Source organism: Vicugna pacos, chromosome 8 (assembly GCF_048564905.1).
Source record: "Vicugna pacos chromosome 8, VicPac4, whole genome shotgun sequence".
Classification (NCBI taxonomy): Eukaryota; Metazoa; Chordata; class Mammalia; order Artiodactyla; family Camelidae; genus Vicugna; species Vicugna pacos.
The window spans coordinates 71,793,798-71,911,425 of record NC_132994.1 but is presented as its reverse complement, the minus strand read 5'-3'; the positions used below and the strand labels follow the sequence as shown (position 1 = coordinate 71,911,425).

The 117,628-nt window shown below is 41.5% G+C and overlaps 2 protein-coding genes, 2 long non-coding RNA genes and 1 other non-coding gene across 7 annotated transcripts; 3 read left to right on the top strand and 2 right to left on the bottom strand.

Annotated features, from left to right (window-relative positions):
* Positions 1-5,608: 5,608 nt before the first annotated feature.
* WTAP (WT1 associated protein) lies at positions 5,609-29,372 on the bottom strand. 3 transcript variants are annotated; one of them, XM_031679910.2, is made up of 8 exons: positions 29,172-29,372; positions 22,282-22,319; positions 19,916-19,971; positions 17,196-17,254; positions 16,033-16,160; positions 13,105-13,283; positions 8,111-8,265; positions 5,609-6,872 (listed from the first exon to the last, which is right to left on the bottom strand). In XM_031679910.2, the coding sequence occupies exons 2-8, from the start codon at positions 22,309-22,311 to the stop codon at positions 6,289-6,291; spliced, it is 1,191 nt and encodes a 396-aa protein (XP_031535770.1). In that variant the 5' UTR covers positions 22,312-22,319; positions 29,172-29,372; the 3' UTR covers positions 5,609-6,288. The 3 variants fall into 3 exon arrangements, with proteins under 3 accessions (XP_031535770.1, XP_006197751.1, XP_015102051.1); XM_006197689.4 differs by lacking the exon at positions 29,172-29,372 and adding an exon at positions 28,842-29,042; XM_015246565.3 differs by lacking the exons at positions 5,609-6,872; positions 8,111-8,265; positions 29,172-29,372 and adding exons at positions 12,073-12,885; positions 28,842-29,042.
* TRNAS-GGA (transfer RNA serine (anticodon GGA)) lies at positions 23,535-23,606 on the bottom strand. The gene has a single exon. It is a non-coding gene; the product is annotated as a tRNA-Ser (tRNA).
* A 198-nt stretch (positions 29,373-29,570) lies between the features above and the next one.
* LOC140697784 (uncharacterized) lies at positions 29,571-33,966 on the top strand. The gene is made up of 2 exons (XR_012075112.1): positions 29,571-30,044; positions 33,399-33,966. It is a non-coding gene; the product is annotated as an uncharacterized lncRNA (long non-coding RNA).
* Positions 33,967-50,468: 16,502 nt separating this feature from the next.
* Positions 50,469-58,524, top strand: SOD2 (superoxide dismutase 2). The gene is made up of 5 exons (XM_072966124.1): positions 50,469-50,626; positions 51,010-51,212; positions 54,480-54,596; positions 56,338-56,517; positions 58,360-58,524. The coding sequence occupies exons 1-5, from the start codon at positions 50,604-50,606 to the stop codon at positions 58,503-58,505; spliced, it is 669 nt and encodes a 222-aa protein (XP_072822225.1). The 5' UTR covers positions 50,469-50,603; the 3' UTR covers positions 58,506-58,524.
* A 3,931-nt stretch (positions 58,525-62,455) lies between these two features.
* On the top strand, positions 62,456-64,355 carry LOC140697920 (uncharacterized). Its single transcript, XR_012075298.1, has 2 exons — positions 62,456-62,675; positions 63,983-64,355. It is a non-coding gene; the product is annotated as an uncharacterized lncRNA (long non-coding RNA).
* The last annotated feature ends 53,273 nt before the right edge of the window (positions 64,356-117,628 follow it).

Here is a 117,628-nt window from a genome sequence, read left to right as displayed (position 1 = left end):
TCCAAATCTTTCAGAGCTCTCTAGAAACCTCAATACCTGGCTCCCACTTAGCCAGCCTCAGCTCTGGCTGTTTTCCCCTGGACACAGCGCACAATCTAGTCTAGTCTCCCAGAGAGGACTTACTTTGTCTTTTTCTCTCTAGCACTTAGAGCAGTGTTGGTCGCACACTAGGGATTTACTTAATGCTTACCAAATAGATGTTAATGCATTTTCATGATATTATCTAAAAGCTTTAACTGTCCCCAAGAACTGCATGAAGCTCCATATAGAATGGTTAGTCTGCTACAGATTTAAAAGTATTTGAGGGGGGGTAGAGGGTGGGAAGGGATAGACCGGGATTTCAAAATTGTAGAATAGATAAACAAGATTACACTGTATAGCACAGGGAAATATACACAAAATGTTATGATAAATCACAGAGAAAAAAATGTGACAATGAGTGTGTATATGTCCATGAATGACTGAAAAATTGTGCTGAACACTGGAATTTGACACAACATTGTAAAATGATTATAAATCAATAAAAAATGTTTAAAAAAAGTATTTGAGTAATAATTAACATCGGACAATCATCCGTTGTTAATATTGGCAAGGGTGTTTGAGTAAAGGGTAAGTACTTGGTGGGGCAGTCAGTGATGGCTGGAATGTTAAAGCTATTTAGAATAGACTTGAAAAGAATAAAATAATGCCATTTACAGCAACATGGATGGACCTGGAGATTGTCATTCTAAGCAAAGTGAGCAATAAAGAGAAAGAAAAAGTACCATATGAAGTCACTTATATGTGGAATCTAAAGAAAAAACCCACACACAAAGGAACTTATTTACAAAACAGAAACAGATATAGAAAACAAACTATGGTTACCAGGTGGAATGGGGATGAGATGGGATAAAATGGGAATTCGAGATTTGCAGATACTACTATATATAAAATGGAAAAACAACAATTTTCTACTGTATAGCACAGGGAACTATATTCAATATCTTAGTAACCTATAATGAAGAACAACATGAAAAGGAATGTTTGTATGTATATGTATGGCTGAAACATTATGCTGTACACCAGAAATTGATGCAACATTGTAAACTGTATTTCAATAAATAAATAGAATAGACTTGGTGTTTTTCACCTCTTTCCATGAATCCAGTTATAGCGACTGATTCTCAACATCCATTTTACTCCAAACAATTGGTCTTAGTCCTGGCCAGTTGTTTCAGAACGGACATGCCACCCAGTCTTGTCCGCAAAGTGTGAAGGGAAGCTTGCTGGGTGGCTCTGGGAAAGTTGTTCTCACTTCTGACAGATACAAAGATGAATCCTTCTTCTCTTTGGACATTGTAGTGTCTGGGTGTGATACCTGGAGCTGTGCACCCACTGTTTGAGCATGAGGGGACCCAGCATGACTTCAGGCCAACACACTGAGGACAGCAGAGCAGAGACAGAAAGAACTACCAGACTCTTCAGTACATCTGTGAGACGAACTCTAGAATCCACTCAGTCTCTGAAGTTGCAACTGTGTGAGACAGACTTTCCCGGTTTTAGCCAGCCTGGGTTAGGTAAACTGTAAACTGTTCTGGTACATGTGGTTGAAATCATCCTGATTCATCTAGGCTGACTTCCTAGTAGGAAGTTAAGATTTTTAGATGTTCAGTAAATTAAAGAAGAATAGCCTAATGTGCTAAGAAGGGGTTTCTAGGCAGGCCGTGCAGCTTGTTGAGAACACTGGAGCAAGAGTACTTTGTTACAAAGTTGTGGAGGGAAAACTGTTGGCAAGACTGGGGAATTCTCCTGAAGAGCTTTCAAGCAGATTGAAAAGACATTAGGTCCTGAGAACCTACGTCGAGACTTTGGAGAAGTCTGTGGCTGGGCCGGATAAACCAGTGAAGATAACCGGAGCAGAGGCCGCACAGGCGGGGCTGAAGGAAATGCTTGGATAACAGCGTTCAGGAGAAATCCTGAGGGTCTGGGATAGTGATGGAACCACCAAGCCTCCCTAAGAAATCAGCGACGTGCTCTAAGCTTCTGTCTGGAGTGTGTTCCCTAACATGAGTCTCCAAGGAATTTAAGGAACCTGTCCCTCGACTTCATGCTCTTTTCTACCCCAGTGTCCCCTTACGTCTCTGGCCACACTCCAGTCTCCTTTGTGGGCCTACTTTACCTCCTAATATATTCCCCATGGTTCTTGCTTTGCACGGGCACCCTGAGTAGAACCAGCCACTCCACGGCTTCAGTTACCACCTCTGTGCTGACAGCTCGGAAGCCTCTCCCTAAGCTAGATGTCTCCTGAGCAGAAAGAGCCTCTCTATTAAAATTTCCCATCAGTACATCAAATTTAACACATCTAAACCAAACTCACTGTTATCTACCTCTTCCAGCCTTTATTGTTTCTCTTCTGTTCAAATGCCAGGAAGCGTCTTCTGTTAACCAACCTACTGTGCAGCACCAGGAAGCCTCCCTATCTCCTGCATTTGGTGCCTCTTAGCATCTTCTACCTCGCTTTATACTTCCCACGTTAAAACTCCTAGTTTCACCTGTCTCCTCTACTAGACTATACACTTTGATCTTGTTTTACTGCCTTACGCACAGCTCCCAGCACATTATAGGCATTAAATATGAATGAATACCAATATGTTCTTTATGCCCAGTGCCTTACACATCTAATGAATATATTCTTTTGGATGCAAGGGATATATTCACTTGTTTCCTACCTGGAGGCTCTATCTAGAACCAATGGAAGAACAAACACTGAGAAGACGCTTGCTTTTGTTGAGTGGCCTCTCAGCCTGTGTCCTCAGGGGAGTCCTTGCTAGAGTTGCTCATCAGCATCTGCTATCAAAGGCACAGATGGGCCAGACAGGGACTAAGAATACTGAGTAGGTGAAAGAGGAATTCATTTTAAAAATCACGTCTCCCTCATGATGTATTCCAAAGATAATGAAATGACATTATCTGGGGTTGCAGGAAGTGTTCACAATAGTCATGGAATAAGTGAACTTCCAAGGAAGTGTCATTAGAGAAGAGCAGTAGGCTCTTGGGTACAGGGGACAGACTGCTAAGAATGAGAATGAACATCTGAGAGAAAATTGTCAGAAGGAATGGCTGTGCATTATGTTTGCAGAAGTGTCACAGAAACTGGAGTGGTCATTTGCATTGAGTACAGCTGACGGGCCAAGAGAACTAGGGACCAGTGAGCCCTGTATAACAGGCACTTTTACAGTTTGTCTCATTAGACCTTCCCAGCTGTCGTATCCACTAAATCTCATGTGAAGAGATGGCAGCTGGTACATCCTCCAATGCCAGACACTGTGGAAGTCTCAATCCTCTTGTCCACAAACTGGTATCACTTCCTTCAGTGGCTAAATTAACCAGTTCTAAGAGACAATTCTTAACTAAACTCTCTTACCTTAGCCAGCGTCTTGAATATACTTAGAATCTTTATAACTTGCATTTTTTCCGTCACTGCATTGCCATTTCTGGTGATTGTTTCCAACTGTTTAATTCAGCACAGCAACCCTTTGGATGGCTTGTAAGATGTCATCCTTAGCAGCTCAGGTGCATTTCTACCTCCGTCTCGAGGATGAATGGCACAGCGTCCAGCATCAGCTCTTGGCCTCAGCCCTGGTTCAGCTGCCAGCTTTGAGGCGGGTACTGCCCAGGAAGCTTTAATGACAGCACCCTGGAGGGCAGCTTAAACGTTTACCAACTCTGCTTTTTACTTCAGCGTTTTGAGCACATTTCTTATCCTGTATATGGGGATGTGGCAAAAATGATAATGCATAGAAAATGTAAGTACTCAACAGGTGTCAAAAAATGTTAAGGCATTTTTTACTACCTTCACAGTACGACTCTCTGAAATAATGCTGAAGTAGATATTGAAACTCATAATCTTGGACTTTATCCAAGTTGATTGCCCTTAAAATTACTTCTTTGGCAGTACTCAGCAAGCTTTTTGCCAAATGCAGGGTGTCTCCATTTCCAGGAGTCATCGAAGGAATAAAGCACTCGCACATGTCCGGCTTAAAAAGTTAACACGCTTGTAACAGAGGAGGGAAGTAAACAGGCAGCTTTTCACTTCTCCATCGAAGATTCAAAACCCATTCAATGAAAGCTCTTTTCTCTTGCTGTGAAAACTACCCAAACAATAAAATTTGTATTTGTAGTGTGATCAAGGGAGATGGGCCATTAATAGGACTGGAACTTTAAGATAACCGTAATGGCAAACATTTACTGAGCAGTCACTACGTGCTTGGCACTGTTCATGTATTAACTCATTTGATGCTCTTTATGGGGAAAAAATTGAGCCACAGAGAGAGAAAGTAGTTTGCCCAAGCCATGAAGTAGGACAATGGTAAAGCCAGCATTCAGACTCATTCAAGTCCAGAATTTTCTCAGCCTAGATTATGATTTACCATTTTATCCTAGTAATGCCAGCAAATAAAGCATCCAATTCCAGAAATGAAGAATACTTACTCTGCACAATCTTAAGTTCTCCCTGCCCAAGTCATTTATCCACCAATACAGATTCAACAGAAATGTGAAAACTGGTAAAATGACACATAATAGGTCTATTAAATTTAGTCACAAAATTTTATCACCAGTTGAAAAATTAATTTCTTCTTGCACACCAGTGACTATGTTAACACCAAAAGGAAGAGAAATTCCGTTTCTGTTTAAATTGAGCAAAAGGATGTACAAAACAAAAATTAAAGCCAAAGCCCACAGTATGTAATAATCCAAGGGAATACGTAGTATTTTAGTACACACCAAAATGTTTATAAACAAATTTATTTAAAATTGTGGACTTTTTATTTACTTGAAGACTGCACAAAAGGTTAATCAAAAGATAGGAAGTGCAGTATTTTAAATACACCACAAAGATTTGTACGCCAGCTAAACAAGCAAAAACATAGTTGTTTTCAAATAAGTTGTACCTCAGTTTCAAATGTCATTAACTCCACTTCTGAGGTTCCCTGACTATATTACAAGTAATACCTAAAACAAGAAAATAATTTGCTTTCAGTAAAAATCGTATTTTATCTCAACCAAGTCTGAAAAGCTACAGTCTAAAGGATTCAATTCCACAGACTTCAATACTTAACGTTTAAAATACGACAGGAAACAAAAGCAAACTTTGTCTTACTTAAAAATATTTCACCGTCACGCGAACACCCCACGCCCTTCCTGTGTAGATTAGCAGGTGTTAATAGTGCAAGTCAGCAGCAGTCGCCAATATTTTCAAACATCACTGACCACACAGATACCTAATTACCTGAAACCATTTCACAAAAACGAAGTCTACTCTTCAATTAAAACCTAACACTTAGGTGACTATTTTCTTCTTTATACTTTTCTATATTTTCAATTATTTTAAAACAATTATTTTTACAAGTCAGGAGAAAACATTAAAGTGTAGTCCTAAACGGCAAGTTCACTTTCCAAAACAAGGCATACATTGTTTAAAAATTACTCTCACAATTAAATTTACGCATGGACTTAAAGCTTCACTTTTGTAGTACGTTGAAGAATAACGAGTAGACATTCGGCAATTCAATGAAAAGAAATGACAAATGCTCAACACGCATACAGAAACAAACAAAAACAACTAATGTAAGGAGTTACAATAAAAATCTTTATTTAGGTTTGGTCAGTACAGGTAAGATATACTGGAGTCACAGAGCAATATGCATTAACAGGATACAATAGTTCATAAAAACTGAGTAACTATGCACACAAATTTCTTAAACATTCAGTCATCTAAAGAGAAAATGCACAGATGTATGGTGGAAAAAACTGTATCTAACACTGAAACTACTATAGGACTCCATCAAAAGTCCAACTTTTAGTGATAAAACTACTGTACTGGGCAAACTTGGCAGTCATAAACCCACATCTACTCTAACAAGTCTGAATGGTGCGTAAGTATAGTAACAGCAGGAGTAAGAATGCCCTCACACAGCACAGGATCTAGGGCAGACAGTTATACAGACATCATTGTGTTATACTTCAAGGAAAGATTTCCATTTACAACTTCACATTAACTCATATAAAAATAACTTGACCCTACACAAAATGTCCTTTTAGCAACATTCAAAGTAATTAACTGTTACAATTTCCAGAGTGGCAGAGATATTGAAGCAAAGGAAAAAAAAAAAGAAAAAAGAAAAAAGGAAAGGAAAAAAACACACCCCCACAAAAAAGGCAAATTGTGACGAAAGTAAGCATTAATTTTCTGGACAGTATCCTCTCCCAAATTAAATGACACTGTATAAAAATTTGCTGGAAAAAATTTTACAAAATGGAACCCTGTACATTTACACTTGAGTCCAAGCCATTCTGAGCGTGGCGGGAACCCGCAGTTCGGTTACCTTTCCCACTCACTGTCTTGTCCTCTTGAGGGTCATGACTGGAGTCTGTGTCATTTGAGTGGTGTGTGAGAGAGTTTTCACTGCCCGTGGGAGAGTCTACACTTTCATACCCCGCACTGAGTTGGTTTACGTAACTACTACCTCCTCTGCCAGTTCTCTCCTCTGAGCCGCTGGAGGCCTTATTACCGTTCCCTGGAGAAGAAGGAAAGTCATCTTCGGTTGCGTCCCCCTCCCTGTGAAAGCCAGACCCAGACGTCCTCTGCCGGGAGGAACTGCCGTTGCTTGGTCCGTTGGCCAGACGACTGCAGTCTTTACCTGCGGCCTCCGCCTGTCCTACAGGCTCAGAAGACGCAGTCCTGCTGGTGCTCGGGCCTGGGGCTTGAGACTGCTGCTGTTGGTACTGAGCCAACTGCTGGCGCGTCTCCTTCAGTTGCTGCTGAAGAACTAGAATGGTACTCTGCATACCCTCTACTTCTTCGTCAAGTTGAATGATGAAGTCATTCAGTTCTGTGCAAAGGAGAGTCAAACCTACTTTAATATCTCTGTAACACTTAAAAATATTTCTTAGTGCCTGCACAAAACCAGGCAGGCAGTAAATGTTTAAGTAAACAAATACAATTCTAAAATCACAAAAGAGTATTTAAAAATTCTGCTTGGAATTTTAAAACAGCCATTCAACAGAGTTTGCTTTGGGGGGGAAGGCAAAAGTTTAAAATAAATATACTAAAGCAACCAAGTTTAAATTGATTCAAACCATCTCACCATATACAACTGGTTACAGCCCATAAAATCTGCTGCACACCTGTTTACCTGCGGGCCCACATGTCTGGCCCCTTACTCCTCACCCTCCTAGCCAGCATCTTCGCTCCATAGTAGCTTCGGCCCCTGGGCAAGTACGGGCCCTACTCTAATGCTCCAAAGAAGCCTATGCTGTAACCAAGGATCATTCCACATGGAAGAACAAAATTCAAAGACAGTAACTCTTGAAAACTGATAAAAATACATGTCTATTGAGTTCTACAAAGATTTTCGGGGAGGGGGTCCTTTACTACTATACAAAATCTCCTATTTATTGTTTTTACATATAGTAAGGGCTAAGAACTATTACTTTAAAAAAGCAATTTTAAAAATACTATTTGACTACTGACCTTCTTTGCAATTAACTGTCGGATACACAAATTCTCAGTTTAATCTTCAGAGGTGGGACATCTACCTCACTATTAATTTTCCTCACAAAGGAGAAACAGCATGGACACAGCCATACTTGCCCAACATTAAAGGGATGGCAGCTGACAAGTTCTGTTGTCTTAGCAAACAACCATCACATCTTATTCACTAAACAGGATCTTAAAAGGTACAACCAATTTTATCTATATTTAGATCACTGGAAATAGCCAAGTACTTCACTTACAGAAACTGGTTAAATGAAGATATATATTCTCCCCCTTTTAAGTACTAAATAAAAATTTTACAGTTACATAATGTAACAGGCTTTCTATCTTTTGCCAAATCCCACCCCCCTGAAAAAAACTTATGAAATTTGCATAATAAACAATTAGGAGTGGGGGGTGGTTACTAAAATGAAATGGCTTTGTTTTCCTGCCTCAACTGGAAACACTTCAGTTAAAATTTTATAGAACCACTGGCAGAGATTAGCATATACATACTCTACTCTGTAATATTCATGCCTGGCAGTACTTTAAAGCCAGTGCAAAGTTAACCAAACTTTTCAAAAAACCCCTTACCATCCTGACTGCTTTTAAGCTCCTCACTATATTTCTTCTGTAAAGCCAACTCTGCTTCAAGTTGTGCAATACGTCCCTGGGACAGCTGCCTTCCAAGTTCTTGATTCTCCTGGATAAGCATTCGACACTTCGCCATTAACTTTTTGCCTGTTTGGCTGCAAAGGAAAGAGCCATTCATCACAAAATGAAGACAAAACTCTCTACAACCTTCTTTGCTTGCAATTACTATAGCAACAGATATAACACGTACAGAACATAACTATGGCACAGCAGATGCCTCCCTATAATTACCATCTTCTTTTCCGGAGCATGTCCATCTTGTACACTTCAGTCTTTTGTCAATACAGCAGCAAAAGTAAGATCTAAAGAAGTACCTAAATGGGCACTGTTTGTTTCTATTATGTTATTAATTGATTCCCTATTTTTATCCCAAATTATAATTTGAAATAGAAACAGGCCAATTAATTAACACACATTTCAGATATACCAGTATTAATAAAACACTGAAGTACTTAGCTTTATGGAACAGAGAGGTTCTTGAAAAGGTAAATGCAACATCAATCACAAATGCACACTTCTTTAATACTTAAAATATGAAAAATCAGTACCTACAAATATATAAATGAATGAGAGTATATTCTTGCTAGATTAGCATTTATAAGATTGCCTCTTTTTTTTGAGGGGGGGATAGTTAGGTTTAATTTTTATTTACATTTAGAGGTACTGGGGTTGAACCCAGGACCTTGTGTATGCTTGCACTCTACCACTTGAGCTATATACCCTCTCCCCTTTATAAGGTTGCCTCTTAATAGGTAGTTCTCAAAGAATGTTTATTGCACTAAGAAAGGCCTGTTCAGTAGTTGTTTTTAGAAAACCTTAAGACTATTTCTATTCATCAATCCCTTATTAACTTCTTTATGTGATATGAATACTTTTGAGCTACCTTAAAACTGCTTTTGAAAATTTAATATTCATATGTTATTTTATCCATGTTGTAAAAGATTATCCTTGAGACACAAAAAGATCGGGGTTACTTATCATGAATAATGCAAACATCTAAATATCTGCCAAATTAGGAGTGCCATAGTTTCAACAAATTACTTACTAACTGCTAGTGCAATGTACTGTATGCATATACACAGCAACTGCAAAAATGCAATCCAGGTTCATCCTATATATTACTATCAAGGATGAGATGAAAAATAAAGAAAAAAAAAGGATGAGAGGCATTTTGAAGTAATGTATCAGGCAAATGAAAGCTCCATTAAGAGACTTAAAAAGAATAGAATATGTCAGCAGAATTTTTAATAAGGTCATTCTGAATTTTACTCCATCACAAGAATATCAAACTATCCCTATCCAAGTCTCAAAGATAGTATCACAATTTTATACTTAAATCAGAATCCTTTAAAAGTGACCATTTCTATTATTTTTGATGAGGCTAAAGAAAAGTAGTAGTTTTACTGAGACGCTGTTACTAGTGCTTTTGGTTGCATTTTTTGCAAATGCTGCGCACACACTTTTTAAATGTTTTAAAGTGGGGGCACTTTCTAAGTGATTCTCATTCTCTGGCTCAGTGTTGCCAGTTTCTTTTACCAAAAGCACATGTTGTAGTCTAATATGATTCAAGCAAATTTGTAATAGAAGTTTTCCTTACATAAATCCTGGGTTACTACTGCTCAAGGGAGACTCAGATGAAAACCACAAGTCAGCCATGATAACAGTTTTATTCTGTATATAGCAACTATATTAGCCTATATTCCTGTTCATGGCTATTATAGCTCCAGATAACCCCTAACTCCTATGAGCACCCTCAGACTTCAGATACTACTGAACAAGAGTTTAGAAATCAAATGAGGAATTAAGACACAGGCACCATTGTCAAAGACAGTGGTGTTCCTCCCACTTATGCTCCCACTTTTTTTTTTTCCCGAAGTGTATAGCATCACTGTTTACCAACTAACCTGAAAAACCTTTTATGTGAATTTAAAAAAGGAAACTAAAAAATCAGTAAACTAATTGTGACCTGATTTAAGCTCATATAAAATATCAAAAATTCTTTATTATTTTAATGGAGGTACAGGGGATTGAATCCAGGAACTTGTGCATGCTAAGCATGCACTCTACCACTGACTTGTATCCCACCCTGTAATCACAAATTCTAATGCCAAAAATATTTCATTTATATTTTTATAAATGCCCAGTCTAAAATAATCCTATCACTTCTAAAATTAGTAATTACTAAAACAAATCTTAACAAAACTGCTCTTTAAACATTCTGTAATTTTACATCATTTTACTAACTGTCATGTAAAATATGTTGTTTATCACACCACAAAAAATGGTAAGAATCCAATTACAATAACTTGTCTTTGGAATAATTTCTTTTAATTACAAAAAAAAAAATCCAACCCACTCCTCTAAATCAAATAACCCACAAAGAAAATGTAATAGGAAATAGTTTAAGAAAAGGATTTATAAAAGAGAATGGACACTGTACATTGCTTTGTTATCAAGGTGAAGGGAGGCAGGGTATTTGAAAGGTGTACACACCAGTACCTAAATGTTTAAATGCAAACTGAAAATTGTCAAAATATTGCAGTATATCCCTCTAAATGCTCTAAAATAGGTGCACTGTCACGTGTATGAAATATTTTAATTAAAGAGGACCACATAATTCAGGGCATCTTTCTCTCTCAAAATTAAAACAGAATAAAAAAGTGAAAAACAAAACAAAAAGCCCACAACCCATTCTATTTGAATTATACCAGAGTATTGACTGAGCATTATTTATTTCAAATTAATACTGGATTTATAGTACCTGAGAAACTCTGGCTTATAGCTTAGTTTTACAAAACAAAAATCCATTTATAGGTAATTAAAATAAATTATGATTCATTAATACAATGGAGTAACCCTCACTTTTCACCTCCACCTTTCTTCACACTGTTTCAATTTTATACGTGTTATCTTATTAATAAAAAATAATTTAATAGTAAGAAGGAAAAAAACCTACCTCAAAGTTACTGTTATTAAGTGGCAAAGAAAGACCCTGGCTAAATTTGAGTACATGTTAATAAATACATTTTATGAATTATTTCTTGACCTACTAAAAATACAAGGCCATTTCTACTGTGATCTTAAATGGCATAAAATATACACAAAAGCCTTAATTCGGGCACAATCAACTAATTTCAAACAGATTTGGTTACTTACCCTCCAACCCCCACAAATAGTGAGATTTTTAGAAGCGGATTTCTTGCTGTAAAGTCACACAAACCACTTCTTCATCCCACCCTCTGCCCCACAATCAGTTCCCTAAAGCACAGACATGTAAGATACTTACAATTGATTTGAATGATTAAGAGAACTTAAGTCACCCTTGTTAAAACTGTACTTAAACGTTGGGACAATCTGGAACATTTATCTTCCACTCATCTTAGACTCCATTATCACCAAGTGAAAATTCGAATTGGTGACTTAAAGAATGATCTGACGAAAAAAATTCACCTCCAGGATTGGATGGAAGCATGAAGAAAATAATGCCTCATTTATCTAAATGATCAAATGAATTTGCTAGAAATGATCACTATACCTTTTTTTTTCTTCCCCAATTCACAAAATGTCTCACTTAGGCCAGCCCACCGTTCCAATACATTCTGTCCCCAATCTTCTGGCAGGCACCCTGTGAAGCTGTCCCACATTACTTTCTACTGCAATATCCTGGGACAAGGTGTCAAAAAGTAACAAGTGTCAAGTCTCCTTGTCTTTTATGATACCAGCTGGAAAAAAGTAGGTCTTTAAAAAAAATGAGACACAGAGCCTTTTCCTTGACTTTGAAGAGCACAGCAACAATTTTTTCAAAATCAATCTGCTCTCCACAGCCCCCCCAAATCAAAACGTTAGAAGTACAACAAAATCATCATAGTAATCCTTGAACTTAAAAAAAAAAAAACCAACTATTTCAAGGCACATTTAATTTAATATCAAGAGTGCAATACAAAAGGCCCAAATACAATGAAGGAACACATTCCCCCATTAACACCAACGACAATGCTCTTTCAACATGTGCCTGTTGAATGGAATGGGGATTTAATAAATTTCACTACTGAAAAAAATTACGCAGTGAGTCTCATCACAGCCAATAACCTTATACAATCTAGTCGTGAAATGAGTGTTTATAATGCTTCAAACAGTTTAAATCTGAAGTTTGATACCACACCATGTTTGTACAGTCCTCAATAAGATTATCTACAGTATTAGCAACCATTCAAAGAACAAACCATTGAGTAAAACCACATTGATTTAAGGCTCAATCAAGTAATATAGAGCCCCAAACTAAATGGTTAAATATATGAACTACTTGTACTTATTTGATTCTCATGACTATTAAGTTGGTTCTTAGCAAATAAACCCTTTAAAGGCAAAATTCACCTTGAGTTTTGACCCAGAAGTTCAACAATAATCACGAAGTCCACAGTCTTATTGGCAAAACTGATATACAGTGTCTCTAAGTCACTATGCTCAAGGTTAAGAGCGATGCATATTCCATCTTTACATTTTACTGAAATTTTACATGTTCAATTCATGATTTTAAATCTCTAGGTTTTCATTCCTCCAAACTGTCTGAAGACACAGTGTGCCACAGACTTAAGACTTCTGTTTCTCCCTCTATTTTCTTCAAACAGAAACATTTCTCAAGTGTCTACATGTTCTAGAAGGGGAATTTTTCGTAGGTGGCCACTTCTTCGGAATAGTCCGACGCCATCAGGCCTCTGAAGCAAGGGGAGGGGGAAGAGAAAAAAGCTGAAACACAAGGTTCATCTGGTAAGTTTTACATTAACCATTTACAAGCTGGATAGTATAAGAATGTGGCTTTTTTGGCTCAAAAAGTCTGAGTCTTGGTGTGGAAACGAGTACTTGGCTGTCCCACCACAGCTTTCTCGTAGTGGGACTGTCAGGGAAGTCTTGACTGGGGAGTATGATTTGTTTACCTATCAGGCGTAAACTTCCAGGCACTCAGTTCATTTTGGGCTTGTTCCAGTTTGTCTTTAGTCTGTTCCAGTTCACCTTTCATTTTTAGGAAAAACAAGTTGATCGCTGGGTCCACCATTGTTGATCTCAGTTGGGCAACGCTAGGCTGCTGGACTTGCTTGAGGTACTGGATTTGAGTCTGTGCAAAGCAAAAAAACCAATTACTACCAAATCAAAGGAAACATACAAGATGGGATAAAATCTGTTTCATTCAAGTCCCTCCCACTTTGGTCTTAAAATCTTCTTAAAAACAACTATTTAAAGGCATCCATGTAGGAATGAATAAAGGCCATCTGATTGCATTCTGTATTGGGAAACTTTAAAGAGACACGTTTATGACCAAAATAGTACCCCCTTCATCAGTGTTCTATTTACTAAAAATGCTGATACCCACTGGAAAAAAAAGCCAAGTTTAAAATATTAATTATATAAGAGTACAGCAGTTTACTCATTCAAATCTGTGCTTATGGGAAATTACTCTTTACAAGACCCCTAAAAATGCACCAAATACAAGATTATAACTTCTAATATATTTGCATTTCTAAATTTCAAAATATATAGTACTTACCTATTTACATGAGTTGACATTACAGCTTTATAAATAGCACCTTAACCCAAAGTTAAGCGTATATTCATTTTTTCTCCCTTCTGAGTACATTTGAATCACACCTTTGTAAAGCTAGAAGGTGACTGACCTGGTCCAAACTGCTTATTTTTGAGAGATTAAATAAGCCAATTGTCCAAGGATACAGTCAGTTCAGTGCCAGTACTAGAACTAGAATTTTAATTCTCAAGCCTCCTGACTCCCAATCTAGGATTTTTTTCACCACACCAAATCCCTCTACTTACATATGAAACCTTCAACTTCAACTTCAATTGTACTATTTACTAGCACACTAAAAATACATTTCTAAAATATGAAATAGTTTATTAGCATTAAATGCATCACTTTCTTCACACCCAAAGTAGATAAGAGTTCAAGATCCTCCTCCACACTAAGCCTTGAATAGGATTAAAATGAACATTTCCTAGGCAGCTAATTCCTACCATAAATTTAGTAAAAGAGACAAATATACTAACCAGATTGGGAGTATATTTAATCACTATTTTTACTGAGCAAACAGAACTGATTTTTTTTTAGCTTAAGGAGATTTTTTAAAGTACCTCATTTTAAATAAAGAAGTACTAATTTTAATTCACCGTAAAGCCAATTTTTAAGGTAATTTAACAGCAATAAACATGTCACGTAGTATATATCATGCACTGCTATCACTAAAGAAACCACCACGTTAACACCAACACAGACATATTTAAGTTTACGAAGTGAACTACCCTCTCTGCTACCTATAATCTTGCCACTTCCTGTGGTTCTGTCCCTGCTGCCCTTCCTGCAAAATGTCACTCTGTGTTCTAACTGAAAGAACAGTGAGTTCTTCAGGTGAAGAGGAGAATTGTAAAAAATGTGGCTGGAAAAAGTTAGGTTGTAGTTGAAAACAACCTTAAAATCTAGGTTAAGGTGACAATAAGGGTGATGAGGCATCACCAAAGGTTTTGATCAGGCATAATATGGTCAAAACTGCCAGCGTACATGGGACAGCTAAAGAATCACTGAGGTGAGTCAACAGCACATTCTGTCTATGCAAGTGTTAAGCAGTACCTGGACTAGGATGTCAAGAGTAGGACTCAAGAGAGAAAGAACTCAAGACACACTGGTGCTTTGAGACATCATCAGCACCATCCATTCACACTCTACCTACCAGGTGCCAGCCCTTTGAATAAATGGTAAAATTTAGAATCCTAAATATCACAAGAATTAAACAGTTTTTTGAGACCGGGCACCTGAGAGGTAGTACTCACACCATTAGATGTGAAAATGCTCAGAGAAAAAAAATTGTGGGGGGTGGGGAGGGAAGTGAGATAGACGTTACAGGAAAAAAAAAACAAAACCCTTAAAAGATAAAATGTTGGTGAGACCTCTTAGAACCAAGAATCAAGGTTTTAAAAAAAAGCCAAAGGTAGAAACGTGGGAATGGTCAACAGTTGAAATAGGGAAAATGAAAGCATACGAGGGGAGGCTACTCGTCAGCAAAGTAACAGGTAAAGAAGTCATTTTGAAAAAGTGAATGAAGAGAGACTAAAGACTTATGCAAACGTGGACAATCTCTGCACAAAAAGTGTAAGGGCTGTGAGTGAGCCCTAAAGATCATTTTACTGGTGAGAGAAGAAACAGAACTAGAACGCGCCCCATATTAGCCTCCAAAAACAAGAATATTGCCTTAATGCTTTACATTTTAATAAAGTTATCAAATGGAGAGTACACACAAAAATTCAAGAAAATTTTAGCTTTTAAGATTAAAAACAACAGGGATAGAGCTACCTCTATTTTACGTACTCAACATAAAAGAAAGGGCTAAGACTGTCAAAGACAGTGTAAAACTGAATCTAAATTCAACCAGAGCTAAATGATCAAATGTGTCACTAGATTTCTACACAGACATGGCAAATAGTATAAATGAAAGATGTCACAATTAAAAAGACATGGTAGAAACTGCTGATACTAAGAAAAATTGTTTTATGCAAAGAGTAAAGATAGCAAAGGAGAAACTAATTGAACAGCGTGCTTAGAGTAAATGCTCCTTATACTCTCAGATATCAGATTACTTAAAGGTATCAGAACCAATACACTAATTCTTATAAATCATGGAAATTTCAAAGAATAACTTAAAACTTTTGACTTCTTGGCCACAAGAAAATTATCTAAAATCTAATTATGAGAGGTTGTCTATCTAGTATTAAGTATATAAAATTAGCTTAATACTAGTTAATACATGTAATAATGTGAACCCAAACTCATTCCTCAGAAGACTTAAAACATTTGCAACACTTACAGTACACTCTTGCATCTCCTGCTCCTTGGTTGCTAGGCGCATTACAAGGATGTTTTCCCTGCGTGCAGATTCTTGCTGTTGCTGCTTTAGCTTTTCTTCAGACTCCCTTAAGCCAGTTACATCATTGGCTGATGATTAAAAAAAGAGAAAAAAAAAATCCCAAAACACTATGAAATAGTACTTCAAGATCAAACTGAACTAATCAGAAGTAAATTCTGATTGCCGTTGTCAAGGACAATAAAAACCACTAACTACTTTTATTAACAAGGGAATTTGTTTCTGATCCTGAGTACTCTTTTGGGGAGGGAGTGGTGTTACAGTGGTTCACAACCACCTATTGCTAGACAGAATCATGTCGTTATAATCTGATTTGTTCCCAACAGAACACAGGAAACTTAACTATTTGCATTTGTTTATACTATACAGTACTCACAAAGTCCTGATTAATATTGTTTTTAACCTATTCAAAATAAAAATGCCCATAACTGCATGGGTAATTATTACTTTAAGCTTCCATAATGTTAACTTCTATGGATTATAACAATGTCATATAATAATTGAAATTTTAGGATATTAAGCTTTCTGAACTTGGAAAACTACTGGTTTTTATACTTACAAATAGTACATTACTCTAACTCAGTGAAAAGTGACAGACTAGAATGGTTTGAAATTATATACTTTATTGAATTATTTTCAGCAGATTTTGAAGAATCCACAAATACACTGCTATGTCCTACTATTAAAATTTAAGCTATCATAAATTTATCACTGGTTGCTTCTACATTCCTCCCTTCCAGACTAATAATTCATGCTTCACTTCAAACTTCTCTATGGAAGGGACAGATCAAGAGAAGTTTCAAGCAGTTGTCAGTTTCCCTGTCTATGCTCTCTCAGAACCTTGTACATAATTCAGTTTAAAGTCATGCCATTACAGGACGACTGCATGTCGATCTTCTCCAATGACTGGGAACTCCTCACTCAGAAGAGAGATCATGTCTCATTCACCTTTCTATTGCTTACCAGCCAACGCAGCACCTGGACATGATTCTTTAACAAAATGCTTGAATAAAAATTACTTAGTAAAATCAATTATCCTGTGTTTACAACAACTATCTAAAAGAAAATATTCATATAGTCTTTAGGAAGCTAAAACTCAAACTTACAGTTAAGATCTGTGTATTTGCCCTCCAAAGCTTGCACGTATGCTTCATACTGCTTCCACCTAGAACAGAAATAAATCCATTAGTTCTTACGTTGAAATTGCTTTTATTACATACAAGAAAATCACTTTAATACTGAGAATTCCACTGCATGAATTTTAAGGCCTCTTCCATTTTGAGATTATAAATCTAGTTTAACTTATAATAAATTAGTCACTTCAAAATTATTCCTTCTCAACTTATAGGAATTAGCTAAGAGGAAATAGAGAAAAGTGTTCTCTGCTGAGAATATACTGTCGCTCCCGTGGGTCAGATCACACACTACATAGGACTTTGTATCACTGGCGGTCAGCACAATGCATGGATTACAGAAGATGACTGAAAAACTTACTACTACCTTCAGATATGCTGGCCACCTCAAACAAAAGGCATTTCAAAAACATACCTAATTATAAGGGACTGAAGGTTTTCTCGGCTCTTCTGTGAAAATACTCTGTGACTCTCTCCAAGTAAAAAAAGGGGAGAGAATATACTATTTTTTAAACCATACCTAACTGGCAGAAACAACTTGCATAAATGCCATATGCTATTAGAGTATGAGGGGACCTTTCTTCCGTTATATTCCTCTACCCTCAAAATATAGGCCGTGTTAGCTACTCCTGGCAATTACTGCAGTTAACAAACTTTTCCCAGTCTTATGCTCCTGGAGAGTAGCCTGTATGCTATCTTGCTTACTGAAGAGCCTTAATTTCAAGCTGCTCTTCAGTTAGAGCTAATCAAAATTTACTTGGATTTTAGAATATACTTTTGTAATCTTAAAACCTTAAAAACTTTGACAAGTTTGCCATGAGATTTATTAATATTACAATATACTGAACAAAAAAAATTCCATAATGTCGAGTTAATCCATTCTATATAAAGACTAGGCCAAGCGCATGCTTATTTTCGGCCTCTTACCACCTAGGACACAAACAGAAGTTCATTCAATGTTTGGGAATGAATAAAGGTGTTTTGTGGAGGCTATTTACTTATGTTAGAGGAACGGAGAAATATGAAAGTTTAACCAAAAACATCCTAACAAGAAGACAGGAAAAAAAAAAAAAAGACCAATTAAATAAGCAGCAGTTGAAAATCACCAGGAGAATTAATGAGGAAACAACTCACTTAAAAATCATAAATGAGAACTCCTTAAAGAAGTTAAACTGACCTCAAGAATATAAACTGCACCTGATTTTGAAAACTTAAAGGTAATTTAACATCAAAAACTGATTTTTAAATTAAGATTATAGTACTGATTCTGCCCCCCTGCAGTTAAATCAGGGGAAAAGACTTCCCATAATAACTGGAGGAATTATCTAAGAAAGGATAATAGGCAAGGAGTGTACCATATCAGAGGTACAGAGAACACAACATATCAGCGGTAGTATATCACAAGTGTTTACCTCTGCAGGAAAGGGCAAGACTATTTTAAAATACTAAGTATTTGGGGGAGGGTATAGCTCAAGTGGTAAAGCGCATGCTTATTAGCATGCAGGAGGTCCTGGGTTCATTCCCCAGTACCTGCTCCAACTGCAAATAAATAAACCTAATTACCTCTCCTTCATAAAAACAAAAACAAAAACAAAGCCAAAAGACAAACAAAAAAAAACTAAGTATTTAAATTTTATGTGCAGGAAAATAAGGGAATGCAACAGAAAAACTGTCCTATGCATGAGATTAGGGCAAGTATCAGAAAGCATGCCTGCAGCAGAGCAGGAAGCAGGAGGCTGGGAAACTACAGACCCGACAGAACAGTGGAGCATGTCTTCTGTGCTTCTCTGTCTTACAAACCACCTTTTCTCGCCCCCATTTCCAATCTGCTAAATTTACTCAGTTCTTGAAGTAAAAATTCCTTGAAATTTCTAGAGGAAAAAGTTCAGTGACCTTGGCAAAGGTATATAAAAAACATTCATTTTACTTTCATCTAAAAGTTATCTCATAAAAAACTTAACCATAGTGATAAAATGTAGAAATAAAATATTTAAATTGTAAAACACAAAACATGTGATCCCATCTTCTGATTTCTTATATTTAAAAAATGAATAATATAATGCTGTACTTAATCTGCTTTAGTAAGACATAACAGAAACTCAGAACTGGAAATAATCTTTTAAAATAATTTAATCCAATTCCTTTAACCTAAGAAAAGAAAATGAAGGATATAAAGTTAATGAGCTGACCAAGGTCCTAGTTATGAGAAAGACTAACTTTGCTTCATCAGTAAATAATGTATTTCTTCCAAGAGAAGTGTATCCTTAAGGACTGCAACTATTTCACATGTTAAACAGGAAAAAAAAAAGCCTACATCAAAACAAGTCTATTATTTGTTAAACTGAAAGCTGACAGTAAGGTCTTTCCCCATAGCAAGTTAAACACATGAAGTACAAATGCTTTTAAAGTTAAAGTTCTGAATATTTTTCCTCTACAAGAAAAAAATTCAGGTTACTTGTCAGTCTAGAAGTCACCCAAGCTAGTGCTTTTAGCTCTTTAATGTATCATGCTTTCCTCAAAGTTTATATGATGAAGAAACAGGCCATAGGAAAGAGGTTCAAAAAATACATTAAATGATTTGAGGCTGTATTAGCATTAAAAACAAACAATATCTGACAAAGATTAACAGTATAGAATCACAACATAATGTCCTATAGAAAGACCTTTGTATTTTTGTTAAAAGAACATTTTACCTTAAAATTAATTCATCTCGTGCCATAACTTTGAAGTCTGTTTCACTCAGCCGAACCTATAAAGAGAATTAGATACAAACTAAGTGCTCCTTCCAAAAATTTTAAATATTAAATACCACTGTCACCTACATTCTTATTTTTATGAAGATAGGATCGTAACTTTTAATCCCTCACCTGTTGGTTTCTGTTATTAGGAATTCCTTTATTACCGAAGACACACAAAGTCCCTCCTAAAAGGAACTCTGTACTGATATATGGAACACTTCCAGAGTCTGAAACTTAAATGGCTCACTCAGTACATATTATGATTAAAAAACTTACTTGTTTAAAAAAGATAGATTATTTGTTATCTTTAAAATGGGCATCATTATTAGGGAAATGCAAATTAGAACCCAGTGACTATATTACACCCCTACTAGAATGGCTAAATAAAAAATTGTGGTAACACCAAATATTGGATGAAGATGGAGAGAAACTGAGGATGCATACACTCCTGGTGAGAAAGTAAAACGGTACAGCTGCTCTGAAGAAGTTTGATGGTTCGTTTTTAAAATAAAAAAATGGATGTGTCATACAACCAGCTGTACTCTTAAGTACGTATTTCAAAGAAATGAAAATTTAATTTTCACACAGAAACTCGTACACAAATGTTCAAAGCAGCTATACTTGTACTAGCCAAAAATTGGAAACTACTGAAATGTCTTCAACAGGTCAAACTATGATACATCCATACCATGAAATACTATTCAGCTTTATTGCTGAAAAACTATTGATATATGCAACAACTTGGATAAAGCTCAAGGAAATTATGCTATGTGAAAAAAAAAATCTCAAGGGATACTTAACACGGCACAATTTCATGTATAAGACTTTTGTGAATTGGCCTAATTATAGAAACGAAGAAGTGATTAGTGGTTGCCAGGGGATAAGGACAGAGTGGGAGGGGATGGATGTGACTATAAAGGAGTGGCATAAGAGAGGCTTGCAATAATGGTTTAGGTAACTATTTTGGTTATAATGGTGTTTACATTAAGTTATAAATGATAAAACTGCACAGAGCTACATACATGCAGAATGCACGTATAACCGGCAAAGTCTGAGTAAGCTCACTAGATTGTACTAATGTCAAGTTCCTGGTTTGATACTGACGTTATGCAAGATGTCTCACAGTTATGCAAGATGTTAACATTCAAGGAGGCTGCGTGAAGAGTACACAGTCCTCATACGTTTCTTTGCAACTTTCTATGAATCAATAATTACTTCAAAATAAAAAGTTTTTAAAAATGGGCGTAATATTCTAGTGAGCTGAAATTGCTTTGTAAATTGAGAAATATTAAGTGTTTTTTCTATACCAAAAGATTGTAAAGCTGAAGGACCACTCCTACTTTAATACAAAATTAAAGATTAATTTCTCTTGTAAGATATTAAAACACTTTTTCTTTATAAAAATATTTCAAATTGCAGTATATACCAGTAACATGGTATTATCAGGAAATAGAAAAGGGAAAATCATTATACCAAAATATATTAAAAGGCTAACAAAGCACCCAAAAATTCTCAAATTAAATCAGTTTAACTCCTTATTTTCATGAATAACTGACTTCAAAACCTACTTATGACAAATTTCCACAACATTTATTATCTAACTATAGTGGAAGCTACATGTCATTATGCATCTGTAAAAACCCATAGAATATACAACATCAAGAGTGAACCCCAATGTAAACTATGGACTTCGGTTGATTAATAGTGTGCCCATGTTGGTTCACTGATTGTACCAAATATGCCACACTGATGAGGGATGTTGAGGGTAGGGGAGTATGTATGTGTACGTGGGGAAGGCTTATGTGCAAACTCTGTATTTTCTGCTCAATTCTGTTGTGAACCTGAAACTGCTCTAAAAGAATAAAGTCTACTTAAAATATATATATTAAAAAAAACCAAAAATAACTTCAGAGTAAAAGGTAGAATCTAAGAACCAATTAGCTGTAAACCTTTTTTGAAAAAATAAAATTGCTTTTGCTTCACAACCAAAGGGATTTAAATTAGGAAAAAAAAAAAGTTAACTTGTCATCTCCTGTTTTTGACACTATTTGTAGTTACATAGCTGGAAATATTCATATGAAAAGGCTACAAGATCATGTGGATATTATTGTAATGGAAGTTTTCTAAAAGCTGAAAATATTCTAATAATGTTACATATTAGTTACAATGTCTAACATTATATACTTACAATGCTATTACTGGTACAAAGCAAGGGAGTAAATAAGCAAATAATATGGATAGTCCTTTCAACTCTGTACTTCCAAAAAAAAAAAAAGTGCTTAAAAACTACTTAAAAACAGAACAAAACAAAAAAACCAAACCTTTTTGGGAAGAGGTTCCTCGTTGGTCATCTTGAATCCTAGAAAAAGGAATAGAAGAGATTCAGCTTATTTTCTTCCAGTTAAGGTAGGGAACAAAAAATACTGGCTTTTTCAAACCAATTTATTACTGAACTCAGTTACGACTGAATCATCAGGCTTTTTTTTTTTAATTAAAATACACCTTTTAGACTAGTTTTAGATTTACAGAAAGGTTGCAGAGATATTACAGGGTTCCCGTATACTCCATACCCAGTTTCTCCTTTGTCAACACCTTACGTTATGGTTGTTACTGGGTTTTTTAAAAAACATTCTTATAAAAAAGCTGATTATTATTTTTTAATATTACCATAAAAAATTGAGAGAGATATAATTTTTCAATGCATTCTTACAAGAGCCCTGTGAAAGACAAATCTTGCAGCAGAACTGATAGGTTTGTGCTTAAGTCAGATGCCGGCATCTTGCTGAAAGGATAATACCAGTTGCTACTAAGCCTCTCCTTTTATAGAATGATACTGTTACAAGGTTGAATCTATCATCATGATGAAAATTCACTATTATATAATGCATACATATATGTATAAAAAGAAATGTCATTTACACATTAATAAAAATATTCCTGCATTATTTAACTTCATGTTATGGAATAATCTGTAACTCAAAATTAGCCTCTTACAAATTTACATAATTTCACTTAGTCCTGTTGAAAACAACAGGTTGATGACAGAAATAGTCATTTACTTTATTATGCTTACTGAAAACACTTCTGTTACTTCCTAAATTCAAATTTAACAAAGAGACAAGCTAATTTCATTCCTAGGTATCATTTCTAATAGCATAGTCACCATTATTCCCTCATATCTTATTTTAGTTTATGTTACTTACCCATACTTATTACAAACTCCAAACTATTAAAAATTTAACCAAAGAGAAATAAGTAAGTCATGGATATGTAATGTACAGCCTGGTCACTATAGTTAATACTGTATTATATACATTTGAAAGCTGCCAAGAGTCAATCTTAAAAGTCTTCATCACAAGAGAAAAAAAACATTTTTTTAACTATGTATGGTGACGGATCGTAACTAGATTTATGTGGTGATTATCTCACAATGTATAAAAATACCAAATCATTATGTTGTATACCTGAAATTAATGTTATATGTCAGTTACACCTCAATAAAAAAGTAACTTGACCAAAGAATTTATAGCATAAAACTGAATTTTAAAAGCTACTTGATTTTATTTCCCCTTAACAGAGGCACTGGGGATTGAACCCAGGACCTCATGCACTCCAAGCACATGCTCTACCACTGAGCTATATTCCCCACCCCTCTATTTGACTTCTTACCAACTGAGATTCTTCACAAGATTATCTTCCAATACAATTTTTTATATTACATACAATTCCACCTCTGCAAGTCAAACATTCTAATCATACTGTCATTAAACCCCGATTTTCAGATTAGGTACACTGAGTTGAAGTAATCAGTACATATTAGGGGAAAAATTATATATTGATCATATCACAAATTACTGGCTTAATTCTTCCCTCTTTGGTAATCTTATCATTGGCTATAACAAACAAAAACTTGAGTATATATTATTTGTTTTTGAGCTGATGGAACTGATCAAGTTTCTCTAACCAGTCAACACCTATGAAGACATTATCCTATTTCTACAATTTAAAAATCTGTGTTTTATTTTCTTTAAACTGGTCCCTGCCTACTTGAAGCCCCTTATTACCCAGTTTATAATCTCTGTTGCAAGTTACAGATAGCTGCTTAGTGACCATCCTAACATGACAGTTGTGAATCCAATCATTTGAGAAACAAACCCTCACCATGTTTACCTCCACAGAATCCTGACTACTTCTCTGTTAGCATGGTTTTAATGTGCACCCACTCTACTAGACTGCAACCTCTTGGAATCCACAAATCAAGTTAACATGTTCTTAGGCCTTCCCATTTGTCCAGAGATGAACATAGTAGGTACACGTCAATGTATCTGATTAAAAAAAAAATTCTAGAAAAAAACTTGAACTTGTAGACATACTTAACTAGTATATAAATGTGTAACTATGTGTGTCACTATTCTGATTAAATTCTTCTAAAGGCTTCCCATCTCACTCAAAATTGTGCATGCCAATCCCTTGCTAACCCCTCATTTAGGCTTTTTCTTCTCAATTCTTATTACCACCTGACACTTTATACACTTACCTGCTTCTTCTAGTTAAAACATAAGCTCCACAAAAGAACTGTTTCATTCACTGCTGATGCCTCGGTAGGCATCCAAACATGATAAATGAAAGTATGAACAAGTGTATTTGCTTCAGTTACTGTAAAATTTTGAGAATAAATTCAATATAACATGTACTGTGTTAGAATTCTATGAATGACGGTTTGAAAACAGCTAAATTTACCACTCTGAATACGTAGTCCACCTGTTACCTGGTTCCTAGGCACCCTAGCTAAGAATTTTGGCCATAAAACTTAAATATCATGGATGATGTTCAATTTAAATTCCAGTTTTTTTAAACTAGTACATGCTTCTACAACCTAACACTTCCCCGGTTTATTTGTTCATGCTTTTCTTAATACATAGTTATTCAGATTCTTAACGGAACATTAAAATAAACTTAATTGCAAGCTTAATTAGTAACAGGCTAAACTGTTTTTAAAGGGCATTTAAAGGGCTGGGAAACACATGAAGGAAGTTCTAATAACTTGGGTTTTCCAGAAGAGGATGGCAAACTTTGAAAACAAAAAAAAGCAGCCTTTGAGCCTCAGTTTCCCCATCTCAAAAAGGATTACCACCACCAAGGCTCAAAATTACTGAGCTATTTTTGAAGATAAGCAGTATTTAGCATAGTGACTGACACAAGGTAAGCGTTTTTATTAGTTTCCTTCTTCTGGTGGGGGGGGAGGCGCCTCCCACCACAAAAAAAGACTTCAATCATTACTTCTCAAAGAATCTGAAGAGAGAATTCACAGGTTGAGGATAACGATCATAACATGTTCCTGTTTTTGTTTGTAAGACCTGCAGTAGAATTCTTGGTGACCTCCAATTTTTAGAATTATGAACAGCAAGTTATTCCCATTTCTAACACTGGCTTATGCTTTTTCCCTTTTAAAAAGTTTGATGATGGGTAGATTTTAATTACACATTGCTTAGAGGGTATCTGGATTTTCTTTATAAAATAAATGTCTAAATTTGTAATGAAAGTCAAGAATAAATACAAGCTTTGTATATATGTTCGCTTTTCACACGTTATGGAATGTGTGACTTGAAAATCAAAGCATAAGCACTTAGAAAGAAATCCTCCCTTATGAAAAATCAATCTTTGGTTGAGATAATGACTTAACAGTTAAATGGACACTGGCAAAAGGCAAATTAGAACAAGCTTAAAATTTGAAAAACATCAACAATTCAAATATATAATCAAAATAGAACCTGGTTCTCAATTCTGACTTTCACATTCTACATGTGCTATGAAATGTATTACTTCCCAAAGCACAACCGACAAGCACAATAACCATCTAAAATCAATTCTAAATTCATAAAGACAATGGAGATTTGAGGTTCTTATAACAATCTATTCTCATATCAGGAAAAAAGAATGAAATATCATTTGGAGTTGAACCTTGACTCTTAAAAGGAAAAAATGAATATATACCCAGTGCTATGAATCACTTATTCAATAACCACAACTTTTCAAAGTCAAAGTTAATCCCTATTTTCCAGATGATGAAAAGGGTTATGAGCCATTAGGTGATTAGCTCAGATTAAAACAACCATTAATTTAAAAATGGGAGTGTTAGGACCCCAAATTCAGTGCCTCTCAAAAGTTGGTAACCCATGAAGATGGATAATTCTCCCACTCCTGCATCCTCAATGATGATTAAGCTTAACTACCTAAGGTAGAGAACACAGAAAAGCAAAATAGAAAAAATTTAAATCAGCCAATTTGGCTACATTTTAGCAAGAAGATTGGTTAAAACACGATTTTGTGTTTCATGTAAAGATTCGTTATCCACATGGGTAATTCAGAGCTAATACACCTCTTAAGCTTAGAGTATCAGAACCACCATCTACTCTTGATGCCTTTACACTGAGAAACAGCTTTTGATGGAGAGTTCAGTTTTGATTGGCTAGGTGCCTAGCATCCCAGATCCTAGTACCTTCCGGCCTCTTAGTAGTATGATCTTAAGTCACACAACTCCAGGTCTCCTTTAACATATTGATCGCCACGTCAACCAAATCTGGGTGACAGTTGTGTTTCCTCACGGGCACCCCATCCAGAGTGGGAGATCAACATGTTAACAGAGAGGCAAGCAACAGCCAACACAATTTCGGTAAGAAAAACATGTACCTCCCTGAAGCTAATCATAATTAAACCCAAGAAACTAATAATCTGACATGGTACTACCCATGGCACTAGTAGAAAGCGTACTAGTTAGGAATTGGAAGATAAACTTTTCTTAATTTTGTTAACAACCATGGGATCTTGAGCAAGTCACTTTCTCTGGACTGTAGTCTCCAAACAGCAATGAGAGGATTCCAATTCTGCCTGCCTCACAAAGTGCTGCAAGTCTCGATGCTTTAAGTGCTATAAAAATGCTATACAAACAAAAGGTTATTTCAAGTAAAATACTAGCATTAACATAAAAAAGTTTTAGTGTGTATTTAGGAAAGATTAAAGTAAACTTCACCAACTACACCGTCCAGAGTTGAGAACGCTTGTTTATAGCACAGAGTTCTAGCCTGATGCTCCACCATTATATCCAACGGGATATTCTGTTAAGAGTATTGAAGTTTTCCTCTGATAAGCTTAGTAACAGAAAACACTTAGAGACAGAAAAGTGAGAGATAATGAAAAAGAAAAAAAAAGAAAAACAAGAATAAAGCCAAATACTAGCTAAATCTTGGTTGCTAAAGGATCTAACAGAAAACTTTTAAGAGCAAGAAAAACTTTTTTTTCAAGAGCAAGATAATGTACAATCACATGAAAATGATCAAGACTTCTAAAGAGTATATTCAAGGGTATTCTATACTACATACATACAAGACTATAAGAGACTCGGAAAGCTGTAGTGTACAGTGCAAATGTAATTATTACAACTCTCATCTTCATGCTATGAGACTACTACGGATTTTCTGTATCATATATATCAACTCATTTCTGACAAATACTCAGAATTCAATTAGAAAAGCTAAATATGATGAAGTTCTATAAATAAGCTAAGAAAAAATACCAGGGACACACTTTTATTATTAATGTTGCCCTTTGGGACTTGGAAATTTAGGTAGTTTGCCTAAGTTCCGCCACTGTGAAGTGAAAATACTGATCACTTAGCTATAGCTATCTACTTAAGATAATGTAACATCTGAACACAGCCACCCAAACCCTTAAAATCTAACCTCATCTTTATCACAAGCCGCAATGTCTTTCCCAATTTCTAATGTAATTTCTTTCCCTAACATTCCTAATCAGATGCTACTGAATGACATATAATTAAGTAAAATTTAAGCATCCTGGAAAGATTTTTGCAGTAATTTTTTACAGGGGTTTAAATGTCTACAGTATGTTTATCTGCCACAGAAACCTTAAAGGTCAAAATTTTAAAATAAAAAAACCCTGTAGATAATCACTTTGCCCTACACCTGAAGCTAACACAACATTTTAAACCCCCAATACTTCAAATAAAAAAAAAGTGGGCGGGAAAAAAACCCAGTAGAACTGTGGTGACAGACCTTTGGCTTCCACTTACCTTCCTCAGCAAAGAAATTATAAATAAATTCTGAGATGGAAAACTAGATGGACAACTCAGAACTATAATACGCTCATTGAAATACTTCTCTGTCTCGGGCAAAAAAAATCATTTCTTACTTTAAAAACATGGTTATTTAGGATTTTAACATAGTCCTTTGGAATCAAATATCCAACCTGACTTCATCAAAACAAGAACTTGGACTTTTCCACTATGTGCTCCATACTGACTCATGAAATATGGTTTAAAAAATTACTAAGTCTTACAGGGATCCAAGGTGAGATTTTAAAATTCCACGAGAATCTCGAGTTCAATAAATATACATACATATTTTGACCAATATGCATGCATTTAGAAATGGAAGTCTACAAGGGAACGCAGCTGCAGTAACAGCCTACTGCGCGATGAGAAATTTGGTCAAAGAACGTTGCTTCCCGTCCCTTGCTGAGCTAGTTGGTGCCGCCAGTCCTCGGGATCCGGCCAAGAGGGGTGGGAGCCGGGGACACCGAGGCGGGGACAGGACGCGCACCGAGGGGGCGGCATCCCGGTGTCGCCGGCCCTCGGGAGCGCCCACCTCGCTCCGGGGCCGCAGACACTGAGGTAAAATGGCCTCGGGGCGGCGGAAGTGTCCTCACAGGCGGGAAGGTGGCGCGGCTAACGGGAGACCGGCGGGTCCGGGGACCCCGACTCGTTCTCCGTGTCCTGTTCGCCCCTTCCCGGCCGGGCGGCCGCGCCTGAACCCTGGGGACCCCGAGGTCCTCGCCGCCGCTCTGGTCGGCGGCCCGCACCTACCTCTCCAGACGGAGGCCGCGCGGGCGCCGTCCAGTCACATAGGCCGACCCTGCACCGCCCGCTCGCTGCCCGGCCGCCCGACCGCGTTGCCGCCGGCCCCGGGCTCCTCCTCCCGCCGCAGCCCCGGCGCTCCCCTTTATTTGAGGGTCTCGCTGCCACAAAATGGCGCTGAGGGAGGAAGCGAGGCCCCGTCGCCCCACCCCCTCCCCGCTCCTCCCGCCGCCCCGCCCCGCCCCGCCTCGCCCCGCCCCTCGCCGCCCGGCCCGAACGCGCGGCCGCCAGCGCCCGCCCGCTTCTCCGCCCCGCCATGTTCGCGCCCGGCCCACTCACCGACGAGCCGCCTCCCGGACGCGGCTGCAGCCACCCGCCCGCCAGGCCCCGCCGCGGGAAGGAAAGGCGAACGGAGGGCGCCTGATGGAGGCCTCGAGGCGCCAAGGGAGGAGCTGCGCCTGGTGGCACTCCCTGCGGCCGCCGGAGAGCTGCAAGCTCGGCGGGGGCGGGGAGGGAAGCGGGCCGCAAGGAGGGGTGAGCCGCGAGGTCGCAGGTCAGCCGCGAGGCATCACGGGAGGGGCGGCGGGGGTCGCGATTGGCCGCGCTGGGCGAACGCGCTCGCCGGCCACCTGCGGCTGCGGCGCGGCCTCTGGCGGAGGGATCTGGGCGAAGGCGGCGCGTGATTGGCCGGCTGCGGTGGCGCGCTCATCTGTGATGCTTCCGCGCGCTGGTGGGCCAGGTGTGACCTCAGGAGCGGGGCCGTGGATCGGAGTCCAGTCAATTTAGGCTGTGAGCACCCTCACCGTTTTAAGTTTTGAGAGTTTAGAAACCGACGCTTTCTCTTTCCATCGGCAAGTGCGGCCTCCTGGACGCTTGGTTTGTCCCTGCCTTGACATCTCGAGGCGAAACCGGGGCGCTATTGTCTAGCAGATGGAGGTTGTGACTGTATGAGCAGCCCTAGGGGCACCTTGCTAACTCAGAAACGAGAGGAAGGCGAACCTAGTGCAGCTTTAATGAACCAGATAATACAAGTTTTTAAATTCGAATATACTCATTTACGCAAGACTGTGTGTGAGCAGGACTATTGCATAAGAACGATCGTGTTACCTGATAGACGTGAAACAGTCTCTTGCGCTTATTACGGGAGTCTCGTAATTCTTTTGGCCTTTATCCAGCTTTACCAAAACCCCAAAGAAGATGTCCTGGAATGAGGTGATTTATAAGGATAAGATTAAAGTATACTCAAGATGGTCAGGGACCAAAATGCAAAGAGAAAAATGGGCAAGGACATGAATAATGTCCTTACTTATAATGGAAATATACATTGAAATTACAAGGCTGTGGAGAAACAATGCTCAGATTTTCTGATGGGAATGAGAAAATTATTCAAGCCCTGTGGAGTACTAATATTTTATATTCACTTATCCTTATGCCTTGCAATTCCGCTTCTAACCCCTACCTTATTCTGCAGATACACTTTCACATATAGAAAAACATGTAGGCAAGGTTACTTGTAGTGTCATAACAAAAGTTTGGAAAAAGCCCGAATGTCCATTAACAGGAAGCTGATTGGACATGATATATCCACACAGTGGAATACAATGCAATCAGAAAAAAGAATGGGAATGATACTCATATGTTGCTTTGAAATGCATCCCAGGCTATATGGAAAACTGGAAGCATATCCTAGAAACAGGAAAACTGGTTACCTATAGAGAGTGGTGGGGAAGGGTGGAGGAGAAGAAATAGAAGCAAGACTTCTTTGACTTTGAACATTTGAAGTTTTATATAGCCAAAAAGTAAATTGAAAAGGAAACAAACCCCCAAATTGATAGCAAATTGAAATAAAGAACCAATAAGTCAAATTGGTAACATAACTGTATTGTTACACAGAGAAAATAATTATTTCCCCAGGGCTTCTGGAAATTGTACTCTAGTTAAATTATCTGTGATGGGGTATATTCTAAGGATGAGAACACACTGCAAAGGAATCTTCGGCTTCACTCAGAGTTTATAATTATTGGATCTATTGTTACTGTGGTCTTGAAACTATATCATAGGATAATACAAATGTTATAATGTACAAGACTTTCAGTGTAAGAGAAAATGAGATACAAATACAAGATCAAAGAACCTGTAATACCTTTAAATGGGATATATCAGTTTGGTCACATGATTTAAAAAATAAATTTACTCGTTCTATGCACCAAAAGAACCTAGAAGCACTAGGGTGATAACCAATTGTCACAGTTTTCTAGGGACTGAGAGGATTTCCCCTGGATGCTAGACTTCGTGTTAGTTAAAACTAAGTGTCTGAGGAAAACTAGGATGGGTGTTCATCTTACAGTTAGCAGTGAGCACACTTGCCATTCAGATCATGGTTTCTAAATTCCATTCCCACTAAATAGATCCAGAGCTCCTCAGAGAATTGGCTGATTCCAGTTCTAGGGCAGGGAAAGTACAAGATGAGTCAGACATTTGGTTGTGCCTGAATGAAAAGGAAATGCTTAGGATAATGAAAATGTGTCTATAGGACTGAGGAGAACAGGCAAAACTAACCTATAGGGATAGAAGTGAAATCTGTGCTTGGCTAGGAGTGTAAAAGGGCAGGAATCAACTGGAAAGGAACATGGGGGCACTTTTGGGGGTGATGAAAATATTCTACACCAGGATTAGAGTTGTGGTTACCCAGTATATACCTTTGTCAGTATTCATTAAGGTGTACCACTAAAATGAGTGTGCTTAATGTAGATTATACCCCATATATATTATACATTTATTATACCTTATCTGAATTTTACCCTCATTTATGTAAATTACACCTCAGTAAAGTGTGCAAATAAATGAAGACCGACCACATGAGAAAAGGAAGTCTGTTTTGTCAGAGCTTGCGTGCAAGAGAGTCCACCACCAACACCTGCATTTTGGCAGAGACTCAAAGGCAAGCTTCATAGTGGAAAAAAGAACAGCTTCAGGTGTGCGTGGTTGGAGGCTGTTGGCCCAGAGAAGCTGGAGGCAGCTAACTGGAAGCAGGCCTTCCTATGGGACTGGTTGGCGATGCATATTTGGCTTTCTCAGGGTGGTTCTAAATTGGAGATGGGGACAAAAATTAGAGAAGCTATCAGTTTTTAATCGAGTCCTGGCCATTTTGAGCCTATTGTTACAAATTATTGTTTATCTTCCTGGATTGTTACTTGTGGTAGCAACCTGACTTCCCCCAGGTCTGACCTACAGCAGGCTGGCTTCCGGGGCTGGAGGAGGCCATTGGTTTCCTGGGCAGGTTGTTGCAGGTTGTGGGTCAGGGTTCTTTTTCTACATGTGGTCTGGATGTGTATCTATATGTTTGTATATTCAGTCTTCAAAAGTAAATTTTAAAAGCCAGTTTGAAGGATCTCCCACAGACCGAATTTAGGGCAATTTTAGCATCAAAAAAAGAAAATGAGTACAGTTGATTGTAAATACTGAACAGATAAAAATCTATGACTCTACAGTTTGAGAGACAAAGGGGATAGGGGACTATTTTTCCATCATTGCAAATGACTACGAAACCAGCTTCTTTGAAAATCAGCTATTAAAAGGAAAAATAGTATTTGTCCTGCCTTTTTTAAAAAAGGAGAATTGTGGTTCACTCTGGGCGGATGAGGAAAAACTCTTCTTTACAATAGGGTGCTAGCACATAAATACAAACTAAATGCCGGAATTAGAAAAATATCCAAAGGGAAAAGGTGGGGGAGGGGTAAGTTAGGAGTTTGGAGTTTGCAGATACACACTACTATGTGTGAAATAAATTAAGAAGAGTCCTACTGTATAGCACAGGGAACTATATTCTGTATCTTGTAATGATCTACAATGAGAAAGAATATGAAAAAGAATACATATATAAATGTATAACTGAATCACTGTACACCAGAAACTAACATAGTGTTGTAAATCAACTATACTTAAATTAAAAGAAAAGAACTATTATGCAGAAATAATTTTATATTACAAATTAAATATTATAAAGAATTCATTGATTCAGCAAGGATTATAACGGACTTAAAAACCTTTAGATGAAGAATTCTGGGAAATGGGTTTTCATGTGGTTAGTTAGAGAATACACTTGTATAGTGGCGCCATCTAGTGGTCACCACAGGTTATTTATCTCCACAGGTTATTTAAAGAGAATACACTTGTGTAGTTGCGCCATCTAGTGGTCACCACCTGAACCAAACGGTCAAATTTAGAATCTGAGCTAGTGGGACAACCTCCACTTTACAGAAAGTACAGGAGAAAAGGTAGTGGTGCAAATCTAATAATACTCGCAAAATTAATTATTCTCTTCAAAACTTTGTGAAACTATGAACAATAAATATTGAGTTAGGCCTGCTAGTGCAGTCCTCAGTATCATCCACCCAGCTTCAAGCTACAGTTTCAAATCAGATAACCAAAGTATGAAAGTTACTTACAGATTACTGTTTAAATAGCACATACTGTTGAGTTAGGTTGATTTAAGTAAATCGACGATTTTTTTCCTGTCAGCCTGCTACTTAGCCTCTAACCTTTATTCCTACTGCTTTGCTTTAGGAACCACCTAATAAAATATTACAAGGGAGACCAGAGGAAGAAGGAAAAGGCATTGGCTGTAAGTCTGGCTTTTGTCATTGGCAGCGAAGAAGTCTCGGGAGCCTGGAGATGGGCAGAATTGGTGGTAGAGAAGCAGCAGTGATTCGTGGATGCTCTCCTGAGCCCAGAGCTGGTGTGACCGTGACCCTGAGCCCACCATGCTCTTCCATGAGTCAGTACCTTTGCTGTGGCCATTCTTCCTGCCTGCAGTGCTCTTTCCACTCTTCCTTACCAGGTTGTCTGCCATTCCTCATTAGCAGTTAGCTTTAGAGACATTATTTCTTTAGCTTATTTTGTGTCAAATACAGAGATTTGTGATTTTATAGATACAGGAGCTAAACCAAGCTTTGTAGACTAATTTTCTCTTTCTAAGCTAGTGGGTTCTACACTGACTTTCTTCCAACATTCTTCTGTGAGCAGCAGTGCAGTATGCCAACCCAGTGTATCTAATCTTTCAGATTTAGCTAATACTTAAATTGCGTAATGTGAACAAAAATACTGCAATGTGAATAAAAATACTGCAACCACATCAGTAAACAAAGAATGCTGAAACCGAGTCATCAGGGGCTGCCGCCACCCCCCAGCGAGGACAGGCCTGCAGCCCAGCCTCTGCAGCCAGTCACAAGAAAGGACAGGATACTGGCCCTAGATAGCCAGGTGCTTGTCAAAGGAATGAATTCAATGAGCCCAAATGTTTGCTTCCTCCCATACATAGAAAAGCGCTAAATTCTTTAACTTGAGATGCCTGATTTTCTTTAGATAACAAGTAATCTTTTATTGTTCCAACTACCTGGTCTTTGTTGTAAAGCTCCTATATATCCTAACTCCTCCCCTACCTCTTCGGAGCAGTGCCTCAGAGCGATCTGAGAGGCTGTCATCCCAGCTCAAGTCCTCCCACCAAATAAAACATAACTCTTAAGTTTTAGGCTGCGCATTTATTTCAGTCAACAGTAACTACCATTGAAGCTAATAACGCTTAGTCTTCATTTTGTTTGCGGACCACAAAGAACTCCACTGGTACTCTAAAAATTAAATATATATATATATATATATAAAATTAGATTTCTATCATAATTTTTACTAGTACTATTTTTTAAATGCTCTTTCATTATACCTATCTCCCTGAACATAACGCTGAATATTCTTCTAGGCTTTGTTTCCTTGTATTATTTTGAATCAACATATACCTAAGAAATATTTATTGGATAACCTGTGACATTGTACTAAGTACAGTCTTTAAAGGAAACTGTCTCCCAAATACTGGCTGTAGAGTTGGGTTTTAATCATTCTGAGACAGGAAGGGGGCAGGGCACAGCCATTCAAGGAATAACACAGCAAGTAACACCAGAGTGGCGAATAATTCAACCCCCTGTAGGCCTTGAGGCTCAAGATGGTGGGAGATTTGACTTCTAGTAGACCTTGAGCTTCATTATACACCCATTTTAATATATTAACATGGTGAATAACGTGCCCACAGGTGCCATGGCAGTCCCAAGGCTAGCCACAAAAGGTCAAAGACTGGGAAATGGCCAACTTCCTGGGAATCCCAGCCCCTTACCCAGGCTGGTTAGACTGGTCCTCCCACTTACTAGCATATGAAGCCACCGAGCCCATAAAAACTGGCAACATGGCGCCTATGGCCGCCCCCTCTGAGACGGCCTGCTCTCTGTCTATGGATTGTGTACCTACTTTTACTCTAATCTGAGCACCCAAACCCCATACCTCGTGGCCTTTCTCCTGCCTTTTGATGTATCTCTAAATAAATCTACCTTTACTCAACGGTGGCTCGCTCTTGAATTCTTTCCTGCGCGAAGCCAAGGACCTATGCTTGGCGGGGCACGTCCCAGGGGCTCAACTGAAGCCTGGGACACGACCCTTCTCACGCCCCGCATGCGTTTTTCCTGCATCAATTCTGAATCCTTGGTGGGTGCAGGGAGCAGAGATAATAGAGGTGTGGGAAACTTAGAGCCACTGGTTCTTGAAAATACACTTGTCCAGTTACTAGGAAATTCCTTCATTAGGAAACATAAAGGCACCCCTTGGAGATAATTTCCCTATCTTGATTTCTACGTATTTTTCCATGCCACCCATTCAGTGCAAATAACAGTGATTTCTTATTTATGGTTTGTTTATTATTTTTTTAAATAGAAATACTGGAGATAGAACCCAGGACCTCATGCATGCTAAGCATGCGCTCTACCACTTAGCTACACCCTCCCTGCAATTACAGTGCTTTCTGAAAAGGATTCAGTGTGGCAGCATGACTAAGCATCGCTGTCCTCCATCCGACAGGGTACCACAGTACCACTGCTGGGAGTCATGTTCCTCCTCTTGCTGCTGGTCCCGTGACTGTTTGAGTCATATTATCTTCAGCCCATGGGGTGAATTATGGCGGGTATGAGCCAATGTTTCTTAACAGAGGTGCTATTGGTATTCTGAGCAGGACAAGTCTTTGTGCGGGTGTGTAAGGGTTGTGCGTTTTAGGGCATGAGCACCCCTAGGCTACCTCACTAAACCCCAGCAGCACCTCTTGTGTGTGACAACAGAAAACGCCCCTTCTGTGTTTCCAGTCCCCCTGGATGGGCAGGATGCCCCTGATGAGAGCTGTGGTCAGTTGAGGGTATCATCATCTTCACCAAGTAGTGATGCCCAGTCTTCTTGCAGGCAGAGCTGGCTAGTTGACCGGTTCTGGCCAGGACCGGAGGACCTCTCCTGGGACTCGTAAGAACAGTTTTCCTCCACAAGAGAGCTGTGCATGAGGAGAAAGTGCTTTTTCTCCCTCCCTTCCTTGTCTCTCAACAGGCTGGGAGAGGCTGCGATGCTTACATCTGTTGTAACCATCTTATGACCATGAGACACCAAGTGGGAAAACAGAAGCCAGCCTGCTGAGAAATCAGAGCAGAGGGTGGAAAGTCCCTGGATCCTGAATGACATCGTTAAGCTTCCAAACTAACCCAGGGTCTGCCAGTTATTGGGATTTTTGTGAAGTAAAATAGAAATGTCCTTGTTGTTTTAAACCACTGTCCACCAGGATTCCTGTTACCTATTGTGAAACACATTCTGACTTACACAGTTAGAGAAAAGGGCTATTCACATGATACACAAGTTAAAGAAAATGGAAAAGTACCAACAAAGCTAACTTTTTCTCAGGACAAAAAAAAAAAAATAAACACACACACACACACACACACACATAATAAAGGAATTCACCTGCAGAGAGTTGAATGTTCAAAGTCTTAAGATACAAACTGTGTTTCCTTTACTGAATCCATGCATCAAAATAATTGTTCCTCCTGCAGCATTTTGCTTTATGGGGGCTGTTTTGACATTATGACTTCAGCCCTCATTTGTTTAGCGGTGTGATGAAGCAGACATTTAAATTCCATTATTGACTTCCAGAAAATCAAAACTTTATGAGACACTGACCTAGGGTAAATTAAAAATATAAGGGGCTTGGAGAACCTTATTTTCAGAATTTTTCAAAATACAGTTCTGTTTGCTCTAATGCTCTCGCTAACTGTGTTTAACCTGTGGAAGCAACAGGCAAACACTCAGTGAAACTTTTTCTAATATTTAAAACGGACAGCTCTTTATTTCCCATAAATTACAGACCCACTAGCTCAGGAGACAGTCCATTTGGAAACCGTGCGCCTGATTCCCCTGGACAAGTTGCAGATCTGCCAGAGAAGCGCGTTGGACTTTAGGCAGTTGTTCTGCTATTGACTGTGCTGGCCACCTGCTACAGATGTCTGTGAGGAACAATATCATATTTATTTGCATTGCTCCTTTCTGCCTTTATTAACTTCCTGTCTTCCTCTGTTCCACTCATCTGTGTCCGGTGCTGCCAGCCAAGTTCAGGCTTCATCTTTTCTCGTGAACGATCGCAACAGCCCCCACTTGGTTCCCTGCCGCCCATCAAAACCACCTGGCACTCAGCAAGCCAGCCCTTCCTAGAGTCACTGAGCGAGGGCTCGCATGGCCACCATGCAGAAAGCCAGGCTCTGACAGTGGGTGTGTGCTGCAAAGCAAGGGTTTATTTGCAGGGTATTAAGCAAGGAAGTGGGAGACTTGCCTCAGATCTACTCCATCTTGGTCTTTGAGTGAAGGGTGTTTTAAAGGGGAAGAACAAAGAAACTGGGGTTAACCATCGCTTTGTGGCATTTCTCGGTTGTGGTTTGAGAGTCAGGATGTCTCTGATTTATGATTCTCTGGCCAGGTGGTCCATGGCTCCAGGGCCTGTGAGCTCGTCTTGCCTGGAGAAACAACCAGAGTTTGTATATTAATGATGATATTTACAACAGCATCTTTAGCGCATTAACGTTATCAACAACAGCAGTCTCCATCATCCGACTCCAGTTAGCACAGGATTGAGATCAGGGTGGACAAGAAAGGGATTGAGGTCTGAGGAGACAAGCAAGAGAATGAAGTTTTGGATAGAGATTTATCATAAACTCAGCAGGGAAGCTCAGTTTTAGGAAGCCTCGGTTTCACTAATACAATTCTGGGAGATTTCCACCTCTGGGGAAACGAAGCAGACGTACTTTTCCACGTTCCTCTCGCAAAGCACAACTAAAACTCCCGGACATTGCATGCGATACAACCACAGCAAGGCACGTTGGCCGGGGACCTCAGGACTCTAGGCTCTCTTTTTGCTTCATAAACCCCAGAAACAGGCAGTCTGGCAATACCAACAGGTACAGACAACACATGCCCCCCAACAAAAGCCTGCTCCCTGTAACCAAAGAACCAGGAAGACAGAACACTTTTAGACCGCAACCACTCTCTACATCAACACCATCATTTCCTCCTGCACGGGCTTCTGATCAAAACCCCGGCAAGCCTGGATGTGGTTAATTGGAGAGACACTAGGGCAGGATTACCCCACAACCTGAGTACTGGAATCAGAGTCATTTGATACAATTTTTCAACAAATTGCAAAACAGGAAGTGCCTTATAGTATTCTGGGAAAGAGCATCACCTAGTGATGAACTGAAAGCAAAAGGTGTAAATACTGTGCTTCCACGCCCTAGGTCAAAGCCGAGTTCCTGTGGGCTCTTAGATCACTACACAGGCTCTGCCAGGGGAGGCAGGCAGGGGTGTGTGGTCAGAAGACACTGATGAAGCCCAAATGGAATGTGCTAGTATGTTCCAGTTCAAAGCTGGCTCACCCCGTCTAGGGAGGGAAAAGCCTGAATGAGGTGTGTCATTCGGGGAAATCCAAGGGGTTGCTGGGTTTCTGGAGAGGAAAAAGAATACGGGAAGAGGTGTAGACAGGAAGAGAGGTGGGACACAGTGGCTACCATTCTGCTGAATGTTTACATACATTCCTTCATAGTCCTCAGCATCAGGCCCCTGGGAAGTAGGGATGGTATTGGTCCTGTTGACAGGTGGGACAGCTGAGGCACAGAGATTAAATCACAGCACAGATAAGAAGGGGTGATCAACTTGGATGAAGTTAAGCCGATTTCAGAATCCACTCTTAAACACACTATAGGCTTCCTTGAGGGACGCATGCAAAAATAGAAACCTTGAGCAAGATAACAGTCCAGCTACTGCAGGGAATGTGACTGATACTGGGATAAAGTGTCCCCTGTTTGGAACATCCTTACTTTCTGCCTGGAGACCCTTGAACTGAACAACACATCTCCCTCTCAGCCGGAGAAACCTTAGACACAGAGGGAAGGGAATTTGCTTCTGTTCCCTAGGAAACAAATGCTTAATATAACCAAACAATCCGCTGAGTCTGAGCGGCGCTCATGCCCCAGATGGAGGCATAGCCAAATGCTCGTGCGTGCAGGCTGGGTAGGAGGCAAGCCAAGAGGGGCTGCAGTGGTCCCAGAGCCCTTTCTTGAAAAAGAAGACTGGGCTGTCCAAGGCCACGGCCAGAAGCATGGAAAACTTGGATGTGTTTAGGCAAACAAGTGTTTCCAGGGCTCAGCAGTGAGGGAGGCCGGAGGTGGAAGGGGATGTGGGTCTGAGCCGGGGGCCAAGTGGCGGCAGCTGCCGGTACTCTCCCAAGCAGGACCCCAGGCGGAAGCCCCGATGCAGAGGAGACCAAGCCGCTGGAAGAGGGGACGGGTGAGGGCCAGGAAGTGTGTGGGCCTCACACACTGAAAACAGGGAATAAGCAATAAATCCAGGATAAAGGCCAGCCAATACATGAGCTTGTTCTGTATAGAAATTTATTAGAAGGCATTAAGAAGAGGCAAATATTTAATAAGTTTTTAAAGGATAAACTATGGTATGGCTTTGCCCTAAGTATTTTTCTAAACTTTGCACTACGTCATACATGGCTTCAGCCTTGGCCTTTGGAAAATTAGAGTCAAGTGCTTTCTTGAGTGTCGTTTGGGCCGTCTCTGCCCTTGTGAGTGATTGTGTAACAGCTCAGGTCACTGCCATGTTCAGCTGGGCTAATAACCTAAGTGTAATAACATAGGTCACACAGTCAAGGCATATTGTTCAGATGAATTTCAATATCTAGTGTGGCGTAGGGTGAAAATCTTAGGGTCTGTGTTCACTGAAATTCTATCAGTTAATTGTATAAATGTATATTCATTATATGAGAACTTTAAAGGAGCTAAATACACCTCCCTTATTCTGTCTAATATCATTATTTAAATTCTTAGAAACATTTATGGACTCAAAAGAATAGACCTGTCTCATCTACCTAATATTTAATATTCTTATTAACTTTCAACCTGTCCTCAAATGTATTTAGCTCTTTTAAAGTTCTTAATAATTATCTTTGGTGGGGAGGGTATAGCTCAGTGGTGGAGTGCATGCCTAGCGTGCATGAGGTTCTGGGTTCAATCCCCAGTACTTCCATGAAAAATAAATAAATAAACCTAATTACTCCCCCCCCCCCGAAAAAAACCAAACAAAAATTATTTTTGTACTTAAAACCCATTATTAAAATTAACTTTTAAATATTCTGGGATTTAACCCTTGCAATAATAAGTACACAATTACACTTTGACAACAACACTTGCCATCAGGCATAGCCGTGACCTTAGCAGTAATCCAGCAGCTGATGTGCTGAAAAATTAGTATAATATCAATTATTTAAAATTAATTTAAATTTAAACTACTAAATGTTTTCTTAAGAGAATAATTTTACTCATTTTGAATGAAACTTCAGATTTATTCTTGAATTTCAAAGGTTCATTCTGTGATGGGGCTGTTTGTCTTTGACCAAACACTGATCATAACAACTGGCCACCAGCTGTTCAACCAGAGTGTGCATTTATTGCATTTCTAAATGTTTTAGAAAGTGACTGGTGGAATTAGCATCATATTTCTTGGTATCCTGTGAATAATTTACATCTTAACATATCTTACAATGACCAGTGGTGGAATCCTTAATGTATCTACTTTTGCATGTGATGGACACTGGTAACAACTCACCACGCCCACTCCTCTTCTTCCTGGTCACAGACGTGAGCTACATGGTCCTGCTTCTCTTACAGTCGGGTGTGGCCACGTGGCTGAGTTCCAGATAATGGTATGTGGGCAGAGGGGATGTATTTCCAGGCTGAGCCCATTACACCCTTCTCATCCTCTCTCCCATTCAGGCCGGGAACACGCACACTGCACTGTGTAATGTAAACATTTTCTGTTTATCTGTCGGAGGAGGTGGTGCCACACTTACTAACACTCTTGTAAAAGAACTTCAAGAAACATTTAAAACCAAGCCAGGAGGCCATAAAATGCCTAGAAGAATCTAAGTTGTATCTTTACACACAACTTTATAAATTTAAAGGTCACATTTGGGCTGACTGGGCACGGGTGCTCTAAGGCAAGCTGGTGGCATGAGCAAATGTTCTCTAAAATCCTCACCGAAATGACTCATGGGATAGACTTGTGGGGAAAAAAAATCCACATTATTGCTGAAAATCTGGAGGTCACTCAAAGACCAGAAATACGGGAGGATTTCTGGTGGCTCTAGCGATGGTAATTACATTGCGCAACAGTGACTCACAGTGTGCGGTCATAAAGTGGCTTCCTTTCTGTCCTCGAGTGTGTCATTACACTGGCCTTGTGGGCTTGTTTTTTTCTTTGCCCCTGGACCAAAATGCTGGCCCTGTGACCTTTAAAAAAAAAACATTCTTAGGTAATAGAAAGTCATATAACCCCTTTAAGTCGGAACACAGACATGATCTTAAATGTCCAGTCCCACGCCATGAAACTGACTTAAAGTTGGGACATCCCCTCCTGCAGCACGAGCCTGTAGGAAGTTAGCAGCCCGCCGAGGGAGAAGGAGGTGGGAAGCTGGCTGACGTGCAGTTCCCCACCTTTCCCTTCCGCTAGCTAACTGCTAACCGTGGTTCCGGGCTTCTCCAGGGATGGAGCTGCGGGAATGTGGAGGTTCTGGTACTGTGCTGGGGTGGGGTTGGGAGACGCGCGGGGACCTGACTTGACTACCACTGTCTTGCTTGGCAGTTGTTTAAAGCTGACTCTTCCTCTCTTGGATTTGGAGACCACCCGTCACTGAGGATGTCTCACCTGAAGTTCAGTCTAAAAACTGAGGGACTGTATCCTGTTCCAGGAAAACTTAAGAAAAGAAACCCAGATTTCTGCCTTGGACTTGAAAAGTTAAAGCTGAACCTAAAAGAAAACCAGGCCAAAGGAAAGCCAGATCTTACAAAAATGGACATGATGTCCCAAAGACCAGGCATTTCAACACAACTTCCAAAGCATGCTCAAAGAGATACTTGTTCTTTATTTAGCACTAAGAGACGGAAGTCTTCTGTGTGATCAAAGCAGCTGGAGTCAGAATAAAACATCACACACTTTTAAAAATGCATTTCAAATTAAAGCATGCAAATGCATATTCATTCAATACTTTTCATTAGGCAGAACTAATGATGCATGGCCTATGATTTCCATTCTCAGTTCTCTAAAGTGGGAACTTAGACGTTTAAACAGCAATCAGATCCTTCAACCGTTTAATGGTTTTCCCATTGCTGTATGTTTGTTTTGCCCACATCTAATTGAACAGTGATGATTTTTAGTGGCTCACCTTTATTGAGTCTTCACAAAGCATTCAATTTAGTTTTCATTAAAATAACTTCCTTTTCACACTCATATTTTATCACTTTACTTAGTACTTAATTAATTTACATAATTTCAATAACTGGTAAATAAGTAAAACGAGGCATGAACCTGTTTTGGGAGCAAATACACCTGCCTCTTGGCAAGCATCCAACTCAGCTGTTGGGGACAATGGTGAGTGATCGGGCCCTGATCACTCGTGGGCTCTCTGGGCATCTGTCACAATGCTCTACAGAGGGAGGGGAAAACGTGTTAATCTGGAAAGTTGTTGAAGTGGGTTGTGTATTAAAAATCTTCTACTGTATTTATTCTGCCTGAAACAGCCTGGTGTAGTGGAAAAATCATGGACCTTGGGGTCAAACAGACCTAGGTTTAAAATTTTGTATTGTTTGTTTACAGTTCAGTGACTTTGGGAAAATTACTTAATCTTTCTGAATCTCAGTTTCTTTATTTTAAAAGTTGATAAACTATTCATGAGAGTTAAGCAAAACCAGTTAGTAAAGATCCTGGTACAAAGGTGCTCAGTAAACAATAGTTGTTACTATTACTCTTCTGTGTGGTGGCTTCCCTGTTGCTCTCCTGCTCATTGAACATCTGGTTCACTGCCCTGTTTCCCCACGTTGCCCAATGTCCCAATGTGTTGCTCGCAGCTGCTCAAGTAATGCCTCCCAGAGGGCACTAGTAATTGCTCACTACTGTGTTTACCCCTATCAACTCACACTTGTGGGCAGTGATGTAAGGATCTTTTTCCTTTTGCAGGTTCACGAGTTCTTTCCCAGATTGTTGTCATCGTTCGGCCTAAGTTTGCTCCAATTTATTGATTTTCTCCCATTTTAGTTTTTCTTTAAAAAATTTTTATATATTTATTTTTCTTCACGTAAGTTGATTTACAAGGTTGTGTTCGTTTCAGTTGTATAGCAAAGTGAATAACTGAATATATATATATATATATATATATATATATATATATATATATTCTTTTCCAACTATTTTTTCTTACAACAGTTAAGAACTTCTCTAATCTCCCTGAGAGGTAATCTGTCTTGCTAATAATCGTAAGCTCATCTGAGCAAGCTTCGGTGCAGGACTGTATGGAGGCTGGGAAGACTTGAACACAGAAGAGCTGGGGTGCCATCACACACAGTGAGCAAACTGTGCCTAATGCATCAGCAGCCTGGCGCCTGGACATCTCTGATCTTCTTTTGAGCCCCTCTTGGACCCTCATTCTCCTCCTAAACTTTGCCTCCTGACTCACTCACTTGGTTTGATGTTTTGTAATAGTTTTACCTTTGGGACAGTGGTTCTCAGCTGGGGGTGATATGGCACCCAGGAAACATTTGGGACATTTTTGGTTGACACAACTGGAGGTGGGTGAGTGCTGCTGGCATCTGGTAGGTAGTGGCCGGGGAGGCAGATAAATACCCTACAATACAGGACAGCCCCACAACGGACAGTTGTCTGGTCCAAAATGTCAACAGTGCCAAGGCTGAGGTTGAACCCCCTGCTGTCTGGGTTCTGGGCTTTGACCCCAGACTCCAGCCTTTGGGTAGCCTCAGGCCTTCCCATCAGCACCCCCAGACACCAGTACCCTTCCTGGGGGACAGGCTCTGCGGGACTATCACAAAACTCCTGAGGGTGGGGATGATGGCTGGTTCTACATCCAGCTCACAACAGGCTTAGCACCCAGAGGACAGTCAATGCAGGGTTGTTTAGTAAGAATAGAACATGAAAGTTAAAGCACCGATTGAAGTCCTTTCTCATCCGCCCTCCAACTCCAACTAAGAGTCAGTTGCTACTGAAAGCAAGATTATGAATTTCCCAAAGCCTGGACCAAAGGTGGAGAGGCCTATGTTCTGGGCAGGCCGTGCAGGTTTGGCAGCTTTTCCCATCAGGAAATATAGAAGTGGTGGGGGGAGGATATAGCATGCATGAAGTCCTGGGTTCAATCCCTGGCACCTCCATTAAAAATAAATGTATAAATATATTACCTCCCCCCAAACAAACAAACAAAATTTTAAAAAGGAAATACAGAGTGGGGGTTGGAGCAAAATTAGAGCTGTCTCAGGCTGTAACAGTGTTGGGCTCCATCTTTCCCCACTTTGCTCCGCCCTCATGCCCTTGGAGGAAGGCGGTGTGGAAGACACGCACCCTGTGCACTAAGGGTGAACTTGGACACCAGAGCCCACTTTTCATCAGGACATTCGGAAGGTGGGAGTACCAGCTGGTCTCAAAGGGACCATGGCAAGGAAGCATGGACCAGGCTACGCCGGAGGCTGCATGGCCGATCAAAGGAACATTCATCCCGAAAAGGGGAAGTGGGGCCAAACAGCAGCATGAGCATGCCTGGGCACATGCCGGGGAAATGTGACAGAAAGCCACTCGGGGTGGAGCCGAACCAGATGTGTCTCCTTTACCAAAACTCCAACATGTAGGGGGGCCATTAAAATGAAGTTGAGCCAGACCAAGAGGGAACACACGTCTTCCCTGTCAGCCCCTGACTGTGGGTGGAGCTGGCATCACTAGTACCTGGGGCCAGATGACACCAAAGTGGGAGCCAGCTGAGAAGAGCCGTCCCTCCTGAACACAGACACCCCCTCCCCTTTCTGCGATGGGAGCTGGCAAGGCTCTGAAGGAGCAGCGCAGGGAGGAGAGGGGAGTGCTGTGGGGGAAGTCTCTGGGGGGGAGGCGGGGAAGGAGACCCTGTGATTCCGATGATGAACTCCACAGTGGCTGACAGTTTGATACCAGATAGGATTACAGAAATCACTGAACCGCTGAATTACTTTGCTTGGGTTGCGGTAACAAAATACCACAGACTGGGTGGTTTAAACAACAGAAAGTTATTTCCTGACAGTTCTGGAGGCTGGGAGTCTGCCACCAAGGTGTTGGCAGGACAGGTTTCTCCTTAGGTCTCTCTGCCTGGCTTGCAGATGGTCACCTGCCTGCTGTGTCCTCCCATGGCCACCCCTTGGCCTGTGCGTCTATGTCCTCAACCCCTTTCTTATAAGGACCCCAGTCCCACTAGTTTAGCACCCACCCTAATGCTCTCCTTTTTAAAGGCTCTATCTCCAAATACAGTCACATTGTGAGATACTGGAGGTTAGGACTTCAACATATGAATTTGGAGGGACACAATACAGCCCATGACAACTGAATTAAGTTCTAAGCTGGTCTGGGACAAAACTAAGATGTCTGATCAAGGGGAACTGGAATGTTCAGGGCCAAGGCTGGGGTTAAGAGAGCCTCCAGATAATATGTCACTGAGAAGAAACTCTTCAAATTCAATGCAGGAGTAATCCATCAACCTTCTCATAATTAACCAGAGCATCTCGTACCAATATAGCTGACTATTTCCTTAAATTAATATTCTTAGGGTAACACTATTGGTTTATTTTACATGATTTTATTTAATTTCCTACCAAAGGGCCAGTGCAGATGTAAGCCAGCACCAGAGTAGGGCGATGCTGGCCAGGATGGCTAGAGTTCTGGGACACGCCTGAGATGGGACCCAGTGTCTGTACTGTTGTCAGTGGACCAAGTTCTAGCGTGAACCTCCCTGGTATATGAGGCCACGCCTCCTGCATACCGACTGTGGTCCCTCAGAGTGGACCTCATGGTGGGGGTGCAGTCCCTGCCATTTGCTGGCCAGGAGATGTAGTTGGCCTGATCTCCTATGCTCGGTCATTGCCCTCAGTGGTCAAGGTCAATTCATCATGGGTAGCTCTTGAGAGTTATTCTTAGAACTGAATTCCATCTCGCTCCATGATAAATCCTGGGCTTTTAACTGGAATTCAGCGGTGTAATGACTAACAAATCTCCCAGCCCTTACATGGAATGCATTGCCCATGTTGTTTTTTACCTGGCATGATGGTTAGTTTTAGGTGTTAACTTGGAGGGTATTTTGGATGAGATTAACATTTAAATCGGTGAATTTCTTGGTAAAGCAGGCTGTCCTCCATACTGTGGGTGGGCCTCATCCAATCAGCTGAAGGCCTAAAGAGAATAAAAACTGACCTCCCTCCAGCAAGACAGCGTTCTCCAGCAGATGCCTTCACACGGAACTGCACCGTTGGCTCTCCTGGGTCTCTGGCCTGCCGGTTCACACTACAGATTTTGGACTTGCCAGCCTCCAAAATCGCATGAGCCAGTTCCCTACAATATGTCTCTTTCTCTCTATGCACACATCTTACTGGTTCTGTTGCTCTGGAGAACCTGGACTAATTGACCTGATGGAATGATGATGGAAATTCATCCCCCTGAAGGGGCAGACGTGGCAGAGTTTTCATGGAGGGATCTTATGGAGGCACCTCCCGGACTCTAAATATGGGAAAACCTTTCTCTTCACTCTTCCTCCATTCTGTTCTGTTTTCCCAGGTTCACAGCCAGCCAGTCTGATTCTCTCCATAGACAAGGATGGGAAGAGTCAGTCAGGTGGGCTGGTGCCAAGGGGTGCACCAGGGAGCTGGGTCTTCACTGCAGCTAAGAAGCAAATATGATTGAAGGGGCAAATGACCCAAGGGACCAGAGGACCAGTTCAAACTTCAGGTCCAAGAGCTATGACCTAAGTTATGTAAGAGGTGACGCCACAGTTCAATCGGGAGTTGAGGAGACGGGAGTAAGTTGGGAAAAGGCACAGAAGGGGGAGTTTCAAACATTGGGCTGCAAACAAGAAAAGAGCTGGGCTCAATTTTATTGGGTGCAAGGAATGCAGCAGAGGGCGTGGTGGCTGCTTAAAGGCACAGGCACGCCAGTGCTGAGAGCAGAGAGAATATTCAAAGCCCAGCTCTGCTAGCCGTTAGCTCTGTGTGTGACTTGGTCAAATCACTTACCATCTTTGTGCAAGAGAGTAATAAGAAGCCACTCTACAGAGGTGTTGTGTGAATTAGGAGATGATATGGAGCATTGGACCTGGTACCTAGCACACACTGAGGATCTTCTCAATCACCTCAGTTCCCTTCTCCCTTCACGGACACGTCAATCGACCACATGTTCAATAAAACACATCTGTTCTGAGCCAGCCTTCCCCTTTCCCTTTTAGTAGTTAATGTGTTCGAGGATGCAGTCTGTAATCAGCCTGATGAGGCAGGGAAAAAAAGCTCACTTGGAAATCTTTATTAATGATACTATATCTCTACCATCATCTTCTCTTTCAGCCTAGATCGCTGATTTCATTTTAGCAATTTAAGTACTACTCTTGGTCCTATTAGCAATCCCAGTTATGCAAAGGGAAAGTTGGTACAGCAATTTTCACTCAGATTCCTGCCTGGGTAAGATTTGTGATACAAGGGGTGAAAAGAAAAAGAGAGAGAGAGACAGAGACAGAGACGGAGAGAGGGAGAGGATGTAGTTGAAGTTATCCCATCAGTAGCCAGAGGTCACAGCCAAGCATGGAAAAAACGTCCTGCAGAAGGATATGTGGCACAGACTGCTGGTTTCCAATCCACTACTCATTTCCCCTTCGGTTAAAGCATTCCGTATCTCTTCAGACTGGAAATGTACACAGCTGAATGATCACATCTCCCAGCCTCTTCTGTGCTAGGTTCAGCCTCCTAATGAAATTCTGAGTGGAATTTCTTGGGTGAATCTATCACAAAGGGTCCTTAAAAGGGAGCCAGCTGGGGCCCACCTTTTGTCCTTCCCTCTGCATGGACAGGAGGTGAGATGGCTGGTGCTCTAGAAGCTGTCAAGGATCACAAGGCAACTCTGAGGACAGAGGAGCCTGGTTCCTTGAAGACTTCATGACACTGTCATCCCAGCCCTGGACTACCTACTCCAGATCTCTCTTACATGAAGGAATACACTCTTCTGTGTTTGAGGCACTGTGACTGCGTCTCTGTCACTAGGATATGAATGCAATTAATAACTAACTCAAAATGATTTCATCTCAATCCACATTTTGCCTTCTCCAGCCAACATGTTGGTCTAGACTGTGATGAATCTGAGGATGGCTGGGAAGTAACCTCGGTAAGTTTACTGAGGGGAAATCCGTAATTATGGTGCCCTGATGTAGCAGGTGACATCCTGAGCTGGCAGGAGGAATTTGGGACAGACCCCAGCCAACTGTAATCTAACTCCTTCTTACAGTGGTCAGCTAAGAAAGAAAAAGAGGACTGTTTATTGAGTGTAAGAAAATCCCCATTACTTCTTGTACCCCCCAAACCCTTGGTCTCAATCCTGGTCACTTTCACAGTTGGGGTAATCTGGAAGGATGTGGCTGATGACAGCTATGATGTTAGAGACACTTTTATTTGACTACTAATGTCACTTCCCCACAGCGCAATCTTTGTTGCTTGTTCAAAGGGGGAGGAGTTCAATTTATATCTCAAAGCATCATCAGCTGGAGGAGGTGGGTATAGCTCAAGGTGGTAGAGTGCATGTTTAGCATGCATTAGGTCCTATCCCCAGTACCTCCTCTTAAAAAAGTAAATAAATAAATAAACCTAATTATCCCCCTCCCCCAAAGTATCACCATCTGTATAAACAAGAAGTACATCAGTGCAGCCTGGCTGGGCTCAGTCTCCTTACGGTGATGTTTTGTTTTCACTAGAGCAAGTCCTTGTATTAGTGACTGATCTGTCACTGAATTCAGTTGTTTCATCCTTAAAAATGCCCTTTTCTTCCAGATCCCATAGCGAATACCCTAAAACCGGCTCTTGTAACTCATGCTAGGATTCCTGCAACAGCTTTCCAACTAGCCTGCACCTCTAATCAGTGCCAGACTCCCTTGCCTGAAAAACTACTTTCCATGTCCCCCACTTCAGCTGAAATGCTTCTCAATTTCCCATTATCCTATGATTGAGTTTTAAGGACACCCAGAACCTAGTCCCAACCTGAATTTCCTCCTTCCTCTGGTCACATTCTGCTGACTGTCAGCAAGCCCTGCCTTCTTGCTGGGAAGCAGTGCTGGGTGGCTCTCCTTTGCTGTGCCCCTAGTCATCCCAAAGCCTAGTCATCTTTGGGCAGGGGTGGGGTAAGGGCTGTGAAGGGGCTGGGAGGGAGTAACAGAAATTATTCAACACCTACTATCTGCTTCCTTTTCCATAATTCTATTCAGTAAAGGTCAGGCCATTAAGTGTAAAGCTTCCCTAACTTCTATACAGGGAGAATTTTACACAATTCAGCATTGGTTTTTCAATTGTTGAGAAAGCAGTTGATACTTCCAGTTTATTAGATATTAAACACTGCAGGAAAGAATTTTCTGTTGTACTTCTTTTATGTTCTACCAACAAGCACTCAAGACTTGGCCGCTAAAGCTCGGTAATCAACAAAGTATGAACTTCGGGTCCTAATCCCAACTCTTTCACTTATTAACTGTGAGACCAGGGCAACCTGCTTAACCTCACTGTGCTCAAGAACTGTCTCCTGAAATCAGCGATACCTACCCTAGGAGTGAAATAAGGATAAATGTATGTAAACCATGCAGCGCAGTCCTGTTACATCGTGGGGGTTCAGTAACACTATTATCCAGGCCTGGCGGAGGTCCCAAGGTCAGCTCACTAGGAAAGGTCACTCCGGGCAGCTGTTGGAGGGGCACTGGCCCTACATCTTATCAGCTGCGCCAGGGCCTCACCAGCCCGCTGGGGCGCTCCGACGCAAGGAAGGAAACTCGAGTCTTTCCTTAGTGGAGGTCGCAGGACCCCGCGGCTGCCCAACACACCGCAGCAGGAAAGGGGCGGGGACTAAGCAGCCGGCGAATCCCCAGCTCGCGGTGGTGGGTAGAGCCCTGCACCTCGACCCGTAGGGCGGGTCCCTCGCGGGGCGGGACAGAGGGACGTACCATCTCACGCCAAGGGGGGGGGGCGCTGCGGCCTTCCCTCTTGGCGACAAGTCCAGAAGCGCGGAAAGGGGCATCCTGGTTCGAGAAGCCGCTGGAGAAAGTTCAGGATTCCCTTTTATCGCGTGTCCTGGTCTTAGAGCGTGGGCGCGGGGCCGGCAGCGTAGACCCTTGGACCTCGCACCCCCCGCGCCTCCCTGGGGTGGGAGCGGCGAGCGCAGGGGGCGGGGCCGAGGCCGGCGGCAGTGTCCTTGTGGCGCGGCCCAGGACGCTGGTCCAAACGCGCCTGTCAGCGCGGCGCGGCGGCTTGGTCTTTGAGAGACCTGCGAGCGGCGTCCACCATGTTGTGCCGGGCGGCGTGCAGGTGAGGCGCCGGGCGGCGGGCGCAGTGGGGATGCAGCTCTGGCCTCGCGAGCGAAGGCCCCCGCTGCCTCCGCTGCCTCCGACTCTGCCTCCGGCCCGGGCCCACCCCGCGGGGTCCAGGCCACCTTCGGGGTCCCGGCGTCGCGGGGCGGGGCTGGGCGGGCGGCCCGGCCTGAGCTCAGGTGTCGGCCAAGCGCGTCCAGGTGCCGGCCGGGTGCGGGACCGCAGCGTTGGTTTAATGCTTCAAAGACTGGACGGCTAGCGGGCCAACGATAGAAAGCCCACGGTGTGCAGGTGCCTCTAGCCCGGTCTGCGGAGACGGGCACGCGGGTTAAAGGGAGCTGCCCGCTTAAGCGGATCGGTCTGTGTGTGCTCTCTTTGCAGCGCGAGCAGGAAGCTGGTGCCGGCTTTGGGGTCTCTGGGTTCCAGGCAGAAGCACAGCCTCCCCGACCTGCCCTACGACTATGGCGCCCTGGAGCCTCATATCAACGCCCAGATCATGCAGCTGCACCACAGCAAGCACCACGCGGCCTACGTGAATAACCTGAATGTCGCCGAGGAGAAGTATCAGGAGGCGCTGGAGAAGGGTAGGTGCCGGGCGGCCTGACATTGAGGAACTGGCTTCAGGGAAAAGTGGCAGCGAGGCGTGTCTCGGTAAAGACATGACCCTCCCTCCATTCTGTAGAACCGCTTCACGTGTTCGTGCATTGACTTAGGGGGCAGAATTCACATGGAGAATATCCGTTTTATGGGGAACGGAGACAGGCTTGTATTTATCTGCTGATATTTGAGATTCAATGAAAATGTACTATGGAGTACATTTTTTTTTCTTTCAAAAAAGAGCTCAGTTGACAAAACAGTAGTGCGTGGACCCTTTTGTGTTTTTCGTCTGGGGGTGTGTATGGGAATACTGTGTTTTAATGTTTCTATACAAAATAGTATTACACTTTCAATCTGTTAGTTGATCAATGGTTTGCCCGAGGGAAGTAATTGACAGTCATGTTTCCAGACTGTACGTGTGGCATAAGCTATGCAGTTAAAAGCGTGTTTTTCTTAAAAGTATTTTTATTGAATTTCAGTCCTGTGACATGTGTTGAGTAAGTTTTGGACAGTGATATCTTGTTGACTGGGGGCATCTAGTGGGAAAATGTAGTATTTCAGTCTGATTGTGTATGAAGTAATAAGCAAAACAAAAAGAAGAGGAAGTTGCCACATTCTGGAAGCTTACTTGTGAAATCAGAAGAACTACAAATAGGGGGAAGGAAAAGTCTCCCAGTACGGGAAAAAGTTCTATGATTTAGGGAAAAACAAATGTGGGAAGTATGTGGTCATGATGAGAGGCTGGGGCAAATCCCAGTTGTGAAAGTATTTCCTGCAGGACATCTGACACCCATGGACCTTTCTCATAAGTGTATTAAATATTGCTTAACTTCAGCTCTTTTCTTATGCAGTTGAAGCTTTACTTGCTTAATGAAAGCCATTGGGAAAAAAGCTTTACTATATTAAATTTACTATATTAATAAGTATTTGCAGAGCACTCCTTTATTTAAAAAGTATTTTAGAAATCATTAAGGAGTTAATTTTTTTCCTTTTTTTTTTTTGGTGGGTGGAGGTAATTAGGTTTATTTATTTATCTTCATGGAGGTGCTGGGGATTGAACCTAGGACCTCGTGCATGATAAGCATACGCTCTACCACTGTGCTATACCCTTCCCCAAGGAGTTAAATTTTCTGTTTGAAAATTTGGGGAAAAAGAAGAGTATAAGGAAAATAACGTCATTGATCTTATCACATCTAAGTATCATAAATACTTTTCAAAGAAAAGTACTTTTATCATGTTTAACAGTGGAAAAAAACAAAACATTGAACTTCAGAAGAGTGTTCTTGAAAGCAGGTATTAACCCCCACAACTTTCTATTAAAATTTAAAAATGATTAAACTTTAAAAGATAGTTTTAACGTGATTAAACACGTTCGCAATAAGCATGTTTCTTTCGCACTTGAAATATTTAGTTATTGCTGACTTACTAAAAAACAATATAAAGTTACATCTATTATTTTAGGGTGATTCTCCAAGAAAGATGAATAAGGGAAACACTGATCAGTGAGAACATTGTTTTGTAAACATGACAACAACGACGAAAAGCTGACATCTTAAACAACTCTCAGAGATTGTATTTAGATATCACTGGTCCTCCCCGCCTTACTGAATGGCTAAAAAGCTGGATATTTCCTGTTTGAGAAAGCGGCAGGCCTTCCGTGTCTGAGCATGCGCTCACCGTGGGACTCAAAGGCTTGCGGTTATGTAAACGCCCCGGGGCGGAGCTCGCTGTGGTTGCTGGCGGCGCCCTTCACTTTGCCTCTGGTTGTCTTGTGAACCCCGAGCCCCTCATATGTATTGAACAAGGGAATTCCCATTTTTCCTAATAGTTAAGTGAACCTGTGGCTTCTCGAAGACATAGGAAAAAATATTTTATTTGGCCTACTTGTTGAGCAAGGCAGGAAAAAACGGCTTCAAACATGATACTCTCTATAAGTATAGCTGTCAGAGGGGGTTTTTTTCCCATGGAAACTACACTCAGTATTCAAGAGCGCGTGCTGCTTATGAGGCAGTATGTTGGGCGGCCGGGACAGGGCAGTGTGCGAGAGTCCTTGTCCTCCCTGGGGCTCTCCTTCCAGCAGGGAGGCAGGTGACCAAGTACATATGGAGAATGCTGGGGCTTGTCAGTCCCATCGGGAAAAACAGCAGGGGAAGTGGTCTGGGAGAGGGTGGGGTTTGCCCATTTTATATTGTGCTTGGTGACCCTTATGATGAGGTTGACGATTCAGAGGAGACTTGATGGAGAAGCGGGGAAGTGAACCACGAGGCTGCCTCCAGGAAGACAGTTCCCGCACGGTCGGTGGAAGCCCTGAGCTGGGAACATGCCAGGCTTGTCATGTGAGTGCCAGGAGGCCGTTGTGGCCGGAGCTGGGCCGGTGAGGAGATGCAGAGTGTCGGCTGATGTGCACCTCTGTACCGATTGTGAGGACTTGGGGTTCACTCTGGAAAGAGCAGCCTTTGGGGGGGTTTGCCTGGAGATGTGCCATGATGAGTTCGGGGTCCAAAGGAGCCCTCTGGCCACTGTGTTGAGAATAGACTGTGGGGGGGCAGAGGTGGTAGCAGAATACTACTGAGAGACGGTGGCCTGCGAGCCTGGGGGGAGATGCTGCTGGTTGCATCAGAAGGAGGAGGAAGGGATGAGGTTCTGCATGTGTTTTAAAGGTGGAGCTGGCTATGCTGCTGGATGTGCTTCTGTGTTCGAGATGGGGTGTGAGAGAAACAGCTGGCACTTCCTGAGATGGGGAAGGCCATTGGAGGAGTAAGTCTGGGGTTGCAAGTCAGTTCAGTTTTGAATCAGTTGAGTTGTTTTGTAACATTGAAATATTTCCCAGCGAATAGTTGTCTATTTAAACACTTTCTGTATCATCTGTATAATAGGGGCCATATATTTTATAGCATTCTATTATTTCTCTTTGTTCTCTCCGTAATTTCATTTACTGAAATCTTTTATAACCAAGAAAACTGAGTTCTTTCAAGCCCAGGAGTGAATTTTCTACTAGCGTTGCTCCTCTGCTGACTTCTCAGTAGTTGTTTGGCACGTTATTAGTTGCACTGAGAATCCACTGAGACAAATATTTTTGGGAAGGTTATTTGTTTTTTTGAGAGGGTAGAATCTTGAAATTATGGAATTGTGAGACCAAGAGGGATGTTACAGATAAGCTGGTCCAATTATCTGACATTTTACGAAGAAATAGTGTATAGAATGGTTGAAAAGTAAGAATTAAAAAAAAATGTGTTTGTGTTTTAACCTTTCAGGTGACATTACAGCTCAGGTAGCTCTGCAGCCGGCAATAAAGTTCAACGGTGGAGGCCATGTCAATCATTCCATTTTCTGGACAAACCTGAGTCCTAATGGTGGAGGAGAACCCAAAGGTCGGTTTCTACTAGGGCAACCTTAGCCCGTTTTGGGCACTATAGGAATGATGGTTGATTTCTTTAAGTTACCTGGCTTGTCCCTGAGATATTTTAATGGCATGTCTTTCACAGCAAGGAAGAACAGAAAGCTGTAACTTTCAAAGGGCACACAAGCGAGTGGAGAAGCCATTCAGGGAGTTACAGCATCAGATTTTATACACACACATGCACACATAATGGCACGTATGCTGTCACCCTTTGGTTGAAATGTACTGTACTTCCCAGTAGGGACAGACTGAGAAACTTAGTTTTTAGAAAAGATGAGCCTTAACTTACCAGCCTAGGCCCTGCGGGGAGGTGCTTAATCCTTCTGTGCCTCACTTTCTTCATCTGTATGATACGGGGAGAATGGGGCTGTTTTGAGAGTTAAGTAAGTTATTGTAAAATAATGCCTCTTGTTATTCTTTTACTACTCTACCTAATTGATAAAAAGTCAGTTGTCCCAGAAGATAAGGTTTTCCAGGACAACCGCAGGTAACGAGGGAGGACAGAGCTGATGGTCTTGTTCGCTCTGCTTGTTTACTTGACTTCCTGTGTCACACATGGAGGCCCAGGTGACTTTCATCATCCTCCCCACCCCAGGGAAGGCATGGGGCGTACATCTAGCTCTTCTCCTTTGTGTCTGGGCTCCTGACATGTACCCTAAGTTTCTGGGTGGTTTTTTGTTTGTTTGTTTGTGTATAATTATGTTATAGAAGGCATGTTATGCACTTGAAATAAGCAATTTCATTTGGAAGTAAGGATGAATGGAGTAAGTATGGGAAACTGGATAGTTTATTTTTTCTGAATTAGGGCTTCAGACTGTGACTTAATACTTTTGAGGCTTTGCGAGTTACCAGAATATCAGATGCACCTGTATTCAGCTAACAGGTTTTGGTACTCCTGCCATTTTGTGTTCTCTCTACCACTTTATACTATCATTTCTTTCTTTTTTTCTTTTTTAATTTTTTTGGGGGCTTAATTAGGTTTACTTATTTATTTATTTTTAGAGGAGGTACTGGGGATTGAACCCAGGACCTTGTGTATGCTAAGCATGCGCTCTACCACTTGATCTATACCCTCCCCCTATACTGTCATTTCTGCTTGTAATAGATGATTACTTTTGAACCAGATAGAGTAAGAGAAGTGATATTTTTGGCTTGGTTGATTTAGTTACGTGCTCAATCTAGAATTATATTCTATATTGCTACAGAATAAAAAGGGAGATAGCTATTAAGGTGTGCCCATAGTGCACTGATAGAAGGTAGAATCACTCTTTAAAATAATACAATTGAGATAGGAAGGACCTGGGCTGCCTTGGAGAAGAAGCAGATAACAACCATAACATTTTCTTCCCAAACTGAGATAGAGCAGGTAGGGGAGAAGTTAAAGTAAAATTTTCTATTGAAGGGGGGGAAAAAAGCTGATGAAAAATGTTATTTCTTTCCTTGTTGAAATAGAGTGAGTGAAGAAATCTCCCTTGTAATATGTTTCAGTAACAAACACATGAATTAAAATTGTGGGACCTTATGACATTGGTGTCAGGGCAGGAGTAAAACTGTTCTGTAGGCTCATTGGGTTGTGTAATATTTTCTGTATGTTGTCTGGTTGTATCTTGGGCCATATGATAGGAATATTTGAATATGTATAACGGAATATTTTATTGTAATTGGTGCGATCTGTTCATTTGTGGATGTTTTTGGATTTTTTTTTTAAATAGGGGAATTACTGGAAGCCATCAACCGTGACTTTGGTTCCTTCAGCAAATTTAAGGAGAAGTTGACCGCTGTATCTGTTGGCGTCCAAGGCTCGGGTTGGGGTTGGCTTGGTTTCAACAAGGAACAGGGACGCTTACAGATTGCTGCTTGTTCTAACCAGGACCCCTTGCAAGGAACAACAGGTTAGGTTTGAGAATTGTTACACATTTATTCAGAAGAGGTGGTTCACTATAAAGTGTTTACCTTAAGATAAGGAAGGCTAGTGCTGTTTAAACCTGTCCTGAGCAATATGAATCTGGGCAGATCTTCACATGGGATTCCCAGAGTCTTGTGTGAGCAAAAATGCTGTGTAAGTCCTTGATGCTTTGTAAAATTCCACATGTAATACATTAACAAAAATGTTTGAAACATAAACTCTACTTCATTTGACAGAGAATTAGTTTCAGCTTACGTAATTAATTACATGCACTAAAATAAAAAACTATAATTAGATAAACAACATGAAGGAGGAAAAGACGTATGGGCTGAATCTGACTCAGACCTTGGACCCTCATCCCGTCTGCTGAGCACTTGTGGTGAAACTGGAACAGAGCTCCGGTTTCCAGACCTCTGCCTTTACGAAGCTGTTTGATATAGGAACAGATTTGGCTCAGACACTGCAAGCTGGGCTCCCCAGATCCTTTTTTTTATGTTGAGCCACAATGAAATAGAAGCTCTTTAGGAAACAGTCATAAGGCAAGTTAGCTGCAACTAACTTAACAAGTCATAAAGCAGGTTGCCTGGAACTTTGATGTAAGGTGGTGTCTTAACATCTATCAGCAGTGGGTCTCAGCCACATTGCTGCCTCTGCACATGTTAGGAGACTTGCCTACGTGACTCACTACCCTGGATGTTTTCAGGTTTAGCCAGAATCTCAATTTCTAAAAGCAACCAAAGATTTGTGAGCACAGTGCTATAGAGAGCCTGGTAGCTGACTGGAAGGGCTGTCATTGGCAGGTGAATCCTAGCTACATCTCCTTGAAGAAAGCTCACTAGCATAGAAGTGAGTGAGAATTGTGGCAATTTATTTATGGGAAAAATCATTTATTAAGTTTGGTTACTTTAATTATTAATAATAAATTATTAGTGACATACCTCACAACTGATTAAGACATAGTGGTTGATGATTGTTTTCCAAGAGGAGAGCTTTCAGTTTGCGATTTTTTTGAAGTGAATGTTTTATAGATATAACTCATTGTTCATGTACACAATTCAATTTTGGAAAACTGTATCTTTTTCTTTAGACCTATTCAGTTTCCCTTGTTAACTTATTCTTTCTGTTAGTGTCTTTATAAATGCTTTGTATTCTCTACGACTAACATCAGCCCAGGGGAGGCGGGCAGGTGTCTCATACACCAGCCTCCCCTCCCGCCCTTGACCCAATGAGGACAGCGGAGAATTGGCTCTTGGATAAATCTGTTGTTTTTTTTGAGGGGTGGGGGGAATTAGGTTATTTAATTATTTGTTTTTGGGGGGTGGGGGAAGCAATTATGTTTATTTATTTTATTTTTAGTGGAGGTACTGGGGATTAACCCAGGACCTTGTGCATGCTAAGCATGTGCTCTACCACTGAGCTATACCCTCCCCCTTATTTATCTGTTTTTAATGGAGGTACTGGGGACTGAACCCAGGACCTTGTGCATGCTAGGCACACACTCTACCGCTGAGCTATACTTTCCCCCTAAATCTGTTGATATTTTAAGAACAGCATTTAAAATACTGTGGCTAATTGATTTTTCCTGTCTGTTTTAATTATTTTTTTTACTATTTATCACATTTTCTTCCAAAGAGTAAAGTTTAAAATCTTTTGATAAGATCTTTATTCTTATGCTGATTTCTGATTTATACAACAAACGGGAAAATGGATGAGAACATTGTAAAGGGTAATTATTTTGTGTGTGTAGAATAATTAAAGTTTAAAGTGAGAAGACAGTGTTTTAGATTGAAACTCACCGTTTTTGCTTCTTTTCCCTTCTTTCCCATAGGTCTTATTCCATTGCTGGGAATTGATGTGTGGGAGCACGCTTACTACCTTCAGTATAAAAATGTTAGACCCGATTACCTGAAAGCTATTTGGAATGTAATCAACTGGGAGAATGTAACTCAGAGATACACGGCGTGCAAAAAGTAGAGCGTCAGCCTTACACTGAGTACATGGAGCTCTTTGTGACTGTTTGTAGTAGTGCCGAGTCCCGCGGTGTACCAGTAAGCTGCTCTGTTGTAGTGTTTCTGAATGTAGCTTATTCAGATAATTGATAAAAATAATTTACTGCTAGGAGCAATTTCCTTTAAAATTTTGTTTTTAGGCAACTCTTTGAAAATGTTAAATGCTTTGTGTGATTTAGTCTTTCGATTGAGCAGCATTTTTTTCAGAGAGCTAAAGTAGCTAGGAGGTTATAATTGCCGTCGTAAAACCATCAAAAACATTGCATCCTGGTATTGTCGGGGCCTCCGAGAAAGCCTTTCTAATACTGTCCTGTTGCAGTTACAGAAAACCTAGTTTTTTTTTTTGCCCTAGTTGTTTAATAATAAAATACTACATTTATTTCCCAAGGGAAATACTCAGTTTTTCTATTGAAAATTGACCTTTTTGTAAGTAATCCTCTGTCCAGTATTACTTCTGGCAGGTATCACCCAGTGGTCTTGAGTTATTTATGATCACATGTTACACAAGGTTAACACTAACCATTTTGTCATTAAAATAACTTGATTTTCAATTGACAATTACTTGATTAGGAGAAGGAATTTTTCTGCGGAGAGAAAAATAAAAGCTTGTGAAATTTTGTCCTCAAACATAGAGATGTGTTTCGTCTAAGTGCTCAAAATGGCTCAATTAGGGTCTAGTTGATAAAATCAAGGAGGCCACAGAACACGTGGTCGGGCACTTGCCCCTCCTCTTTCAGGTCTGTCCATGAAGCGTCCTGCTCAGGAGAACCAGGCCAGGGTCAGGGCCTGCCTGCCCAAGTGGTAAGAGAAAAATTGGTTTCTGGATGCCGTCAGGAGCATGGCTCCCTCAGGAACGTTTATTTTCAAAGACTTGTTTTTGAGTTATTTTATCCATTTTGATGTTTTTCTTTTCCTCTAGAAAATGTACAGTCAGTATAGAAGTTTTATTAGTTTTTCCAGTAAAGGGAACACTATACCCGTTATACAAAGACAAAGCAGCCAAACTCCGTTCCTTTTTCGTTTTTGCAATTGGAGCTGTTAAACGCAGCAGGGGTCCTTTTTGTGTTTGGCTTAACATTGTCAGGCGTTCCATGTTCTTCCATCATCTTCTTCCTTATCTTCAGTGGCTGGATAATATTTTGTCAATTGGACATTTCCTAATTTATTTCACAGTTCTGTTACTGAAGATGTCATTTGTTTCCAGTTGTTACTATTACCAACAATGTTGTTCTGAGCAGCCCGCCAAAGGTTTTACTTTCTATTGGAATGTTTTCTCTATAGGTTTTTTTTTTCCTTAAGCCTATTTAGTAACAGGATGTTTTTGCAAGTTTATTTTTTTATGTAAAAATTTTCCCCCCAACTTTATTTTCTGGTTTTTTTTTTTCATGGAAAAATGGAGTAACTTAGCAGTTTCAATATTGAAGACTGAAGTTTAAACAAAAATTTAAATTCAAGGTACTTTTAGCACTTAATTAGAAAAGTATTTAGGCTTTCTGAACGTCAACAGTATTGACGAGGATACTGGTAACTGTGTATGTGTTTATGCCCATAGATTGAAAGCACCAGGGAGACAGATTGCCTTCCTTAGAAACCACAGTAAATGACTGTCCTGGAGCCCACCTGGGGGTCATGTGACTGCTGCTGACATATATTCTGTATACACACATACATGTGCCTATAGCCATAGACAAAGCAGTGGTGGGCTCTGTAGAGCATCGAGAAAAGGACCTTTCTGCAAGATGGGCTTTTGAATACAAGTAGTCTTCTAGATCATGGTTTGTGTTGAACTAACAATGATATGCAGAGCCTACTGGTTTATATAGAGCTTTTGGGCTTTTATTAAGCTTTAAACTTAAAAAAAATTCAATGTTGAAATTTCTACGGGGCTCTATTTTTGCTTTGACTGTATGTTCTGAGAACAAGGGAAAGTGCACTGTCCTTCCCTAAGGTTTGGTTTTTGCTCCCCTTTGGATAGATTTTTAAGAGACCAACATACAGAGTGAAGATTTTAATCATCTAGCAGGAGGCTCTGAGATTCTATTTAGCCCTGTTTTTCATCATAGAAAAGAAATAGGAAAGGTAAAACAGCCGTTTCTTCTGGAAAGAACAAGTATTGTTCATCCAGGAAGGTGTTTTGTTGCTGAATCAGCAGTGTCTGCTCTAGTTGTAAATGTGCTTCAGAAACTTTAGCGAGATTAGTGCTGCAGGGAAACAGGATGCAAAACAAACACTGAGATAGTGTGTGTTGCTTGAACTGCCCTGTAGTAATTAAGCTCTGATACTGAGAAGTTACAACTTCACTGCACACCTCAGATACATGATTCTAAAAGGAGATTTGATTATCTGTTGAGTACCTTTAAAAAGTAACACCAAAATCATAAAATTAAGATTGATGCGTGCTGTCATTATTTCCTGTTTTAATTTCAGGGGAATTCCTGTTTGGGAAAGTTATTAGGTGATTGTTTTATAACTTGGTGTCATTTTCAGGCTTACCCTAATGATCCCAGCAAGCTAATGTCCTGTCTCCTAAGATATGCATGGTACCTACTAAAAATCCTGTAAGTTCCTGGATAGTTTTCACTAATTATTCATTAAAGAAGCATTTATTTTCATATTGTGTGACTTCTTTGACTGTTAATAAAAGAATCTGTTCACTATCAAAAGGGGCCTGTACTGATAAGCATGTGTGTCCAAGCGTTTATAATCCTTCAATGCTTTATCATTTTTACTGTAGGAAAGAAATAATAAATGCTAGGGAGTGGAAATTTTACTCTTAAAACCCAGAAGGCAAGTAAATTGTACCTCCGGTCACATCTGTAGTAACATCATCTGATAATGTCACAACATAGTATTTTACATACTAAATTAGGAAGTTATCATAACATCTTAGAACATTAACCGGACATAGAATAGACATAGAACCAGCCTTACCTCTGGAGAAGAAAGTAGGAATTAGATTTTACTGCAAGTTGTATTTTCCATAAAGTTCCCGACCGGTGGTGTTTTGTTCACTCTGGTGTTGGGGAGTAGGAGGTTAGCTGTGCCACTGTCCCTGGGCTGCTGTGGCAGCCGACCCTTGAACAACGCCGGGGGCGGGGAGAGAGGGGCACTGACCCTCTGCACAGCCAAAAATCTGCATATAACTTACGGTTCGCCTCTGACCAGCTGCGGCTTGTGTAGTACTGTACGTGTTTATTGAAAAAAAATCTGCGTATAAGTGGGCCTATGTAGTTCAAACACGTACTCGAGGGTCAACTATGTATTCTTGGGAAGCAAAGGGAGGTTCGCCTGTGTTTGGTAAAGTCTGTCTGCTCCTCCACTTGTGCTTATAATAGTAATGAATGCTTTTCTCAAGATGCTTTTGGAACACATCTTGAAAAAAATAAGATGTCTTGATATAGTTTGAAAGGGAAGGAGAACGAATGCCTGTGACTTCCTGCTTTTTGTCAGCCACTTCACTTGGAGCGTGTCCTGTTGCTGCACCCAGTACTTCATGCACAACGTGGTTGTAATTCCATGCTTCCTCTGCTCCCATTAAAACGTGAGCTGAGCTCCAGGAAGGCCCAGGACAGAAAGTTCTTTATCATTTGCGTGTCTGTGGTATAGAGCATACAGTTCTGGGCCTATACTCAAACATTCTTATTAAATAATGTGATTTAATAGAGCATTATAATACTGTAAATACAGGTATCCCCAAGGCTCAGAAGTTAATGTACCAAAACCCACAAAGCTGTCTGACACCACAGTGCGAGGGCCTTTGCCTGTGTGGGGCAGGAGCAGTGGGTTGGTACTGGGGGGCCTGGGCCCTGGTCCCGGCGCTTCCACTCAGCACCTGTGTGATGCCCGTCAGCATTCCTGATTCTGGTTCTTTTCCGTTCGTGGAGAGTGATGGGTTTGGAGAGATGATCTCAGGTGGCCAACTCTAGTATTTTATGGATTTATTTGTGTTATGAATAAAATTATGGTGCCAAATGGACACTGATGATATTAAATGGTCATGTCACTTACAAAAGGTGTTCACTTTTTATCCTTTAAACGAAGGTTCTCCAACCAATAGCATACTTGCTGGTAATGCTCTCAGCTGGTTCCATCTTTCACTGGGGCTCAAGGAGGAAGTTGGGAGGAAGAAAACCACGTAAGTCTTTAGCTCCCACCCCCTGTCACACAGAAGGAACACCAATAGCAGCGGTTCACACTAACGCTCATGCTGGCAGGGAGTGGCACAGCACAGGTGTGCCTGGGCTGCATGGGTTTACCCCAGTTCCATCACTGTGTTTTTAGGGTAAATGCTGGTTGCTGTACTGAGAACCCCTAAATGAATACATTCTAGATGTCATTTCTCTCATATTAAGCTTCAAGCACTTGATCTGGTTGATGGTCCACTCTCCTGTTAGTGACTCACATACCCAGGCTTCTAGGGAGCCCCCCCGCCCCCCATTTTCAATATATGGTGTGAGTTCGTCACCAGTTGTGGGTTCTGGCCAGCAGAAGTCCCGCCGAGACGGAATGAATTACTCAAGACTCTGTGGAAAAAGTCAAGAGAGCGAGAGGGAGTCGGGAGCCAACTCCATGAGCCTCTCAGATCTCCCATATTTATTGAGTACAGTCAAAGGAGGAACGCAGGAATTTAGGGGAGGACAGGGTGGGATCACAATGAGTGCAAAGGCTTTGTTTATTGTTGGTGTTTGGCTCAAGTCAGAAGACCCTTTTTGGTGAATCATGTTGGAGTTGAGCCTTTCAGCTTATCAGGGCGGAACGAATGAGAATCAGCTGCTTAACAGCTTGGACTCAGGGGGCTGTGCCTGTCTCAGGTTGCCCCCCTCAGGGGGGCTCACCCGTCCTTGGCTAACCAGCCCTCTCACCTCTGAGTCTGCAGCTTTTTATAAGTTGTTTACCATTCCAGCCCAAGGCTGTTTTGGGGATAGAAGACTAACAGCAGGCACGCCCAGCGTTTATAGCCGGGGGCCTGGGTCATTGCTAAAACCTCAAGGCAGTTACTAAGCACATCTTCTTTAAGGAGATAAGCGCCTGGGATCTGTTACAATTTGTTAACCCAATCATGGGCTCCCACAATATGGCTTCCAGGGTTCCTGTGCGTGTCAGCAGCAAGCTGGCGGCGGGCGAGAGGCGAGGAGAGTTGCTCACATGTCGCTGGCTGCAATCTAATCATACAGCATGCAGGGGACACTGGTGGGAAATGCAGTCCTGTGTGTCCAGGACAAAGAACCTGGCTGTGCTGAGCAGGTCACCAGGCTCAGCACAGCGTGCCTTCTGGACCCCAAATCTGTGCCTCATTCTCGTTTTTAGAACTCTTTTCCCCTTTCTGAGGGAGGCAACCCGAAGTCTACATCTCTCATTGTTTGGGATTTGGAAGTAGTCAGCTTTCCCAACCTCTGAGGCTCCACATTTCTGAACTATGTTCCCTTTCATTTCTGTTTGCAGACCAAGTCGTCCTTTCGTTAAGGCTCCCGTAACATCTCGCTAAAGGAGGAGACAACTGACAGCACACAGTGCCAGTCTGGTTCTTCCCGAACGCTCCACAGCCGCGGCGGCCCTGCCTTTCCCGTTACTGTAGGGAGCAGCTCTGCCCCGTGATTTGTGGCCTGGAGACACAGCTTTCCATCTTTTCAGCTCCTGATACCAATTTTCTCACTGCACACTAATGTCACATAGTTTGAATTTTCTGCTGGGCCATTACCCACTTCAAGGTCTTAATATTTGAATTAATTCAGGCAACAAACAAACTCTTGCTTTGACAACAACCCCTAATATAAAGTGGCTCAAATACAGTAGATTATTTTTCACTCGTGTTAAATTTGTAAGTGTTTCTGGTTTGCAGGAGCTTTCCTGAGGTGATGCTTTGAGGATCCCGGCTCTTTAGCTCTTGCTGCTTGGCTGGCTCAGTTAGTGCCATCCAAGGCAGCTCTTGTCACTGTCACTGGGCCTGTGGAGTGTGAACCAGCGTGAGGAGCGCATGTGTGAGGTTTTATGGGCCAGGCCTGGATGGTGGATGTGTTCTGCTCAGTTTCGCTGGTGACAACAGTGGGTTAACGGCAAGGAAGGCTGCGGCTGGAGTCTAGCTCTGCTCCTGTGCCCAGGAAGGAGAAGAAACAGCCGTCTCTCTACTGCTTTGGGACTTGGAGTAACTTATGTGACCTCTCTGTTCCTCCGTTTCCTCAGCTGGCAGTAATGCGTTTCTGTGAGCTTACAGGGCCAGGCATGAACTGGGCACTGTGAGCTGCAGATATAACAGCAGAGGTTTCACACGTCTTTCCAATTTTTGTCTTGTCCGATTCAGCCACCCTGCGGAGAAGGCAGAGGGAATGCACCCTCAGGGACAGGTGCGTACATCGCAGGCCCGGCCTCAAATGGCCCCTTCTGGGATCCCCTGGTGTTCTTCCCACAACAGTGCGTGATATTCCGAAAGAATACCTTTATTTGTACGTTCTAAGTCGGAGCCAGGGAGACGCTTCTTCATTTAGGAAAAAACTGAAATTCCCTGATCTAATAAAGTAATTCCACCAATGTTTTGATTTACTTTTCCATCAACATGTTTAAAATACATCCTTCCATTTTCTTCCCGGATACAAAGCATATAATTACTTACAAAGCAATTTTTCCTCTAAAAAGCTTATTTTGATTAGTTGTCTTTCTATGAGAATGTCTGGGAGAAGCCAAAAGTGAAAACCTCCTATTTCTCCACCCCCCCCAAAAACAGAGCAGGTGGGAAAGGGTGTGTGGCTTTAATTTCTAATTTTTCAGACTTACCACCAAATAGTTAAGGAATAAGGTGACTTACATGGTTACTGTAAGCAAATGGATATTTCTTTTGGGTTGAAAGTGAGCTATTTCAGACAAAAGGGGATGTTCTGGCCTGTGCGTGGTGTGTACTCTGACCCGTTTTTTCACGCTGGGCATCCCAACCTCCTCTCACATAGCAACAGCCCTTCTCCAGGGCTTTCTCCATCATCTGTGCCTTCTTTTCCTTCACCTATCAACCCAGATCTAGGAATGGACTCATGGTGCTCTTCCTTCCGAGACAAACTCCTGAAAGCAGTTGTCTCAGTGCTTTGTCGTCCCCCTATCCTCACGTCACGCCGCCACATTCGGAGTTCTGCCGTTAGTGATCCAGCATCACGGCCGGTGTGTGCTGGACATTGTGGTGAACATTTATAGCTTCACCAGAAATGTTCATCACAGACTCATCTGTCCAGCGACGGTCCGAGGGTAGGTATAGCTCAGTGGTGGGGTGCATGCCTAGCATGCATGAGGTCATGGGTTTATTCCCCAGTACCTCCAGTTAAATAAAAAAAGTAATAATAAATAAGTAAACTAATTACCTCCCCCAGGAAAAATAAAAAAAAAACAAACAAGCAAATAAGAATACAATGTCCAGCGACGGTCCACGTTCTAGTGATGGTCCCCTGTCCCAGCGTGAGTGGATCAGAGTTCTTCTCTCCAATTTTTTTTTTTTAGCTAATGTTTGGTGATTTATTTATTTAATTTTTTTGGTGGGGGAGGTAATTAGCTTTATTTATTTATTGAAGTACGGTCAGTTTACAATGTTGTATCAATTTCTGGTTACAGCATAATGTTTTAGTCATACATACACATACATATATTCTCTTTCATGTTCTTTTTCATTATAGGTTACTACAAGTATTTATTTATTTTAATCTTATTTTTTTTTAGTGGAGGTACTGGAGATTGAACTCAGGACCTTGTGCGTGCTAAGCATATGCTCTACCACTGAGCTACACCCTCGCCCCCTCTTCTCTCCAGTTTTTAAGACTAGAATTTTAAAAAATAGTTGGTCTACTCTTCATTGCTTGAAACTATAAAATGTCTTTCCTTTGTTTAATCAAATCCATCTCAGTCCTGTCTTGCTCATTCGTGTCATCTTAGAGAAACTTTACACAAGTAATGATGCCAAAGTACTACTCATGAAAGACTGATTCAAATGGTAAAAGCATGAGTATAGTTTAAAAAAATTTTCCAGGTGACTGGTGACTGTAATGTGCACCGAGGGTCGAGAATGCTGAACAGAGCCCGGTTATGACAGAAAAAGACCAGCCTAGAGAAGCAGAGACTGGAGTAAATATGTATGTGTTTAGCGTTTCGTCCTGGTGCAGGGCTGCTGGAGATGGGTGTCTGTGGCCTCTGCGTCTCTGCACCCGTGCAGGGCCACCTCTGCCCGCGGGAGGGTGCGCTCCCCGCCAAGGCCTAGAGCTATTGCTGGGAAGTGGCCGCTCAGCCAGGCACTACTTTCCAAGCCTCCCTTACATCTAGAAGGGGCCTCATGGCTGGGTCCGTGCTGTGAGCAGAGGTGGACGAGGCGGGTAAGCCTTCTTAACCTCCTCGTGCCCCTACCACTTGCTCGCTGGGCAGGAGCACTACTGTTTGGAAACCACTTTTAAAAAACATGGCACAGGCACGAAGAGAAGAAATTCATATCCTTGAATCACTGCTTTGAAGGGAGCTTCAAGATCGAGGACACTCAGATTATGCCAGCAAGAAATAACGTTTAAGATACAAAAGGCATAGAAATGTGGGCATTTGTTGCAGCAACTGACATTACTCTAATAGCCCAGTGGCCTCTGTTGTCTGATGCACCATACTACCCTGTTCATCTGGGGGAACAACTTCTCTTCACCCCATCAGTGCTTGGTTGGTCTGTCTATTCCTGTGCTCTGCCCCCTCCCCTCCCTACTTTGGTCTAAAGGTGGGCTCATGAACCAGACTAGTCAAGTTCTCCATTTTTAAGGGTGCATGAAAAGTCCACAGTTTACATTAAAGTTCACTCTTGGTTTTGTATGATCTACAGGTTTGGACAAATGTACAATGATGAACCCATCCTTATAGTATCATACAAAATAGAGTCACTGCCCTAAAAATCCTATTCATCTCCTCCCTGCAATCCCCTGGCAGCCACTGATTTTTTTTTTTTAACTCTCTCCATAGTTTTGCCTTTTCCAGAATGTCATAGTGTTGGAATCATACAGTATGTAGCATTTTCAGATCAGCTTCTTTCACATAGTAAAGTGCATTTAAGTTTCCTCCATTTCTTCTCATGACTTGATAGCTCATTTCTTTTTAGCTCTGAAATAATAGTCCATTGTCTGGATGGACCACAGTTTATTCATCTATTCATCTACTGAATGCTTCTAAATTTTGGCGATTATAAACAGTGCTGCTATAACATCTTCATGCAGGTTTTTGTGTGAATGTAGATTTTCAACTCAGTGCTTGCCGGATCATATAGAAAGAGCACGTTTAGTTTTGTAGAAAAGGAGTTAAAAAATGAAAAAAAAAAAGCTTTTAGAAGGTTAAATGTTCACCCTACCATAGGGAGAATCCTACCAGTAACCAGGGCCTCTGCATATGATCGGCAAGCTGTGTCCTTGTCCAGGAGGGTGTGTTCTGGGCTGAAATGCAGCCTTTCTCCTGCCCGGTGGGCAACTGCATCAGCTTGGCTCCCACAGAGCTGTCCTAGGAGCTGGCTTAGGTCTTGTTAGCAGTCTTCTCTCTCCTTGGGGCCTGGCCTGGTACCCTATACTTGGAGCCAGATCTCTCATTTTTTCTCTTGCCTAGAAAAATTCTTCTTCTCCAAGGCTGCAGGGGGTGAAATGGGGGATTGAAGAGTCTTTGTACCACTTAAGTGTATCCCTGTTACCAAGTTCAAACTCATTCTGCTCGCTGCACGACAGGCCAATAAATCTGGAGACGAGGTGTTGGGGGAAGGAATAATGACTTTATTCAGAAAGCCAGCAGACCGAGAAGATGGGGGACCAATGCTCTAGAGAATCATCTTTCCCAAGCCAGAATTCATGCTTTTTTTATACAAAAGGGGAAGGGGGTGTGGTTGGTTGGTGCAAACTTTTTGGTGTTGGAATCCTTTGTCCTTGCAGCTGGCCTGTAGGCTAGGTCATGATGTTCCTATAAACCCCCAACAAGACAAATGTTATTCTCTGTTCTGCAACTTTTTATCTCTATATGAATGGAAAAGTGTTCTACCATTAAAGGTTGGAGCTTTGACTGTGGTCTACCCTGTATATTTCAGGCTATAAGCAACGTTCTTTCACAAAAGGTGCAGAACGAACATGACTAAGCACAGGAAACAGAGCACGGGGTTAGAGCTAGATGAAGATCTCATATGGAGTCAATTTGTTCTTTCGTATTACATCTTTTCCTCTTAAATTTTCCATTCACCCTGGACTCATCTGTAACCCAAAGAGCCACCTGCCTGCTCTGAGTCTCAGATTTAATTCTTATGCAGCCCTCTCTCAAGGTTAAAGGGCCTGTTTCCCTTGCTCTCCAACAGCCTTTAAAAGTCAATCCCCTTTAAAAGATTTATTCTTCCCCTGTCCAAGGGAAACCTCAGGATTCTTCTTTTCTTTTCTAATTACCCTAAATATACATCCTCTAAGCCAGCAGGTGGCAGTATTTCTATGCTTTTCTCCTCTCCAAGCACCGCTAAAAACAGGATTTATGTTTATATTAACCAGAGTGGGTTGGAACAGTATTAAAGAAGGTTTCCCCTGCCTTCCTCCACCCCAAAGAAGCACATTACCTTGTCGGTTCTGTCCACTTGAAAACAGATAATTTTTACTTTTTTTATTTTCAACGTTTAAAATCTTTTTATTTTGAAACCATCTCAAATTTGCATAAAAATTGCAATTATAGTACAAGAACCTTAGCTTCTTCAGGATATTTTGAGAGTAAGTTGTTAACGTGAAGCCCCATCACTACCGAAGACTTTGTATGTATTTCTTGCAAACAAGGGCATTCTCCTACATAGCCACTAGATGGCCATCCAAGTCAGAACGTTAACAATTACACGGTCCTATCCTGCAATCCTCAGACAAGATTCAAGTTTCACTCCTTGTCCCAGTAATGCCTTTTATAGCAAAAGGATTTAGTCCAGAATCACCATCGTATTTAGACATCATGTCTTCTGCCTTAGATGCTGCTGTGGTGTAGTTGGACAGTCCTCATGTCGCAGATCCTGTGCAAAGGGTGACACAGGGAAGAACACTCCTTTCTTAGTTTTGTACATCTGATCCGTTTGGATAGGGTCTGTAGCCTACATGTATGGTCATGTACAGGCTCCAAACAGGAAGCTTCTAAATTTGCCAGAGGTGAGTTCCTATGGTATGTCGATTTCAGTCACTATTATTACCTCTCTTTCTTACTCACCTGAAAAATAATTCCCTTTAGGCAAGAGCTTGTGCTGCATGTTTTTTCCTTTTCCCCCTCAAATCCTTTGTTCTGATTTATTTAAGATACTGGAATGCTATATTCAGTTTTCAGACATTTTCCTCTACTGCAGTTGAAGAAAACCATGTGTGGGTGTCAACTGTGATGTTGCTTTATTTAAAAAATAATGAAGTATAGTTGATTTACAGTTTCAGGGTGTACAGCAAAGTGGTTCAGTTTTTTTATGTGTATATGCATATATATATATATATATATTCTTTTTGGTTATAGTTTATTACAAGATATTGTATATAGTTCCCTATGCTATATAGTAGGTCCTTGTTGTTTATCTATTTTATATGTAATAGTGTGTATCTGCTAACCCCAAACTCTTAATTTATCTCTCCCTCCCCATTTCTCCTTTGGTAACCATAGTTCGTTTTCTATGTATGTGAGTCTGTTTTGCAAATAAGTTCATTTGCATCATTTTTTTTAGATTCCTCATATAAGTGATATTATATGATATTTGTCTTTCTCTGTCTGACTTACTTCATTTAGTATGATCATCTCTAGGTCCATCCATGTTGCTGAAAATGGCATTATTTCATTCTTTTTAATGGATGAGTAATATTCCACTGTATGTATACACCACATCTTCTTTATCCATTCGTCTGTTGGTGGACACTTAGGTGTGATGTTGCTTTTTGATTTGATTTCCTCCACTTCCTGCCAAGGAGTTTTTTCCCATGAGAAGGTAATCAGATTTGTGTAGGTTCTATGTCTCAATTCTTATTTCTTTAAATATTTCACTTGTTTCTTATTTCTTTAAATATTTCACTTCTTTCTTCCATCCATTTCTCCTCTTGGGAAAATACACTTATTCTCTAAGATTTGGTGTAATGGTACCTGTTCTTGACACCCTACGTCAAATTGGTCATTCTTCTGCACTCTACCTGCCTCTCTCTCTGTCCTGGTACTGACTGGTCTATGTGTAACAATTTGCTTCTAGATCTGTCCTTTCCACAGTGCTTGGCGTTTCTCCAGGGCGGGAATTGATCTCTGTTCGTTTTGTATCCCTAATGCTTATGACAGGGATTGACACCTAGCACATGGTCAACTTAAACCACTCTTTCTTCTAGATATTTCCTTGTCATATTTTATTTTATTTTTAAAACATTTTATTATTTAAAAAATTGAAGTATAATCAGTTTATAATGTTGTGTCAATTTCTGGTGAACAGCACGATGTTCCTCTTCTCATAGTTTAGTCCAACATTTTTCTAAACTAGATGGCATATGTTTTTAGTTGTGAAAAGTGGAGTAGAAAGTATTATCCCATATGCTGAGGACATGGTTTTATTATCAATAGCTAGGAGCTGTCTTAATAGACATCTAATTATTGTCAGTGAACATAAGCTAGTATCTTCAAAAACTCAAACTGTCATTTAAAAGGCATGTTGCTAACCATTCTACATAGTTCAATTTATTTAAGTTTCTTGAATGCTAAAATGTTTAAGACATTTCTGGCTTTTCACTAAGATTTTAAAAAATGGCTGCAAATAGTGTTTGGTAAGTTTCATTAAAAACACTTGCCTGGTGAGAATTATCAGGAGTGTCCATGGCCTACAACTTGACTTTGAGCATCCACCTGTCTGTATGTTGAAGTAGACCTAGAACTGTCCTCTGGGAGGACGATGGCCCTCCACCCGCCACCTCCTGGGCTGCCTCCTTGTGGCGTGAACCTTGTAGTTTATCTACAAACCCCACCTCAACCCAACTGACAAGACGAAGGAGTGTGGACCTGCCTGTAATGTGTGATATGGAATGTGTACTACAGATAGTTGTCAGAGTAAAACCCCAGGCTCTCTGCTGACCAATATTTATAAAAACCAAGACATAATACTTATAGATATTTGTCTGAAGCATAACTGCTCGGTACATCTCATGGAAATTCTTCACACGTGATGGGCTCTGCTCCCTCACCATCATTCTCATCTGCTTCCTCCTCCTTGTTATGACCACAGTAAACGTGATGCAGTCCCTCGGTTCTCGAGACTTTGCTAGGTCCTCTAGCAGTCATTCTTGGACTAGGCGGACATTGGATTGCTATCCACACACACTGTGTTACTTTGGTGATTTGTAGAACTCCGTTTCCTGAACAGGAGAGCAATGTAAGGCAGTGGTGGAGAGCTTGGCTTTCGGAGACAGGCATTCCTGATTTGAATCCGGCTCTAATCCTGTTCATTCCTCTTGCCACCTGTGGGACCCACCTGATCTCTCTAAGTCTCCGTTTTCCCATCTGTAACACAAGGTAAGAAGACCCTTGATAGGGTTGCGGCACCAATTAAACAAATAATTGACATACAGCATTTAGCACAGAGCCTGACCCCTAGCAAGTAGTAAATATTAAAAAAAATTATTAAAGCATAATTATTGGCTTCATGTTGGTGTGCTATCCTTGGCCTGCATGGGGTAGCATTATAAGACAGATGGCCCTTGTGGTATTGCAGTAGTGGTTTGCCAAGATAGTTATTTATTTAATCATTTAAATTTTTTATTGATTTATAATCATTTTACAATGTTGTGTCAAATTCCAGTGTAGAGCACAATTTTTCAGTGATACACGAACATATATATATTCATTGTCACATATTCATTCATTTATTGAACAATAAATTGCTGTTTATTATTGCCAGGCACAATTGTGGTTCCTGGTGATAGAGAATGAACAAAACATTAAATAGTCCCTGCCCTCAAGGAGCTGATATTCCATTGCTGGTGGGTGGGGGAGGCAATAAGTCTAAAAAAGAGGAAAATGATTTAATATAGTGGAAGGTGAGAGTGCTATGGAAGTAGAGGTTAAAGCAAGATAGCGGGGGCAGAGGGTGCACTTTAAGGATGTGGTCACGGTGGGTCTCCCTGCGAGGATGCTGTTTAAGCCAATGCTGGGAGGAAATAGGGGTGGGGAGGTGCAGATATGTCAGGGAAGGTCACCCCACTAGAGCCTTGGGGCGGGATGAGTTCCTGGTGTGCTCCTGGACTAGCCAGGAGACCAACGTGGCTGGAGAGCAAGGGAGTGGGCGGGGGGGGGGGTAGTTCACTTAGGCCTGTTGGTCTCTGGGAGGACGTTGGCTTTTGCTCTGAATGAGATGGGAGCCAACGGAAGGTGTGGGTGAGGGGCATATTTAACTTGTATCTTACAGTTTTCTCCTCTCCCTTCTTCCTTCCTTCCTCCCCTCTTCCCTCTCTGTTCCTTTCCTTTCCCTTTCTTTTCTTTTCTTTCTTTCTTCCTTCCTTCCTTCCTTTCTCTCTTTCTCTCTCTCTCTCTTTCTTTCTCTCTCTTTCTCTCTTTCTCTCTTTCTCTCTTTCTTTCTTTCTTTCTTTCTTTCTTTCTTTCTCTCTTTCTTTCTCTCTTTCTTTTCTTTCTTTCTTTCTTTCTTTCTTTCTTTCTTTCTTTCTTTCTTTCTTTCTTTCTTTCTTTCTTTCTTTCTTTCTTTCTTTCTTTCTTTCTTTCTTTCTTTCTTTCTTTCTTTCTTTCTTTCTTTCTTTCTTTCTTTCTTTCTTTCTTTCTTTCTTTCTTTCTCTCCCTCTCTCTCCTTCCTTCCTTCTTTCCTTTGCTCTTCTTTCTCCCTTTTCCTTTCTTCTCTTTCCTCTTACTCTTCCTCCTTCTGGTAGATCAACGGGAAACTTTTGTTCAATTTGCAGTATTAGGTCAACTATGTCCCTGAACATGGTTGGTTTCCAGAAATATTATGGAATTGTGACTTTTCAGGTTGTATTCTTTGTGTTGACAGCCGGAAAGCTAGTCTACATCAATTTTCATATCAAAGCAAGAGCTGCTTTTTGGCAATGGACTACTGGGTTGATGAAACCTGACTTCTGGTTGTCTGTACAACATCCTTATAGCAGGAGGTGACTTCAGAACACATACCATAGTTGGTTATTACTTTCTTGGCTGCATGATTGCTTGGTTACTAATTTCCTCCATTAGCCATAAGCTCCGTGAAGGCAGAGGCCACGGAGTTGTTTTAAAAATTGGCACTGCCTCTCCAGAACCCACTACACTACCCCGTGTGCTTAATGAGTAATGGTTGAATGAATGAATACATTGACTCAGTGTGATAATTTTTATTTTCTTTATTGCTATAATGCTGGAGCCAAACATCATGAAACTTTTGTTCAGAGAGTCACAGCCAATTATATTGTTGGACAAAAATCTATTTAAGAATACATTGCAAGACTCACATTTCATGCCAGCAAGACGTGGGCCACAGGGCCCAGCTTTGATCATGATTCAGCAATCATCTGAAATGTTCCTGCTATGCCAATTTACTGGGAAGTCAGACAAGAAGATTCCAGAGGGATGGTAGGAGTTGATAAGAAAACCCATTTTTCTGTGTGTGTGTGTAAATGAAAGAATTCAGGAGTCTCAGTTGAGTTTTTTTTTTAAATTTAAATGTTTTTTTTTTATTATATTTAATATGAATATCTAAAAATATACATCTATATAAAAATCTCATTTTTTACACATCTTATGCAATTATAAAATCAAATAAACGTATCACCTGGTACAAACACAGTCATGAAGGTAGTGTGATTCAGGTGAACAGCATCGGCACCTGGATCATGCCTCGTGGTGTGGACATCGCACAGCCTGCCCCCACCGCTGGGTTTCCCTTGCAAGGTTCCACATCGTTCCCCAAGACAATGCAGTTCTCCCAACACTCTCCTTTGCTCAGACTATTGCAAAATATATATTCCTTCTGCTGTCTGCAATACACTTGCTCTTTTACCTTTACTGGGTTAAAATTGCCTCATTTATCTCTTAAGTCCGCTTCTGCGGAACTCACCAGACTTGAAGTGCAGTTACTTGATGGCCATGTGATCAACAAACACAACTGTCTTGCCATCCTCAGGTGCAGAGCAGACAGAACGCAAAACAGCTCCAAACAGCCCAGAACGCGCTCACATTAACATCGCTGACGTTACTACTAAAATGAAGGAAAAAAATGACCAATTGTGTTAAACCACCTGAGCATATCCAAAAATGTAACAGAGGATTAGCCTGAAAATGTTGGGCTAAATAGTTACTTATTGCCTATTTATTCAGACCCACAAATCAATTTGGTATTTTTTCTGTTTGTGTATGTGTGTTGGGGAGGGGAGGTGGGTGTGTGTGTGTTTGTGAAAAAGAGAGCTGCGAGGGGGGCTAGTCTTTAAATACAATTGTTTCAGCTGCCTTTAAATTTTGATGGTTACATAATCGCTTATAGAGATCTTTGAGGAGAATCAGGTAGAATGTTTGCCTCTGGTTATTTTCAAGATTTTTAGTATTTAATTGGAATTCCTGAGATGAAGGTTATTGTCTAGTTCTAGTAAATAAACACAAGAATTTGAGAATGTATGTCCTGGGCAAATGCCAAGACTATTGTTTTATATTTTCCACTTAGGTCAAGTATTTTACAATTTTGTTTGGAGATGGTGTTATATTCTAGACTATTCATTCGATAGTTTATTTAAACCTTACTGGTGTTTATTTAGATTAGAATAAACAGGTTAGTTATCTGGTTTCAGTCTTTCGTAATTGCCATAAGGCAGACTTTCGTTACAGTGTCAAGCTAACTTTTTTCTTGACTTTGCACAAACATTTTCTGAAGGGTTCTGTGACTTCTTCCAAAATACAGTATGTACTTTACTACTGCTAAAGAATGTGTGTCTTAAATCTGAGTTTTTGAACTCTCACATCTGTGAACATTTGAAATGCATTTTTGTTTCAAAATCAAATTTCAAAATTAATGTGGAATTTGTATCTTGCAAACGTATGAAAGCCTCAATATATAGATGACCATATTAACATGAAGTATAGGGACTTTGAATTCAATTTTGTGTTTTGTTTTCCAGCTCTTTTTATAGAGCAATTCTAGTGGTTTATGAGTAAAATATGTTAGCTTTTAGTTAGCAAAATACACAGATGTTAAAATTTAGTTTTTAAATATAATTCTGAGTTTGGTAAAGAGCAAAGCTGTATTACAGTTTGACTATGGAATAAAAACTTTTGCATGTGAAATTCTATTTCCTATTCTAAATCCACGGCTATTTGGGGACACCCATTATTATTAAATTATTTTTAGTTCTCAACCAGATGTTTGGTGTTACGTACCCCTGGCTGTCGTGTAGCTAACAGACATACTTACCCGTATGCAGTGTTTGCCGTTGTGATGTCCTCAGTGAGATGCCTGTTTATCCCAAGTTTTGCTCACTATTTTTATTAGGTCCTAACAGTTATTACAATGGATTTTTAAAATCCCATTCTCAGACTTAACCTGAAAGCATTTAAGATTCACCGCCACAGAGACATTCTGTTCAAGCAATTTTGGTTAAGTGTCATCATTCCCCTGACACTGATTTTTTCCCCCGGTTAAGATGACGCTAAATAGGCTTCATCTGTGTGTGTGTGTGAGTACTTGCAGCTATACAATGTTCGATTGTGAATATCACTATTTAATTTGTTGACATATTGCAAAGTACAAAAGTACAAACTTAAAATATTATGTTATTTGGGAGAGATCAAGATGGAGGAGTAGGAAGACCCTGAGCTCACCCCTGTCACGAACACATTAAAACCACAACTACACACAGAGCAACTCTTGCTGAGAATGACCTGAAGACTAGCAGATGGCGCTTCTGCAATCAAGGCTGTAAAGAAAGAACTGCCCAGGGTCTGGTAGGAGGTGGGGAGTGAGGAGAAACTTAGTTGGGACCCACACCCTTAGTAGGTGGCCCAGGAGAGGAGGGGGATATCACAGGCTTGGCGATCCTCCCTAAGGAGTGAGGGCTGCAAGCTCCATATTAGGCACCCAGCCCTGGGGTCTGACACTGGGAGCCCCTTAGCTGGTTTGGAAACTGGTGGGGCTTACGAGAGGCTGTAAGAAACTGAGACTCTTCTCTTGAAGCGTGTGCACAGATTTGCTTGCTGCCAGCCTCAGTGCAGAGGCAGCAGGTTGAAAACTGCCTGGTCCTCTGGCCAGCTTGCCAGGACCTGTCCAGCATGCCCCACAGCCTGCAGCAGGCTCTCGCTCCAGTCCCCCCTGCTCTGGCACTGCTCCCTGCTAAGGCAGAGACCACCATTGCCAATGTGCATGTGCACCAGGGAAGGAGAGGGGTCAGCTCAGCCTTGGCTCTGCCTCTGGGGCCAGCTCAGAAACCCGGAGCCAGCTCAGAAGTGTGGCTCCAACACCCCTGGGGCTCCAGCCATGCCCTCAACCAAGGTGGAGACTGCCATTGCACCAGGGAGAAGCCCAACTGGCTCGGGGCTCCTGCTCCAGCGCCCCGGGCCCCGATCTCACCCCCACGTGGGGCACCAATCTCTGTGGAGCCTAGGAGAAGCCCTCACTCACACCTAGCTCTGCTCTCCCCTCCAGCTCCAGCCCTACCTCCCGCCAAGGCGGGGGCTGCCAGTGCACGCCTGGAGAAGATGCGGTTGGTCGGTCTGTGATCATTTCAGCTCCAGCTCTCGAAACAGAGCTGCTGGGCATGTGAAGACTGCATAGGGTCGCTCCTACCCGGGGACGTGCCTTCAAGCCCAAGGTATGTAACTGTTTTGCCTCATTTCATAGACACAAACGTAGAAAGTTAAACAAAATGGGAAGACAGAGGACTATGTTTTAAACACAAGAAGATAAAACTTTAGGAAAAAACTCTAATGAAATGGAGATAAATAATTTACATGATAAAGAGGTCAAGTAGCAGTAATACAAATGCTAACTGAACTCAGAAAAACAATAGGGGAACACAGTGAGAACAGCAACAGTGAACTGGGAAATACTGAAAAACAAGTCAGAGCTGAAGCATACAATAGCTGTAAAAAAGAATACACCAGAAGGCATGAATACCAGAACCAATGAATAATGAATACATTTACTACTTTTCAATTTGCTAACTTAGCCTATTTGCAAAATATGAGGTTTTGCTTCACGACGTATTCAAAGATTACAAGATTTCCTTGTGAGCTGGATCTCTGTCCTGCGCACCACAGCCTGTGGGAGTAGAAAGAACTGGGGGACAGCGGGCTTGTGAGGGCGGAGGGAGTGTGGGAAGTGGGCTTGGGGCGGCGGGAGGGCCACCAGGGTCAGTGCCCTGTCCAGGGCCGCCAGGCAGGGAGGGTGCTTGGTCGTTTTAGTGCCATTGATGCTGTGGGCAGGTGGAGTCCTCTGGCACTAGGGGACAGACTTGACTGCGGTAACAGTTAATAAGTGCATTCTGAATGCATACATTTGTTCTTGGGAATCAAAAAATCTTCGGTTATTACAATGGTTTATGGCCTTCCAAAGGGCTTTAGTTCATAAACAGATAGAGGTACGGTCTATCTGCGGTATTACAATTTTATGAGAGGAGGCGATTAGGGGAAAAAAAAGGTCTTAAAAGGTTCCTTGGGAGAAGGGTGGTAATGGTGAGAAGATTAAGAAAAACTGGACTGATAGATGATCTTGAGGCCAAGAATGGGATTCTGGCCAGAGATTCCCTGGGAAGTGATGACCTTTTCGCATGGGCCAAAAGTGCCCAGTGGAGAGCCAGGCTGGGATCAGCCTCTCTGTGGGTCCAGCTGTGAGCTGTGTCCACCCACAGGAGGGCCCTTTTAAATGTGCACACTGCAACCTATACACTCCGGACAGTCCTGCGTGCTCAGACTTGGGTCTGAGCTGGTGATGCTGCAAGTTTCAGATTAAATAAGAATTGACTTATGGGCAGGTCAGCCAGGCAGGAATCTGATTCACAGAAGGTACGGCAGCGTCACTGGAATAAATCAGAAACGGGAGTCATTCTAAGGACATGTGAGTCCTTCCATAACTGGACACACACTGGTCCTGCTCCCCCAGGCGGAGAGTGCTCTGGAATGAGGCGGCGGCGTGGGGCTGAGGCAGGTCCCCCGTGACGCCAGCCGCCCTCATGTTTCTGTGATGTGGGGATGCTCTCGAGGTTATCAGCTGGAAGTCAAGGCCAGTGGAAGCCGATGCACGCGCTGCTCCATTCGCTGGGAGTTGTTTGTTTGTTTGTTTTTGTTTTGGCGAGGGGGGAAGAATTAGGTTTATTTATTTGATGGCGGTACTGGGATTGAACCCAGGACCTTGTGCGTGCTAAGCGCACACTCCACCCCTGAGTTACATCCTTCCCCAGGGAATCGGTTGTATTATCCCAAATCAAAACCCTCTTGTTTGCCTTCTGGAATCATCTCATCCTGAAAGTCTCAAAAGAAAAAGAAAGGGAAAGAACTGCAGAAAAGTGGGAAACTTGCCAATGCATTTTTCCCCAAAACATTGACTCTGTTGGCTTGTGGAAATGGCCTGTTTATATACACACTTCCAATGATAGAAAATCAATCAATCAATATTGCCTTCAATAAATGAATGTCAAACAAACGTTTAAAAACTATCTGTTTGATAGTGATGGATGCACGTGAACATCTGTGATTTTGTGACGTAATTACAGGATGATGAAGTGTTGATGTCCTCCTCCTCGAAATAGCGCGCTGTCTGGGGCTGCTTGGCATGAGTGAGGTCAGGGCTGTGGGCTCCACCTCGGCATGATCTGTGGGCTCTGCTCTGTCCCCCACCCACATCAAGCCACACCAGGGGCCAGTGGGTGCTGAGTATGGGTACACTGGCACCGGCCCACCTCCCTGATGGGGGAAACTCTCCAACTCTCAGCTGTGATGAGGGTGGGACAGTGAGGTAATTTTCACATGAGACCAGCATACTTGATACCACAGACTGACAAAGCTGCCTTTGCTGTTTTCTACAAACGGAAAATGTTGGATTGTTTATTTCCTTGTGGGAAGACTATTTAGTTCTGCTGGTGAGGATGGAAGCTCTTTCCCCTCGTATTGCGCAATCAGATGTGTCGCCCAGGCCTGATACTGTCTTGTGCTCAGAGCGATGATGGAATGACCGGGCTGAGCAGCATGGTGGCCACAGTCACATACACAGAATGAAGCCGCCTCATCACGCTGCGGGGCAGAGCGCGGCAGGAACAGAGGGTGGCCTATATCAAGATTCCAAAGAGGACACGCAGAAAAGCAAACAGCAACACAGCCCTTTCCCTTTCCTCCTCTCCTGGCTAACGCCTTGTGGTCCAAGCTCCTTTCTTGGCTCGGTGGAAACGTAAGTTATCTGTGATTTGGAGCTTATGAAGACAATCTAGCTCTTTCAGGGAAAACAAATAGTGCAAGTTTCCCGGGCCATCATTTCCACCACCGTCTCCCATCCAACCTCGGCCAGATAAAATAACTGGGTTGGAGGGTAAACATACTTTCAATTTTATTGGGTAGTGTCAACTTGCTCTTCAGTGCAATTGTACAAAATTTCCCCTCATGATGGAATGAGAATTCTCATTTCCCCATATCTTTCCCACTCTAGGTACTTTTGCATCTTCAACTTTTGCTAGTTTCATGGGTGAAAAGCGCTATGTCCCAGTTTAGATTTGGATCCTTGGAATTACCAGTGGAGTTGAACTTTTAAACTTTTTTTTCATTTTGTTTATTGGATGTCTGGATTCCTTCCTCTGGGGATTGATTGCCTAGTCATTGCCTTTGCATGTTTTTATTGAGTGCCTTTTTCTTATTATTTGTAAGTTTTTTTTAAATAAAGTATAGCTGATATACAATGTTATATAAGTTACAGATGTACAACATAGTGATTCACAATTTTTATAGGTTATAGCCCATTTATGTTATTATAAAACATTGGCTATACTCCCTGTGATGTGCAGTATATCCTTGAAGCTTATTTTATACATAACAGTGTGTACCTCTTAATCCCCTCCCCCTGTATTGCCCCTTCCCCTTCCCTCTCCGCACTGGGAACCACTAGCTGGTTCTCTCTGTCTGTGAGTCTCCATTTTTTGGTTATATTCACTAGTTCGTTGTATTTTTTAGTTTTCACATAAAAGTGATATCATATAGCATTTGTCTTTCTTGCTCTGACTTATTTCACTGAGTGTAACACCCTCTAAGTCCATCCATGTTGTTGCAAATGGCAAAATTTCATTTTTTTCTACTTCTTTTTTGTTTTATTCACTAGTTTATTGTGTTTTTTAGATTCCATATATAAGTGATATCATACAGTATTTGTCTTTGTCTGACGTAGTTCACTTAGCATAATGTCCTCCAAGTCCATTTATATTGTTGCAAATGGCAAGATTTCATTTTTTATGGCTGAGTAGTATTCCAGCGTGTGTGTGTGTGTGTGTGTGTGTGTGTGTGTGTGTGTGTGTGTGTGTATCGTATCTTCTTTACCCACTCATTCTGTTGGTGGACACTTAGGTGGCTTCCATATCTTGGCAATTGTAAATAATGTTGCTATAAACACTGAGGTATATGTATCTTTTCAAATTAATGTTTTTGTTTTTTTCAGATATTGTACCCAGGAGTGGAACTGCTGGGCCATATGGTAGTTCTATTTTTAGTTTTTTGAGAAATGTAAGTTTTTAAAAAGTATACATTTGGAAATGATTAATCCTTAGTTTGTTCTATGTAGGACAGACCTTTTCCCAGTCTGTGATTTCTCTGTTTAGAGTATTTTCTGAAGAATTGAAGTTTTACATTTGATGGAGCCAAACATCAATATTCTCCTTTACTGTTTATACTTTTTATGTCTTATTTAAGAGATTCTTACCTACCCTAAAGTCATAAATATATTCTCTTATACTTTTTACTAATAATTTTAAGCTAATTTTTTTCTTTCCACATTTGACTCTTAGATCAATTTGGTATTGGCTTTTGAGGTGTGCATCTGACGTAACATTTCGACGTGGAAATTCTACGCCCCAGTACTGTTCATCAGGTAGTTCATCAGTTCTCCACTGGTTGGCAATGCCATTTTTATCATATGCCAATTTTTCACATATATCTGTTTCTGGGCTCTCTATTCTGATTCATTGATCTTTTTTTTATCAATTCTTGTACCAACCCCAAACTGTTTTTAAAATAGATTTTATTGAAATGTAATTAACATATGATTTACTGCATGCATTTAGTTTTTAATTTCAAAAGTTTTACTTATACTCTCACGAAGCCATCATTGCACTCAAGACAATGACCATATCATCCCTGCAAAAGTTACACTGTGATCCTTGACAAGCCCCTTTCTTTGCTTTCGGCTCCTCATCAGCCACTGCTGATCTGCAATCCATCATTATAGATTAGTCTGCTTTTCTAGAACTTTATGTCAGTGAATCCACAACATGTACTTTTTCGTATAATTTATTTCACTTCTCATAGTAACTTTGAGATTCCTCCATGTTGTTGTGTGTATGAAACGTTCACTCTTTTTTTTTTTATTACTGAGCACTATTGCATTGCACAGATATGCCAATTTGTTGATCCATTCACTGATGGCCATTTGAATTGTTTCCAGGTTTTAACTATTACAAATAAAGCTGGTATTAATATTCATGTGCAAGTTTGAATGGATATATGTTTTCATTTCTCTTGGGTAAACAAACACCTAGGAGCGGACTGTCTGGATCTTAATGGTAGATGTGTGTTAACTCTTAAAGAAATGTCCCACCAGCAGTTGCTTCGCATGTCACTGGCACTTGGTATGGTCAATCATTTTAACTTAGCATCTCATTTTGGTTTCAACTGGTGTTTACCTACTGACTGAAGATGTTGACCATAATCATGATATAGTGTGATAAGAGGGATGATAGAAGTAAGTGCAGAGTGCTATGGAAACATAAGAGAGGAAGGGATTAATTTATTGGGTGGGGGAAAATAAAGAGGAAGCTGGGGACAGTGTCACAGAGGAGCAGACATGTGCACTTGACTTTGAAGGATGACTCTGCCTTCATGACACCTAAAAACTGACTTCTGGATTGACCTCTGCTTTCTTTGGAATCCCCAAACTGCCATGTAGTGATTTGAAAACATTAAAAAATTGTAAATGATAAAGAAAACAGGAGAAGAGATGAACCTGATATATCCTGGAAGCCAAAAATACCTCCGGATGAGTGGGAACTGACGTGGCAGAGCAGACACAGCTGAAACCTATGTAGCAGAGAAGCAAGGCCAGGCTGCTGCCGCTCTGTGCAGCAGGACCCCAGAGAGGCTCGGAATATGGAGACACAGAACCCTGTGAGGATGCAGGTGGAGCTGGGCTGGGAGGACTGGTTGAAAGTCCCTGTGAGTATTTAGATGCCCTCCCCATGAGGTGCCATCGCGCAAGACTGTAGGGTTGCTCTGTGAAGATGTTGGATCACATGTGCTCTGGACTCAGGCATGCCAGGCACAGTTAGGGCTGTGGGCTACATGCTGGATAGTGAGATGTCCTAGAAAGCCTTCTCCATTCATGTTCAGGATGCTTGGCAACCAAGCTCATACTCCCTAAGCAGGAAACTGAGCATCCCTGAAGAAAAGACCTTCAGATACTGACAACTGTGCATTTTGGGTGAAAACTAACCCCAGCCTCCCTGAAGTGCGGTCCCCATCCATGAGTCCTGCCCAAGCACAGATATGCCAACCACTTCATTTGAGATTTACTCTTAAATTGGAAGAGTGGGCAATGATTACAAGAGTTAGGGGAAAGTTTCCAATATTAAAGGGAGATCAGTAACAAACAAATGACAAAGACATAAACCAGAAAAAAGAAACTTGGGGGAAACAGAGACACTATATACGAAGAGCATAAAACTCCCTCTATCCCAAAACCCTAATAATTGATAACTTTGAAAACACTGAAGAAGACTTCGGCAGAAGATCTTGCAGAAGACGTTCCTTTTCAAATAAAAGGCCAAGCCTCACTAGGAAGGGTATCTTTGTTCTTCCCCATTCTTTTTTCCTGGAATGTGGGCACAATGGTTGGAGGTACAGCAGTCATCTTTTGACCATGTGGATGAATGTCACAAGCAAGGATAGTGGAACTGCAAGGAGGAAGGAGCCTGGTTTCTGAAGAACATGTTGAAATTTATGCCTGCCTTGGAATGTCTATGCTTGGGCTCCCTTTTGTGTGAATTAAATTCCTTACTTGTTTAAGTCACTGTAGAACGATTTTCTGTTTCTTCAAAATGAATACAATCCTAATCCATTTAACAAGCACATTGTTTAGAAATAGGGAGAAGATGCAGTTAACAAAGTAGAAAGTAGTTAAGACTTGGGGAAGGGGAGGATGGGGTAGGGGACTGCTGTTTTTCTTTATTGTGAGCTTTATAGAACTATTTTTCTTTAAAAATTGTATGCATGTATAACTTTGAGAAAAATAACAGTTAATAAAGAAAAGTTGATGGAGGCAGGGCATTCTGGGCTAACGGCATGAACGTAAGTGTGAGTAGGAGGCCACAGGAGGTTGCTGACGTGGTGGCAGAAGAGTAAGAGATGAGACAAGAAAGAGGGGGGCTGGAGGCTGACTGTTAAAAGTTTGGTGCATCAAGCAAAAGAATTTGGGTTAAAAAAATCTCCTAAATATTAATGAGTTAAATATTAGCCCAGTGGCCTACAAAAGCTAACGTATCTGAGTCATTTCTCTGCAAGGGAACTATCCATTCTCTTGGAAGAGAGGAGATGCAACCAACCCATTTAACCAATAAATTCAAAGGGGATGACATTTTGACTATGTTTATGATTTTTTTTGGATATGATCTATTTCTCTTGTTTCAGAAAAGAGATAAGTAGGGAGTTTGATGATAATTAACCATGGATAAAAGATTGTGAAATTTTACTATTAAGTTTAAGTGCTGAAGAAGAAATGCATTAGACTCATTATGGGCTCAGCACTGTTAGCTCTGTGACCCTGGGTAAGTGACTTAACTTCTCTGTGCTTCAGTTTCTTCATCTGTAAAGTGTTACAATGATACCTAATTCAGAGGGTTGTCAGGGGATTTGATGAGTTAATACATGTAACTGCTTAGAACAGTACCTAGAACGTGTAGTAAGTGCTGTTTCAGAGTTTGCTATTATTATGGGGCATTACTTGGATGTCAAGTGGTAAGAGTACCTGAAAAAAACTATTTAGGATCCAAATAATACAGCAAATAACAATATTTTAATATGTAGAAGAGGAATAAAAAATATATTACCTATCGGCAACTAGGGAAAAACAGCCAAGGAGAAACCAAGGAGAGTTTAATAAAGAACAGTTGGGTGAATTATCAAATATGCCATTATAGAAAACTGGCTTTGGGCAGAAGATCCACAGAAATAAAGTGGGGAGTGGAATAGGCTAGGGAACTTGTGTCAATAATATGATCTAAATATTATAAAAAGCAAAAGCCACATTTGGACATGGGAACAAACCCGGGCTGAATAGCAGAACACATTTCATTATTCCATTTCCTTTGGCTCTTTTGGGCTGCAGCTAAAAACGCCTATTTAGACTTTCTTTTTTTGTTACAGTTCCAAAAATCACATGTTGCAGAAAGTTGGGGAGTACAGCAATCTTGACCTGGAGTTTGGAAAAAAGAGAGGACTGCAGAAAGCTTATGATAAGCACCCAGACCTGCTTGATGCTGACTTAACGACCGATGAGTTGTGTTTGGAAGAGAGGGGCTTCGATTACTCTAATTAGTCCGGGGCAGTGGAAAAAGAAACCACAGTGTAAAACTGCCAGCGGGGTGAATGGATGTTGGACACCAGGAGCAGCCTAACCACAAGAACGAATTGGTCAGTGGGATGGCGGCCAGTGGAGACGCTGATGCTGAGAATAGCATGGGTTCAGACAGCCACCCCTCAGGCCAGCTCCAGCGTAGACATGAGCTCAAAGTCGCCCTGAGGAGGCACTGTGGTTGAGTAGGTCCAGGGAGTGCCTGTCCGTGCTCAGTGTTTCTCCGGGTGCAGACTTCATTTACTGTCCCCAAAACAGAGACCACAGAGGAGCATGATGACCTTGCTGGTGGTGAAAGCCACTCACAGGAATCTCTCCTCCTGGTGTTAATTCCACTCCCCATGGTTTTCCCAAGTGTGCGATGGAACCCTTTCCCTTTTCATCCATATTCATTCCATTTCGTGAGAAAACCAGGACGGGGTCACTGCCACTACTATGAACACACGTGATCTATGCGGACTGGGAGGAAACAGGAAAAGCTGGTGGAGGGCTGGAAACAAAATTAACTTGGCCTGTGAAAGGGGCTTGTCACGCTGGCCAGTGCCTGCCCTGAGGCCAGATCAAACATCACCTGCTTGGAGATGTCTTTCCTGAGCTCTCTGACTGAAGTGGACTCCCAGTCAGACAGTCTGCACGGTGTTTCCTTGCTGAGTCGTGAACTGCCTCCGTCACTGGGTGTCAGGAAGATCCAGTGAGCCAGACGACGGTCCTGACTCTTTAAAAGTTGCATCACTCAACACCTAGAGGGGTGCCCGGCTTTTAATAACTGTTTTTTTTTTCCCGAATGAACAAGAGGCGGCCGGCTTAGGCAGGATGGTTTTGAATGGCTAACTACTTGCCTCTTTTTGGTTAGAAAACATGTCCCTGAATCTCTGTGAAGTGAGGATGCAGGTGGAAAGGTCAAGGGTCTTTGTGTGTTGGATGATTATTTAGGATTTTTTAGTTTTGGCAGGGTTTGTCAAGATGTCTGGGGAAGCCTGGATTTTTGCTCTGGAGGATGGAAGAGGTATGTGATAGGATGAAAAACTGATTACAACAAAAGGTTAAATCAGAGACATGAGCTTTCTCTCCCAGAACCTGCAGCTCAGAGTGATCAGATGTACTGGTTCGCCTGGGACAGTCCTGGCTCACACCTGCTGTCCTGGTGCAGTTCTGACAGTGCTTCTTTAAACCCTCAGCAGTTTCCTGATTTGGGTGATAATTTACATGGTCATCCTATGTGTAAGGTTCTGTCCACTCCCTTTCATCACCCAGTCATACTGGGGCCACAGGGTGCACTGAGATGAGGGTGAAATATGCATAGAAAGGGGTAGGAAGTTATCGTAATTTTGGAGTTCATAAAGTATGTAGGAAAATCTCAAATATTTCCTGATGCTCATAATATGATTCTCCTAAGGTTCTGCCAGCCAAATGGTCTTTGTGTTTCTTAATTTTCATTATCTGAGGGACTTTGGGGCCGTAGCTAAAGCATCTTGGTGGCATTATAGTCAGGCTACAGTATGCTGCATGATTTTAAGACAGCATGGCCGTGTCGTCCCAGAATTGTTATAAAAACCTGGTCAGTTTTATTCCCAGCACTGCTCTCTCTAGGGCTCAGGAAATCTCGCTCTTGGGTAGCTCTTTGGGGGACAACCAGAGAGAGAAACTCTTCTCATAATTATGCCTCCTTTAACCTAGAAGAGCTTTTCTTGGATCAAATTTCTAAACACTGATTCCTTTCTTCTCCTCCTGCCTCCCTTTTTTTTAAAATGGTGGCACTGGGGAATTGAACCCAGGACCTCGTGCCTGCTAAGCATGTACTTGACAACTGAGCCATTATCCCCCAACCCCGATTCCTTTCTTTTTGAAGATGAGTCTTTTTCCAGGAGGCTTTTGGTATGTAAAGCACAGAGACCCATGAAGCTTGCTCAAGCCATGCCCAGATGCGTTAGAGTCCTGGAGTACATAGACGGGGCCCATATAGTCTGGTTACACAGGCAACTGTCTGACATATTTGACTATTTTTAAGTGACCAATAATTAATGCCAGCACTTGAAGTGCTGGGGAAGGTCACTGAGTGGTTCTAACAGGAGAGCATGTCACCCTGTTACTCCAGAGTGGTTAGATGATTAATTTCCCAAACCAGAGTGGGTGATGCAGCCAAAGGGAGAGGGCTACGTGCTTGCTAGATCTGAACGCCCTTGATTACTTTTTCTGGGATATGCTAAAAGCGCAGATTTTAGTCAGTGAAAATTGGAGGTACAGATCACCTGAGGCAAGGCATCAATGATGCAGGTACAGGGGCTGGAGGAAATGCTGCCCTAATGCACTGTGTCCGTGGAAACTTACCTCTGCATTGCATTGAGAGAAGGACATTGACTATAACATGTGATGTCATTTCACACATCATGTGTTGTAATGTAATGTCAGTAAATCACTGCCTATGTTAATTTGCCTTTATGTCCAAACCTTGTGGCCACCCTGTAGCCCTAAGATGTGAGGTGCCCTGACTTTTCCATTTTCCATAGTCTTTATCATTCAAAATGTCTTCATAGTAGCTTACTGGGTTGGCATACTGTAATTTAAGCATTCTTCAACTTTTGTATATTCATATTTCATTTATTTTCTGTTGTAAACACTGTAAAAGCTGGAAGTATGCATGTATATTTTTCATAGTTTAGATTAGTTAATTAATGTGGATATTTATAAAAAGGAGAAAGATGAAGGATTGTTTGATGAGCAGCAGGAGGCAGAAGCTCCAAGGAGCAGAGACTTGATGTCTGTGGCGTTTCCTTGTCTATACAGCGCTCCTCGTGGTCTTCTGTCATCTGTCTATAAGATGTCCCCAAAGTTCTTTGAAATGTATAGCAGTAAACTCCCCACGGCAGGCTGGTGAAGGACTTGACAACCTGATGATAAATTACTTTGAGGACCATAAATGAAAAACATTACATTCCAAATCTGGTCAGTGAGGAGGAAGTAGAATGCATAATATTGCTCCATCTATGCACACTGTTGCTTTTTTGTGCAATAGAGTATGAAATATTTGCACTTCCATGTCATACATTTTCCTTCAGCTTATACATTTCTTGTTTTCTTTCCTTTGTCATCCTCCCAAAACATGTTAATGGCCTGTGGGAGAGAATATTTCTCCGGGTAAATAGGTAGAAAAAACTTGTGCAAAAAATTTCACTGCATGTCTTTCGAGTATATTCCCTTGTTTTACTGAATGACTCTAAGGAAGAGTCCACCGTGGGTGTTTTTCTTTTGTTTAGTAGAAATTAAAATAGAGGACATTTGATGGAGTCTTATTTTCCAAAAAAAGCTCTCTTTTTGATGAAAAAAGGATTTTTTCCCTTTAGATGCTTGAGAGGATGTGTTGAAGTTTAGGAAAAACTTATTTGACAGTTACTTAATATTTCTTTGGGATGACTAATTTCAAGCTATGTGTGCATTAACGTTGCTTAAAGATCTCCTTTATAACTGACTTCCCATTCCCATGTGGGACATGTTACATCGTAGAATGGTGAGATTTTGCAGTTTCTGGTTGCTGGGATTGTTCGCATTTGTAGAAGTGTTGGAAAATGCTGAGAATGGTCTGGCAGAGTTTTGAAATAGAGTGGCCAGGCACGCGAAGCCAGGTCAGAGCGAACATTGAGTGAGTGCCCACCGTGTGTACTTTACAACTGTCCGGTTCTCACGACAACCCCGGGAGGGACGTAGCCTTATTTCTCCCTGTTTTACTCAGCATCAAGGGAAGAATTTGGACAAAGGAACTTGTTTTCTAGTTAAATGCTCGATCCACTGTGCTGTCCTTGGGGCTCGCGAAGCTATTCTTCGCTTCCAGGAGTTGACTGCTCTGCTGAAGATTTCTCTGGGGTCAGAAGTGGTTGGTCAGCACCACCCTTACAGAGTTGCATTCTAAGAAAAGAAGAAAATCATTGTCAAGGAGAACGGCTATTCATCCTGGTTGTACCAATTTGCAAAGTCCAATAAAAAATAAATCCCAAAGCAAAAATGTGTTTCAAATCTGAATGTTAGCAGCTGTGCTCTGATTTTTCTGCTGAGTATAATTCTACAATTATAAGCCTTTTCTCTGTGTTTAGAAAAAACCTTCACCTCAGTGTTCTGGCCATACCTCCCAGTTATCTATTCCAAATTTAGATCCCATTGCTTATTTATTTCTCTATATTTATTTCTAAACATAGCTAAAGTTTCAAAACAGCAAATAACTAAATTCTTAATCCTTCTCCAACATCTGTTTATGCTTTTGGAATTTACATATATTTTAGTCATGTTTTTTAAAGAAGTCCCTACACCCCTGTCCAAAAAGAAATCCCACAAATCAATTTTTTCTTTCTTTTTTTCTTTTCTTCTTCCTTCCTCCCTCCTTCCTTCCTTTCCTTTTTTGTTTTTTGTTTTTTTTTTAGAATACTTCAAGGGAAAATAATCCCTTAATATTTGTGCAAGAAGACTGTGGGACAGCTGGATATTTTTATATTCCTTTCCAGTCTCTTGAGTCCTAAGTCACTGAATTTATTTGCTTGTTTTTTCTTTTTTTAAAGATCAGCACCTATGAGCAAATTTGCTGTCAACGCTAAATTCGTCTCCATCATTTAAAATGCCAACCAACCACTGAGCCAACAAACTCATCCCCCACCCCTAAATGAACAACCAACCCCAACCCCCCTGAACGTAACCAAAAACTTCTCCAAATAATTCAGGCCGTGTTTTTGGATCAAGGCCAGACAAGCCTAATTTGTCTTGCTCTAAATACCAAATGAAAATTCAGATATGAGCAATTCTTCTCAAACTCTTCTTTAACTATCTGTTGTTTTCCAGCTCTTTATTATATAAAACTCTTCTTATTAGAAAGTTCACCTTGGAAACAGCGTGGGGAAGGGGCGAATGTTTGGGAGGTCACTGCTATCTTGCCTCCTGCTGTTTGGAAAGTATCCGTAGTGGGAAGGCGGGACATTAGGCTGGAGACGCTTGAGGGTCCTGGTGTGAATCTGTGAGGAACTGACAGTGTTCCTCTAACTCTATCCCCGGAGCTGGACGAGCCCCACGAAAGCCTGTCTGGTGGGGGGAGATCCTTGGGGGCAGAGATGCCAGGACTTTATACAGGACGGGCCTCGGATGGCCATCAAGCTAGAAAGGCTTAGGGCTGGAGACTTGCCTTACAGCTGCATGTGCTTCGTACTTTGTATACAAGATAGAGATGATATTTATTTTACTCATCAAAGAATGTGGAAGAAGTTTGTTGCTGATGCTTGTGGGGTAGGGTTGGGGAAGGAGGACCAAACCTTTCAGCCCCTTCTTGGAAGCCCTACTGATGAGAAGCCTCCTGGGACAGAACTTGAACTTGAACTGTGACCACACTGGAGTTGGGGTTTGTTGGTGAACTGATAATGGGAGAGGCTGAGGCAAGTGTGTTTGCCCGAGTTGGCAGAAAGGCCAGGCAGGGTTGGGGAAGCCCACCACTGGAAGGGAGAGGTACTTCCAGGTTTCACTGTGGATGCTGGGATTTGTCTCCCTGGTTAAATGTTCTGGTCCTGGAAGCTGTTTTACTAACAGTCTCTGTAAGACATGGAGAACTGTGGAATTTTCGAGTAGTCCCACCTACCCTGTAACTTGAGTGGGTGGTGAAGCATCCTGCTTCATTTTGCCTCAGAACAGTGTGGGCACTGGGAGAGCCCGAGTGTAGCTGAGCAGGGCCCCGCAGCACAAGGTGGAGATGGAGGGTGCTGGCCGAAATACCAAGACTGAGGAGGAAGGGGAGTACATGGGTGGGGGATGCAGAAGCAGGGCTGGAGGGCTGAGGGGTCTCAGATGGGCAAGTGTGGGCCAGAACCAGTGTAGTAACTCTTCCAATGGATGTGACCTCATTTTGTACCCACAATGCTTTGGGGAATCTACAGTTTTACCCATATTCTGACTGTGCCCGCTGTGACCCTCTGTGTCTAGATGCGCTTTTTGGTCCAGATGATGAGCATCCCCTCCTGTTATCCTGCTGCATGTGAGAGCTTGCAGGTAGTTGATGAGATGGATTTTGGACCAGCTTCCCATAATGCTCACCAAGATCTGTTCCCTTCCTAGCTTAGCAGAGATGCCTGCCTTCCCTCCTCCTCACCATCTCATACCACTCTGCCAGGCACCTGTCCCAGCCTTTCTGGGCTTTAGCGGGGCCATTCCACTGGAAGCACCTCTCTGAACATTACACAAATGTGCTATTCCCATCACCTGCCACGGGTGGGTCTTTTGAAACAGACGAAGCCAGCCGATGACAAAATCATCACCGATTGACCGGCTTACCTGTAAAGAGTCCTAAACATGTTTATGTTACAGCAAAACCTCCTGCTCGCAGCCACTGTGGCTTAAACTGTGGCGTAAACTGGGCAGACTTGACGCGTAACTGTGTGTGTCCTCGAATATGATTGGGTAAACCAAAGTCACTGCCAAAATGTGTTAGAGTTTCAACTCTGATCCATTCAGCAAATACCTTTGACACATGCTACGTGTCCGACACGAACCTAAGTGCTGTGTTTGATTACGCTCTTTGGACAGTCGTGATTTTTCAGAAAGGTACAGAAATTCTTTATTCTGAAGTGCTTACCCTTGTTTATACTTTCTTAGTGGAATGTCTTTTTTCACTTCATTATAAACATTCACTTTTGCTGATATGTGGGAAAATCATATATTTTCTCACTTGTGATCACTTCATCTAACTTTTTAACCTGAAGTTTTACTCCTCATGGTATAGGATCGTGTTGTCTGCAAATAATGATTTTTCCTCATTATTTACAATATTTATTTCTCTTACTAACATTCATAAGCATTTTGTAACTCAGTGATGACTTTTAATTTCAAATAATAAAATGAGCCAAAATTCACTCATTTCTGTCAGAAGTAATTTGATGCATTTGGGCGGGTAGACATATAATACGTAATAGTGTAGTGTGTTCTTTGTGGATGGCTTCAGTGGTTCAATATAATCCAATTTTATTTTTTGCCAGAGAAGCATGTATTCCAGCATGTGAACTACTTTTGGAAGTTATGCTTATATGGGCAACTCTACCAAAAGAGAGGTTTAATAAAAATTTCACTGAAAATTTGATGAGGTGATATATGTATGAATTTTTGTAGTCTTTGCCTTTTAATCCTCAAATAAACTTTGCAGAAAGTTTTATCCTCATACTGGAGATTTGTTAATCTTGGGGTCGGGTCCTTGGGGATTATGTAACAAGGCTGAACTCTGGGGAAAGGGTGAGATTAGGACTGGGTCATGGAAGACAAAACAGGAACCTCTGCTCTAGGTCCTCCTAGAAGGTAGGGAACTGTGGTCCAGAGACATGACGTCCATCAGAGATGGAATCCTTGCCTTAGAAATCGACAACAGAACAGAAGGCGACTGACTATTAGTTAATGCTGATCATGAGCTCCCCATGGTTGTGAACAGGAGGTCTTACTGTCACACAAGCGTTTTAGGGACTCCTTAAAGGTGTGCCGTTATCTGTTTATTGCCTCTCAGCACTAAATCCACCCTTCACTGCTTGCTCTGTGATCGTGGAGCTGGGCCTTATAAGCATCTCTTCTTTGCAGCTGGCACGCTGTTAAGCTGTCAGTGGAGTGCTAGACTGACAGTAAAGGAGGATGGGCATCACTTCCTTGTTCTGGTGTGATTCTTGTCGTTGTTGTTGTTGTTTTTAAATCCTACTGTGGCAGCATTTTGGCACAAGGCAGGGACATCCCTTGGTGCTCACCTTCACTGAGTGGCATTCCTGCTCGTGGGTGGATTCTCAGTGAGTCTAACAGGCCCCCTGTGGGTGGCTTCTCAGCCCTGAGGCTCCTACATCCTGGTGGGGTGTTTCCTGCTTGCCAGTCCCAGTGGCCATTCCTAGCCTATAGCTTGGTCCACCAGCGCCCCAGTAGGAGGCTTCCAGCTTGCCAATCCCAGCCCATGTTCCTCTGTCTTTTAACTTTGCCCAGCCACTGTGGATCAGCCCTGGCTCAGGTAAGCCCAGAGAATTTCCCCACCATCCGGTGGGCTACAACCACACTTTTTTCCAATGAGATCTGAATCCCAGCCCTGGGGAGGGGCTGCTCTCCTTTTCAGGTTTGTTCTTTCATTGGGCATTGGGAGAATTCCTTCATCCTTTGGGTATTCTTTAGAGTTCCCTTTATCCCTTTATAGTTAATCTTCTGTTATAGCTAATGATGATTCTGTTTTTATTTTATTTTATTTTATTTTATTTATTTTATTGAAGTACAGTCAATTATACTGTGTCAATTTCTGGTGTATAGCACAATGTCCCAGTCATGTATATACATACATATATTTGTTTTCATTTTTTTGATAATAATTCTTTCCATTAAAGTTTTCCTGTTAAAATTATTGTGTGTTTTCTGTCTTCCTGTTAGACCCTGACACAAGATGATAGTAGAAGAATTGATAGAAATGTTGAGTTTGTTCCCCTGTATGTTGTTTGAAGCCTAGAGTAGAGGGACTGATAGATGCCAGCCCTCGGAAGTTGTGAGTTACACCCAGTGAGTCTGGATTCTAAGCACCTGGTACCCAGGCTCACTGAATAGTTCCACACTTAACAAAATTGCTGGGGAGAATGGATAAGAATTGATGACATAAAACTAGCACTGCTTGTGGGTGAGGGGAACCCAGAGAAGAACAGCTTGAATTTCCTGCCTATCCAGAAGAATGGGAACTCAGAACTGAAATTAACTTGATTGAAAGAAAAGAAAGAAATCTGACATTTCCAATTAATCTGCTTTATGGTAGTTACATTTTTATGTCAAATCATTGAAAAAAATAACTATAAGGGCTGATATGAATTTAGTAATGTTTCTATAAATTTGTATTTTGTTATTTATAAAGTATGTATAAACATTTGAAAAAGTGGTACATATATTGCTTTGTTGATTTATTATGAAGTTTACAGACATGAGGATTTTCTGCCTGAAGGTAGTAACTCCACAACTCCACTGGGATCAGAGGCTCACAGGTCTGGGGCTGTTATATATTTTAAGAATGGAAGTAATACTGATCGTCATGTGTTTGTTAGTACATAGTAGTGAGACCATATCATCTTTCAAAAACTTTTAACAAAAGATGCAGAAATCTGGCTTTCATTTGCAAAGCCTCCATCTCCACCCTGTATTTTACTTTGTCCACATTTTAAAAGGATAAAGAATCATTCTTTGTTTATTTGTTTTGTTTTATGTTTTTGTTTTTGCACTGAAACATTATCCCTGAGAGAAGATGTTACTCCGGACAGAATGCACTGGTCCTGCCCGGGCAGATAAAAAATTCCACTGAGTGAGCAGCTGGCTGCTTGCCAGTGGAAGGGGTGATGCAGAGAAAATGCCCCAGAGCTTGTTTCTTTACCCAACTGTCTCTCAGCCTCATCCTCACACTTAACTCCCTGAATGTCCCTCTGGAACTAGGGGAAGTCTCTGATGTGCTCTCAGTCAAGATTTTCTCCTTCTCTGCCTTTCATGTTTTAAAATTAGGATGCTAATCTTTATGAAGATGAGAACTAATATTTAACCTTTTCTGTCATCCGATCAATAGACACGCCTATCTGGTTTCATAGTGCTATTCTAGCACCTTTAAATTAATCCAGTTCAAATATCAATTGGAAGAAAAGAAATGAAGAAAGCAAACGCAACATTAGCCATAGGAGCATTTTATTTAACAAAAATCAGGAAGTAAAGCATATTTCCCTATGTTTGATGTGATGAAATAAAGCGACCATTCTTTGGTTTCTTGAATATCATTTCTCCTGCTCTGCCCTTTGACCGTTAACAGTACTCACCTGTGTCCCCTTTGTGACTTAATGCCTGCTGCCCGAGAGCAGGGCCAATGAGAAGTGGCCCCTCTTGCCCTTTTGCCAATTTTCAACTTTTTTCTTCAGTCACCTCCAGCCCCTGAGACCCAGCCCTTCACCTTGAGAGTCTAGTGTTTGGCTGAACTGGAGAAGGGACTTAATTATGGTATTGGAAAGAATTTCTTGACAAAATTCATTTTCTAGATCCAGGAAATAGGGATTCAGGCTTTCCTATATGTGGCTTATGTGGAAATTAGGCATCTTGGCCACTCTTTTGGTCCAGTATGGATATCTGGAAAGTACATGTCCACTGCCACCCTCATCCTAGAGTCTAAAGTCTTCTGACTTCCCCAGTGGGAGATGTGGTGATGAAATGCTCATTGAATGAAAGACAAAAAGAAGGAAAACAAGTCATTTCATAAAATGGGAGAATAAAGGAAAAAATGGAACTTTTATATTTTGATATCTTTTCTCCCTTGGACATTCACCCAAACTTAGTTTATTTAGTGCCACAGTTTTGATAATCCTATGTAATGATTTAAGGTCACGCTACAGGACTACTCTCTAGTTAAACACAGGCATCTAGACTGCACTCCTGGTAGTAGGTGCTGGGATGTTGGCGTCCTCTCCTGGATGAAGAAACTATGATCACAGAGGGTGGGTTTAACAGGAGTCAAGGATTTAAGCTCTCCTCACTCATCTTTTATAATAATGAGAGCATGAACAACCTTAAACACAAGTTAACATTGGCGATTATCAGGTTTGGGAAAGGCACCTTCTTGGGGCCTACCTTTGCTTATAGCCTCTGCCTTCCAGCCACTGTCACTGACCAGCCTGGCAGTGGTCACCCTCAGGGCCTCTGTCCTTCAGTTTATCCTGTGCTCTTGTGTACTAGCTCCTCCTCTCAACCCACCTCATGTGCACGTTATTGCTGCTTCTTGGTGAACAGGGAATGTCTGATAAGGTTGATCTGAAAATATTTACAGAATTAGCTGAGATTAGGTCCAATTGAAAATGTTCAAAAGAAATCTGTATGTTTGGCAAAAAGAAACACAAAGAGAGAAAAATTGATTTTGTTTCCAAAGAAAAAACATAGGATTTTCTGCTTTTAGGAACTGGCTCCAATCACAAGTTCTTGATCGTGTTCCTGAGCAGACCAGGGCATTCTCCTGGCTCAGCCAACACCTGTCCAGGGACCTCCTGGCTTTCAGTGTCACAACCTGTGAGAAGCAGCTGTGGAGCTTAGGGCTGATGACAAACAATGGTGAGGCTGGCAGAGCATGAGCCTGCCCAGCAACCCGGGGTCCTCCCTCCACCTTGGTTTCCCTTCCAGGTCTCCACACTTCCCATAGGAACTTAAGGCTTTGGAAATTGTATAATCAGGATATTTCAAGACAGTCCTGGTTTTTAAATATTCAGTGTAAATGTTTCCCAAAGCATGGTTAAATTTGTTTGTTCATGAGTTCTTGTTTTAAATTTGAAGAACGTTGTTATAGAGCTAATGGTGGGCTCCAGTTGCCCTGAGATATCCCATTTCCTTACGACCCTGAGGTCGGCTTTTGCTTAGGCTGATTATATTAGGCACTATGGTTGAGAATGGCTCATTGGTTCAACCTGAAGGAGGATTCGCCTTTATAACAGACAGTCTATTTCTCAACTGAAAGATAACCAACTTTTTAAAATTTGTTTTCAATTGTGGGCTACGTACATGAGCAGAAATCCCAATGCGTGAAAATGTTTAAACATTTCCTTTGTCAGAAGGATGATTAGAGGGGGGTTGAGTATTAGATGTGACTTAAACATGAGTCAGATGGGTAGAGTCCTTTGTCACATCCTCTTTCTGGATCTCAGTAGTCCCAAGTTTCATGATTGAAGGTTGGTGATTAAAATGGGAAAAGGACAAAATTAAACAACTAATTGAAGATTCAGTATGAAGTTGCCAATGTGAGCCCGGTAGCGATCTCTCAATAGAAGCGGCCTGATGTGTCTGCCTGGATTCCTAAAACTAAGTTCAGGAAGCAAATAGCTCTCGATAGTGGGGGTAGTGTATTAGGACAGGTGTGCTACTTATTAAAAAAAAACATAGTTTTTGGAGAAGAGGTTGACCAAATGGTATCTATCTTGAAGCAGTGGTTTTCAAACTTTTTATACATTGGATTTTCCCTTTAATGAAATGTTACTCTAAATAGGCTAATATTAAAACCAATGAAACAGAGCTGCCTTAGTCGAAGCCTGGATTGGGAGCCGAATCCTCATTCTTGGCTTTGCCTCCTTGAAGCAGCCCATGAGAACTTTTGTGGAACTGCCACCCTACCTCTTAAAAAAATGGTAGGGAAGTCATCGAAAGAAGTGATTCGGAGTCTACCTGGTGCGTGCTGATTTGACTCCTACTGGGCGATCAAGTATCCCTTGAATCTAGTGTTGGTCCCTGGAGTCCTCTTGCCTAGAATACATTCAAAGAGTACTAGATTTGGCCATAAAGTCACATTGCGTCATTTTTAACTCAGGAAAGACTCTCACTCAACATTGTAGGTGTTAAAAGCAAATCATCTCTCAAGCCAACACATGGAGAAAAACAAAGTTTTCCCCTAATTGGCTTTCCTGTTTCAAAAGGAGAACGAAACCTGGAAGATGGTAGAAAGGCAGGCTGGTGCCTCTGAGATGCCATGTGCGGGACAAATGAAATGGCTGCATCTCACGTCCTGATTTATTCACTGGTGTATGAGCTGGAGGGGTGGATAATTACATATTTTCCTCTTTTCGTAAAATGTCTGGGTTGGGCCAGATGACACTTGGAAGCTGACCTCAGAAGGCTCTGTTTGGAAGGCTGGTTTGTATCATATGATGAAAACTGTGGGGAGGATCAGCAGGCCAAATGTTCACTGTGCCAAGCTGGGTCTCCATAGCTTCCAGTTCATTCCAATGTAATTGAAAACATGTGCTACAATATGCATTTATCGTAAGGTTCAAAATTTCCTTGTGATGTATTTTCCATACCGTTTTGATTTAAAAGCAGAGAATGACAATGCTGTGGCCAAAAACTGTGTGTCTATGTATAAGTGTTTTAAAACAAATCTTTTAAGAGTTATAATCTTGAAGAATGAAGAAAAGAACAGAAGACAGATCATAGTTCTGAGAATTGAGGCAGGTAAGGAGTCCAGAGGAAAAGGCTAAAAGCAGTACTTCACAATGTAAAGTTATGAGATTCGTCATTACAGTTTATAATTTAGTATAAATGTTCTGTACCTTTGCTCACTCAAAAATGATTCTTACATCTGGACATTATGTCTGTGACATCCACAAAGAGAAGAAAAAAGTGCCTGCCTGTATTTATCATGTACAAGTTTCCACCTGTGGCAGAGGTAGCAATAGCAAATGCCTATGGGGACCAAACAGGTAACTCACATAAATGTAGCCGGCAGGTGGAGTCTATGGACATAAGTGCTTATTTAAAGGAAGATGTCATTGAGAAAGGCCAAGCCACTGTTGCCATAGCTTCTGATTTTTCCAGATAGGCTGTAAGTTGATATTTTAACGTAAAAACCTCCTGACTTTGAACGTTTTGGAAATTAAAGATGTAAATACAGTGTGTGGTCCAGTAAATAAATACCTCTGAACACCAGACCTGGCCTAGGGCTACCAGTTTGCAGTCTCTGGTCTGCAGGGGGTGATGTTGGTCTGAAGGTTAGTTGGCAGCAGAGTCTTACTAAGGTTTTGCAAAAGGCTGGAACAAGTCCTCTTGTTTGGGCGGAGTGGGCGGGAGGGTAGAGTTAGTTCCATTTCTGTTTCCCTTAGTTCACTTGGTGACAGTGAGAGTGAGAGCCCACTTCAAGGTGAAGTCAAAGGATGTAGCCATCAGGATGTGGGTAGAAGGAGGTGAGGTGGAAAGTGCACTTCAGTGAGAGAAGGAAGGTCTGGAGCCACGGCCACCAGGGCACTTGCATCCCTACTGCCAATGAGCATCTGAGGAGGAGCCTGAGAGGAAAGCCGGCTAACGGCAACATCAGAAGAGTTCTTCTGAATGGCACATTTGGCTCCCTCAAGATTGAAAGATAACAGTCCGTCGTTATTAATTCCCTGTCGCCAGGGCACCTTGGTCCCTTTCTCTTCTTCCTCAGCCTCCTCACCTCACTAAACTCTACTCCTCTTCTCGTGTTGGATCCCAACCAGTTACTCATTTAGACTTGGCTCCTCTCTCGTGATCATCAGCCAGCTTCAAATAAGAGGGGCCCCACCCTATTCCCGATCTCACCCTTGGGTTCCGCCCTGTTGGGCACTCCACCATTGCTGCTTGGAAGAGTGAGACCAAACAGGGAACTGAGAGGGGTTCATCCTGCTGAAGATAAGGACCCAGAAGCAAAGAGGATAGAGGGTGGGGTGGGGTTCACAGCCAAATGTTCTAACTCTGTCAGGGGAAGTTCTGTCTACTTACGGGATGATACCAGACCCACCGGGCCAACAGACACAAAGCTTCAGAAGGCTGGAAAGAGCTCGAGGAGTCTCCTGCCTTCACATTGTTCCATGTAGCTGAGGCCAGGGGTGGGCAATGCCTGAGACCAGGAAAGAACCATCTGAAAGGATTAGAGGAAACAATACCCAGTGTCCACAGAGGGTCAAGACTAATGCTTGTTCCCACCAGCCAGACTGAAAAAACTCATAACTCTTGAAGAATTGGGTAGAGTACTTTGAAGGATCTAATTCTAATGGTGGAGAATAGTTAATTCTAGACTAAACACTGTTTTGGTTCTGTCTGGCAAGGCTTAAATGCAAGACCCAAAAGGATCAAACAGATTCTAAGAAACTCAACTGTATCCAAGAACAAACTTCAAGAATATTTATAAGCATACAAAAATATCCACTACCTAACAAATTAGAATTCAAAATATGTGACACCTAATAAAAAATTACCAGGTATCCAAAGAAAAGGGGAAACATAACTCATAATGAAAAGTTAATCAATTAAAAATAACCCAGAACTAACTACAATCAGATTAGAATTAACAGACAAAGACATTAAAAGGTTATTATTACTGTTTTCTGTATGTTTGAAGGTTAGAGACTTGGAAGTTACAAAAAAGACCTCAGTAGCACTTTTGGAGATAAAAACTACAGTGGCTCAGATGAAAAATATACTGAATGGGATTGACAACAAGCTAGACATTACAGAAGAACAATTTAGTGAAAAGATTGAAGTCCTAGAAATAGAGATCATGCAAAATTAAACAGTGGATCCTTCCCTTACAGCCTTCAGAAAGAACCAAACTTGCCTGAGACCTTGATTTTGGATTGCTAGCTTCTGGAATTGTAAGACAGCAAATTTCTTCTGTTTAAGCCACCTATTTTGTAGTTCTTTGTCACAGCAGCCCTAGCCAAACTAATGTATACTTCAAGTAAAACAAATTGTTGGATTGGATAAAAAGTGAGACGCAACTTTATGCTGTCTCAGGAAACACACTTTAATTATGAATTTACAAGCAGATTGAAACTAAAACTATGGGAAAAGATATACTATGCTAACACTAATCAAAAGAAAGCTGGGGTGACTACATTAATATCAAAAAAAGTAGATTTCAGAACAAAATAAATTAACAGAAATAAAGAAGTTCAGTTCATACTGATGAAGGTATCAGTTCATCAAGAGGACACTATAACCATAAACATTTATGCACCTAATAACAGAGCTTCAATCTATATAGTGCAAAAACTGGTAGAACTATAAAGAGAAGTGGCCAAGCTACCATCATGTCAGAGATTTCAGTGTCCCTTTCTCAATAATGAGTAGAAAAGTAGACAACTAAATTGGCAAGACTATAGAAGAGGACCTGAACAACACTCTTAATCCACTTGACCTAATTGGCATTCCACGTAACCACAACAGTGTACACGTTCTTTTCTTTTTTCACATTATTAATTTTATTCAGAAATTAAAAATGGATCAGGAAGCCCACAAAGGCATCTTATTGCTCTAAGCTGTTAGAAGGTGCCAGCTGAATGGACTCATCCAAGGTTTTCTTCAAATAAGCAGAATTAAGCTTTTACTTTTTGTCAGTCTGGATGGTTTCTTTGCTCTGAACAATTCATAAAACCTCACTGTGATTCATTTTGATTCTCAAAATTTAGGCTGAGCACATTTCAGTGGTGAGGCAGACTGGACTGACATTTTGCTAAACATTATATGAGACTGATTTATAACACATGCAGAAAACAGGGGTGGCAGCTAATTTGGTTGAGATTGGATGCTTATGGCAGGAAGGGCAAGAGTTTTTCTCCTTTTTTTTTTTTTACTTTAAAAAATTTTTTGTTCTCTGTAGGATGGGTTTGAGCTTATATTACTATCTGTTTGATACAAACAGGTATAGTGTGTATATGGGTTAACAGACTTACCAAAAAGGGTAACCACAAGCCCAAAACTTACAAGTCAGTCACAAAAACAGTGTACATGTTCTTTTCAAGTGCACGTAGAGGAATTCCCAAATATACCATATATGATGCCATAAAGGGAGTCTCAATACATTGAAAAGAATTCTAGTTATACAATACGTGTTATCTGATCATAGTGAAATTAAATTAGACGTCAGTAACAGAAAGGTCTCTGGAAAATTCCCAGACATTTGGCAATTAAACAAAACTTACTAAAAACTCATGGATCAAAGAAGGATTCAAAAGAGAAATTAGAAAGTGCTTTGAACTGAATTAAAAAGAAAATGCAACATATACAAATCTGTGACATGCTACTAGTTTAGTACTTAGTGGGAAATTTAGGGCACAAAATGCCAAAATTAGCAAACAAGAAAGGTCTCAAATCAATGATTTCGGCTTCCTACTAAGGGAACAATCAAAAGAGAAAACTAAATTCAAAGTAAACAGAAAAAGGAACTAATACAGAAATTAATTAAATATAAACTTGAAAAATAATAGAGAATACTAGTAAGCCGAAAACTGCTTCTTTGAGAAAATCGATAAAATTGCTAAACCTTAGCCATACTAATCAGGAAGGAATGAGAGCAGACACAAATTAGCAGTACAAAAAATGACAGATGTAATACCCATAGAGCCTACAGATATTAAAGGTTAATAAAAGACTATTCTAAACAATTTTATTCCAATAAATTCAACAACTTAGATGAAATGGATACATTCCTTAAAAGATACCTACTACTAAATCTCACTCAAAAAGAGATAGATGACCTAAATAGTCCTATGTCTATTAAAGAAATTGAATTTCTTCCCACGAAGAAAACTGCATGCCCAGTTGCTTTACTGATGAATTATACCAAACATTTATAGAAAACATTGTATCAGTTCTACTTAAACTCTTCCAGACAATTGAAGAAAAGGAAATAGTTCATAAATTATTCCATGAAGCTAACATTAGCTTTTAGTAAATAGTAAACAAGAGTAAAACCAGACAAAGACATTATAAGGAAAGACTATTGTCATGAGAATAGTTTTCAAAATTCTTAACCAAATTACAGCAAATTGTATCCAAAAATATATAAACAGAATTATATATTATGGCTAGGAATATAATAAATTTTTTCCAGGAATGCAAAGTTGTTTTAAACTTTGGAAACCAATCTATGTGATTCATCATGTTAACAATTTAAAGAAAACACACACAAAACGCAAGCCAAAACCAAACCATATTTTTATCTCAGTAGACTGAAAGCATTTGAAAAATTCAATGCCCATTCACAATAAAATCTCTCAGTTAATTAGAAACAGAAGGAGAATTCTTCAGTGTGATAAAGGTGTCTGTAAAGAAAACCTCGTCTGTTTTCATTTGCCTTGTGGTCAAGTACCATACCAAGTAATGGATATAGTGGAAGTAGCACAAGCTTCTGGGTCAGAAACCCTAGTTCAAATCAAAGCCTTCCTACTGCTGTGATCACGCACACATTCAACAACCTCTCTGAGCCTGCATGTTCTCATTTGTTACACAGAGATAATAAACGAACGAATTATGCCATGCGACTGCCCAGCACTGCTTGTACACATTAAAATTAGGACCCTCTGGGGGGATGGGCATAGCTCAGTGGTAGAGCTCATGGTTAGTTTGCACGAAGTCCTGGGTTCAATCCCAGTACCACCATTAAAAAAAAATCAGTACCTTTTCCCTTCCCTTTTTCTTCACCTGGTTCTGGTGAGAGTGAGATTGGTCCAGGGCAGCAGTTTCCAGTATCTTTCTCAGCCACAAACATTTACTACAGACCTAAGACGGTGTAAGGCATCAGAAGGCTTGCTATTGTGGTGGACTGTAAAAGGTTTCATTACTTCCTTTTTGGAAGGATCTGGTGGAGTGGAATGGGGAAGAGGCTAGGAGGCAATCAGAGGAAGATAAGGCATCTCTAAATCGGCAAATGGGCTCTTTCTGGAAAACTCAAGCTGGACTTTGGCAGTAGATTATTGCTCTGGGCTTGCAGGGCAATGGGTGTCCAAGCTCAGGTTTCCAGCTAAGATTACATTTGAGTGTGGACCACGGGGGATGTTAATCCATTGAAACAAGTTCTTTGTAATTCAACAGCGAGGACAATTTCCAAGTTCTGAAGTGTTGCAAACAGAAAGTGCCTCGTGTACTCAGGGCTCAGCTGCACAAGGTCACAGTTACACTGAGACCAGTTAGTCATTTACATGCGGTTAGCTTCATCCCTTGCCAGCGGGGCTATTACACCACACTTAGTATTTGGGAACTATTTGGAGTGAGTTTTGCCAGTGGCTGATATTTAATGCATGGTCTTTAATGATCCTGCAGGCCATGTAAGGCTTCCAAGGAGGTTTGTTAGGCACATTAAAGAAGAGATTATTTGATGACCAGGACCAGCAGTGCCCCGCCAGCCAATGAGCACTTTCGTCAAGTGCTAGATTTGACACGATCCACATCAGAACATTAAAACTCTGAGAACCTGGCAGTGGAGTCAGAAGCCTGTCAATGAAATGTCAGCATAGCAGCTATGAAGACCTGAACAGGCATGTCCATCAACGTAAGACACGCGCACACCACGGCCACGAAGTCAGGCCTGAGATGCCACCGGGGAGAAGGCGAGGACAGAGGTGGGTAAGAAAGGATTTGGAAAGGGACGGTTATAGTGTGAAACAGACTTAAGTTTTACACCAGAAAGGACCGAGGTATGCTGTTTGACAGCATCAGGTGTGCGTGCACCATCAGGGGAGATCAGGACTGGAAAGCCAGATGAGATCTGATAGAAGGAAGAAAGTGAGTAACATTTGAAACATTCAAAACATTTATGTCAATTTTAACCGTAGTACCACAGCCCAGAACCTCAAAGTCGTGTCAGACATTTTTACCCTTAGAGCTCTTTCTGCCTGCAGCCGGCTGGGGTGGGGGGGGTGCAGGGCGGTTTCTCACTGCTCTGCTCCACGGCTCCCACCCTTTGCCTTCTCACTGTCTCTTACTCTGCCTCCTCCCAACTCCCCATCCTTGCATCATCAGCTCCCCTCTCCCCTCCTCTCCTGGTCCCTTCCATTGCCTCCTGCTCAGCCTCTGCTGGTGGCTTGGGCTCCTCCATGCAGATGTTTCACCAGGTTCTCACCTTTGACTTGAAGCAACTTAGGGAAGGATATCTCCCTCCCTAAAGAAATTCTGGCTCCAGTTCCAAAAATACAAATTTCCTTTTATTACACTAAAACTCCATCTTCTGAGGAGTGCGGATTAGACAGGTGTCATAATGAAGGATTCAGCCTCTGTTTGCTGGTGTGGTCTCCAAGTTTCACCACTTGGATGACTTGAACCCACTTATACTCGATAAATCTTTGGAGCCACACAAACAGCTATATTCACTATGGTCCCAATGTCCCCACCTGTGAAGTGGGGACGCTAACAGTTATAAGAGTTCATTTATTTAGTATGTATTTTGACTTGAATTGAAGACTCTGCAAAAGCTAAAGCTGTCACTAAGTCACGTGTCTAGATGCCATTGCTCACCACTTTTCCCCTTAGGATTTTAGGGGTGCATTTTCATATCAGCAGTTTTTCTTTTTTTTTGTATATACATATTCTTATTGTAGTATGGGCAGTTTACAATGTTCTGTCAATTTCTGGTGTACAGCACAATGCTTCATTCATACATGAACATACACATACTTGTTTTCATATTTTTTTCACCATGTTACTACAAGGTATCGAATATAGTTCCCTGTGCTATACAGCATGAACTTGCCGTTCATCTCTTCTATATATAGCAGTTAGTATCAGCAAATCTCAATATTTTCTTGGAAAAATTGTTGGTTTACACATGTGGGATACCCAGTCACGCTATCCATCCTTTTGAATGGAAACACACTCACATCCACAGGAGGGGACTTTTGGATGTGGGTCTCAGGGCTGGGAGGACGTGCGGAGGAGCAGCAAAGAAGTGGACCGAGGGGAAGAATCTGGGACCAGAGAAGAGAATGACCAGCACAACACCTGGCAACACCCAGGATGGATGGGAGTAGCTGCTGTTATTTGTCAAATGTCCTGATACTGTAATTCATGCACATAGCATGGACTTCTTGTTCTGACAGATGCGTGAGGGAGTGTGTGTATGTGTGTGTGTGTGTGTGTGTGTGTGTAGGGTGGAGCAGCCTTTCTGAAATGGGAACTTCTCATCAGAGGTGGCCTGCTAGCCACAGGTTCCTCTTAAACCAGGGGGACATCTCTCACTCTTCTTTTAAAAATTGAAAGATAGTTAATTTACAAATTAAAGTGATTCAGTTATACATATGTATATATATTCTTTTTCATATTCTATTCTATTATAGTTTATTACAAGATATTGAATATAGTTCCATACACTATACAATAGGACCTTGTTGTTTATTCTGTATACAGTATACAGTAGTGTGTATCTGCTAATCCCAAACTCCCATTTTATTCTCCCTCCCCTTCCCCTTTGGTAATCATAAATTTGTTTTCTATGTCTGTGAGTCTCTTCCTGTTTTGTAAGGAAGTTCATTTTTGTCATTTTTTTTAGATTTCACATATAAGTGATACCATATGATATTTGTCTTTTTTTGACTTATTTCATTTAGTAGGATGATCTCTAGGTCCACCCATGCTGCTGCAAATGGCATGATTTTATTCTTTATTATGGCTGAGTAATATTTTATTGTATGTATATATACCACATCTTCTTTATCCAATCAGTTGTCGATGGACATATAGGTTATTTCCATGTCTTGGCTACTGTAAATGGTGCTGTGATGAACATTGGGGTGCATGTATATTATCAAGTTAAAGTTTTCTCCTGATATATGCCCAGGAGTGGGATCACTGGATCATATGGTAACTCTATTTTTATTTTTTTAAGGAACCTCCACACTGTTCTGCACAGTGGCTGCACTGATTTGTATTCCCACCAGCAGTGTAAGAGGGTCCCTTTTCTCCACAACCTCTCCAGCATTTATTATTTGTAGTCTTTTTGATGATGGCTATTCTGACCTGTGTGAAGTGACACCTATTGTAGTTTTGATTTGCATTTCTCTGATAATTAGTGATGCTGAGCAGCTTTTCATGTGCTATTGGCCACCTGTATGCCTTCTTTAGAGAAGAAGATGGGTAAAAGGCTTAAAAATTGGGAGAAGACCTCTTCATTTGCAGGGAAGGTGGGAGAAGCTAATTCCATAACAATGTATCTTTCACGAGGGAGAAGATCACGGCTCACGTTCAGGGCGTATGATATTTGGCACAAGGGGGAAAGACCCACAGTGTCTGGAGGCAGAGCCTGACTGTCTTGTTTCCTGGTGTAACTGAAGGCAGCTTGGATGTAAATCAGTGGTAACTTTTGCAGAGGCTGAACCTGAGTCAACAGAACCTAGCTCAGCCAGTCCTCACCACGGGGCAGCTACCTTTGTCTTGTGCTCACGTGGTCCTGGAGGTGAGGGGGTGGTCTGAGGGGAGGGACCTGAGCCGGGGGGAGAACACTTTGCCAGCGTGTTTTCCAGGAACAGCTTCATAGCTAGAAACAGATGCTCCGGGTGGCTTGCTAGCCAGCAGCATAATGTAGAAAACATTAAAATATAGATCCTTCAAAGCATTCTTAGCTCTACTCCTTGGTTTCTTGGTAGCTTCTCTCATGCCTTAAAAACGGAGAGGAAACCAGCTTTTCCTGGTTCGCGTTCTGTGGGCTTAAGTCGGCTTTGGCCCCGGTTGCTTCCGTGTGTTGGGACTGGCTCTTGTTTAGTCTCCCTCTTGTAGAGCAGCCACTCCAAGCTGCCGAGAGGAGCTTAGCATTTGGCAGCGCCTGTGGAGAAACCCTGTCTATAGCAATGTCCGCAGGAGCTGGAAGGGATGACTTATTTCCCACTCACCTCGTGACTCCCGTGCTTTCGGGAGGGGTGGGTGGCAGAGACGGGGACTGGCGCTCATTAACTCCATCTCCAGAAATAACTGGGGCTGCGGATCTCCTGGGATTTATTGGGGGATCTTGTAGGGTCTGAGACTTGGACTCTCACTCAGGTGGATTCACAGGTTAGGAAAAAAAAAACCTGTGCTGGAAGGGAATCTGGCCATGTGTCCTCCCTGCCCCCTTTCTAATTTTTAAGCCTAATGCCTTTGGCTTAGAGACCATAAATTATGGAACTGCAGTGATTTCAGACCTCAGAGATCATCTGCTTGAACCCCAGTCTTTTATGGAGGAGAAATTAAGGAAGCGAGACGTTAACTGAATTTCCTGAGGTTGGTTATGGAAGTGGGGCTGGAACTCAGCATCCTCGTCCTTTCTACACCGTTGCTCAAAGTTCCCTGATTGCCGTTCCTCTCTCTCTCTCTCTCTTTTTTTTTTTTTTGCACCAGCACAAGGGATTCTCGGTGGAGACCCCTACACCGGACCCAGCCCCCACTGCCCTGGCGGAGCCTTTCTATAATCTGGGCGTATTTCCTCCAAATGAGTATAAGATACAACGTGTGTCTAGAGATTACTGATTCTGAGAAGGCTTAACCTGAAAACTAAGTGCTTTAGAGAAAATACTATTTAAATCAGAGAGGCATATGCTTTCCAGGTAATAAAATCACTTGTCTTATTGGGCAGGTTGGATGGAGGTACCCTTCACTCTGGCTGGTGCTTCATAACCGTGTCTCCATCTCTTTGTCCTTCGCACCTGCACTCTGGCCCCCGTGAGTGCAGATTTCTATCCACGTGAGGAAGATTTCTATCATTTATAGACACTTCTCTCTAGAAGTGTTTCTCTCTAGTACTTGATCTGTATTGGAAAAGAATTCCCCAAGGAGCACGGCTAGCTCCAGCCTGCTCTTAATCGAACCTTTGCTGGCCCAGCTCTACGGAGGAAGGCTTCCTCCACCACCCTGTCCACAAAGGGGAGCTGGGGGCTAACTGAGTGGCCCCCGGCTTGTGGGGCTCCTCTCTCTCGTGGGTCCAGCTGTTTTACTGGACACTGTTTCACCAGTCTTCCCAGCTGCTTTCCGCCTTTTCTATTGGTGAGGTAAACGTTTCTCTTTCTTCCCTGAGCAATACTTTATGATCGATTCCTGTGTTTTGCTTTAGCCACTTTGAAAAAGTGGGGTGGACTCCCAACCAAAGTTCAGTTTGGATGTTGAGACTGATGACGCCACACTCACGCCAGGAGGGGTTATGAAATGTGTCACCTACACAATGAGGCTTGTGGAGAGAGTGGGACATGCTTCCCAAGCTGGTTCAAAAATGTCTTGAGAGAAAAAGGAAGAGAGATAGGCTTGTGATTTTTAACAGTTAAAAGCTGGGGTCCGGGTGAGGGTCCTGGCAGGAGAAAAAGCTTACATGTTTCAACTCTCCCTCCGGGCCAAAAGAGGGCGCACTTGGGCCTCCTTATGAGATACGGGTTTGAGGGGAAGCGGGAGGGATGAGGCTTAAAAGCTGTCAGCAGCCAAACATAAGAAAATGGAGCCAGACTCTTTATTATGGGATTATTTTGGATTTAAGAACAATTGTTCAAAATTAGGAAAAATTTTGTCATGTCACACAGGATTGACTTCTCCTTGATTGATAGCCAAATTCGGGGAGTTGCAAGTGGTTGATGAACAAAGCCAGCAAAACACTGTCTACCTCCCTTCCTAATCTCTGTTGTACACTAAGCCATCAGCAAGTGACCCCACAATGTTCTCTGTCTGGCTCTGAAGGTGCAGGTAATGACTCTCTGGAAACATAGGGAATGAGGAAAATAGTCTTTATCACTTATTTCAAAATTATTTCCTCATTCAGAGTCTCAACTGTCCTACTCATGATGAAATTCCGATGAAAGTGAAGATCCACATGCTGCTAATTTCTAAATTTGCATATCGAGTCCTGACTTCTTCCCTGAGATCCAGACGCAGATCCACGTGCTTCCTTGACAGTTCCATGTGTGAGTCTAGAAGGCGTGTCAAGTTCAGTGTGTTCCAGGTACAGCTATTGATTTGCACTCCAAACTCTGATCCTTCTCTTAACTTTGTCATGACATAAATGGCCCCACCGTCTTCTAGCCACGTAATCCAAAATTCCCGAAGTCCCTCTTGATTGCTCTCTTGCCCTTACCCTCCACAAGTCTTGTGGGTCGACTTACAAAACATAACCCAAATCTTACCTCTTTTTCCCCCTCTTCATTCCCTAAGCATCGTAGCTGCCCTTCTCCTACAGAGGAGCACACTGCAGGAGCCCAGAACAGTCCCCTAACTCTTTATCTGTGTCCCTGCCATGGGTTGAACTGTGTCCCCAGAAAAGATGTATTTAAGTCTTAACGCCTAGAAATTTTAAATGTGACCTTATTTAGAAATAGGGTCTTTACAGATGCGATCAAGTAAAGATGAAGTCTTTAGGGTGAGCCCTAATCCAGTCTGTCTGGTGTCCTTATAAGAAGAGGAGACATGGAAACACACACAGGGAAGACAGTCATGTGAGGATGGAGGCAGAGAGTGGAGTGATGCTGCCACCAGTCCAGGAGTGCCTGGGGCTCCTAGGAGCTGGAAGAGTCAAGAAAGTCTCTTCCCCAGGGACTTGGGAGGGACCATGACCTGTCAACACCTAGGATTTGGACTTCTGGCCTCTAGAACTGTGAGACAATATGTATTTTGTATTTTAGGCTACCCAGTTTGGGGGACTTTGTTATGGCATCTGTAAGAAGCTAATACAGGCCTTATAATCATTTTTTTGCACAATGCCAGAGGGACCTTTTGGAACTTAATTCAGATTGTGCCCTTTCTCTGCATAAAAACCTCTACTGATTTTCTCTGAATTTAGGGCGAAATCCAAACACTTTGCCAGGACCAGCGAGACCTCACACGCCTGGCCCTGATGATCTCTGGTCTCACCACCTAACCCTCTCTGCTCTGTTCCTCTTGTTTGTGTCTGGAACATAACTTGCTGAGTCTTTCCACTTGCTGGGGCTGTGGCCCTGAAGGAATCAGCTGGAGTCACTAAGATCACACTGAGCCTTGCCCTCTTTTATTTCCTCCAGAGCCTTACTCCAACGTGGCATTTCTATTCTAGTCCGTTGTTGGTCCTGGTCCCTCTATGGTGGAGCTCATGAGATCTGAGCCCGTCAGGGCTGCTGTGTCTGTGCTGCGCAGCTGGAGTAGGAGCTTCGTATCTGTTTGATGAGTGAATGTATGATATGTTCAATGTGTAAAAAGTGTTTTACTTTTATCGTGGACACCAGTAAGTGAAAATAAACTTTCTACTTACTGAATGTATTGACATTTTCTTACGTATATTTGCAGAAGTGCAATTCACACTTTCCCCCAATTAATCTCCTTTGTTTCTTAATCCAGAAAGAGCAGTCAAGCCTCAGACAAGGAGAAGTCCAAAGACACCTCAACACACCTAGCGACGGAGAAATCACCTGTCTGCATGAAACCAGAGTGTCTCGGTCTGAATGAGACTCATTTCACCTTTTTCAAGGGGCAACCCATGTGACTACAGGGTTAAATACTGATTGATCAAGCAAACATTACAAAGTGTTAACCGGTGGTGCATCTAGGTGAAGGGTGTATGGGTATTTGTTGTATCATTCTGTCATCTTGCTCTAGGTTTGAAAATGTTTTAAATTAAAAGTTGGATAAAAGTTAGCCAAAGAAAGAAAATACTGTATGATTTCAAATTGCCTTTAGAAAAACTTTGCGTTGTAAAACTGAAGGATGAACCACCTGATTGTATCAGAAATTTGACTAGGATATTTGGTTAATTCAGAAATATAATGCATTTATTGGCCAATATATCTATTTTATGTATAAACTTTTTTTAATTAAAAAAACTTTTTTAATGGAGGTACAGAGAATTGAACCCAGGACCTTGTGCATACTAAGCACATATTCTACCACGGAGCTATTACCCTGCCCCTATTTTATGTATTTTTAAAGTCAGTCAGGGGTCTGTGCAAAATGAGAGTGCCACGATATGTGTTATCTACTGTGGAAAACCTGAGATCTAGTTCTCATGGGTGAATGGCATTCCATGTTGTCCCCCCAGAGACCTCACCCCTCAGTGCCTTTCACAGAGGGACCGGCCTCTGTGGAACTTCAAATGTGTTTCCAAGTGCTCTTCCTGGAACTGTGTCTGGTAACCCCAGACTTGTGAAACAGGACTTTGCTGTTTGTGTTTAAGCTCTGTCCAACTTTCAGGAAGTTACTGGGCCTCTGGTTCTCCTCTTTGGACAACTGGAACAAAGAATGAAATTCTAGAATTCTCTTATGGAATGCAACGGAAGCAATTTTAAGAGGGAAGTTTAAAATAGTAGATGCCTCCATCAAGAAACAAGAAAAATCTCCAATAAACAACCTAACTTTATACCTTTAGGAAGTAGAAGAAGAACAAAGTCCCAAGTTAGTAGAAGGAAGGAAATAACAAAGGTTAGATAGGAAATAAATGAAATGGAGACTAAAAAGACAATAGAAAAGGTCAACAAAACTAAAAGCTGATTTTTTGAAGAGATAAACAATATTGACAAAACTTTAGTTAGACTCACCCAGAATTTTCTTAGGTGTGGTGAGCGAAAATTAACACAGTTTCTCTCAGAAGATATGACCTAAAAATTAAGCGACACACCAATAATGGAAAGCTATGACAGAAGTAGCTCAGAAAGATCGATACTCATTTTTCTTGAGAACTTATTGTTCTAAATATGATATTTGGCCTTTTGTCCTGGGAGACTAAATAAAAGGAGGGGTGCGAAAATGGGAAAAGTCTTAGAAGTACATAAATTATGACAAGGAGAGCTGAGGTTTGAAATTATTATTTTGGTCTTTGCACACTGAATCACTTGATGAATGAAAAGGATTTGATTTTGTCCATCTTTTAACTGGTAGAGAGCTTTTCTGAACAGTGACAGGATGGGGTCAGCAGGGCAGACATTGACTGTTTTATTGCTCTCTGGAGGGGAGGGGAATAAGCAAGGCTCATCTGTGTTACGTTACTGAAAGTACAACTTGACCCTTTACAATTGCCTAACTGTCCTGCAATTTCTTCTTCTGCGCTTTTAGTCGCCTGCACCCAGCCTCCTGGAACCTGGGTCCTGCCGGGCTTCCCCCTCCCCACCCCCACCTGGGACCCTCGCTGCCCTCTGCCTCGGGGCACTGGTAGAAGAGGAGGCCCATGTTCCATTTCCACTGTCACCCTCTACTCCTGGCAGGGCTTGGTCGTGGGTCCAAGAGAGTCAGAGTCAAGTGCAGGCCCCATGGCATCTGGGACGAGGCAAGGCAGTTGTGTCCTGCCCTGGGCTGGCTGAGCCCAGCTGTTGCAGGGGCCTCTCACCCACTTCCAGTCTAGGTGCCCACTATGTCCCGCACAAAGGAATCACCCATTCCTTGCATGTTGGGGCGATGGGGCCAAGGGAAGGGGAGGTTCACTTCTGCACCCCACTGGGGCCCTGCATTTTCATTTTGTATTGGGCTCCACAAATTATGTAGCTGGCCCTGTGTGCCACAACCTGGGGCAGCGGCGAAGTAGCAGACGAGGGGAGGCAGGGCAGCGGATTCATTCTTCCCATTCATTTCATCCCTGGTTGATTCTGGTCTCAGGATATGAAGCTTTCCTTTAAGAAACTTTATTGACACTGCTGGGATTTCCTGGCTTTATTTGCATAATTTTTCTGTTCTGGAATGTCTTCTCCTGGCCTCTCTGATTTTCCTTATTCTTGAAGGCCCAAGTCAAGTTGCATCTCTCTCATAAGACTTCCGGTCCACTCCAGGCAACATTGCTGATTCTCTGCACTGAACTCAGCCTGTCTCTTTCCTAGTACAATTTACCAATTAAACATAGATTTCTTATCATGCATCCAGTGTTCATTGTTTGGCCTTGTTACCGACATTTTCATGTGCTTCTGTTTTGTTTGCATTACTCTGTTCTTGGTTCAGTCTTCTGGTAGATGCAGGAGACGCTTTTTGGGAGGGCGAGGTAATTAGGTTTATTTATGTACTTAAAAACTCCTTTTTTTTGGTTTTTTTTAATGGAGATACTGGGGATTGCACCCAGGACCTTGTGCAGGCTGAGCACCTGCTCTATGGCTGAGCTTTACCCTCCCCCCTCATATCTGTTGATTGAATGACACATTGGGTGTGTCATAGCATTTTTGGAAAATAAGGGAAGGATCAAGGCTGTCCTTCCTTCAGCTGTTACTGATTAGTCAAAATCAAACTCCTGATTTACATGATTTTTTAAATTGAGGTATAGATGATTTGCAAAGTCGTGTTAACTTCTGGTGTATCTGATAAGCGATTTTTGAATGATAAGTTAGAGAAGAAAGAATGATGAGTCAGAAACTGACAAGTGAAAAAAGGAATATTTCAGCCAGAAGACAGTGGTTTCTGCAGCAGTGAGTTCATTTCATTTGAACCTTGTTTCCATCACGAGGTTCCTGTAACTCTGAATGTTTAGATGCAGTTCTCACTCTGACATGAGACGTATGTCGCTTTTCAGATCCACAAATTATGTTTTGTAGCCCAACCAGGAGAGTAAGTAAAGTTCTGGGAGCTCAGGCAACACTGCCTCAGTCCTGCTCAGCTTTTCAGAGTCCCCGAGCCTGGGGCTAATATATTCAGGCCACATTTTGCCTTCCTCTTTGCTGCATTTTCCCCCTGACTTTGGTGATTTCCTGGGTCTCTTGAATTTCCACAGCTCCCACTGCAGGATCCACCACAGCCAGGCCCCGGGACTCAATGGGTTTCATTTCACCAAAAGATGCCCCTTTTCTGTTTCCTTTCTGCTACCAAAGTGAACACAAGGGCTGTTAGCTCAGTTTTCAGAGGGTTTCTCAGATCCCGTTTTAGAATCATGAGTGAAGTCAGCGCCTCTATTGCACAGGGAAGCTTGTGTGTTTCCTCGCTTGGGTGTAAGAGACAGCCAGGGAGGTGCTTCCCTCCCGGAGCCGCTGAGGAGTTTGAAAACAGGCTTCGGGTTGTATGAAAAGGTCTCTGTTCTTTCTTAAAGTTTTCACAGAGTCCCAGGCCAGAAAACAAAACAAGATTGCTTTATTAGTCACCCAACAATGAGAGAAGAAAGCCACCCACTTCTCCAAGGCTTCCTTTCAAAGTAACCTCCACGACCTTGACAGCTTCATGGAATTAATTAGAAACAACAGTAAGGAGGCTGTGGGTGATCTTGTCTTTAGGCGACATTTCAGAACTTCTCTGATGAGCCTCAGACCCACCTTACTGCCATCCTTGATGCAGACTTTGTCCCTCCCAAGAGGGGCTCAGACCACCCTGCCCCCTTGTTGTGCCATCAACCTGGGCCTTCCCGGGCCCCGCAAACCCACCCGACAGGCTGCCGCTCTACTCAGGCACATGTGGGGGCTGAGCTCAGTCCCTAAGCCCTGCAGCCCCCTCAGCTCTGGCCCTGACTGAAGCCCCCTGCTGAGTTAAGGATGGTGGACCACCCAGAAGCTCACTTCCCAGCATAGGCCTTGTCCTGTGAGGAGAGGGAAGAGATGGGAAACTTTGCTCCCAGATGTCTGCCCTGGCCAGGCACTATGCCAGGAGGAATCCTATTCATGTGTAATCTATTTCATCATGTAAGTGACCCTGTGAGGCAGAGACAATTGTGTCAATGACATAGAAGGAGAAACAGATTCAGAAAGATTAAAAAATGTATTGAAGAGTGCATTGCATTCCAGCAGTTTCCAAATCAAAACTATAATGAGGTGTCACCTCACATTTGTCAGAATGGCCATCACTAAAAAAACCCACAAATAATAAATGCTAGAGAGGGTGTGGACAAAAAGGAGCCCTCCTACGTTGTTGGTGGGAATATAAATTGGTGCAGCTATTATGGAAAACAGTATGGAGGTCTCTCAAAAAGCTAAAGATGGTTACCATATGATCCAGCAATCCCACTTCTGGGCATATATCCAGAGAGAACTCTAACTTGAAAAGACACGTGCACCCCAATGTTTATAGCAGCACTATATACAATAATCAAGACATGGAAGCAACCTACATGTCCATTGATGGATGAGTGAATAAAGAAGAATATCTACAATGGAATACTACTCAGCCATGAAAAGAATGAAATAATATCATTTGCAGCAATATGGATGGACCTAGAGATTATCATACCAAGTGAAGTAAGTCAGAGAAAGACAAGTATCATATGATATCACTTATATGTGGAATCTTAAAAAAATGATACAAATGAACTTACGTACAAACCAAAATAGATTCACAGACATAGGAAACAAACTATGGTTTCCAAAGGGGGAAGGGGCGGGGAGTGTTTGGGATTAACATATATTCACTACTATATATAGAACAGATAAACAACAAAGACCTATTCTTACAGCACGGGGAACTCTATTCAGTATCTTTTAATAACCTGTAATGGAACGGAACCTGAGAAAGAATATATACATGTACGTATCATTGAGTCACTTTGCTGTACACCTGAAACTAACACAACATTGTGACTCAACTATGCTTCAGTTAAAAAAAAAAAAGACAAAGGAAGTAGGGCGGTCTGCTCTAGTGAAGGTGCACAATTAAATTTGTTGAGTAACCACTAACCACATGAGAGCTATCCAATTGGCCAGTTTCCAGATTAAATTGTGGCAGGTAAGTTACTTGGAAAAAAACGGAGTTGATTTCCACTTGACCACATTAAATCTCTGTTAATTAATGACTGAAAATAGTTCTGTATGTTCATATAGGATTTGAAGTTTATTTCTAGAATTATTCAAATATGGAAATAAATTAGCTTCTGAACACAAATTCTCAGCATTTGGAATATGGGCATCTTAGTTGGCCTACCCAAACTCCATTGAAAACACAAATATTATTTAATTTCCCATCTTAATTCTTGGCTGTTTTTTCCTTGGGAAAGAGCTTCCAAAATATATGGTATTTTGGGTATATATTTTATTTGTTGGCCTAGTTTCTCTTTTGCTGGGAAATAATCACAATCATAGCTAATATTTATATAGACCTTACGATGTGCCAGGCACTGCCTTTAGTGCTTTACGTATTTGAACTCATTTAATCACCACAACAATCCTGGGAGGTGGGTACTGTTATTATCTCCATCTTAACATGTAAGGAAATTGAGGCCCAGATTGAGGCCCAGAGAGGTTAAGAACTTGCCCAAGGACACACAGCTGGTAGATGGTGGAGCCAAGGCTTTCAGCCAGGCAGTCTGGGTCTAGAATATGCTCAGTCTGCGGGTTATGAGACAGATGGTAGGATTGTCAGGTTGTATTAGAGGATGCCAAAGTGAAATGTAAGTGCACCTTTATTTAAAAATAATAGTTTACTGTGGGGAGGGTATAGCTCAGTGGTAGAGCGCATGCTTAGCATGCACAAGGTCCTGGGTTCAATCCCCAGCACCTCCATTAATAAACAAACAAACAAACAAACAAACCTAATTACTCTCCCCCCCCCAAATTAAAAAAAAAATCCAGAGGGGAGCAAAACAAAACTAAATTGAGAAAACTAAGTTTTGTCATCTATAGAAAGAGGGTGCTAATAATTGACTTCAAAGTGGAGTTGGGAAGGTCACAGTTCATAGTCTGTGCAAAAGCGCTTTGTAAACTGCAGACAACTCTTTGCACATGCACTTCACCTTTATTTCATGTATTCAACATGCACTTACTAATTGCCTCTTCTGTGCCTGGCAGTGAGGGTATAGTGCCTTCTTGGAACTTACCTTCTGTAAGGGTGCCAGACATTAATTACGCCAACTCAGTAAGACCCAAATCAGTGTATGCGGCAAAGAAACATGGGCTAGATGATGAGCGCAACTGACGGGGGTGTGACCCGCTCAGAGATGTTAGGAGGGTTCAGCTGGAAAGTGAGGTTCCAGCAGAGATCAGAGGCAGGATGGAGGGAGAAGTGGGCCAAGTGAGGGGAAGGGCGTGTAGAGTGTATGAGGGACAGATAAAGGGCAGTGTGGCTGGAACCCAGTGACTGTGGAGAGAGCCACGAGGCCGTGGTAGGCCACATTTGTAGTTTTGCTTCCTAAGATCGATGGGAAACTGTTGCAGTGTTTTAATCAGTTGGGGCAGAATGGGCTGAAAGAAGACAGAATAAAT

Coding starts and splice junctions, on each gene's coding strand:
- WTAP (XM_031679910.2), bottom strand. CDS start 22,311: ATGACCAACGAGGAACCTCTTCCCAAAAAG. Junction 19,972..22,281: donor AGGAACCTCTTCCCAAAAAG/GTTTGGTTTTTT, acceptor TTCTCTTTATAG/GTTCGGCTGAGTGAAACAGA. Junction 17,255..19,915: donor CGAGATGAATTAATTTTAAG/GTAAAATGTTCT, acceptor TTTCTGTTCTAG/GTGGAAGCAGTATGAAGCAT.
- SOD2 (XM_072966124.1), top strand. CDS start 50,604: ATGTTGTGCCGGGCGGCGTGCAG. Junction 50,627..51,009: donor TTGTGCCGGGCGGCGTGCAG/GTGAGGCGCCGG, acceptor CTCTCTTTGCAG/CGCGAGCAGGAAGCTGGTGC. Junction 56,518..58,359: donor CCCCTTGCAAGGAACAACAG/GTTAGGTTTGAG, acceptor TCTTTCCCATAG/GTCTTATTCCATTGCTGGGA.